The 121896-nt window shown below is 46.5% G+C and overlaps 4 protein-coding genes across 5 annotated transcripts; 3 read left to right on the top strand and 1 right to left on the bottom strand.

The window, feature by feature from the left end:
* The first annotated feature begins 472 nt into the window (after positions 1–472).
* Positions 473–90276, top strand: LMAN1 (lectin, mannose binding 1). Of its 2 annotated transcripts, XM_054583746.1 has the most exons (15): positions 473–731; positions 3858–4012; positions 4093–4200; positions 5102–5163; positions 6272–6371; positions 8440–8563; positions 10178–10236; positions 10660–10792; positions 12447–12640; positions 12790–12860; positions 18458–18611; positions 20407–20528; positions 20817–20879; positions 21875–24038; positions 90261–90276. In XM_054583746.1, exons 1-13 carry the CDS (start codon positions 494–496, stop codon positions 20851–20853), a joined length of 1557 nt encoding a protein of 518 aa, XP_054439721.1. In that variant the 5' UTR covers positions 473–493; the 3' UTR covers positions 20854–20879; positions 21875–24038; positions 90261–90276. The 2 variants fall into 2 exon arrangements, with proteins under 2 accessions (XP_054439721.1, XP_054439720.1); XM_054583745.1 differs by having other exon boundaries at positions 20817–24038.
* On the top strand, positions 28899–47715 carry CPLX4 (complexin 4). The gene is made up of 3 exons (XM_054583748.1): positions 28899–29065; positions 33822–33909; positions 47347–47715. The coding sequence occupies exons 1-3, from the start codon at positions 28899–28901 to the stop codon at positions 47572–47574; spliced, it is 483 nt and encodes a 160-aa protein (XP_054439723.1). The 3' UTR covers positions 47575–47715.
* RAX (retina and anterior neural fold homeobox) lies at positions 57597–61736 on the top strand. Its single transcript, XM_054583747.1, has 3 exons — positions 57597–57885; positions 58199–58452; positions 61248–61736. The coding sequence occupies exons 1-3, from the start codon at positions 57597–57599 to the stop codon at positions 61734–61736; spliced, it is 1032 nt and encodes a 343-aa protein (XP_054439722.1).
* On the bottom strand, positions 78916–88873 carry GRP (gastrin releasing peptide). Its single transcript, XM_054583750.1, is given in 4 exon segments — positions 78916–78969; positions 83253–83318; positions 83320–83477; positions 88735–88873. Coding segments are annotated over 4 exon segments (417 nt in total).
* Positions 90277–121896: the final 31620 nt, after the last annotated feature.

The raw sequence follows: 121896 nt of genomic DNA, 5'->3' as shown, positions 1-121896 counted from the left end.
AGAGCCCTCTAGCTACTGTGACTCCGTGGGCTGAACGCCGACAGAAAGGTTGCCCGTTCCATTCCCGGTCACAACGTGCGAGGCAATGTGTCACACACCTGTGTTTCTTTCCTTCTTTTTCCCTCCCTTACCCTCTCTCTAAGAAATACATTTTTAAAAGACGCAGGAGGTGGATTCTTGTAGGTAGGCAGTGAGTCGGTTCGTGCAACACTCGGTGATTTTGGGGGAAGTAGAGGATGGAATCTTTCCAGACCCCGGGTTGAAGAGGAGGACCTTCGGCACCTCACTGCGCTACAGGACACGCCCCCTTTTGGCGTGGCCACGCCCACAGATATTCGGGTCCAGCGACCGCCTGGTTAGTGGAGGCAGGGGGCGGGTCTCAACCTTGCCCTCAGGGTACCTCCGGCTCCGCCAATCAGTGAACGCCCTGTTGGCTGTCCGCAGCTCCCGCGCCCCTCCCCCTCCCGCCGGCCTCCGCTTTCCAGAATCCAATATGGCGGGATCCAGGCATAGGGGTCCTCAGTTCAGAGCTTGGCCGCTTTTCTACGCCCTGCTGCTGTCGCTTAGTCACTTCGTCGGGGGCGACGGCGTGGGAGGAGGCCCTGCGCCCGGCGGTGCCGCGGGCGCCCCAGCCACACTGCCACATCGCCGTTTCGAATACAAATACAGCTTCAAGGGGCCGCACCTGGTGCAGAGCGACGGGACCGTGCCTTTCTGGGCCCACGCGGGGAGTAAGCTGGGACGGAGGGCGGGAGGGCCAGGGTCCCATCCTCGCCTGGCGCCTTCTCCTTTTCGTTATCTTACTGCTGAACACCTTATGCGCGGTGGAGGGGACCCTTCTAGGCAGACTCTCCTACAGCTCGGCTCTGGTCCACAAGGTCCCCTTCTCTAGCCCTCCATTCTTTCCCCCTTCTGTCCACGTCCACCCCCCGTCCCGCCTGTCTCCTCCTTGATCTCCTCGGGTCTTTCTGTTTGTCCTAAGGGTGTTTTGTTACTTCTTACACTTCCAAGCTCTCACTGAAACTCTCTTGTAGGCATCACGTTTCACGTTTCACCCTAAAGCCAAGTCTCTAGGGGAAACGTCCCGCACACTCCATCCCAACTGATCCCAACCTGAGACCTGGTCAAGCAGCCACCCTACCTCCTTTCCCGCTTCCCCTCGGCCCTCCCCTGCTTTCTTTTCTTTTTTTTTTTAACGGGGTGTTAGGAATGGTTAATGCTCCAATTTGTACCCAATGTTTCCTGATGGCTCCAGAGATTATACATGTTGCTTTTGTAGTAACTCTAAGTTTTAATGTCAGGACACTTGCCACTCCTTTGGGATGATACCTTTAATTTGCCGCTGTCAGTGACTTGGTATGGCCTTTGGTCTTTCCTCTTGTATTTACACTTTATATAACTTAATAGTCACACTTATCCCTTTATTTAGTAGACCAAGGGATATATTTTTGATACTGTTTCAGAACTTGAGACTAGCATTATATTTACAGCTTTTTTTAAAAAAGTATTTTGGAAAAATCAAAATAACCTATGCTCCATGATTTTTATTCACTCTCTGTTTGGCACTGTTTGTAGATAACAGCTTGCCTTGCTAGACATTTACATATGTGAAGGAAATATATCTGTACTTTAGTGCTGATGTGTCATTGCTGGCTAAGGCATCAGCCATAGCACTTGACAGCTGGAAGCTCTGTTCAGTGACCACCAGGTGTGAAGCTCTGGCAACTTGAATTCCATCTCAATGTGTAATTAATAAGTCATTTACATGAGGTTTGTGTACATCATTTTAGACTGTCTGTATTGGACAATGTAGAAATGTTCTATTTCTAGAAAGTAACCCTTGAATAGGAAGCACACTCCTAGGAAGGGCCATTTCACTGAAATTGATGTGTAATTAAAAGGTATAAATTTCAGTCTGGCATAATGACCAAGTCATTAAGTATTTGAAGTAGAGTGCAATCAATTTGTTACTCAACAGGCATTAATTATGTGCCCACTCATCAAGGGTATATTCCCGGGCTTTTGTTATTGAACTAACGTTCTTAATATACAAAGAAGAGGCCAATGTACTAAACACAAGCTTTGGAATTCAGGGGGTTTTGGGGGGACGACGATGAATTTGGTCACCACTTTTCACTTCTGCATCTTCCCACTGCCTGCTGGCTCTGCACTCTCTTTCTCATGCTTATGCCCCGTACTTGGCCAGTTGCCAGTGTTAATGGACTACTCCCATTCATTATCTTGGCTTTCTTTACAAAGCCTGTAACCAACTAAGTTTGCTGCAGAAATGTCAGATAAGGTACCTGGTTTAATTAAAGTTGTATGGCTAGATTGAATTGAAATGAAGTGATTGGTATATTCGCTTTGACATCTCTGTCTGCTGACTCCAGGAATCACTGCTGTGTGGATCGTTCGCTTTCATTATCACTATGATTTCATTCCACTGTTTTCCTAACTCCATTGGTTATTTTTTATCTTTTCATTTTGCTCTGAGATTCATTATTTAAAACAATTTTGAAAACTAGAGAAATTTAAAATTTAGTTTAAGCATGGCCCTTTAATTCATCCCCAAATTAGGACCAGCTCTATGGCGTTTCTTTTTCCGAATGCTTATGTCCTTTTGTACTGTCGGTACACGTCCTCGGGTCCATAAGGGCAAAAAATGATAACAGTTTATAACTTTTTCACATATGAAAGCTCTCACAGCTTTCACTTCAGTTCTAACCTGATCCTTAGTCGGCAGGGCAGGCCATTTCTGTTTCATAGATAAAAAATGATGTTCGGAAAAGTTACATAGCTAGTGGCAGTAGAACAGAACTCAACTGCAGGTCTCCTGATTCCATATCCAGTTCTCTTTCCAGGATGCTTGCCCCCACCAAGTGATGGTGACAAACAGTGGCTGATCTGACTAAAGTATCTTAGCTTTTTGTCCGCTTTTCCTACCCGTAAAGAGACAGTACAGTGATTTCCCAGCGTGGAAGTCAGGACTGGTTAATATGTGAGAGGATGTGCTAGAATTGTTCAAATGTAGGCCTGATAGGATAATTGTTCTGTCCAGTAATAGGAATAGCTAGCATTTATGGAGCTATTTATATGGAGATATACATACACACACACACACACGTACACATACATGTGGAACTTACATGCTTCCGAGACTGTTGGAGAAATGAGGTAACTTGCCTATGATAAACAGCTAGTAAGTAGTGAAGCTGGGACTTGGACCTAGCCTGCAGATGCGAGCCACCATTTGGGGGATTTCCTTTCTCTGAGAATGTACTGATGCTGAAGTACTATTTATTGACCTGAAATTCGGTTGACCCTCTCCCTAGAAGAATATATATATATGCACAACATTTTACATAAAATTTTTGGTCTTTTTATGGAAGTGATTTAGCCCAGCCCCTTCATTTTTCAGGTGAGCATATGGTGAGCCCCAGAGCGTTAAAAGAATTATTTGCAAAGTCACACAGCTCAACTGAGACTAGAAATAAGTCTCTTGATTCCTAGTGGTATACTCTTTTCATGCTTTTCTAACATTTGCAAACTGATAACATATTGCAGTTTTTAAAAGTATTTGAAAAATAATATGAGAATAAAATACTTGGTTTGGCTTTTAAGCCAAAATTTCCTCTCTCCTGCCCTTTGCATGTATAGTGTGTAAGCTTTAATTTTTTATTTTTATTTTTTTGCAGATATATTTCACTATTCAAAAGTTGAAACTGTCAACATGAAATTTTTTTCCTAACAAAATTACTGTATACATTACTGATTTAAAATTAGATGTCTATATGTAACAGTTTGGTGATGATCCATTGAGTTTTACCTAATTATAACTTAAAGCTTTTTTGTTCTAGATGCTATTCCAAGTTCAGATCAAATTCGAATAGCACCGTCTTTAAAAAGCCAAAGAGGCTCAGTGTGGACAAAGACAAAAGCAGCCTTCGAGAGCTGGGAAATTGAGGTGACGTTTCGAGTGACTGGAAGAGGTCGAATTGGAGCCGATGGCCTGGTATGATACTTTTAACTTAGAAAATGTATACAGAAGCGTACACCACCAGTCTTTGAATGTTCCTTATTATATACGTACAGGCGGTTTGGTATACAGAAAATCAAGGTTTGGAGGGTCCCGTGTTTGGATCAGCCGATATGTGGAATGGTGTCGGCATATTCTTCGATTCTTTTGACAATGATGGAAAGGTATGTGGCTGTTACCCACCTCAGTACATTGAAATCTGCTAACAAAGTTAAGCTGTGCGAATACAGCTTATTTTAACACTTTTGTCATTTCAATAGCAGAGAGCTCCCCAAACTAAATGTGATAGCTAGTCTTTATATAGCTGGGAATTTATACATTTAAAGCTATGAGTTCCCGATTTGTCATACTCCAACTCGGGGTCATAGTGGAACCCCGACTCTGGGAATGTCGCAAGGCCCCCTCCCTAGCACCCTGTCTGTGCACAGTAATTTTGATGGGTACACATGAGTCATGTAGATACAGGCAGCAAAACCAGTAGTGTGTAGAGTCAACCATTATAGTTTGTTTTCATGAAAATACCCATATGTGTTACTACTGTTAGTTCACATGTTACTGTCTTTTCACATAGGAACCACTCTTTCTGATCAAATTCTCTGATCTCTCCTAAAACAGTTAAGAATAAAATATACTTAGGAATTGAGAACGTTACTTTGTGCTTTAGGAGCCATAAGATTGATGACCTTTATTCTAACTGATTGTTTCTCTACTGGAGTCAGTATTAGCAAATTAAAGGAGAACTTTAATCCTTGGATGCTGAGGCGGAGTTTGTCCCCCTGTTTCAGCTTCCATAAGTCCCACACGTGGTCCCGTGCTCACAAAGTGTCCTCAAAATACATGGCGAGGTTGATTATTCAAAGAGAGGATGCATTACCAGTCTTTATTGAGGTGTTAAGTGACTGTTTTTGAATGGTTGTAAGAGTTTATTAAATAAATCTCTGCTATTATTTTTATATTTTCAGTTCTACAATATTAGAGATGTAAAAAACCTTATAGCATATCCAGAATGATCTAGAATTCTTTGGTCTAGGGGCTTTAATACAAATATATTTTCTTTATTTTTAGAAAAATAATCCCACTATAGTAATTATAGGCAACAATGGACAAATCCATTATGACCATCAAAAGTAAGTATGTGTTTCTTACATTATTCCTGATTTCAGCTTCTTTGTTGGAAATCTTATAAAATATATTGTTTGAAATCTGAACATTTTCCAGATGAAATAAGATTATTCTTGAGATTTATTTTATAACTTGATAGAAGGGCGTTATTTTATTATGGTTCTGTTTTAAAGTTATTTTTGTGGGCCATCTCAGATTTTAAGCCTAAAAATGTGGTGTTATATTTAACCTAAAATTATATAGTACTTTAAAAAATTAATAAAATGTTCCTCACTTTCAGTGATGCCTCTAGTCATGCTTTTGCGTATCTGTTTGAAAGGGGTCTTTTGGAAATAAAGTTCAGAGCCTTGGCCAAACTGATGGCTAAGAAACTTACACCACCTGCCCTGGCTGGTGTGGCTCAGGGAACTGACCACCAGCTTTCAAACCGAGGGGTGGCTGGTTTCATTCCTAGTCAGGGCATGTGCCTGGGTTGGTGGCCAGGTCCCTCCAGTAGCTGGGGATAATATGCTAGAGGCAACCAACCGATCAATGTTCTCTCCCTCTCAAAAGTAAATAAAAAAAAATTTTTTTTTTTAATTTATGCCCCCTGGTTACCTTAAAACTGCTATATTTAAAGCTTCCTGGTGGGCTAAAAAGCTCAAAGCTTCTATGTGTTTAGTATATTTGAAATGTGTAATAATTTGGTATCTACTTTTTTTTTTTTTTTAACGTGTTTGTTGTGGTAGCAATTACCTCTTAGTCTGTGAACTGTAAGAAAAAGTATTTATCTGCATTCCTGTTCACTTAAGCAGTTCTTCACTCTGGTGGTTACCTGTGGGGCTATCGAAGTGAAGGCGCCAAGGCCGTCCTGTGATAAGGGCCCTGCAGTAGGGTTAAAGGTCTCCTGCCTTTGCCACGGCGCTTGCTCACAGTGGCTCCTCACGTTCTCCGGAGTGCTGGCAATTCACAGGAGAAACTCGTGCGCCAGCTCTGCACCTTCTGAATAAATAACTTCAGCTCCCTCAAGACTTTGTCTCCACTTAATGCTATTTTAGTCTTTCTAGACACGAGTCATTTTAAATACTGAAAAGCTTAAGTTTCTCGCCTGTGTTCCTTTCCCTTATCCTATAGTGACGGTGCTAATCAAGCTTTGACAAGTTGCCAGAGGGACTTTCGTAATAAGCCCTATCCTGTCCGGGCAAAGATTACATACTACCAGAAAACATTGACAGTGAGTACCGTGCATGTAGCGACCATCAAACGGACAGTATTCTAGTGTGACTTTTCATTTTGCGTCTTGGATAGAAATTAAACGCATTTAAGTTGGGGTGGTGGTCTCGGCCTCATCAGGGTCACTGTGAGGGAGCAGGAGTGGTTTTTCAAAGCCTGGTGTAAGTGGTCACGTGTTCTAAAACCTGGCCACTGGGTTTGCATGAGTCAGTAAATGTTTAAGCATCCTACTGTGTGCTACGTGTTAGGTGCATATACAAACCGTCAGGATACAGATAGGAGCAAGGCAAAGGTCATTTTCCAAGGAGCTTGCAATCTAATGCAGGAGACCTTGTGTCACGTTACCATACTGTGTGGTGAATGCTGCAACACAGGTACCACCAGAGGGCCAGCGGGCTAGGGCACTGCCACTGCCAGTGACCGGGAGAGGGCCGGGAGCAGCTGCTGAGTGCAGTCAGAGGGGAGTAGGATTTCCCAGATGGGGCACACGCTCCAGGTAGAGAAAACAGGCCTGGGGACTGCCACAAGGCTGCGGGGGGGCGGGGGGCGGGGGCGGGGGGCGGGGGGAAGAAGTGAGGCGGAAGGGGCAGTCAGCAAGCCTTGCGGGCCTCGGGCAGCCCGTCTGGTAAGGAACGGCTTAGAGAGTTTTAAGCAGGAAAGTGAAATGATCGGATCTGCAACTTAGAAAGACTTGGGCAGCAGTTTTCTTACAATAGTATTTGTGGAAGGAGCAGAAGATAGTCCTTTAGACCCCTTGACTTTCAATGGGCCATGCCCCGTGCTCGATACGTTACTGCAGTTCCTCAGTATTCTTTCCAGCAGCCCCGTGGCGTGGGCGTCCCCGCCCTACATGGAGAAACGGAACGTGGGAGGTTTTAGGTGACTTGACAGTGTCGTACCAAATAAGTAACAGGACTGGTTAGAGCCAGCAGCAGCTGCACTGTACGACTGCACCTGTGGTCTGACCCGAGGCAGCGGGGGCATGAGGAGCAGACACGACAGGACTCAGTGCTGGTCCACTCAGGGGAGGGAGGGTGGATGCAGTTGTGGGGTCAGGTCGTTGCTGAATTTCTGGCCACTTGTACAACCACGAGGTACCATTAACTAGCCAAGAATGCCCTTCATTCATGTCTGAGAGGGGAGTGGGAAGGCGCAAAGTTTTGTCAGTGGTGGTTAAGATCAGGTCACATGGAGAAAATGCTCTGTCCAAACTTTTGGCAAGACACCTGTCAGTATGAAGGGTGGACCTTGACAAAACGCCCACTCTCCCTCCCAGGGACTCCACCCCCGGGGCGGGGCGGGGCAAGGGGAGGAACAGGTGGCCGGGACTGACAGGTGCCCCGAGGCCAGGCTGCCGCTGGGCTGGGGCATGAGAAGAGAGCTTGTGCCACGTGCTTGGCGCGTCCCTGCGCTTCCAGCACCGAGACCCCATTAGGACGTACAGGCTCACTGCTTCAAAGTCACATTCTGCAGAATGAAAACTTGTGACTTTGTGGTGTTTTCATTTTCTTCCTCTTTTGTCAATATGACTTCTGGCACTTTTGCTGTCTCTCTGCTAACTTAATGACAGTTCCTTTACCTTCCTAATTTGATGAGGAGGAGCTCCCTGTTGAGTAAAGTAATCTATTTAATTTTCAACTAACTACAGTAAAAATTGTAAATTCAGCCTATTCTTTTTAGCTCTGTCCCTGGGGTTGCAGAACAAGTTTGATCCCTGTTCTGTGTGAACCGTTCAAAGAAATCAGGGTTCCCTAAGAATTCTCTAGAAAAGGTGAACCATATTCTGTTTTAGAAAGATTTTCCATGGAAAGTTAACAAATTTTTCTGTGAAGTCTTTGACACCTAGTAGGGCAAAAACCATTTTCTTAAGTGAAATATTTTCTTGTATAGTGTACCAAAAATAAGTGAGGTTATTTAGTGGATAAGGGATTACCCTTTATAACCATGAGAGAAAGCTGATAGCTTTTTGACAATCGGTTATAAGATCAAATAGTATTAGTCATAATTGACTACTTGAAATTCCTTTCAGTGTCTGTTGTAAAAACTGCAGCAACTGTATGTCTCCCTAGGTAATGATCAATAATGGCTTCACACCAGATAAAAATGATTATGAATTTTGTGCCAAAGTGGAGAATATGATTATCCCCACACAAGGGCATTTTGGAATATCTGCCGCAACTGGAGGTCTTGCAGGTAAATCTTGCTGTCTTTTAACATTAAGCGTTTGTGAAATGAGTTTTGTTGGGGTCAGTATGCTTTGGAGACGTGTAGACTTGTTCACTTTGAACCTTTCACTAGTTGTAAGCTTCCCGGAGCCTGCAGGGCCAGTCTTTCGGTCTCTCGGGACTGCCAGTTCCCCACCCATGTTCTGCAGGGATGCCAGCGCGTGGGGCCACGCACAACAGTGGGAGTTAGAACCTTGGTTTGGGTGCCACTCTATAGTGGAGGAGACGTTTAAAGTAGAGGCCTTACAAGGTTAATTGCCGAAAGTTCTAAGGATCCTGAGAGGTATCGCAACACATTTATGTGAATTGGGTGGCCCGAGGAAATATTATTGAGGACTAAGCTTTAAACAAGATACGTTTACCGTTTTTTTCCTACCTGTGATGGCGGATGGACTTATCATTTGACATTAATAACCATCTTGAGTTTCTGTGGTACATTATATCATATTTTTATTTTCAAATATATGACTTTTCCTTCAAACAACACAGGGAGGGAGAGAGAGGATAGATTTTACCCTAATGTTGGGTGAGTTTGCCAAATCATGGATTAAAGGACTTTCTAAAGATCATGCGGCTAGTAACGGCCGGACCGGGGCAGGACTCGGTTGGCTCCCTGGCTCCTGGGCCCAGCGCTCTATTACATGCCTGACTGCCCCTATCGCTACCTAACCCACACCGTACTCTTATAGTGTTCTCTTTAATCTGGCTACATGTCTAGATCTCCGTAACAGTGGCGGACAGAGATTGTCACACAGTTGAAATGAGTCGCTCTTGCTTTGTGGATTCGACTAGCCAGGATTGGTGTTTTAGTTTGATGCCGTGAGGTTTGATCTGCTAGGTCCTTGTTTTCAGCTTAAAATTAATTTTAACAGCTTGAAATTAACTTTATTTTTATACGATTTTAGATAAAATAAAATTGTTAATGTCTGCTGTGTGAGGGAAAACCAATATGAACGCTGTCTGGCTAGAGTAACCGAACTCCGTATCGGGGTGCTCTGGGAGTCCAGGAATGCTGTTAGGGAGGCCAGGGCCTCGCGCGCGAGTCCGGACTCCGCCGCCCTGTGCGCTGGGACAGGGCGGTGTCGTGTTTGTAACAAGGCCGGCAGGCAGTGGCAGGTGCTGGGAGACGGGTCGGTGGACACAGACAGGTACAGGAACCCTGTGGAGGACAGGGTTTTGTTTTATTTGGCTGAGACACGGTCCAAGAGGAGCTGTGGGAAAACATGGAGGGATCTCGGTGCCAGGGTTAGGAATTTGGGCTTGACATGACCCTTCATTTGTTTGTTCATTCCCTTTTCAGAAATTTAGTAAATATCTGTTTTATGTTAAACATTGCTAAGTGGTCTGGGTTAGGATTAAGAAAGTGAATTTTGCTTATTTCTAATTAAATCTTTCTGATGAATTTTTGTCTAAGCTCACAGAGCACCATTGCATTTACCAAATTAGAGCTAATTTTTATTTCCCTTATTGATTTTTTTTTTTAAGTAATAGCTACCTGTAGATTCACAACCATAAAAATAACATTATGCAACCTCTTTCAATTTTTTTTTTTTTTTTTTTTTTTTTTTTTTTTAATTTATAGATGACCATGATGTCCTTTCTTTTCTGACTTTCCAGCTGACTGAGCCTGGGAAGGAGCCAGTAAGTACCAACAGTTGTCAGTAAGTTTATTTTCAGTTTAATAGTGAAAACGTGGGGAGACTGACTTAGGTTTGGCTCTTGCTTCTGCCAGTTACTGCCCCGTGCCCTGGTGCAAGTTACTTAGCGTCTCTTCACTGGTAAACCGCGATGTTTGCATTGGCCTTCTCCAGGCATTTGTAAGCACTAAACAAGGTGTGCGCCTCCAGCAAGCGCTCGCTAAATGGCTGTGGCTGTTAGTGTTTGTTGCTGCAATTATTAAAAGCAAGAGTAAACTGGTTATGATTTAAGTAAGAAATAACATTTTCATGTTAACCTTTCCACTAGTGGTAGAGTAGTTAAAATGAGAAAAAGGCTATATATTGAGGTTTATTATTTTCTTTTTTAAAATTCTTTTTAATGACCTGTTCTTAAACTCCAAAAAAGCCTACACCAGATAAAGAAATTTCAGAAAAAGAAAAAGAAAAATATCAGGAGGAATTTGAGCACTTTCAACAAGAACTGGATAAAAAAAAAGAGGAATTTCAGAAGGGCCACCCTGACCTTCAAGGCCAACCTGGTGAGTCGCAGCGAAGCTGGCCTCAGGGCCGCGGCGTTCGTGGTAGCCCTTGTGTGTCCCCACACGCTTCCCGTCACCTCCTCCTCTCTCTTATCTGGGACTTTCCAAGTAATTTCTGGAAACAGTTTGTGAGCAAATCTTCAGTCTTCAAGGGGCGCAGAGGCTGATGTTTGTGCCAGTAAGCGGGCCAAGCGCAGTGGAGGGTGCGGTCAGGGCGCCGGTGCCATGGGCGTGCGGTGGCCCCCGCAGCGCCAGCCCCAGGGGGGACAGGACTTCGTGTGTGTACCACTGTCCGCTCAACCGAAGAAGCAACCATGCCGACCTAGAAGTAGAAGCTCGGTAAATGTCTGTTGAAGGAAATCTTCCAAGGTTGATTCCTTTCCTTTTATTGGCGCCCAGTTACCTCATTTATATGGAGATCATACTTGAAAACTACCAAAACTATTGGGACAGTAATGTGAAATGATTTTCTGGCTCTCATTCCCTTACTACTCAACTGAATTCTGGGCTTCAGAAAGTTGAAAGTTTTGAATTACTTGTCTAAGCTACTTACTAAGAAACTTCAGTGTGCTACATGTCAAACGTAAAATATGTTAAGGCCAGCCTCCACCGGGTGGCTCAGTTGGTTGGAGCATCACCCCATGCACCGAAGGGTTGAGGGTTCAACCCCTCCATCAGGGCACATAGGGTACAGGTTTGATCCCCCAGCGGGGCACATACAAAGAGGTAACTGATGGATGTTTCTTTCTCACATCAATGTTCCTATCTTTCCCCCTCTTTCTTCCCCTGTCCCCCTGCCTCTCTCCCTTCCTCTCACTCTAAAAAAAATCAGTTAAAAAAAAAATCCTTGTGTGAGGATTCAAAAAAAACCATGGTAAGGCCAAATAGGGTACTTAATTTTATTTGCTGACTTTTGTTATCTGGGTTGTTCCCCATCAGCATAATTGAGCTCTTTGTAGTATGTGATTCCTAAGTGATCACAGGATGATTCAGACTTAAGCGAAGCATGAAAGATAAACTATTTTCTTTTACTGGATTTGTTTTTAATATCACATGTGATTTGTGGGTATGTTGAAGCTTATTGTAGTGTTTGAAGGTTGTGATCTATTTTCAGCACGGTCAGGTATTAAAGGAAAATCAGCTCTTTTTTACTCCATTTCTTAATCTTTTACACCAGTAAAGTACACAAATTTTAAGACTGTAGTTTGATGAATTGTGACAGATGTGAAGATCCATTTCACCATAACCCAGGTCAGTACCCACAGCATTTTCGTCGCCCCAGAAAGTCCCCTCGTGCCTCTTTCCAGGCTGCCCCCACCACAGAGGCAACTACTGCTCTGACTTCTAACATAAATTAGTTCTGCACATTCATATAAATGAAATCCTAGTATATCTGAAAAGAGTAAATGAGTTTTAGTTTTAGTCAATTAGTTTCAGACCAAATTTATAACAAATGTTGAACTACCAGGCATAAAAAAGACAGACAGTAATTTGGTCATGATTGGGTTAATTATCTGCATGTACCCTGTTCGGAGCCTATACCACACTGCATTGGTGATGTTCTAATTTTAGTATATATTGGTCACTTTCATTATTTTGAAAAATACATGTGCATAGGCGATTCTTACAGTTTTAACTTCTATTTCCATTTCAGCGGATGAAATATTTGAGAGTGTAGGAGACCGTGAGCTGAGACAGATCTTTGAAGGACAGAATCGTATTCATCTTGAAATCAAGCAGCTGAACCGACAGTTAGATATGATTCTTGATGAACAGAGGAAATACGTCTCTTCCCTGACAGAGGAGATCTCTAAAAGAGGAGCAGGGACCCCCGGGCAGCAGGGGCAGGTGAGCCTCCCAGACGTGCGGCAGGCCCTGGTTAGCGGGCCTGGGGCAGGAGAGGCGGGCAGGAGAGGCAGGCAGGAACGGCCGCTGTGCTGTGCGCTCCTGCGGAACCTGGGTTCTCGAGCTGGCTACATCTGTTGTTTCTCCCGCAGATCTCCCAACAAGAGCTGGATACCATTGTGAACGCTCAGCATGAGATTCTGAGACAAGTAAATGAAATGAAGTAAGTATGCAGCAGTAGTGTCTCAGTGTTAACGTGCCGCCTTTATTTTAAATCTGTGACTTCTCGATGATGTGCACGCACATTATCATTGTAAGATTCCTGCATGAGGGTAAGAATCATGTCCTAGATTCACTTTATAAATAGGGGAATGTAAAGTACAGGAACTTTTTCATGTAGAAATTACAAGCATGTCTAATTGTTTCATTGTTCTAAGCTAGAAAAGAAAAAATGCTGTAGCATCTTTTAAAAAATAGGTTTGTCACAGTTACTTGACAGCCAGGACTGTTCATACATTTCTAAAATATAAAAAGAATATGAGTAATGTATAACAATTCTTTGAAAAATGCTAGGACAATAAGCATGCACAGCATTGTAGGACTGTACTACAAGCATACTTGATGTAAGAATTAGGATAGAATGAAAGCATTTTGAAGGAAATATGCAATGTGTGACTTTTCATTCCATCTTGTAAACCTAAGCGAGACTGGACAAAGTTGGAGCATAGCAGAGTTACTCTGTCCTTGAAATGTTGAATGATAAGTTTCTAAACATGACTTACTTATGCAGATAATTAACAGCTTTCAATGCCTGGAGCAGAGAAACAGCCGAAATGTCATGTTTCATAAGCTAATATTTTAGAGCACTGCCCCAGCCAGTCAGCCCTTGACAAACAAGAATGTCAGAATGAGTTACTTAGGGCTGGAAAATTAAGCAGGATTAGGTCAAATAGAAAGTGGAAATACCAGACACCTAGAAATTAAAGGCAGCCCGACTTTAACAGCAAATTTGTGTTTCCTTTCAAAAGAGTTGTGTTTCCTTTCAAAAAATTGTGTTGTACTGCATGGCATTTAAAAAAACCTTCCAGTTGTAAACTTGGGATTAAAATATTTGTGATGCTAAATGAATAGTACGTTCTCTTAAAAATAGACTGGTTCTTGTAACTTTTTTTTCATCTTTATTTTGATCTAATTTTAGCCTTTAGACAATTTCAAAAATATATGGTTTCTGTACATTCCCCACCCATCTTCCCCTAATGTTAACACCTTATATAAGCATAGTACAATTGTCTGAGCCAAGCAACTGGCATTAGTACAGTACTGTTAACTAATGATCCTATTCAGATTTCACCAGTTTTCCACTGTCTTTTTTCTATTCCAAGACCCAGTCCAGGATTTCACATGGCATTTAGTTACTTCTGTTTAGACTTCTGCAGTCTGAAATAATTTATCTTTTCCTTGTCTTTCATGACCATTAATGAATTCCAAGAGCATTGATCAGTTATGTGGTCCATTGTCCCTCAGTTTGGGTTTGTTGGTATTCAGTCACGATTCGATGGAGGTTCTGCGTTTTTTGACACAACTACGACAGCGTGTCATGCTCACGAATGTCTCACTCCTGGTGATGTTGCCTGTGATCAGTTGCTTACGATGGTTTCTTCCCAACTTCTCTGCTTTAAAGTTACTGTCCTTCCCTTGGTGGTTAACAAATATTTTAGGAAAAATACTTTAAGACTGCAAAGATCCTGTTTCACTTTAAACTTTTGCTCACCGATTTTAGCATCATTGATGTCTTACCTGGAACAAGAGTGTGGATTATGCGGGTACTTTTGAGTCTAGTTAGACTGAACAATACAGGGTTGATTTTAGCTTTCTTTCTTCCCCTATTTGAAAATTCTTTCTCCAGTAGGGAGAAACCTGGCTCTTACTGTCTGTAATGTGTTTAGTGTGCACATAAAGTGTTTCACATATCCCTGTGAGAAATGCATTTACTGACGGATTTATGTAACGTTCCTTTTGCCTCTAGCCTAACAGTGTCTAATTCAGACACTGTTTTTCCGGGTAGTTTAGTTCTCTTCTTCCCTGCTCTCTTCAGTCTGTTTACAATATTTATTTGTAATACTAGTGGTTCTTTTCTTTCTATATCTGATAAATTTTTAACTGTACAGTTTGGGTGTATGAAGGATAGGCGACACTATGGTTTCAAGAGCCTCTGGCGGGGGGCCGGGGCGGGCATCTGGTCAGTTCTTCCTGTTCTGCACACGTGTATTTTCTTAGATTTCCTTCCTTTTTATAAGGATGATAGCACACTCTGGATTCTCTTGTGATTTGCTTGTCTTACTCAAAAGTAATACTAAGAACGTCTTAAGATTCAGTTAGTGGTTAGTACATCCTAGCCATCTGTTCGTATTATCCATGAAAGCGCTTACTCAGGGTAGTTCATGGTCCTTGTAAACTCCTGCTTACTGAGACCAAGCGTCCTGTATACAATGAGTTAATGGAAAAACAACTCAAATTTCTGAATTTGTCCTGCAGAGCTTTTCTTCATGATTTAAGTTGCAGAAAGAAATGTAAAGAGTTTGGAAATATCTGCCTTTTATGGTCAGGGTGGTTTGTGTCTTTATGGATTTTCATATTCTTAGGTAATCGTAGAATTATTTTTTAGCAGAAGCGTGGAGTTCAATTCCCTTCGGATTACAGAAGGATTTTTAAAAGGCCTTGAATGATAAAAAAAAAATCACAGTCTGAAAACAGAGTCAGAATTTGTTCTCGTTATCTCTTCACTTTAAAGTGCTATTTCTAGCCTATCATAAAGCCATGCCAACTTTTGTTTCATTGCAGAAATTTCCAAACACACACAAAAAAGTTGGGAATAAGCCCTCTATCATATCCCTGTTACCCACTCTCAACAGTCATCATTAATAACTCGATGTTGCCAGCCTGAGCCATTCGTTATAAAAGGCCTCATCAAAGTTTTAGCAGCCAGCGAAGGCCATACCCTACATCCACCGCTGCATCAGAGGTTGAAGAAAGCCGACACTTGTTCTAAAGCTGCCTCTCCATTTAAAAAGGAGAGTTTTCCCCATCTCTGGTCCCCCTCAGTTAGATCGGGAAAGGCAGGGTAAAGACTTGATTCTCCCTTCTGCCTTAATGAGTCAGAGCCCTGGCAACCTCCGAGGTCACAGGATGGGTAGTAAGGGGTGATTTTTCTGCAACTCGTGGATTTTAATGTATTCTGCTGTTTGAGCCACTGGTCTTTATCATTAATGTTCAACTTGTCCCTTCTTTGGCCACTATCTTCAGTGTCCTTTCGACAACAGCCCCGGTGGTCTTTGGTCACTTCCTTTCCAGTGTAAATCTTTCCCGGCTTCTCTTGTACAAATCTGCCTCAGACATGGCAAAAGGCGTTGTTCCCTGAAGCCCTGATGTTTTCTTGGGAAGTGGTATTTGTAGGCAGTCTGGTGTTCACTGGTGCTGCGTCGTCATTGCTTTTAGGCCTTTTCTGTGGGCGGAGTTAAAAATGTTTTTTGAGCTTCACCATTTGCATGTGGTAGCCTGTGTCATTTGTTGATTGGTTGTATATTTTAAATGTTAAACTCAAGGTATTAAATGCCCTTTTTTGTGAGAGTATGCAGCATTTAGCATTCCATGTTTGCCTTTCCCTCATTTATTGTGTACCTTTTGAATTCTAGGTATTGCGCTAGGCATTTTCACATGAACATTTTCCAATGTTCTTCGGGTTCTTAATTCTCCTCTTTTGTCCTTTCAGCCTTTTCCTGTAACATAATACTTAAGCTGCTTACCAGTCTTTAAGCATTATTCTTTTTTATTGTGAAGTTTTATTAGTCTAGATATTCTAGCCCCAAGGAATCTCTTATGCATCCTTTATTTTGTATCCATGCTACATAACATAGTATACTAAGCCATTTAATGTTTAGCACTTTTCCCACTGTGTCAAAATAAATTTTTCCTCTTTATTTTTTTAATTAATTTTTTAAAAGATTTTATTTATTTATTTTTAGAGAGGAGAAGGGAGGGAAACAGGAAGGGAGAGAAACATCAACATGTGATTGCCTCTCGTACTGGGGACCTGGCCTGCAACCCAGGCCTGTGCCCTGACTGGGAGTCAAACCAGCGACCCTTTGGTTCACAGGCCATCACCACTCAACCCACTGGGCAACACCAGCCAGGGCAATTTTATTTTAACCTTTATTGAATTTTTTTTTCCATTACCATTTAGTCCCTTTATCCCCTCCCCGCAGCAATGGCCACACTGTTGTCCATGTCCTTGAGTCCTTTTTCTGTTTTGCTCAAGCCCTTCCGTTAGCAAGCCAGCACTCAGTCCACTGATCCACACCAGCCTGGGCCATTTTAGGTTTTTGGAGGTGTCTCCGTGCTGCTTCCCACAGCAGCTGCACCGGTCTGCATTCCCGCCATCAGTGCAGAAGGGTCCGTTCCCCTTTCTCCACATCCTCACCAGCTCCTGTTGTTTGTTGATTTATTGATGATGGCCATTCTGGCAGGCATGAGATGGTGGCTCGTTGTGGTTTTAATTTGCATTCTTGATCATCACTTATCTCATTCAAGACGCTCACCACTCTCTTCAAGCCCCGTGACCCAGCCCATCACTGAAGCTGTCAGTGGTAGACGTCTTGATCTTACATCTGAATAGTGCATTCACATTTTACATAGAGATTATATCCTGAAGTCAGTATGTGTGAAGTGAAATGTTGTATGGGGTCAAAATTACCCCCAAAAAAGAAAACACTTAAAGACCATTGCTCAGTATGCCAGACAACCAAGTCTTCCTTCATACTGGAAACAGGTAGATGTCTCTTGTGTTGGGTTCTAGTTGAGGCAATGGGTTTGTATTTTACAGTGGCATCTGATAGAACTACAGGGGAAATAGAATCACATCCGACTTGGGGGGGCTCAAGACCATCCCTAGGTTCTCTAATTTGCTAGAAGGATTTACACAGAACTCAGAAAAGCTGCTATACTCACAGTTACATTTTATCACAACCAAAGGATAGAATAAAATCAGCAAAGGGGAAAGGCGAATGGGTGGAGTTGGAGAAGCCAGTGCCCTCGGTGCATCCCCAGTGGGGTCCCTCTCAGGAGGGACGTGTGGCGATGTGTTCAGAGTGCTGCCAAGCCTTGGTGCCCCAGATTGTGTTAGGGGGTCAGTCACAGAGGCGTGAAGCATCCACGTGGCTGATACTAACCACTCTGTCTACAGTCCCCCTCGAGGTCAGACTGACACAGCGGGCCAGGCCCCAGGCAGACACAAACAACTCCCATCCTTAGCATCAACTCCCCGGGGGGGTCCAAGACCCAGGGAGACAGAAGCACTGTTTCCACGCAGGTGTTGGGGGCTGAGAGGCTCCCCGTAGGGGCTGGTCAAAGGCCAGTCCTGCAGAGCTTTGCAGTGCGCAGGGTTTGGGCCGCGCAGGCCTGATGGGGTAACTCTTTACTGCGTAGCATTAAACGCCTATAAAGACAGATGTTGATTAAAGATGATCATCCATTATGTTATTCAGCACCCACTGAACACTGGTTTAACACAGGTTATTTAGCATTATTCCCTATGTGGTTAGATGACCTTTAGTAAAAGATAAAGGCATAATGTTAACTTACAGTTTTGTAAATTTATTTCCAATGGTGATGACAATTCAGTTTTTTAAAATAATGATATTCTTTATCTGTTGTTTTGTGATCTGATATATTGAGCTTAGAAGTGCATCTAATCATTGGAAATCAGTGATTGAAAACAGTCGTTTTTCTAGTGATTCCATTGTCTAAAGGGACTTTCTGTTTCAGGAATTCCATGAGTGACACTGTCAGGCTGGTCAGTGGCATCCAGCATCCTGGGTCAGCAGGGGGAGTCTATGAGACAACCCAGCACTTCAACGACATCAAGGAGCACCTCCACGTAGTGAAGCGGGAGGTGGAGAACCTCGTGCAGCGGAGCGCGGTGAGCACCGCACCCTCCTGTTTCGTGGAAGGAGGAACACGTGTTCCACTTTATTCTGTAGAGACTGTTGTAGCTGTTTAGTCAATGCCAAGTGCTCTTTTATAATGTGGGGTGGGCAGAAGTAGGTTTACAGTTGTGAGTTCTAGTCTGTTTACTCTGTCATTTATTATTGTACTATTTATTGTTATTAACCTACTTTTGCCCACCCCTGTATTCGGGTGGAATTGTTCCATATGTCTCTGTAAGTTCTATATCATGCCTCCATAGCTTATTGAATGGAATTTTTTTTTTAATTGCTATTCCAGTTAGTAGACCCATCATAATCTCAGACTTTTTTCCTAGATTTTTCCCTCTAAGTTTTCTTTAAAAAAATAAAAAAATAGTAATAAATCAGTAATGATACCTTTCAACAACTTTGAAAGGTAAATGCCTCTTTTGAGAAACTCTTGTGTTAGACAGAGAGACTGCACTGGGTAACTCATCTTGCTCTCTCAGATGTTAAGGAAGCGCAGAGCCAAAGCTAACAGCAGCTTTCCCTAAGCAAGATTCTTCTTTCAGCTCCGTTTCCTGTCTTGTTTCATTTCTAAAATTTTCTTGTTTTTATTTTTGTTTGACTTTATTAGGTATTTTTAGTAGCAGAAGTAATTCCCATCTACAGTTTGGGAGATTGGCAATAAATATTAAAAATTAATAACTTAATTTAACATTCATAAGAGACAGTATTAGAAGACTTCTAATACTGGTACTTCTAAGTTTTTTCTTAATTATTGGCTTTAAAAACCCTTATAAAATTCACAAATGCTAGTAACATTTGCCTCTTCCTCTTCCAGTTTTCCACATGTGGCTTAATATTTTTCTTATTGACCACTACCTCTCTTAAGCATTATGATCTGTTTCCTAATTCTGTTTGAGGTTATTGCCACCTACCCCACCTCCACTCACCCACTTTAGCCTTTGTTGAAACAGCTAAATTGATGATTTGGGCACTATATATATATATATATATATATATATATATATATATATGTGTGTGTGTGTGTGTGTGTGTGTGTGTGTGTGTGTGTACACACACACTGAAGAACTTTATCCCATAGGTGTAAGGTTTTTTTTTTTTTTTTTTTGTTTTTTTTTTTGATGTAAACATCTTCAAAACAAATCATCATAGAAGCGATTCCGTCAGCATACCTGGAGGGAATCTTTGTCCCTGGTACTTACCTCCTTGTAATAGAAAGAATACTTGTGAAAATAGGAAAAGACACATTTGTCAGAATACTTATCAGTAATGTGGAGTACTAGGAAAGGGGCAGGTAAGAGCTGAGACCGGCAGGTTGGCCCGGCCGTCCGCTGGTGGCCAGCCGCGGGATGCCTGGACCGGGCACTCGGGAAGGCGGAGCCAAGCGCTCTGAGAGGACTTCCGGTTCAGACGGTGACATGCTGACCCTGTGGACGGTGATGCTGTTCGTAATTACTCCCGTACAGCAGGTGTCCACTGGGGGTGCCCAGGGGATGCATGGTCTGTGACCTGCAGGGACACTCAAGTTATTGTCACTGTGATGAAGATAGGAACCAGATGGCAGAGAGGCAGTGACTGGACCTTGAAGAGGTAGAGGCCATCCAGTGTCAGCTACTGTTCCAGAAGGTTTGCTGGTAAAAGTTAAGGGGACGGAAGATACAGGAGGAGTAATTGAAAATATTGGAGTTTATGCAGTAAACCATGAGTTTTATAAAGATTTCACATTTCTTTTTCTAAAATACTAATTTCACTCATTGTAATGGAGAGTTCTTTGCCTTACAGCCATCAAATGAAAGACCAAAATGCCCAGAACTACCGCCATTTCCATCATGTTTGTCTACGGTTCACTTCGTTATATTTGTAGTGGTCCAGACGGTGTTGTTCATCGGTTATATCATGTATAGGTAAGTCTTTAAAATTTGACCCAACATTTTGTGTGTGTTTCATTTGAACTACTCAGTAAAGTTGTCCTTGTTCTTACTAGAATTTTCAATATCTATAAATTAATTTTATACAAAGCAAATATTATTTCCAGTGTATTTCAGTTCACGTGGGAGTGCATGTATAGAATGTATGCTTATTTTAATGTATTTTGTACTTCAAAAGACATTGTGTATTTTAATTTTAAGCGTCCTATTTCTTAAAGTAAAGTATATAGAAATTCTCTGTTTTTTTTCTTTCTTTTTCCTTAGGACTCAGCAAGAAGCAGCTGCCAAGAAATTCTTTTGACCACCGTTTTCATATGTGTACATCATGTATGTATGTACAAAATGTCTTTTTGAGGGACTGTATGTATTTAAACTGCTTCATAGGCTAAATTATTCAGTTTTGTATAAAATAACTTTAAACATTGATTTGCAGTAAGAAGAGACCTTAAAGAGAACCACATGTAAATTTGTGCATAGTACATAAAATCTATTTAAATTTCAGTTAATTTCTGGCCAGTAGAATATAGCCACTGAACTTCAATATTCCTATTGATGAATAAGGGGGTAAATAATAGAAAATGGGGGAACCCCCAAGTATGAAAGTTACCCCTAAGTCTTGGATGTTGGAGGTTTCTTTATTTCATATAAACACAGCCCTCCTTCTGCCCAAAATAGGTTGAACTAAGAGCTCCTCATCATGATTAGTTTGTAACCTAAGTCTTTTTCAAGAGGTCAGAATTTCGTAGTCAAAGACCCAATCCCTCAATCCTGTAGTCTAATACTGTTCCCTTTGAAATCAAAGACTATTTTGTCTGAGAGCGTTAGGATCTGGATAATAGGCTTCAGAATGTTTATTGAAGTATTTTTTTCCCTCTGATTATCAATGAAATTTGGGGGAAGAATTAAGAACTGCTCTTTGCCAAAAAAAAAAAAAAAAAAAAAAGATTGATGAACACATTCCTGATAATAGTTTTTATGGGTATTTTGCCTGGTAATGTGTTCATTTCATGATTGCGTATATGCTCGAGTATCTTCCTTCTAACAGTGTCAGTTCAATATTATGAAAATAATTTTTGTATTTGTAATTTAAGGAACTTCTGCTCTTTTGTGTAGCTTGTAAACCCAGCTCAGATTGCATGTTCAGCAGGTATTTTAGTTCACAAAACCCACCACCACATTCTGGCTGACATTACCCCACACAGCCCGGTCTGCGTACTCCTATAAATGAAGGAGGCCAGCCGAGGGGCGGTGTTAAGATTTTTGAAGGCAAAATTTGAAAAATGGACTTCATACTTGTGATTTTTTTTTTCTTTTAATGCTAGAACTGAAGATACTGTGCAGCACTTGTCAGAAAACTTAACCTTGAAATATCAGACTGGAATGGGTTGATACAGAGTCTTTGTACAGAGTTCCAGATACTATAGAAGCAGTCTGTCAATGACATTTTAAAATGAAAACATTTTGTTTTCAGAGCTTGTGTACTTATTTTTGCCACCTCAAAATACTCACCTCTTTTAGCTAAAGTGGTTATCTTCATTTGTCATAGAATCCAAAATAATACTGTTTTGTATAATAATGTTATTTAATTCTTTCAAGCCTTAATAAATTTATTCTAAGGTGTCATATACAGATTGCACTAACTGCCTAAGATCCATACAGACTCTGAAAATGCTACCCGATAGCAGTGCCCAGCTTGACCTGTGTGTGCACACAGCCCCGACCACTTTTTGTATTAGCATTTACTGTAGAACAGTGAACAAGCGTATTCGAACGGTTACTGACTCACCTTCAGTCGCTTCAGCACACTTCACCGGTGTTTCTCCTCACGTTCGCATTTTGAAATTCATGTTTCTGAGACATTATCACAGAATTTACTCTTTACTTCCTGGGGGGAAAAAGTTAATGCCTTCAGAAGTATGTTTAAGTTGTAGACTCTGAACTTGGGAAATCCTTTTGAGACAAAAGGCTTCAAAATATTCAGTGTTAAAAAGTCCATGGCCACGTGTGCCTGAACTTAGTAGAGGAACGCAGATCCATGCAGCAAGCGTTCCCGAGGCCAAAATTCCAGAGGAATCGTTGGGATCATTCCTGATAGAACAGAGACGGCTGTTATGCAAGAGCGTGAGCGTGAATCTTTTCTACTTAGTAATTGAATTGCTAAAAATCACTCGGCAAAGCTGTTCACACAGGTGTGTATTGTATTGTTTGAAATGTTTTATTTTGCTCAAAACAATTGACTTAGTTCATCTCTGAGGAAAAATGTTTGGTCTGTGGAAAATTCAGTCACTGCCAGGATTCTTTCATTTCTGTACTGTTTTGTATAGTTGAATTTGTTAACTTCTCTCACACCAGCAAGTATTTTACAGGTGCCTTAGATAAAAACAAAATTGATTTAAAATTTCAGTGTAAGTCATGCTTATGATGCCACTTTTAAACAGAAATGTTATTGCATAATGGCCGATACCCTTATTTAATGTACCTATTGTGTTCCAATCATTCGGATGTTTTATTCAGCTTGCGACTTTCCTATGAAGCTGTAAACAATAAACAATGTTTTGCTATGTGTTAAAGGAATATCAGTGTTTCTCACAGTGTGGTCGCTCCTGGTCATGGAGTGCTTATTAAGAATACAGATCCCAGGCTCCTTTCCAGACCACCTGGATCAAAACTCAGGGGTCGGCTTCAGAATCAGGTTCAACGGGCCCCTCAGGTGATCCTGAGCACGCTGATGTTTGAGAACCACTAAGAAGGGGAGCAGAAAAAAATAAGCGTTTTGCTGGCTGAAAGCTGAGCTGAGCACCTAACACTTTCATTGTCGTGATACTAGCACGTGTGCACTGATTCTTTTATACTTAACAATTTTTAATGTTCTTTTTACTGAAACTTTTGGTTGGGTAACAGCTACAAACTAAACCCAGATTGTTGCCTATAGCATTTGTACTTTGGTTGATGACTTTTAAACTTACAAAATCATTTTCAGATCATGGTCAAGCCATGGAAAACTCCCATCTTCATGTCTGCCTGCTAAAGCTTTTTGCTCTCCTGAGTGCGATTTTTGTGACATTTTATCTCAGACAATTGTACTTTTTGATAACTTGGGGAAAACAAAAATTACTTGAATAAGGGATTGCCAGATCCACTGCATCACAGAGACCTGGTGTCTTTGTAAAGAACATAATGGTTGTGAATATTAAGATGTGATTATCTTTTCCTGCCCAATGTGCCTCTTGCAGGAAGATGGTGAACAAATGATTATATTGGGGATCTTTTTATGTATATGACCTAATGTGAAATCACCACTTGCAACTTTTTAGATCCGTATGTTGCCTGTTTAATATATTTCTTTTAAAGTTTAAAAAAGTTTTCTATCCTCTGTTAATTTCAATTGGATTAACATTTTGTCAAGTGTTTTTTTCTGATTGTTATTTGATGCTGGCTGAAATTCCAGAAATGACATTGACCTTATTCAAATAAAGAAATATTTTAGTAAATTCACCTTTTCCTTCATTGGCCCCTGGTCCTAAGTAGGTATTTACTTTCCGCACAGGCCCTGCTCTGTGATAGTAGTTCATTTATGATGTGCTGTGCTCCCTGCCCTGGGTGGATACTGCCTGCAGAATCCACATTTGGGAGCGTAATAAGAGAAGGGGAAATAGTGATGGATAAATGCTAAGCTGTAATGAAAATGCAAATGAATTAAAACGATGTAATGGATATTTTCACTTTTAATGACCATATACTGGTAAAACTATAATTTAGAACTCTTAGTCCTTACTGAGGGCAGTTTAAAAATCTTTTAATCTTTTTAGCAGGCACCATTTTAACGAAGTCATTCCAATTCTCAGAGCCCATGCAATACAAGAAGGAAAGAGTAGAGCTTTGGGGTCAAACCTGGGTTTGAATTTTTGGCTCTGCCACTCAGTAAAGATGACCTTCGGTTTCCTCATAATCCTTATCTCCCACGTTGGTAGCCTTGTAAAATAGAATCCTTATAAAATGGTTTCAGAAAATGGTAGGCTAAGGTAATGGACCCATCTTCTGAGAAATACTAGATAAAATAAAAGAGTCCAATAATGAGTCAGCCTGTGGGTGTGGCGTGGTGGCAACTAGATGCCGCAGAAGCCCTCAACACGGTCTGGGGCTGGAGACATGGCCTTGCGGGCCATAGTAAAGACCGGGGCCTTGATTCAAGCAGGGCGGGAAGGCTGTGGCAGGGTAGCGCTTAGTGGTCCCACTTCACAGATTCTGGGGTGTTTATTTTCCCTTTCAAAGGAATGAGTCATTCTATACACAGCCACAAATAATAGTTGCTGAATGTTCCAGTAGAAAGGCCATGTAATAAATTGAGGAATATTCCATTTTCAATAGAATCATCTGTTGGGGACACATTGAGAGATCTGATTTCATTTAAAAATACCAGAGTATTCAGTTGCCGTGTTGGTGTAGCTTCCACCTGAGGGTCTCTAATGCTTGACACCCTCCCCTGCCCTCTCACCCGCAGCCGCGAAAGGATCAGACAGGGAGTCTCCTTTCCAAACTGGCTTTAGAGTTTAAAATTGACACCACTACCATTAATATTTCCCAATTCTTAATAAAATGGGATTTTAGTAGATTTTATAAATAACTTCATAATTTATAATAAAACAATGAAATAGATTTTTTATTATTTTGGTTTTTTCTGTTCTTTTAAGGAATAATACTTTCATTCAGACCTACCAAATTTCAACTTGGCTTTGGGGATTTCATCTTCTGACTAAAACTATTATATAGGACAGATCGTTAGCAAGTTGTCCTTGCCTTTGAAAAATAAAGGGTGTTTTTTTTTCAATGTCATGAGACACCTGTGCAGTATTTTCTAAAGGAGAGTTGTGCTGAACTGGGAAACAAAACAGGCAGAAATACAGGCGCTCTGGCTTTTTATCGTCTAAAAAGTTTTGTAAGACCTTATTAATGAATAGCATTCCTCAGTGGAGATGAAATATAGTAACTCACATAATGGTTTGAGTGTTGAGTTCCCGTGCATCAAAAAGGGAGAATGGAGCTAACTATTAATGTACGTTCTCAATCAGCACGGAGCAAAGTTTCTGTTTGTCCTACGTGTCTTGTCAGTCTTTGAGACCATTTTAGCAAGGTGGCGGCAGAGGTAAACGCAGCTCACCGCCTCGCACAACCACATCAAAGTCACAACTAAAATACAGAACAGCCATCACTCAGCACCATCAGAAATCAAATCGAATGGAAGTCTAACAACTATGAAGTTAAAGAAACCACATCCATCCAGACTGGTCGGAGGGGTGGAGATGCGGAAAGGGTTGGTCCCACATCCATGTGTGGTGGATAAAAATTCAGGAGGGAGATCTTGAGAGAGAGGCCCTAACCCCACACGAGGCCCCCCAGCCCAGGGTTCCAGTGTCAGGAAGGTAAATCCCCACAACCTCTGGCTGCAAAAACCAGCAGGGATTGAGTTGGTGGAAGAAACTTCTGGAGTCCCAAGTAGTTCTCTTAAAGAACCCACACAGACTTACTCAGACTCACTCCCCCCCTGAGCTCCAGCACCAGGGTAGCAGCTTGAAAGGCTCCAGTGGCATAGAGGGAGGAGCTGAAGTGTCTGTCTTCAAGGCAAGAGCTGGGGGACAGCTGTTTCCCAGACAGAAAGGCAAGCAGAGGCTATTGTTCCTTTTCTGAATCCTCCCCTGACACTGCCACAGAGCCAGCAGGTGGATGCCATATCAGACTCCACATCAATGTGGCTAATGCTGTTTGCCCCACCCTGGAGGTCCCCAGAAATCTCCAACTTACATGCCCACCCAAGCTTTTTCATATAAATGGCTGGTCTTGGCTCATGCTTCACAACTTCCTAAATCCTCTCAAACAAGCAACAGTCAGCCCCAGTGAGCCCCCAGCCCCCATACTTCTTGCTAAGGGGCCCCTGACCTGGCACTAGCAGCAAACAGCCTAGATTCACAGCTTGGCTTCACCTGGGAGTCTCCAAGCCCAATACAGGTAGCAGCCTTTTCAGATTGCTTTATAGCTCAGGCAGGTGGCTCCGGCCAAAAAACAGGTTGGGGCTGAACTTGGCCTGCACCATCTAGGAAACCCCAGAGCCTGTGCACCCAGAGGACAGCTACAGACCACATTGGAACACCACCAACCTGCCCCTGCACAGCTGATCCTCCACGGAGGGAGGAGGTTGGTGGCCAATGGTCACAGCCAGTCCTCGCAGCTGACTGGCATCATTTGCATCATACAGGTGCCAGAAGAAGAGAAAGAGGAAGAAATTGGAAATCTATTTGAAAAAATAATGAGAGAAAACTTCCCTAATTTGGTGAAAGAAATGGACGTGCAAGTCCAGGGTGCACAGAGAGTCCCAAACAAGATGGATGCAAAGAGGCCTACTCCAAGACACATCATGATTAAAATGCTAAAGATTAAAGATAAAGAGAGAATCAAAAGCAGAAAGAGAAAAGCAGCTAGTTATCAACAGGGGCATTGCCATAAGACTGTCAGCAGATTTCTCAAAAGAAACTTTGCAGGCTAGAAGGGACTGGCAAGAAATACTGAAAGACATGAAAAGCAGGGACTTACAGCCAAGATTGCTCTACCCAGCAAAGTTGTCATTTAGAAACAAAGGGCAGAAAAAGAGCTTCACAGACAAGAAAAAACTAAAGGAGTTCATCATCACCAAACCATTATTATATGAAATGTTAAAGGGACTTAAGATCAAAACTATGAACAATAAAATGGCAATAAATACATATCTATTAATTCAATCTAAAAAGTGAACTAAGCAAACAAGAAGAACAGAGAATCATGGATATGGGAAAGGGTTTTGATGGTTGCCAGGGGGAAGGAGAGTATGGGGAATGGGTGAAGAGGTGAGGAGATTAAGTACAGATAGGTACTTACAGAATAGCCATGGGGATGTAGAGTACAGTATAGGAAATGGAGCAGCCAAGAACCCATGTGCATGACCCATGGGCATGAACAATGGTGGGGGGTTACCTGAGGGAGTGGGTGGAGGGGGACAAAGGGGAAAACTTGGGACAACTAATAGCATAATCAAAAAAATTTTTTAAAAAGGATTGATAATAAGGGGTATAAACTACAGGCAGACCCAGCTTGAAATAAAATATTCTGAGTAAAAAGCAATGTTTTAAAGTAGGTCAGCAAATGGGAAAGCAGATCTTTAAATATACAAAACAAGCATTTTAGGCAAAAATCCAGATTATATCGTTCTGTACAATCTGAAGGACAGTCATCTATTTTCTGGGAGGGCTCATGTCTACAGATAAAATAAGCATAAGTGACAAATAGCCCACGTCTCCCCCATCTGCCCAGCCCCGCTTTGGAGTGCTTTAATTAGAAAGATACTCCTGTAGATTAAAGTCTTAGCCATACTCAATTCCTCCCCTGACCCGAGGAACACCACGACCATTGAGAATCTGGTGCATGACAAAACATTGTCAAAGGGTTTCTCCACGGACACCACCTAGCTTAAAGGAGCACCCAGGAAGTGGGCTGTCTGTAAGAGGAAAAGGTGGCCCTTTACACACCGATGATGTGACTCACACATGTCCCTCTCCTGTGGATGGAGCACTGAAGTTGTCCAGAGCGTCACTTCCATGCAGAAGTGTGACAGCTTTCAATGCAGAGGGCTGACACAACCTTCCAGATGGAAATTGTGGACCCGCCGGTGCTCCCCTTGGACTTGCCTCCCTTGGGTATTTATGTAAGGGGCGGGGCAACCCCTGACGCAGGAGAGAATCCAAGCAAGACAAAGGCAAATCCTCACACTGGACTTACAGGTCCAATGAGATAAAATGATGGATCAAAGGATTATTTTTGCTTAATGAAGCATTTTGGATTGTGAGTCTCATTGGATTCAGTGATCAACAGGATATTAGGCTCCAGGGCTGGAATTTGGAAATTCCGCTCCAGCCATATAATGTCAGCTGTGATGGATTTAATTGAAGCAGAAGCCCTGCTGTGCTTATAATTTAAATTTTAGAAATGAGTGGGGAGGGAGGGGTAGAGAATGGGAAGGATGCTTTCCCCCTCTGAAATTAGCTCAGTGTATTAGTTCAGAAAGTGCTCGGTTCCACCCGATTGTACGGCTCAGTAATCTGAACCATCTGTGTCCGCACACGAGGGAGCGCGCCTCTTTAATCCGGCTTACAGCCCACAAGCCACTCTTCTCCATCAGGCCGCCCTTGGAGGGATGAGTCTGTGCAAAGTCCTCTGCTCCTAAATGCGTGACTGTCATTGAGGATATTTGGAAATTTTGTCCTTTTTTTTTCCTTCAAATTTTGTCTGAGTTTTGGGTTTTCTTTTTCTGGGGCAGAAACGATGGCTTTCTTTATGAAAACTATGATAAGCAACCAGGTAAAGAATTTAGGATTTGGTGGCGGGTCTGAAGAAAAAAAAGAAGAAGGAGGGGCCTCGGATCCTGCTGCAGCTCAAGGGATGACTAGAGAGGAATATGAGGAATATCAGAAGCAAATGATCGAGGAGAAGTGAGTACACGCAACTTTATTGCCCTTTAAAAGCCGAGGGAAATTAGAGCTGACCTTACCTTTGTCCGCTCTCGGCTTCTTTCTCTCTGCTCTCCGGAGCCTTTCCCTGTGCTGCTCGCCTCTCACCCGAGGGGAGTGCTCTGCTAAAGGGGTGCTTTTGGAACATCAGCAATGACTATGTTCCCCCTGCATGACTAGAAATGAAAAGTAATAGGTGGATCAATGTGTCATTTTTAAAGCCGCTTAATGCTTTCTGATCGGGGCACATTTTAATTGATCTCAATTTAACTATTCAGATGAAAAATTGTGAGCCTGTCTTTTTAGTTTTTCTAAAAGTCACCCTCCTGGCAAGTAGAAAACTTTCAAATTGTGAGAACTTAGGGTTGGCACCTGGAAGAGGGCCTTAAAGAACATCTAGTGCAGCCTTCTTGACCTCATGTGTGGGGGGAGGGGAAGCAGCAGCCTAGAAAGCACAATGTGACTTGGCTTCTCAAAAACTACATGTAAATTTGTGACTGTATATTATGAAAATTTTAAAGATACAGAAAAATATAACAGTGTAATGAACACCCATATATAGGCAGATGATTCAGATTACTGAGGTCTCAAATCAGATGGAACCGACCACTTTCTGATATTTTGACATATTTGCTTGTAGGTAGACTAGTTGGATAGAAGACAGATGGATAGAACACTTCTAAAGTAAGTTACAGGCCTCCTATACTTCACCCCTAAATACTTCAGCCACATACCCCCCCCACCAAAATGAAGAGATTCTCCTGGCTGTAGGAAATGTAATAAAAATAAAATATTAGTAATATTTTAGTTCAGTATTATGGAGTGTGAATATCAATAACAATTTTTCACTGCTAAAGACTTATCTTTAAATAAGTGCAATCTATATGTATTTTTTTTAAGTCCAAGGTAGAATTAAGAGTCTTTAAGTAATCAACCAAGAATGAAACATCAATCTTCAGGTTAAATGTTCATGTTACAAAAGAAAAATAATTTGGCCACCATGGCTCTTTGCTGACAATCAGGTACATAATAGTTGCTTAAGTCCTTTTGCTAAAATGATTGTAAGTGAAGAGGTTAATGACCTAGAGCTAACTAAGAAAGTACAAAGGCCTGCTTGTAATGGAAATGTTATCCATTGTATTTTTTTCTGAAAGAAAGCATGGCTTAGAAACTACCTCCAATGGTATTAGGCTTGGCTCAGCAGTAAAGGAAAGTCAGTGTAAAAAAGCAAATACAACCGCAAGCATGATGTAGGTGCTTAAGATAATACTTTGGCAAAAAAAAAAAAAAAAAAAAAAAGGCAGCATTCCTTAGATATTGGCTAGTTTTGCCTATGGCATGTTAAAAATCAAGTATAATGAGGAAACAGACGTAGAACAAACATGGCACTAAATGTTACTGGCTCAAGCGGGCTCATAAAAAGAAAAAGGGCAGAAATTTAGATCATACACTAAATCCTATAAAATATTTAATATGTCTGAGGAATAAATCTGTTGGCAGATATGGCATCTGTTTGATTAACTAATGTCTTGGTTTTCTTTAATTTTATTTCTGTGTAGATCAAAGACAAAACACCCAAATGGTATGGTCAATCAGTGGATGGGATTATTTGCCAACTACTCATTGTGTATGTGTGTGTGTGTGTGTGTGTGTGTATTATAAATTTATGTAGTCACCTAATATAAAAAATAATAGCAAGACAATGGGGCCAGCCTTCTTCCCCGTGGCAAGAGGCATGTCTTCTCATCCATTGCTTGAGTTTTCAAGAGCTTCCTCACCAAGAATACAATATAAAGAAGTAGGCATCAAAATGGTTCATCACAAGTGACATGTAGAGAGTATACATCAGAATATATATACATGACGCTTACATATACATCAGATTATATATAAGCATTAAAATGAATACTAGCAAATAGAAGCCTTCTGAACCTGCCCTCCTCTCTTTAAAAAAAGGGGTGGATTGACCCCCGTAATTGTAAACCAAACCTACTCACCAATGTACTCCACTGCTCATTCTTTCTTATTTTACTTCTATGTTCAGATTTTTAAAAATTACTGATAACATTAATACTGAAAGAGGTCTACCCTTAAATAGAATACTTGGACAGGTCTAAATAACACAGCAGTCCGCTTATCCCTCCATGCCTCTCAATGATATTAAAGCCCCCTTTACCTTCACTGTGGTACAACTGCCACAGCACCGTTTGTAACCTGAACTCTGATACGCATCACAGGCCAAGACCTAAAAGCTAAAATTATAAAGCACTTTTAAAAAGCATAGGACATCTTTGCAACTTGGAAGGAAGCAAAGATTTCTTAAACATGACCCTAAAAGCAATAACCATAAAATTTTTAAATGACAAATTAGATGTTATCAAAATTAAAAACTTGTGCATTGGAAGACACCATCAAGAAAATAAATAGGCAAGACACAAATATATATTTGCAAAATATACCTGATGAAGAACTGGGATCAAAAATATATAATTTCTACAACTCAATAGTAAAAATACAAAAAAATGAGGAAAAAAGTTGAACAAATACTTCAAAGACACACAAATAGCCAATTAGTACATGAAAAAAAAAGCCTGATATGATTAGTCATCATGGAAATGAAAATTAAAATCACACGAAGGTACCATTGCACACATACCAGAATGGCTGAATGTGAATAACTAGAATTCTTCTGGTTACTGATATGTAAGATAGTATAATCACTTGGGAAAAGGTCTGACAGTTTCTAATAAAACTATACTTAGTCAGCCAAATTACCCTACCACTTAGTAATTCCATGTCTAGGAAGGAGAAGGGAATATACCTGCTCGCAAAAAGGCTTGTACAAAAATGTTCATAGCAGTGTCATTTGCAGGAGCCCAAAACTGTCCAACAACAGAATGAATGACCAAACATGATATATTCATACAGAGAATATGCTCAGTCATAAAAAGGAACTAACTACTGATAAATAGAGAACCTGGATAAACCTCAAAAGTATTTTACACTGATTGAAAGAAGGCCTATACAAAAGGATGCATAGTGTACGGTTACATTTGTTTGAGGTTCTAGAACAGGTGAAACCAATCTACAATGGTGCATAGACAGTGGCTAATGCTAGGGGTTGTGCGGGGGGGGGGGGGGGGTGAGGGGATGTACTCAGGTGACAGTGATGTTTCTTTGATCCTAATGGGGGTTTGGGTTGCACCCGGAAACAGAATCAATAGGACAAGATGATAATTGATAGATAGATAGACAGATAGATAGATAGATAGATAGATAGAGATAATGGATAGATCATAAAACTATAAACAAATACATAGCTGTAATTGATGGTACGCATGTTAAAGTGGGGGAAAGAGTACTGATTTTCATAATTTTGAAATGCATCAAAAAATAAGATGGATAAAAATGCATGGTTAGAGGGGGATAAATACATGATAAAACGCATGTAGTAAGACGCTCATTGTAGAATCTAGAGGGTGAGTGTATGGGTTCCCCTGTAAAATTCCTTTAACTTTTCTGTATGTTTGACATTTTTCATAATAAAATATTGGGAGGGGGAAAAAGACCTGCTTCTATCCATGCCACAGGTCACTGATGTCATGGGTAAGTCACTTACTCTGCTTCCCTCTCCAGACTAGCAGGTTGAACCACCGTTCCGCCTGCCTGGTCCAGGCCTGGCATTGTGTGGCGGGCAGGCAGTTCACGGAGGGCCTGAGCCCAGGGGCGGGGCAGGAGCAGCTTCAGCCCAGTGCTTCCAATCCAGCCCTGCCTTCAGTCGGCCTTCCTTGTCGTAGTTAAGATGGTTTCAAAACTTGCAGTCAAGAATAGAAACCAGTGTAGCCACCTAAAAATAAAAACAGGGAGTTTATCTTAATGCAAATAATGCTTCATGCAAAGATGCTTCACCAAAGCCCTGAGCAGAAAGAAATCCCATGAGGCCCCAGCGGGGCCTAACCCAGGAACCAGAGAGCTGCTGCGAAGCCACGAGCGGTTTTTCCGTCCCTGTGGTTGCTTCTGTCTCCACGTGCAGGGTTGCTCGTCCTTCTCAGCAGTGAGCTCTCTCCTCCACCTGTCACCCAAACCACGTGGCCCCTGGAAAACCGCAGCCAATGGCCTCCATGTCCACCTGTCACTGCCCCAGCCACCCTGTGAGTCTCTGTCTTCCTCAGTCCCAATCCCCAGTTCCCAGAGCAGAAGTGTCATTTACCCAGCTTGGTGCAATCCAGACCAGCCCCAGGGCAGGGCCGCACGTGCAAATTCAGCCCCCAGTAATGCGCTCCTGGGGGTGCTGCGCAGGGGGAAAGGCAGTATTGTGAGCTTTACCAACATCCCCAAAGCTGCCTGCTTCGGTCGGGATCACAAGCAAGGGAGTTTATTTCAAACCAGCATGCTCACAAGCCCAGGTAGGGGCCCTCAGAGCACTTCACAATCTACCCCACTTTGTTTGGGGTGCCTCCTTCCAAACTGGGAAGGGAATCCCCCTAGAGGGGGGTGGCTAGGTAGGGACGCAGCTTTCTATTATATCCTCAAGTACCACGTGTCTCCAAAGCACCCCCAGCTCTGCATAGTTCAGCTGGATTAGGAATCGGTCAGGTCAGGGGCTTGTTAGAAATGTAGCTCCCCGCCCGGTCCCCCACGCCTCAGGGCAGCCCAGCGCCCGGTCCTCTGAGCAGGGGCTGGAACACCCTGAGCTTTCTCTGTCCTTTGATTCTTTCTGCTACTCTTTTCCTTTTAGGATGGAAAGAGACGCTGCATTTACACAAAAAAAGGCAGAGAGGGCGTGCCTCCGAGTTCATCTGAGAGGAAAGTACAGACTTCCAAAGGTGAGATGCGCTTACCCCAGGGAGCAAACAGCCATTTCTTACATAATAAAACAACGGAGGATGTTTGATTAGCAGCCAAGGGAGCAAAGAGGTCATGCTCATGTGTGTATTATGTATGTACACACACACACACACACACACACACACAGTAGCCCTCCCTTACCTGCAGGGGATATGTCCCAAGACCCCCAGCGGATGCCTGAAGCTGTGGGTAGTACTGAAACCTGTACTGGATATACTATGTTTTTTCTTATACAGACATGCTAGGCAAGTTTAACTTATAAATTAGGCCCAGTGAGAGATTAACAACAATGACTCATAATAAAACAGATCAATTCCAACAATATACTGTAATGAGGGTCATGTGACTGTGGCTTAGTAAGTAAAACAAGGGCGACTTGGGCACAGGCACTGCGCACGGGGGCAGTCCCTCCGACAGCCACGGCGGCTGCCCAGGAGCTCGCGGGCAGGGAGCGAGGCAGCGAGGGGGGCTGGACAGAGGCGTGATGCGTGCCGAGGCAGGACTCCGAGGGACCGCGTGAGAGCTCATCACACTACCGAGAACGCACAATTTAACACGTATGAATTGTTTATTCCTGGAATTTTCCACTTAATGTTTTTGGACTATGAATGACCGTGGGTAACTGAAACCACAGAAAACGAAACCGTGGGTAAGGGGGGGCAGCTGTATATATACATTATATATCTATACATATATATATGTGAATACATACATATATTATATACACATGCATGTACATATATTAATCTTAGCGGAGGCATTTTGGTGGCGTGTAAAGAACACTGAACTAGGGGTTCACAAAGACTGGGTTACAGTCATGCAGCCTCTGTGAACTTCCATTTCCTCTCAACAAAATGAAGTTAATACCTGTAGATGACATTTTTATGTCAGTTTATCCAAAGACTATAGGACTGCCATATATAAATTCATAGCTGGGATACTCATCATCGCTGCCATTCACTGAGCTCTAAGTGCCAGATGCTGTTCCAAGTGCTCTGTATCGATTCACTTAACCCTCCCATCAGTCCTGTAAGGTGCGTTCTCACAGGAGGGGAAATGGAGGCCCCAAGAAAGCACCCACCTGCCAAAGACCACCCAGCCAGAGGGCAGAGCCCAGGAGGTCTTACCGTCCATTGGTTCTGCCTCTCTGTCAAAGGAATGATTGATTCCCTCTTCCGGGGAGCGATGTGGTGGGGCTGCTCCTCACCCGCCACCCGCTTCCCCATCTTGGCTGAAAGGACCAAGCCTGTAAGCTCTGGAGGAGGAGCCAGTTTAGAGACGTGGCAGGGTTGGCTCTGCCGACTGCACACCAGAAGCTACAACCGTGTGCTCTGCTCCACATTGGTTTCTATTGCGCTGGCTGAACGGTGGGAGGAAGCGGTGCTGACAAGCGTGGCAGGGCTCAGAGGCACTGGTCCAGGCTTGCCCGGGGTGGCAGAGGCCCAGCGCTTAGCTTCCCTGGCTCAGTTTTCATTACCCCCACCTGGGGATGGCCCAGCCCCTCTAAATGATTCCACGGTCTCCTGTTGGCTTGGTGTTCAGCTTCATATTCTGGAGGTGCATACTTCCTATGAGAACATCTTGCACCTGGAGAAGCCAGAGGGGAAGTCCTCCAAAGTACACGATCCTCCCCCAGCACTACCCACCCCCCCCCCCGCCTTCCCCTGGGATGAGGGATACCTCTAAGTCAGCTGGGTGGGTTAGAAAATGCTGCTAAACCAATGGCCCCAGTGGGACCCATGTAGGTCCTCAAAAAGCTGACGTCAGAAGCCCCAAGCAGGAGACACGAGGAGAAGGCCCGCTGCCCATGCACGGTCGCTGCTTAGGTCACTAAAGAGTTCAAGGAGCCCCACCCTGTGGGAGAGATGGATCCCTAAGACCCAGGACCGGAAAGCTCACAATGATGTTTGAACTCACTTTCACTTGAGATCAGGGAATTTTGAAAAGAACACCTTGCTTTCTGCTTCCTGTATTCTGGTTTAGCATGTGTTTTCCCCACTGTGCTTGCAATTTGGAAGAGTGGAGCGTTTTTAAACACTGTCCCTTCCACTCCCAAGGTCTGGTGGACTTCCCTGAAGCTCCCAGGGTGTCACTGGTGTCTTCAGCCCTGTGTCCCCCCCACACCCCCAGGCAGGATGCCTGACTCGGGTTTATGCTGCTGAACTGACGCTCCTGCCTCCAGCCTTGGGTGCATTTGATTCAGCACCACAAACCTTGTTTGGGATGAGGCGGAAATTACACACACACACACACACACACACACACACAGAACCTACTGGCCCTGTCTCTTTCACAAAAGTGGAGCTTTTTAAGGATGTATTTTTGTGAGCTGTTCTGCTGTCCTTCTGTGGGCTGTAAGAACTGGCTCTGCCACTCTGACATGGGGCAACCTCAGGTGGCTTCTAAGAATGCCTGAGCCTCAGCTTCCCCATCTATGACATGGGACAATGATACCTACTTCGTAAGGTCTTAGTCTGCAATAATATGGGAATGGGCAAAAGTAGGGTTACAGTTGTTCATATGGAAAACCATACAATAATTAATAAATAGTAATACCCGAATACTCACAACTGTAACCCTACTTTTGCCCTCCCTATATAAGGTAAAGGGCCTAGGACAGTGCTTGACTGATGGAAAGAGCTCAAAATATGGCCGCTCTTACTATGGCTGTGACTGTATCCATGTGCAGAAGTCTGATTCACGACCACCACGGGTCTTGAAGACTGTGGGGAGCACACTGACGTGTATCAACAATGCAACAGTTGAGGCCCCTGCACCTCAAGGGCCTGAGCTTCAGATCGTTTCCTCCTTCATGGTGAGCCAGTGGCTTTGCTCACCTCCAGGTCCTCCGGGGCCAGCACCTCTACGCTTAGCAGCAGGATTTTGATGCTCTTCAGAGAAAAATAATTGCCATGTCTCTGAGCCCAGCTATTCTTTGGCACAAGAGCCCCCTCTGAGAGAGGCTAAGGGAAGGGGACAGACTCACAGCCATGACATGTGCACGTTCATAGGTTCCCTGGAGAGGGACAGGCTCTGCCTGGGGAGCGATAGCGACCAGGTCTGTATGGGGTGTTGTTCAACATGGGCTGGGGGTTAGAGGTGGGAGGAACCAGGACAAAGTCATCAAGTGGTTAACAGCGAAGCCCAAATCTTTCCAGGCATGATTTACCATTGCTCACCAACCCCCTTCGCTGGACTGCTTCAGATGCTTAACGCGCAGGAGACCTCACCTGGTAATTTCATGGCCCCTGACAGAGACCCTGGAGTTCATCTAAGGAACTAATGCCACTTTCAGCACGAGGCACCTGCAGCCCTGGGTGGCATAAAGACTAAAGGGGTTTTTGGTTTTTTGGTTTGTTTTTTGTTTTGGGTTTTTTGTTTTTTTTTTTGTAAAGACCCACAGCCATTGAGTGACAGCCAGGATTAGAACTTAAGAGTGACGTACAACAGGACGTGAACACCCCCACCATCAGCCCCAAGGTCTCTGCTCTTTCTACCCTTAATATTTCAGGCGACCCAAGTTTCAGTGCACTTTGGAGTTCCTTGTGGCTTGAAACTGCGCAGAGACCTTGGGGACAACCTGTACTACTCATTATTCCAGTGAAGTGTCACAGAATGCCACCCCCAGCAGCCGGGCACGAGGCTTTTCCCTCCCCTGTGTTGTCTGATGGCTTGGCCGCAGACCTGCGAGTCGCGGACTGATTTCCAGATACAATCCAAAAGAACAGATGAGAAAATCGCTGAACCCGGTGCTGCTGAGCCTGCAGGTAGACCGGGGCCTCCCTGGACCCTGCTGTGTTGTGGCTGCGTTTTCTAAAACTGGATTCTACCCACACGCTTCAGGAATTCGCCTGTGGTGTAGAAAACACTAAAAATACTAATAATACAACTGTCTGCTTTTTGGAGAGCACAGGGAAGTTCTAATCCAATGCGCACTATCCATAAAACGGCAATGAATAGAAAGTACACCACACAAAATCAACATTTGGGGTGGGGGAATATGATCCATCTTATTCCACTTTGTTCAGTTATCCTCAGATGTGGCCAGCGCAGCACCTTGCCCTTGACATCCGGCCCCCGCCCTGGGTACCTGCTCTGCCCCCCCCCCGCCCCCGCCCCCCCGGTGTCAGTCCCAGGTTCCCCTCCCACGCGCCCCCTTGAGGCTCTGGGTGCAGCGGGCCTGCAATAGCCTCTGAGGCTGGAAAGGGGCGCTGGGGAACGGCCGCATTTCCAAGCCCTGCAATCAGAGCTCGGCGACAGCTTTCTGTCTACGCACTGTGGCCGCTCCTGTCCAAGCCGGAGCCTGGCTCTGCGAGGAGCCGGCGGCCGCGGCAGCCTGCGCGGGGACGGATCCAGGCCCCTCGCGCCCCCTAGTGTCCCCAGCCTCCGCGGGCGCCGGCAGCCCCAGGGAAACGCATCCTCGCTGTGATTGTCCTCAGCTCTTCCGCGGGGACGTCGGTTGTAGCAGAGACAGTGAGAGTCCACTCTTTTGATGGCACATTTTAGTCTAAAGTGGTTGCTGTGCCAGCAAGCCCGGAGGAGCCTGGTGGCCCTCCTAGGAGCAGCTGTCAGAAAGCAGGAGGCGGCAGCTCCTGCGAGGGACCCAGGTGGGGACAGGCTGCAAGGGGCCCTCGGAGCAGTGGACCCTCCCAGGCATGGTCTGCCAGGACGGAGGCTTTTGCTGTGGAGACAATACAACGGTATTGCCATTAACAATTATTGTCATTTGGGCCAGGCAGGGTCACCTGGGGAGCACGCCAGAGGCCCCTTCCTCCACCCCGCTAAGCCTCTCCTAGCCCAGGTGCGGGTTCCTGAGCCACCAGGGGCACTTTGGCTCCCTGAGCCCAGTGTCTGAGGGTTAGTTCTCTTTCTACTGAGCTTTTTTTATCTACAGAAAAGCACATGACATACGTGTACACTCAATGCATAATCATTAAACTCCTGTAAATTAAGGGACTTCCCCAAGCTCACTGTGACAAACAGTCACAGTGAAATAAGTAGGGTCTCAAGCCTCCGTATTCTCCGGCTCCTTTTTCCTGTCCCATTCTCCCCTTATCCCCCTACCAGGGGGTCCAACCTTTCAGCCACATCGAAAAAAGATGAGTTGTCTGGGGCCGCACATTACATGCACTGCACCATGTAATCACAAAAACCTCATAATGTTTTAAGTAAATTAATGATTTTGTGTTGGGCCACATTCGTAGCCCTCTTAGGCCGCAGGTTGGACACCGCTGCAGCCTGTGTCCTTCCACCCAGCATGGTAGACGTGAGAACTGAACACAACTGCCTAACAACAAAAAAAATTTTTTAAATGGCTCTGGACAGAAGGAAAGGGTCACCAGGGTCTTCCTGGGCTCCTAACAACCTTCCCCTCCCTCAAGCTTTGCAGGATTCTTAGTCCTGCGCCATCTTATAAAGTCCACGTCGGGCACGCCGCCACACTAACCGTATTCACAGTCCACAGGGAGCTGGACACACGCAACGTGTCCTCCAGCTAATGAGGGACGACCCGGGCACATCACCCACAATTCCCCAGGGTCACGTCCGGGGCTGCATAGCTAGCAGGAGGCGGTCTGGGCCCTGCCCTTCACACAGGCCCAACGGAGAGCAGATTGGAGGGAAATGTCTTCCCAGCAGCTGTCAGGTTCAATGAGGATAACAATGTCACACTTAGGGATCAGGACTGTGTTTTCTAAATAAATTATTTGACCGGCGTTTCCCATGAAAATGGGTGCTGTCGCCCGGTCACTGACTGGGGAAAGGAAGCTGGGGTTTGCGAGCAGGAGCAGTGTGGGCCCGCGCCCGGCAGACGCGCCGTAAAAGGCCCCCCTCCAGGTGCTTGTTTACTGTCGTGGGCACTGCCGCTCCTCACCCCGTCTTTTGATGATCACTTTTAATTGCAGTGATGATGTAAGGAGTCAAGTAAGTGCAGTGACCAAAGGACAGTAATCCGAAGCCCACCTCGTGAAGGACATCAGTCATGACCACGTTCACATACCCGTCCCCTCTGTTGATCTCCTCTGGTTTTTGGATCTCTACTAATTCAAGGACCTCAGACGCTGCAGGAAGCCATGACGCTCATGTGAGACTTGGGTCCCGTTCTATTAATCCTGTATTTTCAGGTTTTTCTCTCTGTTGGCCTCTCTTATAAAGGAGTTGAATCTCTCCCCATGGAAACAACCAAACAGCACTTTTGGAGTAAAAAGTGCTCTCTAAGTGTCTTCCCTAAAGGACTGGTTGCCACTGCTCTGCTGAAACTTCCTCCTTCAGACTCTGAGCCCAGTCATTCCGTTACTCTTCGTTTCTCTTTGTCGGGTTAAGCACTGGTCACTGCTTCCTCCCTGCAGCCGTCTCTGTCCTTGGCTCCTGGACACCACCCTCTGGTTCTCATTCCCCTCCCACTGTTTCTTCTCTGTCTTCACCATGGGTTACCCTCCCTCTGTCCGCCCCAAATTTTGGAGTATTCCACGGTGCTCCCTCAGATGGCTACACCTTGCTGTGGCCTTCAGCTACCACCTATCTGTGATCTGACGTGCAGACCTCCAGCCTGCACCTTTTCCCTAAATGTCAGCTGTCCCTGGGGCTCCTCTAACCTCATACCCAGGACAGAGGCCGTCATTGTCCCTTAAACCTGCCCTTCCTGTGACCTTCGTCCCAGAAAGCGCCTCCCAGCCCCCGCCGCTGGAAACCAGAAGTCGCCCTTGGCTCTTCCTTCCTTCTCCAGCAAATGATCAAGGCACCCTAATTTCCCCTCCTGAATAATTCCCAACCCCATCCTCAAGTGCAGGCCTCCTCCTTTCTCATCTCTCTTACTATAACAGCTCTTCGATAGCTTTTCGATTTGGGTCTTGCTCCCCTTAAAATGGCAGAGTGAGGTTTCCAAAATGCAAATGCAAATCTGGTCCTGTTCTTCTCCTGCTGTTAAAAAAAAAAAAAAAAAAAAAAAAAAAAAAGGACTTGCCATGACTCTTTGGAATGAAGTTCAAACCGCTTGGTCCGTACACCATGATGCGGCCTCTGTCATTCCAACCTCACCTCTTGCCACTCCCTGCCTGGACTGTACCTTCTTCCTGCTTTGTTCCCTATACCCCACTCCCTGTGGTCCCTTTCCCTCCTGTAAGACTTAGGTCTAGTGCCAGTTCTTCCAGAACCTCCCATGGCCTCCCTCTCCCCACCCTCCTCCTTGCTCCTCTAATATGGAGTACGTGTCTCTTATGTCATTACCACCCTGAATATTGTCGCCAACGGGACTGTGTGCTCCTTAACAAAAAAGGGGCTCAGTTTTCTACCTTTGTGCTCAATGCCTTGTAAGGTGTCTGGCATGAAGAACTTTTGTGTAAAATGTTTGCTGAATTGTTGATGTTCTTGGAGAAAAGGAAAGAAAAGGAACCACACCCAAAGAACAAAGTATCAAAAACAGCGGAAAGGCTCTATCCACCATGAGAGTTACATGAAAATAAAATAAATGAAAAGACCAAGTCTGGATTCAACATTATAATATTACAATACAAAATTATAGTTTTGTATAAAATGCAAAGGCTCCTTGACATTATAATTAAGATGTCACATTCCTTCAAATAGAGGAAGTAGTATGTTATAAATAAAGCCATAAGATTCTATCTAAAAACAAAAGGGCCCCTCTTCCTAGCCAATTCAAAATGTATATGTAAGTCAAGCCAAATTAATAAGACAAAACAGTTCCACAATGAACCCTAATCCTATTACTGGAATTGTCAATCTAGGTTAGTCATTGAAAAATAATGTCAGGCCCCCTGCTGAGCTGCATGATTTAATCACACCTGGTGTTTGTCTGCTGTATTCAGGGCATCGTTTAGTGTGAATAAAAATGAAGACAGAAAACAGTCTATCAATAGAACTGTCTTTCAAAATATCACACTGAAAGCTCCATTAGAATTGAGCTTACAATTTGCCTCTTCAAAAAAGATATGATTCTATGAACCTTTCTTTGCCCCTCTCCTTCAAATGAGGAGCGCTGGGAGCTGGCTGGTCAGCGGGACACCCAAACGTCCTGCTTCTGAGCAGCTGTTCCTGGTGGCCTGGTGGCCTGGTGGGGAGGCCATCAGCGGCCCAGCCAGGGGCCCTCCGTTCCTCCGCCCCGTCAAGCCCCAGCCCAGTGTGCTCCTTGTACTGGCGCCCTTGGAGCTGCATGTCCTAGGGGATGGGAGGGAGGGAGGGAAGAAAGTCCCAGCACAGTGGGAATTTAATATGTGTTTCTGACAGGTAGGTATTATGTCCCCTTCATAGATAAGAACCCCAGCTGAGAGAGGGACAGTGACTTCCCAAGGCCGCACAGACTGTGAATGGCAAGGCAAGTTAAGACCCCAAGCCTCTCTGCCCCCACGGGCTATGTTTTCCTTCTGGGCCTGGCGGCCACGCTGGGCTCTCGTCCCCTGACCGGCTGAGTGACCTTAATGCAGCATCTTCACCAGACCTGGGTTTCCTCATCTGTAAGTGACAGACTCGGAGAAGCGGCCTTGAAGAGTGAGTCTCCGTGGGATGCCTGCGTGCAGGAAGAAGTGCAAGGTGTGCAAGCTGGTTCTCCACACTCTCCTTCCACGGAGGGCCCTACACATGCACACTCTCAATCAACACTAACATGGAAACGGACGCCTATCATTCCAGAAGTCGAATCTGCAGCAACTGTCCTCATGCAGATGTGCGGAGGGCTCGTGATGTAGCTGAAGAGGAAAGGCCAGTGGGATGTAGCAGAAGGAGCAGCGAGCAAGCCTGGCACGAGGCTCTCACCCCACTCCCACAATCACAGGGGAAGCTTTTTGAAAGTCCTGCTGTCTGGACGGCCGCCACCGACCATGAGAGCCAAGTCTCTGGGGTTGGGACCTGGTCATCGGTATTTCTCTACGTTTCAGAGGTACAGAGACGGTTGAGGACCACTGTCCCAGGGGACAGAACATGAACCTGGCTCTGGCCTTCCACAGCCACTAGTCAGAACAAGGATGAGTGTCTTCCGGAGCCTGGATCCCCCAAACCTCAGGCCTACGTCCCCTGGTCTGGCCCAGATCCCCACTACTTTGCTGGCTTGCACTTGCTATGGAACAGGTATTTGTTGACTGGCTGTATTCTTCGCTCTACAGTCCCACTCTCCTAAGGTCTGTGAGCCCTGGCAGAACAGGGACCAGGGGTCGCTGTCACCTTGTTAAGAGGCCAGAGCAGCACCCTCACTCACAGCCAGGACAGTGAGGGGTGGCTGATGAAGGCAAGTGACTTGAAGTCCATGATCCCCACAAATCTGGAAATAGCAAATGTTAGTTCAGCTCAACCACAGTGGAAGAAATCCATTAATCTAGCTGTTTGGTATCCTGTAGACCAAAATAGATAAACAAACCCCAAACAAATCAAATCTGCCTAGTATCAAATACACTGGTATTTGCTTAAACACCAAGTTGGATTGATTGGACTCTAACAGAGCGTTTGGTGAACACCCAGCTTTCTGACTATATAACCTTCTTGATAGTTTGTCATAGTCTCTCAACTTTGCTGCAAGGTGAAGGCCAGTTTATTGAGATCCAGGACATAGGAAGTCTGGATCCAGGGCCATGCATACCCTTCAGTGAAAAGTCGGAAATCAGTCACAGAGAACAAAGGCAGGATACGGGGCTCTTTAAGTAATGGGGCATTCAGCCCTGGTGATTAAGATTATAAATCTGGTTAAAAACCAAGAGATTAAAACTGAGTCTGGTCAGCCAGCATAACAATAATTAGCTCTTAACTGTATTAAACAATATACCAAATTGGTAAGATTTCTAGAAATGAGAAGACCTCTGAAACAGACCCTCTAGGAACACAGTGTAGCCTATAAGCTCCCTAATTGTGTGCCGGTTCACTTCGTTCGTTCATTCATTCATTCACTCACTCACTCACCATGCCATGGTTCTCAGCACCTCCCCGCCCCCGGCCTTGATTCCTTTTGGCTGTAATCGCATTTATATTTGTGGGGTTCAATGAGGCATTACTGCCTTTCCTAGATGTGTGAACGGTGTCAAAATACCCTTGGTCTCCCCAGCCTAAGATCTGCCAGTGGGCAGCAGAGAGACTGGACGAGACACTCATTGTCTGGGCTGCAGACTAGGTCCCATCTGCAGGGTGGCTCCTGAGGCAGGAGGACCTGAGGCTGCCCGTGGTCCTCTGTGTAAATCCCACTTAGTCTCCTTAAGTGCTTGCTCTCCCCCGGCTCTTTCTCTTAAGGACCAATATTCCCCCACCCCCTGTTTCTCTGTCCATGCCCCCTGTATCCCAGGGACCCTTGCAGCAGGGACCTTGACACCAACCTGCCCTTCTTCCTCTAAAATATTAATAACCACGGGCCCCGTTTGTTCCCGACTTAGAAGTTTACAAGTCCGTTTCACAACGTCTCCTTCAGTCTGCTCAGCGTCCTCTCAGGGGCCCTCCCACTGGGCACCGGAAGTGCAAGGCGATTGTCCAAGGTCAGGAGGAGGGAGAATGACAGAACTGAGACCCGAACCAGGTCTCCCGACTGCAAACCCCATAATCTCCTCATTGTCATGGGCCGTCTCTGCGGGACGGCAGCCTGCGTCCACGGCAGCTTTTCGCAATACGAATGGGACCCTGGCCCTTGGCCTGTCCTCGGCCTGAGCTCGCTCACTCGGGGAGGACCCAAGGCTAATGAGGCTGGGGGTCCGGGTTTTGTTCCAGTGTCCTTCATTTTGTCCTAGGCCACTCACCGGCCCTGTCCTACTTAATACAGACCTCCTAGGATTAGTCATAAGGTGTCCCCAGCCCAGGCTGAAGCCCAGGGAAACAGATTGCAGTCTAGAGCCACCCCAGAAGCGCCTGTTTGCTGAAGGATGGTCAGTAGCATTGTCCTTCTGGAAGGATGGAGCTTATAGGACTCTGGCCACAGCATTGACCGCACCCACAGCTGCTTTAGGCGGACAACTTGGGCCGCTTGCCTTGGACAGAGAGCTCCCCTCTGTCCCTTCTCAGGCCACCCTCCTTCACATGGAATGAGAAGTCTGCAGGGCCAAAGGGACAGGCCCACCGAGAGCCCACACCCTCTTTTAGACCATACCCCGACTGCCTAGGACCCCAAATTTCCTGCTTAAACGCCCTCCGGGGCCAGCCCTGGCCTCTGCACCTGTCTGTCACCCTGAGGGTCCACTGAGCTGCCTGCCCGCCTATTGCTAGGGCAGAAGAGAAGGGCGGGGCTCCTGGGAACCACGTGGGCAAGGTTTCCAGGGAGAGGTGGGGCCAGGGGGTGGGAAAAAAGAGGGCGAGCTGGTGAGCCAGGACCTCCATCAGTACTCATCCCCCGTCCCGCAGGCACGAGAGGGGCCTGTCGAGGGGCAGGCAAGCTGGGTCCTCTCGGTGGCTTTCTCCCGGAATTGAGGGCCTAGTGACAAATGGGCAACAGGTAGGCCCAGGTTGCTCGGGAAGCTGAACCTACTCAGCAAAAATGGCGCCACTCCTAGGCCAGAGGTGAGGTGCAGAGAGCAAGGCCTTCGGCTGGGGCTGACCCATGCAGGAGTCACAAGTACAGGTGCAAACCGTGCCCCCCTCCCCTCAGAGGACCTGGTGACAGCCCAGAGATCCTATCACCAACTAGAGGGCTGATGGGGGCGGGGGGGGGGGCGGTGTCAGAATTCCCAGGAGTCCCTTTTCAAAACAAGCCCATGGTATTAAGAGAAGGCAGGTGTCTGATTCTGTCCTGTCTCCTCTCCTTCCTGCAAAACCGCCCGAGGGTGATCAGCAAGGAAGGCAAGCTCTAGGACAGGTAAATAAAAAAAATAAATGGACAGAGAGGATTGGCTGAGGGCCCCTGGGGATTAGCTAACTAATTAATCCCCACAACAGTTTGACGAGGAACTAATTAATCCATTAAGCGCTTTGAGGGGCCACGGCCTGGCCAAGTGCGGGGAGAGGCTGCAGCGACCTCGGGAGGCATCGCTGGGAGTGGACCTTGTCAGAGTCCTCGGGTAGGCCAGTGCGAGGCCCCTGCCTCCGGGGCTTTGTCTCCTCTGCCTCGGAATCTGCCTCTCCAGCTGTTTCTGCTACGCTGCCCAGAGAAACAAAGACAAGGAGCTCTGCAGAAAGGCCTCCAGCTTCTGGAAGGATCTGCTAAAGAAGTATGGAGCCTTGAGCAGTTTGAATGGGGAAAGGCCCTCAGAGGCCCAGTTTACAGATGGAGAGTCAAGTTTACATGTCACCCAGGTTTGTTAATGGGCGTCTCTCTCTCTGCAGGTGCTGACTTTAACTCCTCCTGGGGACTCAGCAGGTGTCAAAGATCTTTCTAAAATCAAATCAATGTGGTCTGAGTAAGATTAAGATCGTTTTATCTTCATGAGATTTGTCATGCACTCTGGTGACAAATTCCAAACGCCTATCGAGGTCAGCCTCAAGTGGACCTAGGTGTTTCCTATCTTTCGCTTTCCTGACACTCTGTCTAATCTCATCTGCCCCTGATGCCTAGTTTGCCTTCTGTTACAACCCAATCTCAGAGGATAATCTGATAGCAGCCAGCTGGGACTGTCAACGAGCTTTACCTTTCCCTGAGAAACTTTTTCTTTAGATTCTTCTCTCATTACAAAACACAAGGCTTTTTAATACCAGGTGGCATGCTCTGGGAAATTCAGAAATAGCCATGGCTGGAACCACAAGGTGAAATTGTAAGGGACGCTGTGGCTGGACAGTCAGCACGCTGAGAGGGAGCCGCGCCATCCACGGCCCACGTAACCAACAAGGGTGTTGTGCCAGACTTGCCTCCGGGTGCCGAGGATGCCGGCTGAGGCTGACGTGACCCAGCTCCCACAAGACGCCCCAGCCTAGTAGAAGGGATGAAAGGGGCAACGGCTAAGCAGAAGTTGCCACTCAAGAGTGATGACTAAAATGGCGGAGCACTGCCAGGCCAGCGGGAACCCAAACCCTATGCTCCAGAATAAGACGGCCAGGGCCATGGCCTGGGGCTGATAGACACCCAAGCTTGCAGAGCTGCCCAGCCAGGCTGGTATGGATTCTCAAACTCTGCATCATCGGCAAGACAGAGAGAGCTTCTTAAAACACAGGGTGCTGGCCCCGCCCGGGAGTGTCGGGTACAGTAGGTCTGGGGGGCGGGGCTGAAAATGACTCTTTCTAACGCGTTGCTAGAGGATGCTGCGGCTGCTGGGTCCAGGGACCACACTCTGGAAACCACTGTGCTAGAGGTGCTGATCCACCCACATGCACTGAAGGCGGGGTGTCCCCACCAGGACCCCTGGCCCCACGGCAGCCACCAGGCCCAGCCAAGCACCCCATTCCCTTCATCCCTCAACAGGCCTTTATTTTGCTGCTGCTGTGAATGTCTGTCTGTCTGTCTGTCTGTCTGTCTGTCTGTCTGTGTTTTGGAGTGGCCTCTCTAGCTTTGCATTTGTTTTTCCGCGTAGAGTGAAATGGATGAGAACCGAATCCAGATGGCTGGAAACGATGTGGATTTGCCCGAAGATCTCCGGAGAATGGTGGATGAGGATCAAGAAGAGGAAGAAGATAAGGATTCTATTCTTGGGCAGTTACAGAATCTGCAGAACATGGACTTGGATACCATAAAAGAAAAGGCCCAGGCCACCTTCACGGAAATCAAGCAGACGGCGGAGCAGAAGTGCTCCGTGATGTGAGGGGCGGAATGGAACGTTTCTGAGCAGCACACACTTCAACATAGGGAACAGGGTCAGAAACACCATGACAACTAAACTCTCTCCAAACACATACACAACAACCTGGCGTTCTAACTGTCGCTGGTAGAATGTTTAGCTAGCGCCTGGCAGCGGAACATGATACTTTCCTTTTCGTTATAAATGTAGCTAAGCGTGGAATTTCAGCTGCGAATGATGCAGAGCACATACCTGCTTAAAGATCTCAGGACAGCCAGAAAGCAGCAAAAGCAACTGGGATTTCCTCTTCAGCTTCCTTCCTTAGAGGGTAAGGTCTCAGCCTGGCCAATCATTAGCATGACTCCAGGTCCCTTTAGAGGAAGATGTGGGAGGTCACAATGCCACCAGGCTCCCCGGCTGCAGACCCACTGGCAAGCAAAGACCACACCACCTCTTACTCACAGGCTCCTTGGCGCCACCGATGCTTCTCATCAAGTGTGGCCAGCTGTGGGGATGGGCTAAAAGAAGAGCAATGGAGGGAGAGGACAGGCTCCCGTAGCCCTTAGTCTTGGGGAGGCCGTGTGAAGAATGGACTTGGGGTGAAACTAGAGGCACAGGTACAACTGGGAAGGCGGTCGCCGTTCTTCGTTCAGCATTCTCTCCTCTGACCTGAACTTGGTGATAGCAGTGGGAACCAAGGGGCTGGAAACGTAGAGAAGCTCTATCGGCCTCTCTCTCTGTGTCTCTCTTTCTCTCTCTGCCCCCACTTCTTTCTCATTCTCTTCTAGCCCCCTCTCCTGCCTCTCCTTCTTCTTTTTCCTCTCTTGTCCCTCCCCTTCAGACTAGGGTCCCATAAATCCTTCTGTCATTCTGTCCCACCGTCTCCCAGGGTAGACACAGGCTTCCTTTTCCTAGCATTCGCTCTCTTTCAGAGGGAGTTGTCCAAAAGGCTTAGAACATTTGCCTCTGAAACACAGAGACCCATTTAATCAAAGCCAATGTGTATGTACAGAACAGATGATTCTCAAAGACAGATTTTATCAAAAAGATCTGCTCTGTTGGAGGAAAAGGAACTAAAACCATGAGGGACTAGCCTGCTCCATACCCAGAGTTCCTGAATGTGTTGTATACGAAGTTTCATGATATGAAAATATGCAAATAAAACAAATGATTAGGTGTCCAGGACTATCCATCTCCAGAACTTTTCCTGCTTCCCCAACTGAAACTCTGTACCCATTAAACACTAACGCTCCATTTCTTCTTTTCCCCAGCCTGGCAACTGCCATGCTACTTTCAGTCTCTGAATTTTTTTTTCTATTTAATTTTTATTGTATTTTTTTCCATTTAGTCCCCTTTTCCCTCCCCACCCTCAGCTATCACCACACTGCTGTCCATGTGCGTGAGTCCTTTTTCCCTTTCGCTACATCCCTCTGCCCCTTACCCTCCGCGCCCCCAGCTGTCATCTGCTCTCCATCTACGAGTCAATCAATAAATGCATAAATAAATGGAACAACAAATTCCTCCCTCTCTGCCGCCAATCAATAAATAAAGAAATTTAAAAGTATATCTATTCTAGTCCCTGCTTTCATTTTTTTCTTTCCAGCAAATTTGGGTGAAATTCCAATAGTTTGGATACAAAATGATGTTGAATACAGAACTGTACTAAAATTTTATTGAAAAATAAAATTTATACATATATAAAATTAGAAATATTCAAACATTTGACTATAAACTTCCAAAGTAGCACTAAGTCAAAAAGATATCACGGTAGCACGCTACCGAGTGGCTCAGTCAGTTGGGCATCATCCCGCAAAGTGAAAGGGCACCCGTTCAATTCCCAGTCAGGTTACACGCTTGGGTGCGGCTTTGGTGCCCAGCTGGGGCACGTGCAAGAGGCAGCCGATCTTCTAAGGTCTCACTGACGTGTGATTTGCATTTTAATCCCTTTTGTCTATGTGTGCAATCCTTCACAATAAATCGATTATATATATTTTCAAAAGGACGGTTTGGGGAGCTACAAAAATTATGCTTGGAGAATGTTATAAAATTAGGTGTCATACAAATTAAATTCAAATTCAAAACTCTTGTCATTTTTTTGCCTTTAAAAAAACTTTTCATTGTGGAAAAATTCCAAACCTTACCAAAAGTAGAAATATAAGTCAACAAATCCACATGTATCCAAGTTTAGCCCTCAAGTGCAGCTATCCTTGGAAAACTACTTTATGTGGTTACAACTCCATCTGCATACTGATGCATCATTCTTGAATGGTGTCTAATTCCTGGAACTAGAGAAAGATAGCAGGTATATACCAACAAATGCTTGCTTGTTTTCTCGCATCATTTCAGAAAACCTTCACAGATTTCCAAGCTGTATTTCTTTAAAGCTCGTTCCCTTAACTTACCCTGCAGTGTGTGGTAAGCTCCTGACATTTGCGTGAAGGACCGCCGTGGGAGCATCCCGACAGCCTTATTGAAAGCATCTGGTGGTTAAAACGGGCTAATTAGTTTGGTCAGGACAAGAAGATCAGCATTTTTAGGAATGAAGGGGTCAAAGGAGAAAGTGCAACAAAAATGGACAAAAGAATGTCCATAAAATTGCTGTCAACTGTAAAAGCAGACTAAAGCCCTTAGTCTGCCGTAGTGTTGCAGGAGCCACTGGGAGGAAGAAGGGAGCTCCCTAAGACGGTGCACCCCGCTCAGTGAGCAAAGTGGGGCTGAGCGCACCGGACTCCTCGTTCCGCGCACGCTCCCGTCGCAGGCGGAGAGGACACCCAGGCAGCGCCAAGGCTACCAAGACTGGAGCAGATCGAACTCGCTTTGGAAAAGGAGTGAATGGTTTCTCTGGACTCTTTGGGAAGGAAAGCAAAGCAGTTTGACACTTTCAAAACATCTGGGAAAGAATTAAAATGGTAGAAAAACTGCTGATGACTGATTATAAGAGTGTGGAAAAAATGTGCCCCCGTGCTAATGAATGGCTGTGTGAAATTAGGCAAGTTACTTAACTTGTCTCCACATCTGTAAAATAGAGTTCCTTGCAGTTAGTCATGAAATCAACCACCACTATGTGCAACATATATTTGGATGCCAATAGAAAAGTTCCTTTTCTCATGCAGCTTAGATTCTAGTGAAGGTACACTAGATGGGTAACAAACAAGTAAACCAATAATAATCAAATAGTTTTGGAGAGTGGAAGGTGCTATGGGAAAAATAAAGTGACAAGAAGGATCATGTGAACTTTTGGGGGGGGCATGCATTTCAGGCAGTGAGAATAGTCTGTGCAAAGGTCCTGAGGCAGGAAGGGCCCTGGAGGATTTCAAGAAGAGGAAAAAGGCCAGTGCGGCTGTAGCTCCGTGAGCAAGTTGGGGCAGATTGGAGAGTGGCCGGAAGTATGCAATAATGCTCTTTGAGAAATGGGAAAGGGGTAAGACTTAGACAGCAGTACACAGAGTTTGGATCTTATGCTAAGTGTAACAGTTGGGCTTTGGAGGGTAGTATGCAGGGAGTGGTATGATCTGATTTATATTTTTGAAAGATAATCGAGCTGCTGAGTGGAAAGTAGAGGGCAGGGAGCTAAGAGAAGCAGACTGGAGACCAGCAAGAGGCTAATTCAGTAACCTGTCCGAGAAAGATAGGACAATGGCCTACATTGTGGTAGAGACAGAGAAGAGTGTCCAGACATAAGAAATATTCCAGAAAGAGAGCCAAAGGGGTGTATGGAATGTGGGTGGTATGGGAAAGAAAGCATTATAATAATACGGACCTCCTAGGGTGTGTGAAAATGAAATGAGAATTAGCTCCCCGATAATGTTTTTTTGTTGTTGTTTTGTTTTGTTTTTTTCAGAAAAAAATAGTAAAAGAGGAAAGAAGAATCTTGAAGACAGCCCAGCTGTGTGGGTGGGGGCCAGGTCAAGGCTGTTGCAAAGTGGGCATCCGTGGGTTTGCCTTCTTAGCCCTGTAAGAGGATTGACTGGCTTCAAGACCGCCGTCCCCTCGAGAGAAATGTCTCTGTGCTCCCCCTAGACGCTCTGGGTTCAATTAGTTTAATTAGAAAACACATAAAGAGGAATTATCTTAATATAGCTTTGCTCCTAGCAACCCAGAAAAAAAAAAAGTCCATTTCTTGGGCAGGAACCCAAGTTTCCCTCTTTTATTTACATACTCTGAGATAAGGATGTAAATGTTCCGTTTTGTTGTTTTGTTTTTTTTTTTGTGAAAAGGTGGACCAACATCTCTTATCCCATAGATCATGTTAGTTGTAATTATAATATTTTCTGATTTCTTCCCTCTTGAATGGAATGCTAGGAAATATTGAAAAGTCATTCATGGTGTTGAGGGTGGGGAGGAGGGAGAACACCTGGATTTTTAGAGTTTGCCCATTTCTGTGGGAGAAGGCCACCCACTCGGGTGAGCTGTAAGCTACGAATGTGACGGCACTGACCTCAGAGCTGGGAAGAGGGGCTAACCATCATCTTCCAAGCCAGTCAGTAAGAATATCAGTTGTTTGCCAACATGCCATGCAAATCTATTGCCAAGAGATTCTTTTTTTTTCTTACATAGAGGATACTTGGATGTTGGCATCAACTGTAAAAGCAAGCTCAGGACTATGGGAATCGGGTTGGTAAATGATTGGGGAGTCATGCGAAGAGCAACTTCATTGTTTCTGTACAACAAACCCATCCCCCCAGGCCCATACGCAGACTTAGTCTGAGTGCTAGCATGGGGCATCCAAGCGCAGGGCCCAGGCAGCTCGGCCCGGCGGCCCAAGGGAGTGTTGGGGAACAAGGCCTGCCACAGAGGTCTGTTCATCTTGGGCAAACCCATTAGTCCCTCTAGGCCCCCATTTCCAGATGGATAAAGAAAATGTGGGAGCTAGGAGTGAGAGAGTCCACACCATAATCACCAAGTTTCTCCTGCCTAAGTCTTAAACACATGATTCTCTGAAATAACAGAAAACTAACCTGAGATTAGTTTCATGGTGTTGTTCCCCAAAGTACCATAACTGGGAAACTGAGAGAGTGCCAAAGGAGGAGAGACCTCTTGCCAATTACTGGCTGGTCTGCTGAGAGCTGTGGTCCCTGTTCTTACACAAAAGGAAGTCTTTCAAACAGGGTATTACCACCGGAAAATACAACAGCTTCCAGCTGCCCTTGGTTTCATCTTATAATCAGATGAGATGTCTGTTTCCACGTGCTCATCCGAGCGGGCTCCCATTCAGATAGAAATGCCTACCTGGGCCCATCTTCATTGATTTGTGTATTTTAGCCACATAGGTATGTTGGCGTTATTATTCACTGCAGTATCCTTATATCAACACTTTGATTTAGCCTGAAAATACTAGAGAATATTCAGATTGTCACACTGACTCATAAACTAGTATACAAGAAAAGTGTTTATCATTTGTGCTCACATTATAAATGTGACCAAGGATATTCGTTATTAGTTGTCTATATGTAAAAATGGCATTTCTGATAAGTATCTCGAGAATATTTTCTTGATGTAGCTTCTGTGGTGCTATCAAGTAGGAAAATATTTCATTGATTTGGAAGATGGTGTAGTGAGAGATGAACAAGCATCCCTGAGTATTAAAGAGAGAGTTTAGTTATTGATTTTTTTTTTTTTTGCAACCATTGTCAGCTACATACATATCTTGCGCACGGCATGCACTATAGAACACAGTATGGGGGAAATCCGCGGCACCCAAGGCAGACAAACCAAGCGACACACGTAGGGGCTTTCAAATACATTGTTTACAAACCACTGAGAGTGAATCGAAACTCTGAGAACAGAGAAAGGATTCCCTAAACTCTGTAAGACAGCCTTGGGAAATTAAATGGTACTCTTAACTTATTTTTAAGCATTCCTGCCCTCATCATAACTGGCCAAATAAATTATAGAGCGCCCATCATGTTTTTTACTCCCACATCACCAAAACCTAAACCATGGTACCATATTTTTGCACCTTCTAACTCCCACATTTTCTTACTTTATCTGAACAGCGCAGATGATACCACATTGGGAAGTAGTACACATAGTGGTTAGGTGGATGCTTTCCTGGAAAAACATCTGGGTTCAAGTCTGGCCCCACCTGACACCAGCTGTACAACCTTCGGCAAATGACTTAACCTCTCTGTGTCTCAGATTCCTTATCTGAGTACAGAAAACAGTGTCTACCTCACAGGGTTATCATGAGGACTGATTAGGAAATTCATGTGAAGTGCTGGAAAGAGTGCTGGCTGGCATGGAGTTAGTATTTGTTGGACTTCTGTGTATGTGCATGTGTGCGGATGCGTGCCTGCGTGCGTATGTGTGTGTAATGATTCTATGAGTTGTGTTTTGCTTTGGCTAAAACCAAGGTTAAGTTGCCCTTCCAGGGTGAGCACAGAGGTGAGACCCGGGACTTACTCCACTGGGATTCAACTCCACCTGCTGCAGGGAAGGCCTACATGCTGACAGTCAAGTCGTTTTCTATGTTTTACGAAGTGATATCCTACAGGCCCTTCAACAGACATTTTTTTGCCCAAACCTAAAACACGACTTCACGGTTGGGGTCAAAAGGCATGAGCTCACTCTGTGACCACGCCCCCTGCCCACCCAGTGCTCATGGAACTCTATAGACGCCCATTTCTCTCTAGGGTGCAGTGGGTGAAGCAGTCTGCCCTGAAAACTTCCAGAAATGGGACCTCCTGCATACATCCAAGGGAAAAGAGCCACTTTATGCTATAACTCCTCCTACCTAATCACTGCTTACACTTAGATTTTGTTCTGTTGGGACTAGCCAGGCTCTCTCTCCTTTCTCCCCCAAATCTCTCTCCCAACTTTAGTCGTCTGCCTTGTCCTTCCCATGTCACACAGAGCCACCCTCTCTTAAGAACCGCCCCCCCTTGCCGTGCCCCACTCACCCTACTCTCCTCACTCCTGGAAATGTTTCTCTGAACCATGCCTGGTTTGAAGGGGTTGGCTTGTGTCTCAGTTCAGCCCCCATGTGGATGGGTGGGAGGGGGGAGTTTTCTTTGATCCACCTAATGAATGAATGAATTAAACAGAGGTGGAGTTCAGAAGCCAGGCTCCTTACTCGTGTTGAAGCTGGGCTGATTGCGGGCTGGCGTAACTGCTGGAAAATTGCCGCTCAGTGCTAGAAGAATTAGGGACAAGGGCGAGTCCATTCATCCTCCCTAATCGAGTTCTTGGGAAATACACATGTAGATTAACCCCTAACAATGACCCCCGGCTGATTGCTTGGAGTACCCTCCACCGTGCCCACAATGGTATTGACTAGCTCTTTATGTCGCTCACAAAGGAAGCCCCAACCTCCCCTTGGCCTGCTTGGCCCTGTTTCCCCCCTAGTCCCTCACCAGTGGCTGCTGAAGTCTTTTCTGCATTCCCCTCCCCGCACCCCCCCCCCAGATTCTGAAATAAACAATAAATAAAAGCTAACCTCACCTGGGCCTATTAGGGAGAGCTGGGCATTTCCAGAGGGAATTAACTTTGGAAAACAAGGCCCTAAGCCCCTTAAGCGTGTGGGCAGGAGCTTAAGAAAACGCTGCCAATCTTTGCTTAGTGGTAATTATAGAGATCAATTTAATATTGGGCAAGTTTACATAAAAAGCCTTCTCAGTAAGAGAGGAAACAGCAAACACCAATTAATTATCCTGAAGGCTGCCCTCTGGTCCCCCAGGTGTCTGCATCCCAGCTACATGGACTGTGTAACTGGTACAGGGGACCTTGTGGGGTGCTACCAGGCCGATGCGGCAGTGCCCCGGACAGACTAGGAAGTCTGAGCACAGCCTGGGGCAGGCTTCTTCGCCTGGGTGGCGGGGGAACCTCGTCAGTCCTCTTGGACAACCACAGGCCTCTGCACATGCTGACTTCATTTCTTTCTTCCTCAGCCTCCTGGATGAAGGATTCAGTCTCTGGGAAGAATCAAAGGCACCTTTAGGCTAAGCTGTGCTTTGATTCTTTTCAAAACATCACCCTCTACAATAAATCATTACAAACGAGCTGCTGCTGGAAAACTGGGGATGAGGAGTCAGCAGGTCTGAGTTCTAGTCCTGACTCTTCCACTGAATAGCTTTGGACTCAGTTTCCTCTTCTGTAAAATGAGGACGAATACATTGGTCTGCTCACCTTACACGGTGTGCGGATCAGGTGCAAGGAAGAATGTGAAAGGATTCTGAAAATTATAAAGCGACCTGCAAACACAATAAAGCAGATACTGATTTTCATTAATTTAACTTCATTTAGTAGCTCAATTTCTGTCTGCTTCGAACGCATATGCTTGTTATTTTAATTTACCTCTTTATGGCTGTGTTAAAAATAAAGCGATTTGTGTAATTACCTCCCCTCCATTTGCCCATTTACGATCCTTAGTATAGTCACATGTCCTTTTCAATGTCCTTCTAACGCCAATTTAAAGGTGGAGGAGCCTAAGATAGGTGGTTTTTCTCTTGTTTCTTTTCTCTTGTCTTCCAGGCTGGACCTTAAGCTCCTCAAAGCCAGCGGCCCTGGCCTTTCCCTTCCTTTGTGGGGTTGGCGCGGCCCACGTCCGAGGTGGACTCTCAGAGAGAACGCAGTAAACGCTTGTCTGAACGCAAAGAGCAATAAACAAACGGGGGCGGGGGAGGGGACGGCCCTGCATGGAGATCAAGGCGCCTGCTGCAAAAGTTGAAAGAATCTCTAGGTCCTTTCCTGTAAGTCCTAGGCTTCTCCTGAAGCATTTAAGTTCAGGGAAGGCCGCGCTCTCGCCTCGGTCCAGCCTCGGATTTGAGAAGTGCCAGCGGTCACAGCAGGTGGGGGAGGGGAACCACTCCCCCCGCAGAAATCACCTTTCCACTCGGCCTCTGGAGTCACTCTGGGCCATGGAAGCCTCGAGTCATCCCTCCAAAAGGGGAAAGAAAGGCAAGCGCCCCCCCCCACAAGAGGCTGGAGGCCTCCCCCCACCTCTCAGGGTCCTTCCCCACTGGGCCAGAGTCTGGGCCGTCTTTTGGGCCTGGAGAACGGGTTGGTGGGGAGCGTTCCCGCAGAACACAACCCGAGAGCGTGAGGAACCCTAGTGGGTCTCCCTCCGGGCCTGAGCCCGCAGCGCGTCCGACGGGGGTGGAGCGGGGCGGTGGCCAGCCTCCTGCTGGGCCGTCGGGCGCTAGAGGTCCCCGGGCGTGCAGATGCGGACGGCCCCACCGTCCCCTGGGGCGGCACTGGCGCGAGCAAGCCCGCAGGCACGCCTGTCCGAGGGGGCAGACAGGAGTAGTTACAACGTGTAGGCAAACAAGCCCGGAGTCCGGTTGGACTACGGAGCCGAAAGGGGGACAGGTCAGAAGAGGGAGGGAGACGGAAAAATTCAAACAGAGGCGATGCCCGACTGATTTCCAACGCCGTGCAGCCAAGAATCCCTTCGGAGGGTCACCCCGGATGCTCAGTCCTGCGGAGGGGAGAGTCTAAGGGCGGAGGCGCGTCCTGGGCGGGGGTGGCGAAGGGATAGGTGAGCCCCAGGCAAGTCCGAGGGGAGGAGGTGAGACCAAAGGCGTCGGCCCCACTGAGGCGGGACTCCCAGAACCCCGTCCCAGGCCTGTCGAACATCCCGCCGCCTGTCCCCGGAGTGTGTTTGGAGTATTTGGGGCGAATCCACAGGTGAAAGGTGGAAGGTCCCGAGTGCTGCCCTCGCCTGGGGTCTGGGCGAGAGAAAGATCCGCCCCGCCGCGGGAAGGGGGGTCCCGGGGGGAAGGGGCTGGGCCCGGAGCCAGAGGGGAGGAGCCGGGTCAGCGGGCTCGCAGGCTTTAGCGCTCGGAGCCCCAGCTCCCGCAAGTAGCACCTTCCGACTCCTGCAGTGACCCAGGCGGCCGCGGGCCGAGCGCTCGCCCACTTCCAGCGCGGGAAGCCCCGCCGGCGTTGCCCGCCCCCCGCCGCCCCGGGGGCTGACCTTGGATCCGTAGCTCTCGGGTTGGACGGCCGCACGCGGGAAACACCGACTTCGAGCCCCTTCTGTCTCCAAAGCAGACGGCGCTGCCGAGAGCACGGGCCGCGCCCTCCTGCCCCCACCCCCGCCCCGACCCATGCACCTGCCCGGCTGCGCCTCCGCCATGGCCGACGGCAGCTTCTCGCTCGCCGGCCACCTGCTCCGCAGCCCGGGAGGGAGTACCTCGCGGCTGCACAGCATCGAAGCCATCCTGGGTTTTACCAAGGATGACGGGATCCTCGGCTCTTTCCCGGCGGAGCCGGGCGTCCGGGGAGCCAAGGAGTGGGAAAGGAGGCCGGGTGCGCGGGCCGCCTGCCCCAAGGCGTCAGGCGGAGGAGCTGAGCCCTCCCCGCCGCCGGCCCCGGCGCCGGCTCCTGAGTACGAAGGTAAGTGTGCAACCGGGATGGGGCCAGGCCGCAAGGGGCCCAAATTTAGGAAACTCTGCAAGAGGACAGAGGCCCTGCCTTAATTTTTATTGAGGAGCCTGGGCGCGGGATCGGGCGACGAAAGTGTAGCAGGAGCTTCCAACTTGGAGGCGGAGAAAACGCTTAGGGGCTCCTCGCAGCCCTCACTCGACCCCCAAACCCCAGCCAGGCCATCTGAAAGCCCAAATCTGGCTGCCAGTGCCCATGGGTGGGCGGGTGGGCCCAGGAATACTCCAGGGAGTGTCTCTGACCTTTCGCGGCCCCGTCGTCCCAGCCCCTCGCCCCTACTGCCCCAAGGAGACGGGGGAGGCGCGGCCGAGCCCAGGACTGCCTGTCGGACCTATTGCCGGGGACGCTAAACTGTCGGAGGAGGAGCCACCCAAAAAGAAGCACCGGCGGAACCGCACGACCTTCACCACGTACCAGCTGCACGAGCTGGAGCGTGCGTTCGAGAAGTCCCACTACCCCGACGTGTACAGCCGCGAGGAGCTGGCGGGCAAGGTCAACTTACCTGAGGTCCGGGTCCAGGTAATGCGCCTAGATCGGTCCCCGGGAGGGCCCTAGCCAATGCTCCCCTGAATCCCCGGGAGTCCACGCGGTTATGATGACACTCTTCCCGTTGGCTTTCCTCTACTTGGCTGGCCCAGAGCCCCAAAGGGGCGTCACAGGTCGTCCACGTGCCCCATGCACCATCCTTCGGGCTCTCGGTTCCAGGCGGCAGTTTCCTTCTCCCTTTTGGGGTCTCTCTCTTCTGAGCTAACGACAGGAATTGGGAATGGTAGTTGAGGCGAAGAGGTGACCGCTCATTAAACCCTGAATGGGTGTGTGTGTGTGTGTGTGTGTGTGTACGGGCGCCAGTGTTTTGGGGGGCAGTGATTGCTGAATAGAGAGGGAATATAGGCAGCATTTGAGGGTCACCGGACGGGAGTGCCAAATGACACCCTAGTCACTAGCTGCACATACCCTGTTTAAAACAACAACCCTGTCTTCCTGCGAGGAGCCTGGCGCCTGCAGCTGAAACTTGCGGTGGATTTATTTAAGGACCTGACTTTTGCTTCTCTGGTGCACATCCACCCAAACTTCCCGCTGCTGCAGAGGCCTTTCTTTTTGCTGTAAAGGGGCTTTGGCCTTAATTAAAGCTGAATTATCTTTAATCCCTGATCATTAAAATATTTGAAAGCCTTAAATATTTGCTAGTCATCTGTAAAAAATTTGGGAGGATTTCCAAATTGGGAGAGTTTACAGAGGCCTGAAAAAGAGTCACTGGGAACAAGTTTCTCTGCATCTGAAAGGCAGGAGAGCAAAGATGGGTTTTGTGTGTGTGTGTGTTTAATGAATTAGATTTCCAGGAAGTGAGATGCTCAGACGTTTGGGGGCTTTTGGCCTTGTCTTAAAAGTAAAAGGAGAAAAGCTCTTGCTTTTGTCTCTTCTGCTTCGTTTGGGGGTTTAAAGTAATGAGTAAACATCATGGTTTGAAAACATGGTTCCCTAATGTGAGTTGGGATTAACTGGCAAGGACAGTTCAGTGTCTCTTCATTTGGGGCAGTAAAGCCACAATGATTTCATTGAAGGAGTGGACATAGTAGCACCTGCTTTTCAGGGAGGAAAGTGACGAAGAGAGATGAAAAGCATGCAAGGGAATCATGAAGAGAGAGGAGAGGCCGCCCCTTCCCGAGCACCTGCAGTTAGAGGCACAGCCAGTCCGGGGGCAGCCTTCCTACCCGAGGCCACCTCGGTCCCGCCTTCCTTTCTCCCTCTTTACTTGCTGGGGCCTTTGGCTTGTCCTCTAAGTTGTGAGTTTCTTGAGAGCAACGTCTGTGACATTTCAGTGGCCACAGGGCCGTCACAGTGCCCAGCATATTGCGGGTTCTTTCTACGTGACTCTGATGTAATCAGACAGGGGTGGGAGAGCTGGGCCTGGCCTCCAGCCGCGTGGAGGGCAGCTGTATGGGAGCTGACTGTCCTGGCCTTCAGCCCTCCTACTTGGGGTGCTGCGTCTGAAGACCATAGCAGACACTTGGGGGGATGGAGTGGGGCGTGCAGAGAAACAGAAGGGTGCGGAGGGGGACGGGAGCCCTCCCCCAGGCCAGGCTTTCTCTTTTCTCTATTTTCAGCAGACATCTCCTGTTTCTGGGAAAATCGGGGCCTCAGATATGCAGATGAGTATTTTGTGGGAAGGAGGCAGGGATACTTGCATGTGTGGTTCTTCCTCTCTCCCCCTCCCAAGTCCCAGCCTTGCGTACACTTGGCCTGCTCCGCTCAGGTGCTGGGTAGCGCGCTTCTCAGCCCACCCTCAGGTGCCCCCCCTTGACTGAAAACTGCTTTCTCCCCTCTGAAGTCACAACGAATCCCCAATTTCCCTTCATACATACAACACTGAAGTCACCAGTTTGGCCAGAGTTCCTTCCAGATACCCCACTAGGCTAGACCAGTTCTCTCTGTTGTTCCTGAGGGTGGTAATGCCCTAGCTACACCCTATCTTGTGCTTTTATCAAATCAATAATGGAAGTTTCATGGATAAGGGACCAGACTTCACTCTGGCATGGACTTTCTATATGTAAAGATTGAATCCATCTTAAGGTAATGGCAGAACTAAGTCCATAAATTAAAAGTAGGGAGGATAAACTATGGTAATCATCAAAAGCTATTTATAAGAAACATCAGAAATCCTAAATGAATATCAATTAAATGAAAATGAAAATGAAAATCTTATCAGAGCAGCAACTCAAATATGCTGGGATAAAATAAACTCATGCTTTTCTACTAGTTATCATAACCGGTAATTTGTAGAAATAGCTGTACTTGGGCATCTAATAGTGCGGGTTACAGTACTTAGGGTCTTTGTTTATACACACGTTTACAATGGAGATGAAAGGTAAGTAAAGCACAGACAGTCTGAGACAGGGGCGGCCACCGAGAGCTGAACCACACAGGGAGGAAGAGTCCAAACCCACGTGTGGGGAGGGGCTGCCAGCCAGCAGGTCACAGAAACTGGGCGAGGTCTGGATTCCACGAAAGTCCTACCGTCCGATTGCAGGGTTAATGTCACTCCTTTGGGACACAGGTGCAACCACAGCTGTGGGTGAGGTAAACAGGGACAAGGGTGGGAACCTGTGGAGGACAAGGATAAGACAAAGAGACCCGGAGGAAACAAGAAAGGAGGAGGAAAGGGTCAAAAAGGAGAAAATGGGACGGAAAATGAAGGATAACACGGGTAGGGGTGACAGGAGCAGGCGGTACATAGCGGGCCCCAGTCTCAGTTGGGGTGGAGAAGTGGAGCTGCCGGGCTGCCGCCCCACGGCTGTGCTGCCTCCCTCCCGCAGGTGTGGTTCCAGAACCGACGGGCCAAGTGGCGGCGGCAGGAGAAGCTGGAGGTGTCGTCCATGAAGCTGCAGGACTCGCCCCTCCTCTCCTTCAGCCGCTCTCCGCCCGCGACGACTCTGGCGCCCCTCGGGGCGGGCCCGGGCGGCGGTGGCGGACCGGCGGGGGGCGCCCTGCCGCTGGAGTCCTGGCTCGGGCCGCCGCTGCCGGGCGGCGGCGCCACGGCGCTGCAGAGCTTGCCGGGCTTCGGGCCGCCGGCGCAGAGCCTGCCCGCCAGCTACACGCCGCCGCCCTTCCTGAACTCGCCGCCTCTGGGCCCCGGCCTGCAGCCTCTTGCGCCGCCGCCGCCGCCCACCTACCCCTGCGGGCCCGGCTTTGGGGACAAGTTCCCGCTGGATGAGGTGGACCCGCGCAACAGCAGCATCGCGTCGCTGCGCCTGAAGGCCAAGGAGCACATCCAGGCCATCGGGAGGCCGTGGCAGGCCCTCTAGGGACACCGGGGACCATATCGGGGCGGACAGCCTTCCTGGCAGCCGACCCCGAGCCGCAAGCGTGCATCCCTTCTCCCTGGGTCCCTCGACTCGGCCACTCCTTCCCGGAGCCGCCCGAAGCTGCCGCCAGGCTTGGGCCTTGGGTGCGCGTCTGCTCCTCACTCACCGGGAGGACTGACCCTCGGGCCTGCCGAGGCGCCTTGGCCACCCCAACCCCCCAGCGGCCCCCCGCCCCAGCCCTGCTGCTGGAGCGGAATAGGCAGCCCGGCCCCGCCAGCCACGTTGCTCCCACCCCCGGGGCTCTGGAGCCTCCAGGTTCAAGGGACCCAAAGCGCCTGACCTCGGCCCCTCCCGGGCGATGTGGCAACCCCAGATAACGACAACTGGGAGGAAAGGGAGGCGGGGTTATAGAGTTCGAAGAACTGTTTGTATAAGTAGTTTCAAAGTATTTGGGAGGAAAATTAAAAGTTTACTTGTCCTGGTTTGACTCTAGCTAAGCGCGCGCAGGACTGCTGTGGGGGGAGGAAGGTGTGAATGGGAATGGGGTGTCGGACCCGGTGGGTCGAGGAACGCAGAGGAGCGCGCGGAGGAGCCCAGTCTCCCTCAAGGTGTCCTCCTGGGGACGCTGCACTGCGGCGGATGCTGGACACCCTGGCCCCATTCCGGTCGCTGCGGGCGTCCCGGACCAGAACCGCCCCTTCCCTGGCGCTGAAGGGCGCGTGCGCGTGTGTGGCTTGTGCGGTATTTGGAGCCACATCACAAGTCCGGCTGAGGCTGCCGCTTTGCAGGACTGACCTCAATGGGAAGCGTCTACACCGCCTTCCCAGGGTGAGAGCAGAACGTCACGAAGCCCTTAGCGCCCCGTCTCCGTCTTTTCCCTGTGCCGAGACCCAGGCCCCTCTCAGATCATAGTTGAGGTCACCAGGTCTTTACCGGCCCCTGCTAACCAGGGTCGATGACATTAGTCCTCCGAATTCTCAGAGCGACTTTTGTGAGCCCCGCGCCTCTCTCGCCCCCTTCCCCAACTCGCTCCGCACCCCCAACGCGGCGACTCCGGTTAACCCACCACGGGGTAGCTGCGGCGCTCTAGGATTGCGTCCTGAGCGCCCTCTGCCCAACAGGAGGGCACATCCTCGCGGGGCACCGTGGACACTCTCCGCAGTTCTCTGGCCCCTGCTCTGGGGTGCGGAAGGAATCCAGAGGGCCCCCGCGGGGTTTCAGAACCCCCGAGGTCTCGCGGAATCCCGAGGAAAGGGGTTCCCAGCCCGAGCAGCTGCGGTTTCCGGAATTGACCCTGGAAGCTGGGCGACCGCGGGAATAACCCGGATTCGCGCCGCGCAGTGCCTCTGGCCCCCTTGCTACGCATCGATCGGCTACTGTATGTCGGTGGTCAGCGCGTTGGTAAACCACCCAGCCCCTCGTTCCTCGTCGGAATGAACCCGACCTCTCGGGGGGTGGGAAAGGTGGAATCGGATCTCCTGTAAGTCCCTTGTGTAAACTCTGAATGACCCGGCAGGAGGCCACACACACTGCGGGCGGGCCGCTTCTCAGATCCGCCCAGCGCCCTTTCGCTGAGCGTGGGTTTCTGAAACCCCCGTGGGGAAAGGAAGGCTGTCCCGGGACGGGGGACAGAAGGAGTGTCATTGCAGAGTTCAGGCCTCGCCGCGCAGGTCCGGAGGGGCTCTGGCACTGACAGGGCTGTGCGCCCTGGACCTTCCGCTGGTGCCTTGCACGTAGTAGGCTGGTTGGTAGGCATGTATTAAATCGGTTATATCCCCAAGATTAGGGAGGAACACCTGCGCTTTCTCTCAGAAGGCTGTTCCGTGAGGAAATGGATGCACTGGCCCAAGTGACATCAGCTCTTGGCAAGAAAAAAAATAAACTCAAGACGACCTTCTGTCAGTGTGGCCTGTCCTCTTTTATTCTTGGACACTTAGGAATAATTTATTCTGAGAATTCCCCAGATCACGGCCCTCCAGCGAGTGCCACGCTGGCTCGGCCCTCGCCATTCCGATCACAGTCCTGGGCGCCTCAGACCCTGCCCGTCCCACCTTCGGCATCTCCTTGGCTCCTCTCCCATCATTCCGATGATTGTTCCTATTATCTCTCTGCCATTTCTCTCTCTCTCTTTCTTTCTTTTCACCTACAACTTTCCACTGTCTCCTTCTCTTTTACTATTTACTTTAGTCTAAGAGTGAATATCCTAAGCTACCTCTTTGAGTATCAACAATTTGAACTGTAACTGGATTTCAGGGGCAAATCCTTGGAAAATGATCATTAAAATGCTAATGGCTAATGATCACGGAAAACTAGGCGCCAGAGCGCTTCTGAGCGGTTTACATATATTTGCTGACTCATCGATCTCAAAGCTTCACAACGGCCCTACCAGGAAGATACAGTTAGCCCTGTTTTATAAACGAGGAAACTGAGGCACAGAGAGGGTGCCCAGTAACACCCTTGTAATCGCTGGAACTGAAACAACCAGAAGTTGGGGTCAGCTCACCATCACAGCGCATGCCCAGGAAACATTTGCTGCGTAAGTGCTCCTTATTTCAGTTCTTAAGAACAGCTATTTAGACACCATGGGAACTGAGATCCTGAGGGTTGAGTGTCAGGTGCGAGTGCTTTCCTGGGCCTCCTGGGGAAGGCTGGACAACGCGCAAGGCCCAGAGCCCCGCACCCGCACCTCCACCCCCGCGCCCGGAGGTTGCCTAGCGGGCAGCTCTAAGGTCCGGAGATTCTTGCTGCCCGTTCCAGAAGGGGTGCAGGCGAGGCGAGAAGCCAGTCCTTAACGCAAACTGAAGGTGAGGATGGTTTGCAAGGAGGAGGCCTAGAGCCCCGGGCGGCCCTGGAACACGTGGGGCCGCTACTCCAGCTCCTGGCTACGAAAAGTACTTGGCGGAGGCGCCTGCCCACGTGGGGCGCCGGCTTCCAAAGCTAGACAGGGCAGGCAAGGATTTCGGGCGGTCAGACGGGACTCCGAGAGAAGCCTGCGTCACTTGGGAAATGGTTCTTGAGCCTTCCATGAGGAGCCTGAGGGTCCACTGAAGGGGGACAAGAACCAGTAGCGAGTGGCCTTACAGGGTTCGGGGAGGAAAGACACTGGCTGTTCCGAGCACAGCGACCTAGAGGGAGACAGGCCTTGATTCAGGCCGTCCTGGGTCCAGTCAATCTAAGAAGGAGGCCTTGGGGACCCTTCCCCAGAAGACGCCGTCTGCTCTGGCCCGCCGCAGGTGAGTCAGGACAACAGCTCCTTCTCGGCTCCCGGGCACCGCGTCGGGCGGCGCCCAAGCCGCGCGCTCAGTCCGCAGGGACGCGCGGGAGGGACGCATCGCATTGGCGGAGGCAGGCGCAGCGCCGGTCGGGCCAGGGGACTGTCCGCCGCGCTGCGGGGACCCAGCGGACACCCAGCCGAGACCGTCTGCTGACCCTGTGGTTCTCAGTTTGCGCGGAGCCGGCCACCCCCACCCCCCCGGCCTCCGTCAGTCTCCCGGGGCGTGGAGGGGACGCTTCAGTTTTCGAGTCTTTATCTGGAGGAATCTCTGACCTTCCCGCCCACCAGGGTATCTTGTTCGCGGCGCGCACCACCGCTCCCTGCCTCTGGTGGCGATTTTTCTCCACCGCAGGGACTGAGGGCTCCTCTCTCCCGGTCGCCTCTCTCCGGAGCCCCGGGACCCAGTGGCGGCCGCAGCCCCGTGGAGCGCTCCTCGCCCGGTGTCCTGGGGCCGCGCGGTGCGGCTCCAGGCCCATCCAAGCTGCTGGTGCCTCACGGGTTTCCCGCTCTCGGACCCCTGGGGGTCCGCGCTCCCACCTCGGCTGCCCCAGCGGGGATCCTATGCTGGGTGATGGGAAGAGTCAGGGAGACCCCATTTGTCAACAACTGAACTGGGGCGGCCCCGCTGTGTTTACTTATTTTGAACATACAGTTAATATTTGGGGAGGTGGGACATGTCAAACCAGGGGAGACAATCCCCGCCGGTCCCCCACCCCCGCCCTAGTGAATCGAGAATCCGGCGAGGGGAGGGAGGGAATCCAGGCTCTGCTCTCTCTCTGCCGAATTCGTCGGTGAATTGAAAGACTTTGTAGAGACTTTGGAGAGCCCGCTTGCGGGAGGCGGGGTCAGCGGGGACAGCCGGGACTTGCTTCCCCGGAGACGCGCCCCTCCTGCTGGCCTCGTGTGGAAGGAGTATCGGGATGGGGACCCAGCCGCCCCGGAGGCTTTGCCCACCCCCGCCCCCACCACTGCATACCTCCAGCCCGGGCCCCAGGATGCCAGCAGGAAAAGACGTTTAGGGAAGATAATAAGGAGAAGTTGGCAGGTCCTCTGATCAGGACGTGCGAGCTCCTCACCCGCCTGCGGGCTCCTCCTGCGTCGTCGCCGGCCTGGAAAAGGGGAGGCTCCGCCGCGCCAGGAGGGGCTCATGGGACCCCTCACGACCGCGATGGCGCGCTGTGTGTCAGTGTCGTCCCCTTCAATGGGAACTGGCTCTAGTAATCTGGCCTCAGCTTGTTAAATGCACAATAGTGGGCAGAGTTAACAACTCATTAGTGATTAATTTCTTAACTGTGCCTTAATTGCTCGTTGTAAAAGCTCATTGGTAAAACTGGATTAAATCATCTAGATCCTTGGCCACGTCCCACAGCGTGGGAAGATGTGGAGAGTGCAGGGTTCCCCCACCTTCGTGGGGCTACGTAGGGTCGGGGGCAGCAGCGCCCCTCAGCCTGCCAATGGAAAATCTGTGGTCCAGTCTCAGCTGTGACATCGCGAGTGATCCTGTGACCTTGAACAGGCTTCTCGGTAAAGCTAGATCTCCAGGATCTCCCCTCCTCCCTCATCAACCCATGCAGATGCCTCAGACGGCTAACATCTCATTTTAGAAGCTTCTTTCTTCTGCTCTGTACTTGGTGTAAGCCTGCGTGTTTGTCTTAGATGGTTCTGAATGAATTGTATACAAGGCTGCTTTCCTATCCACAGTTCTAGGTAAAGGTTCTTTCCAGTGCTGATAGTACATGGGTTCCACCATCGCCCCAGCTGTACTTCTAGGAAATAGCCCTTAGTTTTTTTCCCCTGGGATCTTTATCCATTCTGGAGACCTGTAAGGCATGGTGGATGTGTAAGGATGGGCAAATGCAAGTCTTCACCCTCAAAGAGCATGGCCCAGGAAGCAGAACGAAGAATGTGACTGTATTTGTTTTCAGATGCCCTCCCCTCAGCTCTTCCTTCTACCTGGAACACCTTCCCCCACAGAGAACACTGTAAGATGAATGCAGCTGAAGATACCAAAACTTATGAGATGCAGCTAAAGCAATGCTTAGAGGGAATTTTATAGCTTTAATATTTACATTAACAATAAAGAAATCCCAAATCAATAATCTAACCTTTCCACAGTAAGACACTAGAAAAAAAACTCACACTAAACCTGAAATGAGCAGGAGGAAGGAAATAGGAAAGATGAGAGTGGAAATTAATGAAATGGAGAACAGAAAAATGATAGAGAAAATCACATTAAAAATACTTGATATAATTAGCCATCAGAAAAATGAGGAAACAAAACCGCAATGAGATACCACTGCACAGGCATTAGAATGGCTAGTATCAAAAAGTCAGCGGCAAGATGTGTTGGTAAGAACATGGAGAAATTCAGAACCTCCAAACACTGCTGGTGGAAATGCAATGTGGGAGAGCTGCTTTGGGGAAAAAAAAATTCTGGCAGTTCTTCAAATGATCAAGTGTGTGGTTATTGTGTGACCTATCTAATTCTGGCCAAGAGAAATGAAAACAAGTCCATACAGAAACTTGAACGTGAATGTTTATACCATCATTTTTCATAATAGCCAACAGGTGCAAACAATCCAAATGTCCATTAACAGCTGAATAAACAAGAGGTGGTATAGACATATGATGGAATATTTTTTGGCCATAAAAAGAAATGAAGTCCTGATACACACTACAATATGGATGACTCTTGAAAACATGCTGTTAAGTGGAAGACCACATACCATATAAATGGGAATTCATATGAAAGCTCAGATAGGAGATCCAGAAAGACAGAAAGGAGATCCATGGTTGCTTCGTGGTGCTGGGGGGTGGGATAGAGAACATAGAGGGTGACGGATAAAGGACACAGAATTTCTTCTGGAGGTGATGGAAATTTTCCAAAGTTGACTGTGATGATGAATGGATGGTCACACTTATCTTTGACCCAACTAAATGAATGTACTTTAAATGAGTGGATTATGTGTGATATGTGAATCACATCTCACTAAAGCTGTTAAAAAAATAGTCTTCCCACAAACTCTTGCTGCTTCCATCCATTTCAAGTGGCCACATTGGAATGATTTTTCTAAGTACCATTTTCACCGTGTTGCTCCCTCTCTCTAGATGAAACTTGTCTGAGTCCGTTAAGATATTATCAATTCAGCTAACATTCATTGCACGCCTGCTGCCTTAGGCAGTGGTAAGTATATCCACACACTTCTGCAGCGTCAAAGTTTGACTCCTCTTTCTGCCTTGAAGGCTCACCCACATGACTCATTCATTTCCTTTACCATTGACCTTCTCAGAAATAGAGACCCTCTGCTCTAAACAAACGACCTTGGCAGTGTCTTTCTTTCCCCCATTCCTCCTCGATACTGTTGCTCAAGGTGAACAACACCTTTTCATCCAAAAATAACAAAACAGTCTAAAGCACCTGCTCTACTGGGAAAGAGGCCATCACTTAGACTCACACTGTGATGTTTAAGTCTGGCTGGAGAGCCTTTTCTGCCAGGGACAGCTTATTGTGGTGAGAATGGGTGGGGGGAGGGGAAGAGTCCTATGAGGGTCAGCTAAGGAAAGACAGAGGCCTTGCGAAGAGGGAGGCTGGCCTCACACGCTATTTGCATAGGACCTGCCCTACTGCCATGGTGGGCTTGTTCCTGCTGATTCGCGTGGGCAAATACTATATGTCTTCTGCCTAGGTCTCCTTTCTTCTCTTCTTGAAGTATTTTATCCATAGTTACAAGTTCACGTCCCTCCAGAAGCTCTCGCGATTTTACAGTTTTCTCGTGTTTCCCAGATCAGTCTGTTAATCCTGCCTTAGTCCTCCCCCGTGTCCTGCTCTTTTTTTAGAGTAAACAAGCCCTCAGGGACGGTGACTGCCTAACAGTTGACCAAAACTCTGCTCAAGGCTCAAGGGTGAGCCTGTAAGGCTTTGAACTCGAACTCAAACAGCAGCTCCTCTGTCTTTTCTATATTTTGCTTTATTTGGGGTAAGGAGCACTCCTTTCAGATTTCTGTGATAGAGATTCCTTGTCAGGAGCTCACAGGAACCTCAGTTCTGCCACGGTCGGGAGGCGTGGCCTCAGACAAGGTAGTCTCACTCTGGCTGAAGCTCTTTGCCTGTAAAATCTAGGGGCTGGACCAGAGAACCGCTAATATCCTCCCTGCTGCCAAAGTCCGATCCTCGTTCAGTAACTTGGCTGAGGGTGCCCCCTGATGGCTTCTTTGAGAACTGCACCTGCCGACTCTGCATTGGAAGTTTTCTAAGAGAAGGCCTCCTTCCCGGAATCGCCAGAAATGACTGAGAAGGGCCTTTCCTAAACCCAGTAACGCCTTCTTTTCTGAGTCCTCCCAAGTCCGGGGGCTTTACGCTGCCCCTTGGGTGGAAAGCCCCCCCTTTTCCATTCAGAGCCCCCCCCCCCCCCGTCATCCAGCCCAACCCCGGGGATTCTTATAAAACCACCCTAAGAGAAACTAGGAAGCCAAAAAGCTTCTGCTTTTATGTTCTCATGCCCGGCCTTAACCCAGTTAGGAAGGAATTGCTTCTAAATTATGTGCACGAACCGAACGCGATTGACCTGACCTCTCCAACCTCGCACGAAGAAATATTTGCATCTTAATCAAATGAGCCCAAAAGTAGGGCAATTCTTAATTCAAATTTCATTCATTAAAAAAATTACACTACATGTAGAATTTTAGATGCCTGGGCAGTAAAAATATTTGATACAGGGTATGCCCTTCCTGGTATCCTTCAAAGCACAGCACATAGGTAATCAGGTTAGGCCTACTGTTAGACATCCCATACTGTAAGAGTTCTACTCGGGTTAGTTTCTAATACCTGGTATTTAATACCAAGGTATAAAGATTTAAATATCCTAATAGCCAGCCATCTAGAAATATTTACATTTTAAAGGCATTTCTGGGGGTACAGTGACACAGCCTGAAGAATAAATCTTGAATAGTAGAATTTAGGTATGTAAGAAATCGGGCAGGGACATACTTCGAGGCTCAGTGACCTTTGTGCTCACCCTTAAATGAGCGCAGGGACTGAGATGCTGGTGATAATTAAGGCTTATAGGCAGGAGAGGACATTACAAACTGCCTTAGCCCTGGCTGGCATGACACGGTGGCCTATGAACTGAAAGGTCTCTGGTTCAGTTCCAGGTCGGGGCACATGCCTGGGTTGCAGGCCAGGTCCCCATTTGGGGGCGTGCAGGAGGCAACTATTCGATGTTTCTCTCCTCTTCTCCTCTTCAGTCTCTAAAAATAAATAAAATCTTTTAAAAAAAACACAAACCCTGCTCTAAATTCACTTGCTTCCTAGACATTCCCTGGGAAGGGAATTACCTTTTTGGTCATGAGGTATTTGTAGGAGACACTGTGGTATAGTAAAGTAGAACTTGCCTTGGAATTAAAGGAATGGGATTTATTGCTGTTTTCCCCATTTGTAAACCAAGTGCCCCTGATCTTGTTCTTAAATTATATAACTGAAGTTACTAATCTGTGTAATGTGCATAAGATCTATCTTAATGGTCGCTCTGCAGTACTAAGCAAGATAATTTGAAATTCCTAGGTGTGACTTCTGTTCATGCTAAAGTGAGATGCATATTCTGCTTTTGGTGAACCCCACATGAAGAGAGCGAGCCCCCATGGTCCAGAGGAGGGGGACTAAATCAAACATGAAGCCCAGCCTCTCAGCGCAGAGGCAAGAGTTAGGAGGGATGGCGGGAAGCTCCTCACCCTTCCCTGCCCCATCAGGGTTCGATTGGACACAGACATTTACTGGTGTCTCCAAATATGATAAAGAGGTCTCACTTTACCTCTCTCTCACTCTCTCTAATACTTCACCTATCAAAATCATATAGAATCTCTTCAAGAGGCAAGTTCTATCTCTCAATGTCATCATTCAGAGAACATTGAAATTTCTATTTGTGACATTCAAGTCTCTAGGCAATGACTGGTTGGTTCTGTGAGACCTGTGCCTTCAGTCTTCTTTCAAACACACAGCCAGGCGAAGCAGAGCAGAGAGAGGTCAAGCTGGGACTTGACCGCACAGATGACAGGAGTTTGGCAAGAATCTATGAAGGTCCTGCTCTTTGGTTTGTGTCAAGGGACAGTGGGACCCTGAGCAAATGCATGTCTAGGAACAGCTGGCCCGACCCCGCACCCTGCACCAGATCCTATCCTGGCCCTGCTGCCGTATCAAGGGCTTCTCGCCAGCAGCATTTCGGAGTCCACGGCATTGCCTAGCAATTTCGTCCCTTCTTTAGCAGGATTCCTTACTTATTCCAGTGACCAGCTGGAGAAGGGGGTGAATCTTCCAAGTCAACCAGCAGAGCAAATATTATGCAGCAAACACCCTTCTAAAACATTGCACCCATGGGCAAAGAATCGCAGGTGTGAGCAGGACTGTAAATACTATTGTTGAACAAACCGTGGAATAATAGCCAGGGCCCTTACCCCTGGCGTATGTAACAGTTGCACGAGGATCATCATCTCAGTGCCTAGAGGGGGCAGGCAGGTAATGTAAACAAGTAAAGCAGGCAGGTGTGCATTAGGGTGTGGTGAAGACTGTGGCAAAGAGGGGAACGTGGGCCAAATCCACAGGGGCAGTGCGAGGCTCTGGCTGTCTTCAGAGAAAGCAGGCCCGGGGAGCAAGCCTTCCAATTTTGCAAAAACTTGCAACCTGGATTTGTGAAATCCTTGATTTTTAAATGTCTGTGGCTCATTCTAATTTTTAAGAAACTCTCCAGGCAAGCGGCACATCTACAGGCAGAATCCGACCAGCAGGCTGCCGATGCCCCATGATTAAGATAAATGGTTTTTCACATGACTCACTTTTCTTGTCTCCCTCCATCCTCAGGAGTTAAGTGGTAAGAAAGGACTACAGTCAGGTCTGGGCTTTTTTTTTTTTTTTTTTTTTAATTCAAGTCCCTGGATGTTGTCCATGTAGGCTGTCTATAACTGAGGCATCTCGGGAAATTGCCGGGCAGAGGAGAGCACAATTTGAAGCTATTTCCTTTTCATTTCTGTTTATTTCAGCAGTAGAGTCAGGGGAACAATTACGTTGTTACAGTAACGGCCACTTGTCTTGCAAGGCAAAGAAAGGAGTAAAGGATGCGAGAGGCTCAGGCAAGAGAGGGGAGCGGACCCCTCTTCACAACCGCAATCACAGAATCCGCTTCGAGCAAGAGGAACGACAATTGCCTTCTCCTAAGGACTTGAGGTCTTAAAACCATCAAAAGGACTTGACTCGAGCATCTGAGAATGGATAAAATCCAATGTGTTCACACTTAATAGCAGTGACTAATTTTTGAAATTGCTACACTGATAGATTCTGGATGGGGTGGTGTCACAAGAAATGACTTTCATGCTTTCTGCAGATGCGGTTGGACCTCCATCCCAAATCAATTTCACACTCCTTCCTGACTCAGAGAACCTCGATTTTGTTTAGGTTTCTGCCCTTCCTCCGACAGGACTCATTGGTAAATCCCAGTCAGATGAGGTTGGTGGTCTGATTCGCTTTCACTAGTGATAGGTTAAGGGCAAGCCTGTGACTCAGCCAGTCATTGAGGTGTGAGGGACTTAGAGGCCTCTGGAAAAGGACTCATGGTTATTATAAAGTAAAGATGTGACACCTGGAACTCCAGCAGCCATCTGATGACCAGGAGAGGAATCATTGCCTTAATGGCAAATCTGAGCCCCCGGTGGCCAAGTGAGAAGACAGAAAGACCATCGTACTTGAAGACAGACATATATCACTGAAGGAAGTGGAACTAAACAACCCTGAGTCCCACCCATCTCCCTCTGGATTGCTTGTATGTGAGACAGTAATTTTTTTCTCTTTTATGCTAATTTGAGTTGAGGGGTTTCTGTTGCTAACAGCCAAAGGTATCTTAACTGATACAATGTTCATTCCTGATGGTCTACACAATAGCCTCTTTCTCATCCAAATAATGACGTCTCCGTCAACTGTGGACCTCATTTATGGTGGCGGTCCCATTAGTATTATAATGAAGCTGAAAAATCCCTACAGCCTTGTGACAGCGTAGCCACCATAAATTTGTAGAGCAGTGCATGACCCACATGCTTGTGGAAATGCTGGTATAAAAACCTGGGCGACCCGTCATATAAAAGTGTGGCACACACAATAATGTGATCATTGATAGTGATAATAAATGACTATGTTACTGGTTAATGTAACCACTCTATTATACGTTTTATCATTATTTTAGAGCTGTACTCTCTTTACTCCATGTTCACTGTAAAACACGATGCCATGTCACACCAGCGCCAATGGCATCATCTCGTGTTGGCCGTGTTCCTTGAGTGCATCATTCTCTGGAGTTTGATTTAATTTCATGTTGCTTTGTGCGGTAACACACTGCACGGGCTTGTAGTCCAGGAGCCATAGTCTATCTCATACAGCCTAGGTGTGCAGCAGGCTATGCCATCTAGGTGTGTATAAGTGCACTCTGATGTTTGCACAAGGATGAAATCACCTAAGATGCCTTTCTCAGAACACATCCCTATTGTTAAGTAGTACATGAGTGTGTGTAGGAAGTATCACATCTTGTGTTTACTTTTAGAAACTAAAGATGAGACCCTGGCTGGGTAACTCAGTTGGTTAGAGCATCATCCCACTATACCAAGGTCGCAGGTTTGACCCCTGGTCAGGGCACATAGAAGAAGCAACCAATGAATGTATAAATCAGTGGAACAACAAATCAATGTTTCACACTCTCTCTCTCTCTCTCTCCCCCTCTAAAATTAATAAATAAAAAAATAATAAAAGAAATTAAAGATGACATCTCATCAACAAAACATGATCTCTATTGCAGTCCCTTGTTTTCAGAGACGAAGGACAGATGAAGTTGTAGGGAAAGCATACTGTCCATAAACCATGGTTTCCTGGCACTCAGAAGATACCTGGGACAGGGAAACTCCTCTTAAATGTGCAGACCTGTTGTCTCGGCGTCTTCCGGTCATGTCAGGCTTGAGATCAGCTGGTTCCAGCTTGGTTCTTTCCCAGAGGCAATTCATAAGAGCTGACATGGCAAACGTTGCCTACCCAACATCAATTTTTGTCTTTTTCTTGTTAAGAAGAACATGGGTTTTTCTTTTCTGCATGGGGGAAAGTGTTAAGGAAGGGGGATCGCTAGCATGTACCCCGCTGAAAAACATTTCTCATCCTCTTTTGTTGCTAGAACTGATCATGTGACACTGTTCTGACTAGAAGACAAAGGTCAAGGATTTCAGAGAAAGCTTTATTTTCATAATATAGGTAGACCCACCCTTTTCTGGTTTCCCTTTCTGTTTCCTGGAGGAGGTTAAGGTGTGCTGGCTGGATCTGCAGCAGTCATTCTGTGACTGATTGTGAAGGAAAATTCAAGAAAATCACAAAGATGTTGGTTCTGAATCCTTAAATTATTGCACTGGCTCTGAACTGCCTGCTCTTAGACTTCTTATGATACAAGGGAAAACTAAATCTCTATCTTCTTTATGGCATGGACATTTTGTTTTGTTTGATATGTATGTGTATCCAAATGCAATTCCTAATCAATATAGATAGAACTCAAAAGGGCCCCCATTTCCCCAAAGGAGAGGGACTGGGTTGTCCACCATCAGTATAAATCCATAGGGAAAAGCCCATATTTAGAAATAATAAACTAAATAATATCTGAGTAGGTTTGTGTGTTTAAAAGTACACATCAAAAAAACTCTTAGAATCAAAGAAGTTGGGAGGCAAAAGAGGATTTTTTCAAAATACAAATGATAAGGAATCATGCTCAAAGTGCCATTCTTTTAATCCTCACCCTACGATATATTTATTGATTTCAGAGAGAGAGGAAGGAAGAGAGAAAAACATCAGTGGGTTGCCTCCCAAACTCACCCAGACAAGGGATGGAACTCATAACCTAGGTATGTGCCCTGACCAGAAACTGAACCCAAACCTTCCAGTATATGAGACAATGCTTTAACCAACTGAGCCACCTGGCCAGGACAAAATGTAATTTTAATATTTAAGTATCTCTTATGAGATGAACTAAAAAAATCCAGACAACACTGTGGGGAAACATGTAAAAGAGGATGTAAAAGTTCATGATTTTTACCTGAATCACATTGAAGAGCAACAGATTTCATTGTTTCTTATTTTAGAAATGAAGAAACTAAGGAAGCAGAAGAGAGATGCATCAACACTTTTACTACACATGCTCTTAGAGACTAAAAACCCAACTAACTAATTAAAGACCCAAGAAAGAAACCACCTGTTGTTGTTCATCTGGCCATATACACATTTCTTCTCTCATGGATGCAGGCTCTGTTTTAACAATTTGACAATAAAATAATAACAGGACTTGGACCCTCTCCCCTCAGCTGATTCATGTGCCCTGGCGGCAATCTACTCTTTGTGACAGCGTGGAAGGGTCTGGTCTTCCCAAGGAGAGAGCAAGGATGAAGAAAGCTGGTATGAAAGGCTGGCCCTTCAGCCTTTGCACCTAAGCTATGGCCTAAAGTGAACCCATGCAGCCTGTTTCTTTGTCTGTGCTCCTTCCACCCCCCACCACTAGAATGATTTTATCACTTCTTTGATATCACCAAGTAGGCCAAAAGTGGAACGTTTGCCAGAGTGATGTAATGATGTCAAGAACACAACAGCAAATTCAAATATCAGGCAGAGAACGTGTTGTGTGCTCTAAACCACAGAAGTGTGATTACAGCGTCCCAGTGGAGGGACTAAAACATGCTTGTTCTCTTCCTGGAGGCTCCCTCAATCCACCTGTGCTTACATTTATCTCTTTCGTCAATTGGGCTACATGGTATAGGAAGCACGTGGGCTGAGTAGCGTGAGAGGAAAATCAGGGGGAAATAGATGTTTCTGAGTTTTATCTGCATCTAATTAAGGAAGTGATTAATTGGAAAACACGAAGCCCCAAGAGAGGAAGCTAGGCGTGTTTCCAGTGCACACGAAGACCGTGGTCCTGCTCTGGGAATGGCAGTACCTCATCTTTGCAGGTTTTCCTTGGAGCGCTATTTCACAGGGTCTAATTAAAGCAGCCTGTGGCTGAGAAAATGAATGTAAATCCCATGTTTTACTTCCATTACTCCCTGCACATTAGAGCTGGGTAAAAAAAAAATGCTCTGGAATGATAAATAGCCCCAGTAGGAACTGAAAGGTGGGCCCTGTGGGGTTGGAAATCACACTGCACTGCTTGGAATGCCTGCTGGGTGTGTTACAGACCTTCTGGTCACAAGCAGAGACCACCACATTTCCCTGTAGCCCTTAAAACAAAACAAAAGAAAACAAAACAAACAACAACAAAAAAGACTGGACCTTTAAGAAACAAATCTGAAGGTGATTATTGCTTTCTTCCCTTTTGGATTCTCCCTCCTGATTACTCAGCTTTGCTGCAAGGATTTCTAAATATTGTTAACTCTTAAAAACAATCTTCTGTTCTTGCTGTAGGCACACACCTGGCCCTGCTTTCCCAGAATCCTGAGCTGGGTGTTAACTGTTCTCTAGAACAGCAAAGGGGAAAAAAATCAATGATAAAATTCTTTTGGGGGCAAAAGGGGAAGAAGACATCTGTTATTTGTGGCTGACCACATCTTTTAAACACCCTTTCTTTTTTATAATAGGGTCCCACAATTTTAGTCACATCCTCCCAAAGTAGAATCTTAAAAACTACATTTCCCACCCTGGCTGGTGCGGCTCAGTTGGTAGGAGTGTCGTCCTGTGGCCTAAGGGGTTGAGGGGTTGATGCCTGTCAGGGCACATGCCCAGGTTGCAGGGCATTTGAGTAGGAAGCCAACCAATGTTTCTCTTTCATTCTCTCTCTCTCTCTCTCTCTCTCTCTCTCTCTCTCTCTCTCTCTGAAAACAATGGGGAAAAAATAAAAAGCCCTCAGGTGAGGATTTTAAAAAACTACATTTCCCAGCTTTCCCCACAGCTAGATACAGGCATGTGATCCAGGTTCCACCAATTAGACACAGACTGAAGACTGATTTGGAAGTAAGCCTAGAGCGGAAGAGGCCTTGGGGGGCATAATGCTGTGGCAGAGGCCATGAGAGGGCGTGCGAACTCCGGCGGCCGTGTGGGAGGCTTTCAGGGTGGCAGCGCGTGCAATTGCCATCTCATCGGCCCAGCCAGAGGCCTGTCTTCGAGCACTGAACCTGCAAGTCCAGCCTTGAGGCCTTTCCCCTGGTCTTCCCTGCTGGCTTCCTCTCATCAAGTTTTCCTTTCCTGCTTAACTTAAGGGGCATTGATCCTGTCATCTGCAGCTAAAATTGGCCTGATGCAAACGGCACACACAGATATGTAATGGGGCTTCACTTGCAAACAAGGGTTCAAGAAAGCTCTTCAATAAAGGCATGGTAGTCGTGACCTGGGCGTGGTACCGAGGAGCTCTGCAAGGTCAGTTTGAGTGAGCTGTTCCAGGCTCTCAGCCAGAACTCATGGAGAAATAAATGTTTGCAGGCTCACATCTACTCTCACGAGACAACCAAACAAGTGGCGGTCTTGATGGGGTTATTCTAGACGGCTGGACATACCACCCCCCAAAGTGTCCTGTTGGGAGGCGAATCCTTCTGAGAGGACTTACCGCGTCATCACTACCTGCATGGCAGACTTTAGCTACCACAACACAGGACTGAGTTCTTGGGAAAGACACCCAGCAGAGCCCCAGAAGTAGATGGTGGTAAGTTAGTGAACACATTTCACATATTTCCCCAGGTCTGGCTCTGTATCAGTTGCAAATCAACATGGTTTTAAAAGAAATTAGAAAGAATGCATCACATCTTATGTGGTTCTTTCACAATCAAGACAGGAGCAAGATCAATCTCTTTACTGTTTCACACATGACTTCCCTAGACAAAGGAAATCAAAACACATGGCAAGAAGCTTTACGATCTGCTGACATGTGAATGTCACGATCAGAGTGGGACTGACGAGTGTTCCAAACCACCAGTCCACATCCTCTGAAAATGGAAGGGAATCCCTTGAACTCATCTTCTCCTTTTGCCATGGCTCCAACTAAATCTGGCTACAGGAACTACTTAAGGCTGAAAATGAAATTTTGAAGAAGCAGTAATACTTAAATATATTCAAAGGGAGGTTTAAAATGAGGTAATAATAAATGGTGCAGAAAAATCTGGCAACTGTGGGTGTTTGAATCTCAGTTCCATCTACTGTGTGTCCCTTTTGCAAGTCACTTGACCTCAATAACCCTGTGTTTTCTTATCTATTAAGCGACAATGCTTATTCTCGGCTTGTCAGACTGTTATGAGGAGAATATCAATAACCTTGGCAAAATATCTGGTCATGGTTGGGCTGAAGAAATGGGAACCATTAAGTGATGTGTTAGGCCAGCCTCTACCTTCAACTCAGCCCATCTGATGGTAATAATAGAGTATGAGCTTTTAGCAGTAGCCTTGAGAAAGCCTGTAAGTCACTACAAGGATTCAGTAAGTGGCCTTCACATGGGAGAACTAAAAATTCAGCCTGCCCTCATCAGTGAGCCCACAAGTTCATTATCAAGTTTTGTATTAATCTCTGCCGCACTGTCCTCTCATTTGGAATTGAAATAAGAGGACTCCCTGCCCTTTGGACAATGTCTTTAAGCATTTATTGTGACTGGTAACAGGTTGGGGACTGGAATGTAGTTGACACATAGCCTAGATGCAAAGAGCATTAACTGGAAGACTCTTTATGGACACATTCACAGCAAACAAATTTAAACCAAAAGATGCTGCTTGAAAACCACGAAATTAGTCAAGGTTGAAAGATACAAGAATAGTATTTTGCACAAAGGAAATCTTGCGGTTGATCCAGTAGAATTGTTGCCCATGGAACGCAGTCTCTTAAGGGTTTTGTTTCACTTCTTTGAGAAAGGCTGTCATTGTCATTGTCATTGTCCTTCAGCTGGAGTTTCCTTCCCTCACATTGAGAACCTGGAGCAGAGAGATCAGCAACTTAAACAAAAGTGTGAGAAAGAGTTAAGCAAATGTAGCAAGTGATGCCAAAGTCCCATACTTGAAGCAAATCTATTCCCGACAAACCACCAGCATCACATGAACTAATTAGAAAGACAAACTCCTAGGTCACCCAGACCTACTGAACTGAAACCAGGGAGGGGGGCAGCAATCTGTGCTTTCACAAGCCCCCCAGGTGATTCTGACTGAGCCTGTTAATGCTTGAAAAGCACAGCTGTCCCCAAGAGAGAAATGAACGACCTCTTTTGGGGGAGCCACTAGATTTTTGGGTCTTTTGTTATATTAGCTTAACTTGTCCTCTGATATGACTCCAGTGTATTTTGACTAATGTTAGCAATTAAATGTACGATCCCCAGGAGTTGTTACTAAAGGAGCAGCAGCGTAGGGGGAATATGGGATCTTAGTTCTCACTTGGCAATACCTCATTACACAAATCAAAGCTCGTTTATGAATTACACAGTTATACATCATAAACCCATGACTGTAAATGGTAGTAGAGTGGGCAACTTGGGAAGAGAAACTGATTTGGGTTTCTGCCAATTCTAAATGTATTGTTCAAATTAACTAAGACTGAGGAAAGGATTGAAGTTGTAACTTAAAAATATTTCTTTGTTCCCATACAGCAGCCTTTACCCACTGAGGTGAGAAAACACTTTTCATCCAGACTAGAGCTTATTACACTTTTTAAGAGCATAATTCTGGAAATTCAGGTTCCCCAACATCCAAACTGGCCACTTGTTCCTAAGAAAGGAACCACTGATTTTTTTTCGAACCAGTTATTACCTGCTCTGTAGCTCAGTGGTCTTGGCCAGGTGCCCATGAGACCAGGGCCTGGGGTTCAATTCCCACACAGGCCAATTTTCTTTGCTCTCCTCCATGAGGCCAGGAGGCACTATTAAGCATTGCCCACCTGCCTGGAGATGCTGCCATGCATCTGCGCTCACAAAAGGGGCCAGCTGAGGACACGGGAAAGGGTCTATCAAAGTCCCCCCACTGGCTGAAAATATAGAATTGGAGCAGTTTGGCTCCGTGGAGAGGAGGTAAGGCTATCAGGAAGAGAAAAATTGTGTATCCCAGGAAGCTCAATGACCTGGAGGTAGGAGGGAGGCGAGGGGGAGGAGATGGGGGCCCACATTCCTCTGTTTTTCATAGAAACTGTCGAGGTAATTAGAGGATTTTTAGTTATTCTTGGTTGCATGTTGCTTTTCCTATATTTGGGGCTTCCTTTGGAGCATTTCACATATTAACAAGTAAATCCTTTCTATTCTCCATCCTGATTTGATGGGATAGTGGGAGCAGCCCCTGAAAAGTGAGGGCAAAGTTGCTCATTTCCTTCCTTTCCATGACAATCTCGGCAACACATTCCCTAGGCCCCTTTCCTGTCCACCAAATAAGAGGAAAAAACCTAAGGCTGCAAAAAAACAATGAACTTGGTCAAATGACAAGAGGAACCCAAAGGCCAACTTCGACCTCTACTGAAACTCAGGACAACCCACAACCACATGCAGGATTACGGATTAGACCCCGGACCTCATTGACCTAAATACTGGTTCCTATTCTGGAAACCATAGGGTGAAGTCCCATTCATTTTTGTAAGAAGGGTGCAGTTCAAAGTAAACGAAGATGAACCTTGGAGATAATTGGTCATAAATGCTGACAAAGTTCTGGAGCTTCTTTGCCATGACATCATAGACTAGACCCAGTGCACATTTGCACAGATCTTTTCTGAATTAAGTCAACATCTTTGTCATCAAAACACAGGAAGACACTCAGCATTTCTAACTACAGCTCTGGGAGCGTGGGCAACAGGACTTGAAGTCTTACGTCTAAAGTGGGAGAGGCAAGCACATGTGGATAGTTTTTAATTTTAAGAAAAGTCCTTCAGCCTTTGAAAACTCCTGTTGCTAATTCTGGCAATGCCTTATTAAGTTATTCAACTTCTTTCTAACACTGAGAGATACATGGATTTCTAATGGAAACTATTCTCTTGGCATGCCCTCTTTTGTGAATAAGACAATTGTAAGATGTTCTTAATTTTTAGGACAACATACTTTCTCTGAGGTGGGATTTCCAAAGCCAGGGGAGTGACAAGCTGCTTTGGTCTATGCAAATACAAAACTAACGGTTGAATTTGGTGTTCATATTACCAGGAGATATATTCAAAAGAACGGTACCAATGTTTGCAATAGCTACACCAATTGGAGGTGCAATGAAACAATATGGGCTTTCTAAACCTGTAACAAGAAGAACAAGCATAATAAGATATAGTAGAAAAGCAAGGCCTGATTATATAAAGATGACTTTTCAGGTCATATTGGCTACTGATAAACATTGTCCCCTTAAAGCATTCCACTCAAGCTATCCCCCACTACTGCCACTCAGAGACCTCACTGGAGCTATTCTTTTGTAACTGCCTTCAAGCTTACAGAATAGTCTTCTTAATATGGTGAGGAAATTTCCATCCTTGAGGAGGGAGTTGAATTTTCATAACAACCCAAAATTATGCAGAGCCAGGTTTGGGATATTGCTATTGAGTTCAAAAGTGAGGCACTACAGATTAATACCATGATTGTGTGTATATTTTATGAAAGAGCTATGAAGATAAGTCCGTGTCAGTGTTTGTAAAATTATTTTAGAGGGTTTTGTGATGGTAACTGGCATTATTCTTCAGACAAAATAGAAAGCACTGCTATTGGCTATCCATCAACAGGATGTCCCACAAAGCACTTGACCAAAAAAAGGGTCTGGCCAGACAGAAGATAAGAAGCCAATCACAAATTCCCAGGGCCCTCGGAGCCCTGTGATCCACCAGAAAAGGGGGGGCTAGTCATACAACACCCGTGACACCTATTGTACAGGAGTGGGCAAGAGACCCACCCAGGGCTTTATATGGAGTTCCTATCTATTTCTGTGTTGGCAGATATTTTTCTTCTCAATAGAGGCTTCTAGAGACATTGCTTAATGCAAGGAATGAACTTTGAATTTGAGTTTAGCCTAAAGACTCCACAGTGGACCAAAGAGCAGTGAGGCACAAAACCTCCCGCCAGAGAAGAAGCTGAAGGCTGGCAGAGCCGCCGGAGCCTCTGGAAGGGCCGCCAGGCAAAGACGCAGCCCTGTGAGAACGTGCAGGAGCAGCTCCCCGAGCTCTGTGAATGAAAACAGTATTGATTCTTCTCAGAAGAGTGAGAAGTGAGGCGCTGCTGCATCCTGCATCCCTGCCCTGCAACATCACTGTGGACCAGGCCCCAGCAGATGTCTGCCCTGGCGGTGCACTGTCTGGCCAGACAGCACAGGCTCTTGTCCTGGTTTCACCAGTGAAAAGCTGCATGACCATCTCAGTGTCCTCACTGAGACTCTGCGATGGAGAGAATAATAGAATCTCCCCCAGTTTCCTCCTCAGAGGGCTGTGGGCCTCGACTGACACCATGGAGGTAAGCTGCTTTTCCCAGCACCTGGGGTAGGGTAACTACTCCATAAGATTAGCTATTATTATTATCATTCTTTCTAGTATTCCAGTTATTTTTGCCTTTTGTCATAGATTTCATGGAAGCTTCTCAACAGTTCATGAGAATGACTTCATTTTCAGCTGCTTCATCTTCTTCCCATACATTTTATTCTTTCTTTTAACTTGTTTACTGTCCTTGTGTCTAAACAATACCAGTTTGGTAAGATTGTTTTTCCTTACCTTCCATACACAAGACAAATCAGTTACCCTTAGGTATGTTCACCAAGTTTTGCCATCTTAGGGTGAAACCCGAATTCAGTAACCTCGGAGCATTTTGCATGAAAGTTCACAAACAAGAACCCAGCCTTCTAAAAACATCTACAAGGAGGCCCTTCCCAGAGTGCCCATCCCAAATGCACCATATCTGCAGACTGCAGGGATTTACTCAAACGTGGCCTTACTGTCAAAGCGTTCTGGTCGGGCCTGGCAGATATTTTATTTAAATCCCATCAATGCACAGTTGCTAATACATACAATTGCTCACAAAACTCCCTAAGCTGGAGTTTCGAACCAACAGCATTTTGACGTGCTGAGAGGAAAAATAATCTATTGTGTTGGAAAGAGAAGATGGCGTGGCAAGTGTCTGCTAATTTCCTTAGTGTGTACTGGCGTCAGGCTAATGTAGTGGCTGTGAAGGCTTGCATGGTAAACGATTTTATTCTTCCCCGCTGGACCTTCCCCTCCTTTCAACTGTCCCCAAGCGTCCCCTCCCCCTTTTCCACGGTTGGTTCATGATACCTTTGAGCCTTGAACCCACCTCTATCAAGTCGCTGCTATCCCCGGAATCCCGAGTAGACTGGAGAATACTCAGGAACGCCCCCTGGAGGCGACTGGTGGCTTCTGGCCCCCTTTCCTTCTATGAGGTTTAGCAAATTCCTTGCAGCCTCTTCCCACAGAGTGTACTCCTGCAGCCGGTGCTTCAGGCTCCCTCCCTCGTAAACATATGGGGACTCCGCTGTGCTCTTTTTCCCCATCAAGTGCCCTGTAAAAACCAAAAAACACAAACAGAACGCCACAAATTTAACCCAGAGGAACGAATGAACGAGAAATTTAAAAGGATGCCAGTTATGTTTCTGCTGCTTCCTCTTAAATGCAGAATAAATAGCATTTTATTACTAAGAGTTAGCTCATAAATGACTGCTTTTGCTTTCTGTTCAAAATGCCAAATGAGCTGGACAGAATTCAGACCTGCAACTCTGGAGCCCTGGGTTTGGTCCCAGCCTCTCCGCTAATGAGCGAGTTGGCCTCTGCCCAGTCATTTAGCACCCCCAGCCTTCAATTTCTCAAATATAAAATGAACAGGTTGGACTAGATGAAATCCAAAAGGAATCATTCGTATCTAAAATTCTATCACCAACTCTGTGTGCACTGAGTTCCACTCCCAACTGAATGGTGGAATTGAAACACCTTCCCTGGCCAAGTGCAAATTGCGGCTGAAAAGAAAGGTCTCGATGTTTCCCTTTGTGCGATTAACAAAAAAGAAAGAAAGAAAGGTGCTGCTTGTCTCTTATCTGTAATGGAAATGTACCAAAGGAATTTTTCACTTAAACTTTCTCAGAATTTAGCCAAGATTGAATCTAGGCAGCATCCCTTAGAAATTACAGTTTGTAAAGCATGAAATGAAAAACCAGTTGAAGACAAGTTCTGACAACACTTCCCAGCCACATCGATGCAGAACTTTCTCTTGGAGGTCTAAAATGGTCAGTGAACATCTAGCAAAGCTTCCACATAAGTGAATAAAAGGTGCTGTGTAGAAGGCCAAAGCACTAAAAACACAGACATGATCGTGCACGCAGGAGGAGAGAGCCACAGAGTCAAAGGAGGTAGGGAATTCAAGGTCTGCATTCATCACACGTTAGCCCGTTGCTTAAATATAGTCCCATTATCTTATTTACTTTCTTCACTTGAGTTTCCACATCTTTGTACAATCAGCTATAATAGTATTTTCAGATTTCTGATATTAATAAAACCATAGTGTTTTTTATTTAAAGTGCAACAGGAAGAGCTCTCTGTGGCTCCCATGTTGACTAGCATTACAAGTGTTTAAGGCAAATATCATAGGAATAGTGTTTGACTGACGTCAGTCACACAAAAAGAAGAGGCCCCTCTCCAGCAGTCCTCTCCGCCAAGAGAAGCCCTCGCCGTGACTTCATCGCTGGTAGGTGATTGCAAGGCACTGTTTAAAAGATGTTTAAATGCAGATCATTTCATTCGATCCACCCTGTAGTAAGTCTTATGACAATGGGACTTGCCAAGGTCACACACATGTAAGCAAAGGTTCTAGGATTAAAATCAGCTCACAGTCCAGGCTCTACTACATTCTGATGCTTTGAAGTCTTTGAACATCCTAAGAATATAGGGCAGGGAGAAATCATTCTGGAATCTGGAAATAAAGATAAGGCCCACAAAAGGCTTTCTAGTATATTTTTTTAAGATTTTATTTATTTATTTTTTGAGAGAGAGGAAGGAGGGAGAAAGAGAGGGAGAGAAACGTCAACTGGTTGCCTCTTGCTTGCCCCCAACTGGGGACCTGGCCTGCAACCTAGGCATGTGCTCTGACCAGGAATCTAACCGGTGACCTTTCAGTTCATAGGCTGGCCCTCAATCCACTGAGCCACACAAGCCAGGGCTCTAATATTATTTTTTCAAACAGGGATCATAGCCCTGACTGGTGTGACTTGGTTGGTGTATCCTCCCATAGACCAAAAGGTCATGGGTTCAGTTGCTGGTCAGGGCACATACAAGAAGGCAACAGATTGATGCTTCTCGCTCACATCAATGTTTCTCTCTCTCTCTCAGCAATGAAAAAAAAAATGTCCTCAGGTGAGGATAAAAAACTTTTTAAATAGGGATCACATCTGTATATCATGACTCACTATGTCACTCAGATAATTAATTCTATGAGTATTGGGGAGCCTTAAAATGACATTTTACTGCATAGCAGTGTAAGCGCTTGGTCAACTTGGTGCCTGGATATCCACTAAATAACCTTGCATTTAGCCATAACAGTGATTACATTGCACAACTGCCCAGGAGGTAACAAAGCACTTGGCTTTATTTATACGGAGGAAATGGAACCATGACAGTGGGAAAGCAGGATTAGAACCTGATGCTCCTAGTAATGGCCGCGGTCACTCTCAACTTCCATCATCTCCTATCGTCTTGTTGGCACGCTGGAAAGGAGAAAGCCATTGTGGCCAATGAAACAGAGGGGCAGTGGGGATGTTTTTACAAAAATGAACTTCATTTTTGTCATGCCAGAGTAATTTGGTGGACTTTGCTAAAATCCATTCTGTGATTGACTTAACATAGATCTTTGGGACTTTAAAAAAAATTTTAATATTTGCATATTTGATGGGCAGGTAGTGTTCGGACTCTCACCCCCAGATCCACAGACTGGACACCGAGGAAAGGGCGCCACCTATAACATCCCAGGGAGGCATACTTTCCCGGGTCCTATTTCACTGGCGAGCCAGCCACTGTCGACCAAATAGCCATCTCCATGGCAACATGGATGATATGCCCACTTCCACCTCTTTTCCCATCATCTTTTTTTTTATCTGTTCATATCATCATAATGGAGATCTCAGCATAGACAAAGACAGGCACTTGAAAAAATAAAACCATGCCCAGAGGGAAAAAAAAGCCTTTGTCCTTCATAATCAGCTAAAAAAAAAAAAAGGACTAAAATGGAGCATAAATGAATTTTCTTGAACTCAAAACTTGAAGATTACCCTCACTCAGGAAACAACCCATTAAGACAAAGTGCTGAGTACTTCTAGAAGCTAGTTTTTCTGGACAGACACTTAAACTGTATTTCAGTTTTCTGGAGCAGCGCTAACAATGTCAAGCCGTCCTGTGCTGGCCACAGGTGTTTAGAACTCAAGGGCACGCCTCACATCAAAGAGCGCCACCACAGGGGCTGGTGTTGACCTATGTTTTCATCACACACACACACACACACACACACACACTCTTCCAAGAATTTCAAGCCAGATAAGAATTTATTAAGTTTTCAACCTGATAACTTGTATTCCATTGCCATGCCACGCTTCTCTCAACTGAGAGAAGTAATTCATTTAACAAACCTGCCAATTTGTGCTGACAGCAATATGAAGCTTTAGTTCGACCATAACTAAAATGAAACGGCATATCCTCGGTGATTGAGGATGACAGGCATTTACTTAGGATAGTAGCAAGCTAAATTTAAAATGGAACATTATTCATGCTTGCGAACGCTCTGCCCAAAACTGACTTTTGCTCAAGCACAGCATCATTTTAGACCCCAATGCGAGTTTCTCCTTCTCTCTCTTTCCTTTTTTCACCTCAACTCTCCACAGCCAGCCAAGGGAGAAAAAGGAAAAAGAGTGTGTTTGAGAGCAATAAGAAAATGTAAGGTTGCCACGGGCCTGGATGCCTTTGGGTCAGGATTGCCCACACGCCAGCACAGAGGGCGATTATATGCCAGACACCTTAGCTCTCTGGGGACAGGTGTGCTCTAGAACTACAGCAATCAGGGTTGGCTTCCACCGGAGACAACATGGTTCCAGCTCCCCAGCTAACTCTCTTGTCCTCCCTTTGACCTACAGGGGTTACCTAATAATAGAGCCTTTGTAGTACAAAAAACGACGGATGAGCAAAAAGAGGTTGGAAATCTGGAAGTTTGATATCACCTTCCCAGCCCACCAGCTGGTAGCTGGACTGGACCAGGGCCACTAGCTCTAAGGTCCAAACACTCTTTTAAGTATCAATTCTAGGTTTGGCCTCTGTAACACCTTGAAAGTGTCCTCTCTGGGGGATGGGTTTGTGTGTGTGTGTCTGTGTGTGTGTGTGTTTCCCTTGGCCACCCCACCCTCTCTGCTCCCTGCCCACAGAGATCACAAATGCTTTCATCCCTGAGGCTGCCAGGCTCCGCACTCTGCAAACGACTCTTTCAGCGACAATGAAAACTACTCTGTTGCAACCAGGAGCTTTCCAATTCTCTGACAGAAACATGCACAGCACGGAAACGCTGAGGAAGTGAGAGGTCCCTGCTCACCCCGTTCAGTAAGTTCGCAGCCGTCTTCATAGAGCGAATCTGAGGTTTGGCTGATGCACACGGGCTAGCAAGTGTCTTTCCAGCACACCTCCCCCACTCTTAAGTAGATGACTAAGGACATAGAAACAACCACCACCACCATCACCACCCTTAAATCTCTTCAGGGATGACCAGCCTCCCAGAAAATGTTGGGGTTGCTGTAGTTGGCTTTATGGAGAGGTTTCTGAGGAAACTGGGCACTTGCATGCGCCAGAGGCTTTACTTGGCGGGGCCGAGAGCCCTGGTGACATTGGGTGAGCGCAAGGCTTCAGAAGCACGACCTACCTCCCGGTTACGTGAAACTGTGGTTTCGAGACCCGGCCCTGGCCACTGGGAGGTCCAGCGGCCAGGGCCGGCGGGGGTGGGGGGGTCCTGGGGCTGGGAAGAGCGAACCCCCAAGCCTGTGCCTGGGGAACAGAACTTGTTGGCAGAGGAAAAGGGAAAGGAGCTAAGGGAGAGGGTGAGGTCGCAGGGCTAGAGAAGTGGAGGAAAGCGGGCTCCGCGGACAGAGAGCCCGGGGTCAGCGTGGCGAGCGGCTGCGATTCTCTTAGCTCCGAGCCTGCTGGAGGGCCGGGCAGCAGGGCAAAGAAAAAACGATCGCTGCAGAAGCAGGAGAAGGACTGGGAAAATTCGGAAGAGCAACAGTGGCGAGATTCAGGCGCTGCTCCCTGAATGCATCTGAAACCCTGCGCGGCGCGCGCACTACGGTCCCCCACCTGTGGCTTCGCCAGGAGCAAAGGTGCAGCCTGGGTTCGGGGGGTTGAAGTTGAGGCTGCGGGGCTGGACCAGGGCTCCGAGATGCGCTCGAAGACCCAGCTTCCCTAAGTTGTTCAGGGAGAGAGCGGCGCAGGATAAAGGAGGTGTTAGGTAGGTGCAGAAGGAAGGTAATCTTCGCCTGGAGTTTTTGGAGAGCTGCGGGCTGGCTCGGTTGCCCTGGGGAAGAGGGAAGACCCAGGGACCAGCCCACGGCTGCTGAGAGACCGACTGCTTCCAGGATGGGGAAGGGTAGGGTGGAGTTTGGGGGGGAAAGGGTTGGTGTTTGGGTAGAAAGGTCGGAGCAAACCCAGTCCCCAAAGCCGAGCCCCAGAAACGCTGAGAGATGGGGAGACGGCCCCCAAAGCTGGCTGGTCCCGTGGAGAACTAATGCGCGCCGGACACTCACCCACCGCCCAGTGGTTGCCTCGCGGGTACATCTTGGCCAGCACAGTCTCTCCGGCCACCGGAACCGGGGCGGCAGGTCCCCGGGGCGCCTGGCAGAGGACCAGCACCAGCAGGACGAGCGGCAGCTCGCGGCCGCGCATGGTCCCGACAACGGGAAGCCCTTGGAGCGCGCGACGAGGCTGTGTGGAGAGTGCGCTCTCCCCACCGAGGAGTGACCGCAGGACCAGGACCTCGGAGGAGCTCCGCCACCGCCTTCCGCGCCGCTGCTGCAGCCTCCTCCAGGCCCCGACTTTATAGGGGAGTCCAAGCGGGGGGGAGGCCGGGGGCTCCTCCACCGTGGACCCTAGCGCTCTGACGTATCCCTGTAGCGAGCCGGAGCGCCTGGACAACCGTCATCGAAAATCATCCATCTTCCCGCCGGGTAATGAAAAGGCTGAGTGTACATTGTCCCTCTCTCTCCCTTTCCCTCATAGTCCCATCCGCCTCCCCCACATTGGATTAATTCTTCCCATCCTCGACGCCTTCGCTCCAACACAATTTAGAGAATTCTTCCCTCCACAGCCTCACCTGCGCGCCTCCCCGTTAGCTGCCTTCCGGTCCTTCAAGGGGGTGCGCGGGACCCCAGGCCGATCCCAGCAGCGGGGGCTGCTGAGGGCCCCCCCGCCCCGCTCCCGCACAAAGGATGAACTGGTTTAGGTTCGGCTTTGCTGGAAAGGGCTTGGCACCAGGGCCGGCAAAGACTTAGGACTCTCAGACGTTTCCTCTCCGTGGACGCCCCCTCCTCTCAGCCCCCGCCCACAGACCTCCAGACGCTTGTCTCTCCCCTCAGCCCCTTATGGCTCTCACCCCACCACCAGCAGGACCCTCTCTCCACCCCAGCCGGGGTTTTCATGGCTCCCCTGCCCGCTTGCACGGAGGATGGAGATGGCGGATGGGATAGGAAGCACCTGCTCTGGGGACAGAGCTGAGGACAGTTGTCCTACAGCCCTGGCCTCTTTCACACGCAGACTGTGTCCCTGTCATGGAGGGAGCTGTTACCCTAACGTCCCGGCTGCTGCGTCTCCCAGAGGGCCCACACTGTCCCTCAACTGCCATCCACACGCCTCTCTGGAGTCGCCCAACTTCCCTCCGCTCCTCCTGTTCTCGGATGGGAAGAGTGGCCCCAGGCCAGCGCCCTGTGTTCTCAGTGCCATGGATACAAAGGGGATGGGCACCATAGCGATGCCACAATAAACAGAAGCTGGTGGGATGCTGGGCGGCCTGGGCTGCCAGAGCTGGGGGTGGATTTGTGTGTTCCTGCAGGCCTGTTATTCCTCACCAGTTCTGGTGAGGTGTCTCACGGGCGGGTCCCTGGTATTGCCTGTCAGTGCTGGTGTTGATACCGATTATACTGAGGTTGTACAATTTTTTGGAATATCTGGTGATTCAATGTCTGTGTGCCATTCTTAGATGGTTCCATGTGCACATTGCATGTCTGAATACTCTTGGGCTCAGAAGAGTAATTCCATGCACGTATCTGGCTAAAAGGTAAAAAAAAAAAAAAAAAAAAAAAAATGCTGACTTTAAGATCACTGTGAGTGGCCAAGGAAACATAGTAATACCAACCCGAGGGAATGACCCAAATGAAAACCAACAGGAAAAAGTAAACAACCGGCCCGGACGCCATGCCCCTGGGATCCGCTGCGTGAGGTCGTGGGGCTCAGTGAGCAGGTGTTGCACTGTCAGGCGACCATCGTAGGCTCCTGCCTCCCACTTGGCGGTGCGCTTGCTCGAACACAGGGACTTGACCTTGCCTCTCTGCATGAGAGCAGACAGCCTGGATCAGGGTGGTGCTTGGTAGGAACCCGACGAATGAACAACCAACCCAAGAAATTCTCCAGCCTAAATGCCTGCTATTATGCAACTCCCGGTCTTTAGGGGAGCATTAAACCCATATCCCTCCAGATGAAGTTGTATAAAAATGTCCTTTCCCCTTTGTTTAATCAAAATTATTTTAGAATCCTTAAATGAAATTTCTCCCCCATGAGACTGAGGGAAAAAACCACTGTAAGTAAATTAAAGTGTGGGAACAGTGCTACGGAAAACAATTCTTCTGCTAATTCAGGCAATTCACTGTGTGTGTGTGTGTGTGTGTGTGTGTGTGTGTGTGTGTGTCTACCACAGGCCAGGAGGCACGGGAGTCTCTCCATTAACCTCAGCTCTTGCTCTGAGCACCTGAGCCCACAAGTTTTCTGTGCCGACTCAGGCATGGCCTTGTGACTTGCTTTGGTCCCCTGTAAGAGCAGTGGCCGTGTCAGTATTGCTCAGGGCCACATCCACAGTGCCTGGTCCAGTGCTAGGCACAGCGAAGGGACTCAGCAGAGGTGAATGGATGCTCTGTCCCATCCCCTATGCAGACCAGACAGTCAACAGCACTGAATGAGCCCCGGGAGATCTTGGCTAGGAGTCCTTCTCGTATCGCGTTTGAAATCTTCCCCGCAGCCCTGCCAGAGATGACCAGCCCCACTTACTTATTTAGCGGAGAGCTCAACTGCCACAAGGCAGAAATCTCACAGTGCAAAGCCACATTCAGAAGAGAGCTTGGTTTCTCTTTCATTGTGTTCCAGGGCAGGCATTCTTGGTTGGCAGGCAGCTCTGTCCCACGTGTATATTCAGAAACCTGGGTTTGTTCCCTGTTCATTCTTGTGCCTCTAATGTTCCCTGGGGTGCTACTCCTTGAAGAGAGGGGGAGCTTGCCCCAAAGCACACATCAATGCACTGCTTCCTTCATTAAGAACTCCTTAGTATGGAAACGAACCTCACTGAACTAAACAATGATCTTCGTGACTTGCGTTCTAGCAGGAACTCTTTATCTTGCTGTGGGTGTCAGAGGGCTCGGGAATGAGCAGCTGGTGCATGGGCCACACTTAACTAGCCCTGCTCTAGTGTGTTGGCCCCACGCGCACGAGATGGCCAAGATGGCGGCTGCCAGGGAGGGGAGCCCAAATGTAGCATTTATCTCTTCTGCTCCTATTTCAGTGGTCAAAACCCAGCCAGACTGTCACAGGTAGCACGGACTCTTCAATCCATCACAGTGCAGAGAGCTGAGAGAAAATAGATACAAAGAGTAACAGCCGGCAGCAGAATATGGCTGGCAGGATGGTGTTTATTCATCTTTGGCACGGGAGGCTTCCAGGGCCACGCCCCGTGGGCTCTTCTCTCCACTCTTGGGTGGCATTTTCCAGGAAATTCCATGGCAACTTCCCCTGTGGACTTTCTAACTCCACAGGGCATGGAATATACATAATTTTAGATGTATAAAGAATTCAGGGCCATTTATATCTTATTTATTCCACAGAACAGGATTCTATGATGTGATTTTTTTTTAAATTTACTTTATTTTTTATTTTACAGAGAGAAGAAGAGAGAGAGAAAGAGGGGGAGAAACATCAATCGGTTGCCTTCCACATGAGCCCCAACCAGGGCTGACCAGGACCCAAGCATGTGCCCCCACTGGGAATTGAACAAGTGACCTTTCAGTTTCAGGGATAACACCCAGCTAACTAAGCCACACCAGCCAGAGCTCTGGGATGTGATTTTTAAGGGTGTTTCTCCAAAGGCTCAGAAGGTCTGGTCTGATCGGGTCCATTTGTATGCTGGGAAGAGAGGCCACTTAAGCAAGCAGGGGCAAAGCGGGATTTGTCGTAAAACCACAATGGGAATTCCAGGAAATTCAAAGACAAGGGCCCGTGTGGTTCATCTGGGTCTCACAGGAGCTAGGACCGGCCGCAGCTCCCCCAGGGCGCTCCTGTGAAGTATCTCCTCCGTCCACATCTGCTCTGCTCTGCTCTTCGCTCTATGGATTACTGACTTCCTTGCCCACTGTTGAGTTTTCATCCCCGCACAACCTCTGCCGCTCTGTGGCCACTGTGCCCAAAGGGGACTTTCACATGACTTCCTGTCTTCTGCCTCTGCTGAAACTGCCTCCACCTCTCAGTGCCCTAAGGCTTGATTGACCCAGCTCATTATGTTGACCCGGTCACATGGTTAGAGGTTTCTCAACAGCTTACAGATGGAGAAGTCTAGAATGTCCCCTCAACTCTTGCCTGGGGCTAGGAACGCATGGTGGCGGATGTGGCATGTCCATGTCACAGGGCACTGGGCAGGGCAGTGTTCCCTTAAAAGAAGTGGGCAGGGCGGGCGCCCACATGTCTCTTTCACGCACAATGGCTCTTCTCCGCAGACCCTCAGGCACCCGTTATTCCGTGCCTTATGGTCTATGATTCGTGCAGTTTCCTTTTCACCCAGACTTTTCGTCATGAAGGGCATTTTTTATTTCTCCCATGGAGGTCAGGTTGGACCTTTTACCATGAAACAGGCTCTCTTGCTTAGATTTCCCATTCTACTTACATTGAAGTAACCACAGTAGTACCCCAGATGGTTGATGTACATAATTCCAGCTTAAATCCATGAAGAATTGCATTTTAGTTCATCTTTCAGGCTTCCTCCAGAGTAAATGTATGTTTTTAGGGTGGCTTTTAGAAATACGGGAAATAACTCTTCTGTTTCTACCATTGCCCCAAGGGGATTCTCGGCTGGGAGCCACTTTTGCTGTAACTGATCATTTATATGCTGGTGCCTGTGAAGCTTTGAGGGCAGGTCTTGCTGCAGTGAGATGCCCCAGGTCCAGACAGAGCAAAGAAGCAGGCTGAGAAAGGGAGGGGACGGAAAGGAGGGGAGGGGGGACAAGGTGGCAGTAGTGTCCTATTTACGCATGGGTTCTAATTCTGCCTCTGCCCTGAGGAGCTACTACTATGTGACCACAGACCAGTCACTTGGCATCTGCATCTCAGTTTCTTCATCTATAAAATGAGTTGCCAACACCTCTCTCCCTGGGGTGTTAGGAGGATTAAATGAGGTCTTGTGTAGCTACTGATAGGCAGCTACTTATTTATTCTAATCAATAAGAACAGAGAACTATAATGAGGGAAGCTAACTTTGCCTTAGGTCATGAGTTTTAAGATGGCATGATTTTGTTGATCGGCACCTCACTCAATGCCATGTGCTATTTAGATCTGCTGGAGAGATAACCATACAAAATAATAGCTGCCTCTTAGTGAGTGTCTACCATGCACAAGGTGTGGCATGTGGTTGTGTCTACACTTGCTTGCGTAATCTTCACAGCTGTCCTAGGAAGAAGACGTAATTTGTCCCATTTTATAAATGAGGAAACTGAGGCTCAGAACGGTTAGATAACTTATTTGATGCCCAGGGGTAAAAGGCAGAGCCTGATCTCAGTTCCGTCTGATTCTTGAGCCCTGAGGGTGGTACATCTGGTGAAAATGAAGTTCTTTGTAGTTCCAGGATTTTTCTGGGAGTTGGTATATTTCCTCACCCAGAAGGCATGAAAAGTATATTTAAAATAATCAGGGATAATTTTGAGAGGCCTTTGGGTGAAATCTCACTGTGGATTTCTCTGCATGTCTTCAACTCTTCTCCCCCCACCCTCAGCCCACCCCGCCTCTAGATTTGTACACGTCGTTTTCAACTTATAAGTGGAAGTGGGTGGGAGCCCATAAATTTGCTTTTTGGAGAATTAACAGCCTCGTAGTTTTGGCTACAGTAGGGATGGCCAGAGTCCCAAAATATAGCCCATGATGTCTGAAACTGAAAATATATTTCTGAGATTTGTGTACTTGAATATCCTACTGCACAATCCTCTTTGAAATTGAGTATTGCTGGCATTTCATCAATTACCTCCCACGGTCTTCTGAATTACGGGACAGATTGGAGGGGCCATTGCCCCAGACTCCAGACTTACAGTTTACTGTCTTCAGGGCATTTTGACTTCCACAGTGTTTATAATTTGGGCTGGGTAATTCTTTGTTGTGGGGTCTGTCTTGGGCATTGTAAGATGTTTGGCAACATACCTGACCTCTACTCAAAGAAGCTAATAGCACCCCCTCAGTTATGACAACTCAGATGTCTACAGACATTGGTAATATCCTCTTGGTATGGGGGAATGACCCCACCTGAGAGTCTGTGGTCTGACCTAACAGCTCATCCTCCTTAGTTACTTTCTTGCCCAGTTCTTGTGTCCACACTTGAATATCACCAGTGCTGGAGAACTCACTCATTCTCATCTTTGGAGAACACTCATGTTTGAAAACTCCTCCTTTGGTTTGCAGTCCGGTGCTCAGTCCACTGAACCACACCAGCCAGGGCTTGAAACTCTTCCTTATTCTGAATCTAAATGTGTCTCTTTAGCTTTCCCCCGACATGTGATCCTGTTCTGTTCTGCCTGGTCCTTCTGATGCCCCCTCAAGCGTTTGCAGATACTGGCATGCACACCTTCAATCTCCTCTACAGCCAGATCATTGTTGTCTTGTGAACACCACCACCGGTGCCATGCTTACTCCTTCCCTCTCCGTTCTGACTGATCTGAACATCCTCCACTGTAACAATGTCTTAAAAGTGGAGAAAGTGAGCCCTGGCCGAGTGACTCAGTTGATTCAAACATTGTCCTGTACACCAAAAAGTTGTGGGTTTGGCTCCCAGTCAGGGCACATACCTAGGTTGTGGGCTCAATGCCCAGTACAGGCTTGGGGAGGCAACCAGTCCATGTTTCTCTCTCACACTGATGTCTCTCTTTCTTCCTCCCTCCCATTTTCTCCCTCTCCCTCTCCCTCCACCTTCCTCTCTCTCTAAAATCAATAGATATATCCTCCGGTGAGGATTTTTTTAATTTTTAAGTGTAGAAAGTGAGAGATGGGTGTCGACTCTGACTACAAAGGAATCACTTCTTTAATCACCCCTGAGGGAGCCAAGTTGAGCTTTGGTCAAGGGATCTGGTGAGCAAGGGGCACCACTTTCTAGAGCTTTCCACAGTTCTATGCCTATGTCACTTGGCCTCCTGGGGAAATGAAAGCAACTGTACAAGCAGCTGCCTACTCCAGGTTAACCCTGCCCGGGAGGTTGGGAGGCTTCAGATGTTCTCCCCTCCCCTCAGGTGGCATACAGGTTCGTGCTGAGGAGGCTGGAGGGCCAGAATAGAGTCAGATTGGGGCTGGCACAGTTCCGGGCCTGACCGACTCTGGTTCTGTCTTCTAAGAGCCTGTCTACAGAGGCTGTACTCCTTCTCTTGCCTTTTTCCTGGGATATTTGTAAGGACAAAAATTTTAAAAGACCATGAATGCAAAATCACTGTATAGACAACATGTGAAGAGCTAACAGCACAAATGCAAAGCATGATTATCGCGAAAGCATTACCCCTCCCCCCAGCCAGCTGTCCTCTCCTGGCCCGGCCTCTCAGCTCTGGCCAAGCAGAGTTGCAACCGAGTTTAGTAGTGAGTTCCTAAGAAAAAAAAATTACTCAGAAAAATCTCTGAAATGCCATTAGTTTAATCTGATTTGACTTATCAAATCAAAACACAGCTATCCATCTCTCTCATGGCCCTTCACGATGACGCCTAACACCGCAACACCCAGGTATTCAGGCGGGTAGATTGCATTACAGCGGAAACGAGGGTGTCTGGTGGGTCAAGTGCACATGCAGAGCCTCCCAGCACAGCCTCCTGGGAATGCTGACCACATCCATGGGTGTTCAGTCATGCAGAGGGAGAGCTTTCCAGAAGCCATTCCTACAGATTGTGATTTACATTTCCTGAAGTTCACTCTTCTGAAAGCGAACACTAGGAGCAAGCCCCTCTTAGCTCCACGCTGGTTCACACTTTAGCCAAAAGAACAATTTTCTACATTTTCCATCTCCTGGCACACCTAAGCTAATGACTAAAATTCCACAGCACACCAAAAAATATATTTTTTGCTGATCTGACCCAAAAAATGAGTGTAATTTTGATTCATTCACATTGGAATGGCTATTGTTGTGTGGGCTGTTGTCATTTGTTTTTTATTTGACAATCTAAGGGAAAAGAGGTCAGTGCCCCTGTCTAAATAGTCAGGTATGGCGTGTTTTAACAATTCCCTTGACACAGCTGTTGAAAATCGCTGAGCCAGAACACATCAGCTGCCCAGATCAAGGCACTGCAGTTATCAGGGTGCAGGGAAGAGAGAAGGAGGATGTTGTAGATATATTTAGTCACTTTCCCAGGACCCACTGCTCCTTTCTCCCTTGCTCACTCCAGGCACAGCCTCAGGCAACAGTCTGGGCTGCTTCAGTTCAATCATAGGATCCTGCACCCTACCTTCCCTTCTCTCTTGGGGCATGAGGGGCCACGTGATCTTTGGGCCAATGGGCCCTAAATGGAAGTCAGCTTGTGGCGACTTCCGGGAAAGTTTTTGCCTTCAAGATAAAGGGAATAGATATGGACAGCACCACCCTTCCACCTTCTTCCTATCTTGAATGCAGACATCCCCCTCCGCCCTTGCAGCTCTCTTGCAACCATGAGAGAAAGGCCAAGAAATGGAGAGATGTCAGTGGTGGCGTTGCTGTTGTGGGAAATGGCCACCAGTACCTGCCCACTTGTTACATGTGACAAATAATCCCCTATTTGTTGAAGCCATTGCTAATACAGTTTTTCCTTAGAGCCAAATAAATCCTGAATCAGGATAAGGAGGTTCTGAAAGAGGAGGGAGAATCATATTGAAGGCAAATGTCACCATTCTTTGGCTAGAGCCAACAAATAGAATTTGCTTTATAAATAGGATTCACCTCTTCTCTCAGATTTGCTAAGAATCTTCTAGGTTTTCTATTTCTTTGTTTTTATTATTTTGTAAAATGTTTATTGCTTTTAGAGAGAGGGAGAACCATCTATTGGTCACCTTCTGTGCATTCCCCGACCAGGGATTGAACCTGAAACCTAGGTATGTGCCCTGACTGGGAATCGAACCAGCAACCCTTGGGTATATGGGACTATACTCCAAACAACTGAGCCACACCAGCCAGGGCTCCTCTAGGTTTTCTCACCAATCCTCTATTGCACTTTGTTCCCCAAGGAATATGGGTTGATGATCTCTTCTCGGTCATTTATGTGTGACCTTAAGCAAAATACAGCCTCTCTGTGTCTCAGTTCCCTCATTTGTAAAGTGTGGATAATACCTGGTTGTTGTGAGAATTTTTAAAAAATAGTTTTAAAAAGCCACTTAAGCATTTTAAAGTGTATTTATTTTGATTTTTTAAAGTCATGTTTATTCTGTTACAGTTGCCTCAATTTTCCCCCTTTGCCCTCCTCCACCCATCCTACCCCGCTCCCACAGTCAATTCGCACACTGTTGTCCATGTCCATGGGTCATTCATACATGTTCTTTTCCTAGTCCCTTCCCCTTCTTTCTACCATTGTCCTTCTTCCCCATCCCCTCTGGTCACTTTCAGTCTGCTCCATGTTTCCATGCCTGTGTTTTATTTTGTTCATTAATTTATTTTGTTGAATAGAGTCCACTTATAGGTGAGATCATATGGTATTTGTCTTTCACTGACTGGCTTATTTCACTTAGCATAATATTCTCCAGTTCCATCCATGCTGTCGCAAAAGGTAGGAGTTCCTTCTTTCTTTCTTTTTTTAAATGCAGATTGATTTTATTTATTTTTTTAATGTCAAAATCCATTATAAAATATTTAAAAATTTAAATCCATTATAAAGTCTCAGCAATTAAAACAACATGACACCAGCACAGAAATAGTCAAGTAGATCAATGAAATAAAATGAACATTCTAGAAAGAGATGTATATATATCTAACAATGTAATATATCACTAAATTGATATTTCAAGTCAATGGGGAAAATAAGGCTTATGCAACAAATAAGGTACATGGGCCACAATTACTTGATATAAAACAAATATAGAGCCATTTTTCACACATTATGCAAAAAAAATATTCAGGTGTGTTAAAAGTCAATATGTAAAATCTAAGGATTTTTGGGAGAAAATACAAAATAATATTTTTTTTTACTCTGAAGTAAAATATTCAAACACCAGAAGCTATAAAGTAAAATATTGACAATATGACTATATTAAACATTTAAGACTATACAGTAATATACATATAAAAAAGTTAAATGACAAGTAATAGAATAGGAAAGTATTTGCAACACATCTAAAAAGGGGTTAATTTTTGTTTGTTTAGGGAAAAAATTCTACATTTAGTCAGAAAATGGATAAAGAATACCAAGCAGTCACTTAAAGCTTTTAAAAATAAGAGAAATAGTCAAGAAATATACAAAAACAGGTTTAGTTTCAACAAATAATAAAGTAACAATTAAAATAACACATCATTGTCACAATCAGATTAGTGTTAACAATATTGGTAATATCAAGTATTGATGACTGTGAAAGGAACTGGGTATTCATAGACTCTTTTCTTTCATCTTCTTAAAGCAGTCCCTTTAGCATATCTTGCAGTGCTGGTTTGGTGGAGGTGTATTCTTTTAGCCTTCTTTTGTCTGGGAAACTCCTTATTTCGCCTTCCATTTTAACTGAGAGCCTTGCTGGGTTGAGCAGTCTTGGTTGCAGGTCTTTGCTTTTCATTACTTGGACTGTTTCTTATTCCCTTCTAACTTGTAGTGTTTCTGTTGAGAAGTCAGCTGCCAGCTGTGTCGGGGCTCCCTTCTGTGTTACTACCTGTTTCTCCCTTGCTGCCTTTAGGATTCTGTTTGTTTTTGATAGTTGCCATTTTAATTATTTTGTGTCTTGGAGTGGGCCTCATTGGGGTCCTCTTGAATGGGACCCTCTGTGCTTCCTGGACTCGTGTGGCTTTTTCTCTCCTCCAATTAGGGAAGTTTTCCATCATTAGTTTTTCAAACATGCTCTCTATCCCTTGCTCCTCCTCTTCTCCTTCTGGTATCCCTATTGTATGGATATTATTATGTTTCAGGTGGTCCTGCATTCCCCTCAACACCTCTTCATTCTTTTTGAGTCTTTTTTCATTTTCTTGTTCTTTCTGGGAGCTTTTTTCTACCTTATCCTCCAGCTCGCTGATTCAATTCTCTGATTCATCTAGCCTGCTTTGGATTCTTTCTACTGTGTTCTCCAATTCAGAAATTGCATTCTTCATTTCCTCTTGTCTCTTACTGATAGTTTCTATGTCCTTTTTCATGCTGATATAGTTTGCAGTAAGTTCCTCGTAGTTTCCCCCTTCTACGGTAGGAGACAGTTGTTTTTTCCTTCTGGATCTGCCTCTGAGGATGTCAGATATTGACCCTGCCTGACCTTAGGCAGTCTGTTCGAGACTTGCAGGAATCTACTGTCTGTGGCTGTCTCCTTCAGCTCTTAATCTAGTCACTCTGCACTCAGCAGTCAGGCTAATGCACCACAGGGTGGGGCGGAGTCCCTCCTTAGGGCGGGGTTATTGGGTCCTCTCACACTGCTGCCACTCAGGGGAGTGGTCTGCCTGAGCCAGATGGGGGATGAGTCAGCACGTGGATCCCACTGGCTACCCTCTATTCTCTCCCCAAAGCCTCTGTTTCCAGTCTCTCCTCAAGTGTCTCTAGACCACTTTGTACCCCTTTTAGCCAGGGATCTACTATCTGTGGCTGCTACTCCGTACTCAGCATTCAGGCTTTAGCACTAAAGGGCCAGGGCAGAGTTCCTCCTGGGGGCGGGGCTATAGTGTCCTCTCATGTTGTTGCCGCTCAGGTGAGTGGTCTGCCTGAGCAAGATGGCTGCTGCTGTATGAGGAATGAGTCAGCAGCGGGAACCTGCCAGCTACTCCCTCAGTTCCCCAAAGCCTCCTTTCCCAGTCTCTCCTTAGGCATCTCTATACCACTCTGCATGCGCCTTCGCCGGAGACCATGGTAAGTGGCTGCAAATAAAAATGTATGCTCTGGCCCTTTAAAAGGCCCTTTGCATCTCCAGCTGCCTGTCTCTGGCAGAGCAATACTGCTGCTTTTCACAACTGGTTGTTATCTGTACTTTTTGAGCTCTGGTGCTGTAGGCTCTAGATCCTCACTTATGGTTTAGACGCTGTGCTTCTCAGGGGGATCCAACTGTCTATCTCAACATCCCTCTGGCGCTGCCACCTGTGGGTGCCCTGCCTGCCTTTTTGAGTCTCTAACCCTCTCCTTACCAGTTAGGTTGTGCTAACGCTGACTCTTCTGTCTGTCCGAAGTTATAAGGCCCCTTTCTAGCTTTGTTCAGTTGTTTGTTCCAGGTGATTTCCCCACAATTTAGTTGTAATTCCAGATTGGTCCTGGGAGGAGGTCAGTGTGACTTCCATTCCCTCCTCCACATCTTGATTTTCCTTCAAGTGTTTTTAAAAATATTATTCTATATTATCTTGTTTTTTAAGGGGATTTTGCAGTAGTGGGAAGTTTTTTCCATTACTCTGATCTTTATCTTCTAATTGTATATTCTTTCATGAGAGCTCTGTTCTTTAATATACATGCATGTATTAGAGTCACAAATAAATGATCATCAGCCTGTGTTAGAGTTTTATTTTTAAGCTAAACAAAGTTTTTATAATAGAGGAACTGTAGGAATTCAATAAATGATGATGATGATTGGGTAGGATGATGGTTTTTGCAAAGCACAGAATCACTTGTGGCCACAACTTGAGTTTCGACTCACCAGAAAACTCTACCCCAACTCTGACCAAGGATTGCAGGAGCCACTGATTCTTATCTACTATTTCTCATTCCCTCTGCAAAATCTCCTTAAAACACAAGATGCTGAGTTATCAAGCCAACCTTCCGGGGTGGGTTGGAGGAATACCACGTTTCCCTTCAGCTTATCTTCCAAGACCCCAACTGCCCCTCATGCTGTGGGATTACTCAGGCCGTCAAGTATAATCAAGCTCAACCATGTAATAGTTTCCCTTTTTTCATTAAATTCCATCTTATTTAGTTCTGACTAAGGTTCTCAAATGTCCAGGTCCTTTGGTAATTTTAACTTTAATTCATCTTCTCTATTTGCCATTTCTCATTCATTTTGCATTTTCTGCAAATTTAATCTCAGTTGAATTTACTTTCTCCTCCAGGAAGTTAATGACCACCGTATATTGGATGATATGGTTTCCTGTATCAAGCCCTATGGGATCCTTCTTGATTCTTACTCACATTCAGATCTAATTTAAGATGCCACTAATTATTACTTGCACTGACCATTTGTCAACAAAACTCAAAACTACATTACCGTCAAATCTTCCAGGCCCTCCTTCTTTAATTGCTCTATGAATTGCTTGGGTCAGAGGTTTCACATCAAATAAATGTTTAAACAAATTCCCCTGTGGGGTTTCAAATCCTTAATTGTGTTCAAAAATGGCTGTGCGGGTATTAGGGAGAATAATTGAGGCTTTTGAATCTGCCTAGTTTGGTGCTCATTAGATTCTCTTTCACCATATGTGGACAGATCGGTTTTCTTATTAAATTTCTTAAATTCTTACCTGGAAGGACAGGCAGACAATGAGAAAACTCATTTCCTGAGTCATTATGTTGATGAATGTTTCTTTGCTTCTGGAGTTTGGAACCATCCCAGATCTCAAGATCGCGGTTCTCTCCGCAGTGCGTTCAATGGCTTTGGGCGCCCCCGAAAGCCTGAGATGTCCCCCACTTCTGTTTAAATGTTGGGCTTTAATGATTCCTTACCTAGTTATGAGCCAGCCATTAGATTATCCTCTAATCCAGTATTTCTCACCCTTGGTCAACTTTTCCCCACCTCTGACCCTCTCACCCCCAACCCCCAGCTCCCAGCCCCCAGCCCCCAGCCCAAGCCCCAGGACAGTTGGCAATGCCTAGAGACACTTTTTGGTTGCCACAACACAGAGGTAGGGCGTGGGGAGATGGGTGAGGAGTCAGTACTACAGATATCGGGTGGGTAGAGGCTAGGATTTAGCTAATCATCTTACAATACATAGGACTGTCCCCAATAACAGGAGTTTCTGGCCCCAAATGTCAACATTGCTGAGACTGAGGAATCTTGTAAAATCTAAGCTATTCTCAAAGCTGCCCTTTGTCCCCCAGCAGCACCAAGAAGAAGGAGGGAGTAGTTAACCTTGATGAGGAATGAAGAGGCCTGCTCCCTGCTGACTGGTCACTTACCTCTCTGGGCTGCAGCCCTCTCATCATCAAGTTTGGATGAGAGCTGGGGACTGAAATAGGGAGTGTATATATTTTTAAATTATATTTTATTGATTTGCTATTACAGTTGTCCTGATTTTCCCCCCTTTGCTCCCCTCCACCCAGCACCCCCCACTCCCTCAGGCAATCCTCCATCCTTGTTCATGTCCTTGGGTCATGCATGTAAGTCCTTTGGCTGCTCCATTTCCTGCACTGTGCTTTACATCCCCGTGGCTATTCTGTAACTACCCATTTGTATTTCTTAACCACCTCACCTCTTCACCCATTCTCCCACCCTCCCCTTCCCATCTCTTTATCTTTAAACTTTGGCATTTTAATTATGATGTGTCCTGGGGTGGGCTTTTTTGCATCCATCTTTTTTGGGACTCTGGGCTTCCTGGACTTGTGGATCTATTTCCTTCACCAAATTAGGGTAGTGTTCTTTCATTATTTTTTCAGATAGATTTCCAATTTCTTGCTCTTTCTCTTCTTCTTCTGGCACCCCTATGAAGCAAATGTAGGATTGCTTAAGGTTGCCCCACAGGCTGCTTACACTATCCTCATTTGGGGGAGGGAGGTTCTTTTTTCTTCTTCTTATTCCATGTGGTTATTTTTTTGCTTCCTTATGTTCCAAATCATTGATTTGATTCCCAGTTTCATCTGCTTTATTGTTGTTTCCCTGTAAATTGTTCTTTATTTCAATTAGTGTATACTTCATTTTTGATTGGGTCTTTTCTATGCTGTTGAGATCTTCTCTAAGTTCCTTAAGCATCCTTATAACCAGTGTTTTGAACTCTGCATCTGATAGATTGTTTATCTCCATTTCAGTTAGCTCTTTTTCTGGAGTTTTGATCTATCCTTTTACTTTGGCCATGTTCTATGTCTTCTTGTTTTGGCAGCCTCCCTGTGTTTGTTTTTATGTATTAGGTAGAGCTGCTATGACTCCCTGTCTTGGTAGTATGGCCTAATGTAGTAGGTGTCCTGTAGGGTCCAGTGGCGCAGCCTCCCCTATCAGCCAAGCTGGGTATTCAAGGTGTACCCTTTGTGTGGGCTGAGTACTTCTTCCCCTTGTAGTGGAGCCTTAGTTACTGTTGGCACATTACTGGGAGGGACTTGCCCAGGCCAGTCAGCTGCAAGGATTGGCTGTGACCACTTTCCACCAATCTCCTCCCTCTGTAGAGGATCAGCCATACAGAGGCAGGGTGGTGGTGCTCTGATGTGGTCTGTAGCTGTCCACTGGTTGGGCAGGCCCTGGGGTTTCCCAGGTGGTGCATGCCAAGATCGGCCCCAACTTGTGTTTTTGCCCGGGACAACTCTGCCTGAGCTATAAAGCAATCTGAGATGGCTGCTACTTGTGCTGGGCTTGGAGATTTCCAGGTAAAGCCAAGCTGTGATTCTAGGATGGTAGTTCTAGGCCTGGGGCTCACTGAGGCCAGCTGCTGCTTGTTTGAGAGGATTTAGGAAGTTGCGAATCATGAGCCAAGACTATCCATTCATATGGAAAAGCAGCTTGGGTGGGCCCATAAGTTGGGTCTGGCAGAGTCCCTGGGGATCTCCAATGTGGGTCAAACAGTGTTAGCCAGGTTGATGGAGTCTCAGATACAGAAACAGTCTGCTGGCTCTGTGGGGAGAGGGCCCAGAAAAGGGTCAATGGCCTCTGCTCACCTTGATGCCAGATACTTCAGTCTCTCCCTGCATGCCACAGGTGCCCCTCAATCTGCCACCCTGTCACCGGAGCCCAGAGGGAGTGAGTCTGAGTAGGTGAGTGCATGCTTGGGTTCTTTAAGAGGAACTGTTTGGGGCTCAAGAAGTTTCTTCCACCGACTCAATCCCTGCTGGGTTTTGCAGCCAGAAGTTATGGAGACTTACCTTCTTGACACTGGAACCATGGGCTGGGGGGCCTGGTGTGGGCCTGGGACTCCTTGCTCCCAAGATATCTCTCCTGAATTTTTATCCACCACACCTGGATATAGGACCAGCACCATTCCATGTGTGCATGCCTCCTACCAGTCTGGATGGATGTGGTTTCTCTAATTCCATAGTTGTCAGACTTCCATTCAACTCAACTTCTGCTGATTCTGAGCAATGGTTGTTCTATATTTAGATGTAGTTTTGCTGTGGTTGTGCAAAAAGGTGAGTCATGTCTGCCTATGCCACCATTTTGATTGGAAGTCCTCTGAGACTGTATATTTTTAAACCCCATTTCAATTACTTTCCTCTCTTCTTTCCTCCGTTCCTCCCTCCCTCCCTCTCTCCCTCCCTTTCTCCCTCCCTCCCTTCCTTCCTTCTCTCCTTTCTTCTTTCCTTCCTTCTGCCTTCTTCCCTTCCCTTCCTCCCTGCCTTCTTTCTTTCAGCAAATATATACTGGGTGCTAACTGTGGGCCAAGCACTTTTAAAGACACTATATATACAGATAGTAACAAAACAAATGAAACCCCTACCCAGATGTAGCTGACATTCTAGCTAGGGAGTGAGACAGTATTCAAGAAGAGGCTTTTTCCCCCAAGACATGTGCTGTTATTGTTATTTTGGCAAGGCTTTTTGTTTGTTTGTTTTTGATTATGTATATTAAGACCTAGCTATTTCGTTGGAGAAGAAACTTTCCAGCATAAACAGTGAATTTAAGCGGTAGTTTAGTTGCACAGCGCCCATCAAGGATGTGCAGAATCTTATGGAGACCAAGACAGGGGAATTCGACACTTGGGCTGGCTACTTATGAGCAAATTTCTTCACCTTTCTGAGGTTTAGAAAATAAGGACGCCTACTCACAAATCTGCTGGGAGGATTTAATGAGATGCTGTTTCTTGAGAATTTAGCATATTTTCCAGTGCTTTGCAAAGCTCTCCATAAAGGACTTATTATAATGCTCATATTGGGTGGGGAGCCTCATGCGCATTTCAGTTGCCTTTGGAATGGCGAGCCACCATTACCCTGCTCTTCCCTGGCATTTCCTGGGAGGCAGAGACTTAGTAAATACCATTAGGGTAAATGTCAAGGCCTCCCTCCTTCATGGGCATGGCTATCCCCTGGACCACAGTTCCCTGCACCAGCAGCGCCAAAAAGAAACCGAGGCGTATAGCTTGTTAAAGGCAGCAGGCAGATCTTATTCAGATTACTGCAGTAAGGGAGAGAGTCTTCAGTTTGGAACGGAGCTTAACTCTATGAAAAGAAAAGGCAGGAGACCTTTTTAAAACACTGGGTTGTACGAAAGGAAGTGCTACAGGACATAAGAGGCGGGTAGTCAGTGAGATCCGGCCATTTGTGTTTGCTAATTGGCACTGACCCGGACGAGTAACACACTTTTCCTATCTTGAAGACAAGAGGGGCAAGGCATCCACCAAGTTAGGTTCCCGCCAGGCTGGGAGATGAGGGATTCATCCCCTTTGATGTTGCATTTCATTGAGGTGTCTCCCAGATCCCTGAGGAGACATTTCTGAGCGGTAGAAGATTCACAACTCAAAGGAGCAGAGAAAGTACTGATTATTGCAAGTTTTCTAAAGGAACTGCTCTGGGGAAACGGAGGTGTGGGACCTTGACTGAGGTTTTAGCTGAAACAAACAGTAAGTCCTTTTGATAGTATCAAGTTTTCTTAGATGGGCACTTGAAAAGGGCTGATTTCACAGTGACGTGGTCTTGGGGCGATAGGAACTGTGCTGGAGTTGGGTCCTGCCTCTTGGCGTCGGGGGCTGGATGGGAGTCATTCGTGCAGAGGAGTTTGTGCTTCTCAGTGGGCGTGGAGTCCCTGTGGACCAAGAGTCTGTGCAGGAAGAGAGTCTTAGGGCCTCTTCAGGGCCTAACTAAACTGATAAATATCTTCACCCTTCATTAATCCTCATCAACTAAGGGTTTCTCACACGTCATCTGTTAATAAATGGCTTCTAGTTCAGAGAGAATAGTGTTTTAAACTCTGTTTAGCCCTGGCCAGATAGCTCAGTTGGTTACAGCATGGGTACCCCCCTACCCGCCCTGAACTGAGCCAGAGTTGCAGGTTCAATCCCTGGTCTGAATGTGTACAAGAGTCAACGAATGGGTGCATGGATGAGTGGACCAGCAAATCAATGGCTCTCTCTTTCTCTCTTCCTTACTCTTTCTCTCTCAAATCAATAATACAAAATTAATCTGTTTAAACATGCTTGCAAAAAAATATAAAATAGTCTGGAAGTAAATATGGTAAAAATGACAATTCCCCTTTCTTCCAAGTTCAGCTTCAGAGCTGATCATCACTAATAGCTTGTCCAGTATTTTGCCTGAAAGCCTATCATGTGTCTGTGAGTGAGTGACTCTATAGTTCCCATTTTACAGATGAGGCGAACCAGGTCTCGTTCACAAGTCTGTGCTGGCCAGCTGGTAAGCAGAGCTGGAATTTGAACCTGGGCAGTCTGACCGCAGGGTGTATGCTCTTTTCCACAATGGCTTGTGTCGATGTTTTTGTTTCTTCCTCTTTGCTTTGGGATCATGTTCTTTTCTGAAGCATGCTTTACTCACTAGATAATACACCAAGGATGTTTTCCTGCCACTGCTTAGAAATTCTTCTTCTTCAAAGAATATTACCCCTTTGTGGGAAGGTATCATTTATTTAATCTGTCCCGGATTGATGGGAACAGTTAAATAAATATTTACATTATTGCCCACTTCTTGCTCTTGCAAACAACGTTGCGATAAGCATCACTGTGCATGACCTTTGTGCTCATTTGTGAGTATCTCCTTAAAGTACAGTCCTAAGAATGGGCTCGCCATGTTGGAATATGTACATGTGTGCATGCATGTGGATGTGTATGCGTCATTCCACATTTAATGATTTCTCCTGTGGTTTCTAATACACAAGCACACTCACTGCCTGCCTCACTACCTCTCTGCCTCCTACCTTACTTCCACCTGTGCCCAGCCATTTTTCAAAGGGCAGGCTGCCCCGCAGCACAATGGGCTTGTCAGCAGAAGACCCTCAGCCTCTCCCCCGGGTCCCCACTGCAGCGCGAGGAGAGCAGAGCCCAGGAATCAAGCGGGAGGCAGTAAATCCTGCTCCACTGCGCCCATGACTGCCAGGCGGGGGGAAGCAGGGCTCTGTTTCTACTGGTTGCTAAACATCCAACTTCCACACAGACTGCCTGAAGTCCACAGAGAAGCAGGAAAAAGCCAGCAGCAGACACACATATTTATCCCACTTAACCGGCTGCAAGCACAGTGGCCTGCCACCCTGTCCCCAGCCGCAGCGCAAGCTCTCTCAGCCGTCCTGGGGGCTGCAGCAGAGAGAACCTGCCTCTGCCTGGCATCTCCTGAGGGTCGGTTTCTGGGTATCGATGACCTGGCAGCTGAATAACTTCCATTTCTTTCCTGTCTATAAACACCATCTGTTTGGGAGAAGGCCGTAACAGGAAAGGGAGAGTGTGCTCAGCAATTAGAGAAAGGCAAGATGAGAGAGAGAGAGAGAGAGTATGTGTGTGTGTGTTAGGGCTGGGGTGGCGGGGGGCTGTCCACTCTGGTTAAGAACAAGCTCCAGAGGGAGGCAACAGGGTGGGATTCTTCCAAGCAACTCAGATTCTACCAACGAGGCAATGGTGGGCAAAGGCAATGGCATTGAATAACCTTCGGTGTGACCTTGAGCACTGACTGTAATCAACGAAGAGAATGATTTTACGTCAGAAGGATGTGGCGGATGCTTCCCCCTGAGGCTCATTCCTCCCAAGCCCATCAGCCCTCCCCCGCCCCGCTGTACACAGGAAATGCATCTCCAGGGGGCTTGCTACTCCAGCAGCACCCCCACCACACACCCACGGTTGTCCCAGTCGTTGAGCCCCTCCTCTGCCATCAGATTGCTTCAGGACACTGTGCTAGGCACCTGTCAGGCTCAGGCTCAGGCTCAGCCCTCGGCACTGTGTTTCCCCCAGTGGCTGCAATGCCCTGATGAGAGCAACCAGGTGCCTGTCAAGGGTGTTGGTTACCCTGTTCTAATGGGAGCAGCTGCTACATTGAGTGACACAGTGACAGTTCAAAATACTCTCCCAGGCTGGAGCTTGGGATTGAGTCCACTGGGTGGAGGAAGGGGGAGTTTTACGTGGATTGATGTAAACTCAGTGACACAAAGAGAGGCTACAATGTCTCAGCAGTTTTGTAAACTGGACAAAGAGATCTGGGGGACTATTTACTGACCATCTATGTGAGGAAATAGTGCCATATGGCTTCTGAAGAAGCTACAGCCACTTTAGGCTGTGTGTAAATAATTCTGATACTTCAGATTAACTGGGGGCGGGGCAACCCAGTTCTTGGCACTGATGAGATTTGGATCACAGAGAGGCATCGTGGCGCAACAGAGAGAATGATGATGCATGTGAACGTTTGGGTTTGCATCCCAATTCTTCCATCCATCTTGTGGAGCCTCAGTTTCCCGCTCTGCAGTGCGCTAGTGCTAATGCATTTGTTGCATGTTCACATGATGAAAAACCTGACAAAGAGCTATTAGAAGTCATGATGTCATGTCCAGTTCTCAGCAGCACGTGGCGGGCAGGAGAAGGTGGGATGGGCTCCGGTGTCCTACAAAGACCACACGTCCCACAGACAGCATGGGGTCGCAAAAAGGCCATGCGTTTAGTCAATCCTTGACTGGCTTTGCTGCTTTTTAGCCTTGAGACCAAAGGCTAAATTACTTAAATTCCCCGAGCTTCAGTTTCCCTATCTGTGATGTGGGGGGTCACAGGGAATTTGAAGATGAGGTATATAAAGCACTTGGCATCTATAATAGATATTCAAGGATTGCTAGGTTCTTCCCTTTCTGAAGGAAGCAAGGATATGTCACTAGAAGGAAGGAAGTCTGAAGAGGGACCAGATTGTTGTTTTCAAACATTTTGAGGTTGTCATGCAGAATGAGTAAACCCTTGATGCATTGACGTAGACGCTAAAAGCAGCAGGTGAGAATCCCAGGGACTTCTGTTCCAGAGGCGCCGAGCACTTTCCACACTGTTCCGAGAGCACGGTGCTTCCTGAAGGAATGAGTCTCCATCAGGGGTAAAAGCCGGGGCTGGACTCACTGACAGTCAGGGACAATGTCAAAGGCCTCCCTGCTGTGGGCGAGCAGGTGGCCAGGAGCTCCCTTTCCACGTTCACATTCTGTGATCCCTGGCATTATATTTCTTTAATTCCCTCATATATGTTTTCACTCACAGAGATAAAACCTATAAAAGCAATCCCTTCGAGAGTTATAAACAGCTACTTCTGTGTGCACGTGGCTTTAGAAAATAAACTCCCTCAGCTGTACTTAGAGTTGACTCCCAGAGCAATTTGGGGATGTTCTTCTGCCCCGCCGCCTATAGCAAGAATAGCAACCCTTCACGTCTCTGTTGAAAAGCTAAAGCCCAGACAGGTTAAGTAGAGTGCCAGTGGCTAAAATCAGACTCTGCCCTGAGAATCTGGAATAAATTTAACCTTGGCAAAATTGTGATCTAGGCAAAAGAAATGTTTTTAGTACCCTCACCCGCAGTAGCTTAATTCTCTTTTTTCAACATATAGAAAAGTATCCAGTATTATAATATGTACTTCATGTACCTACCAGGCCCATTTATGATTTAGCCTCAAAGTCATATAACATTTCTATTGTCCCCCATTGGCCAGGGGAGTTCCACGTCCTTTGCATATGCTGACCAAAGGGTAGAGGAGACTCCTACTTATTTGTTCAAGTTATATGAACATGGTCTGTCTCTCTGTCTCTCTTAATATTGGATTGCACTGTGTTCAGCCTTCTTATTGCAGTCATGTGAGATGGTCAAATGTCTGCATGAAGAGATGGAGGGAGGTGAACGATGTAGGCGTCGTGATGTAGTGCGCGGCTGCTATTGTCCTTCTGACGGTACCTCAGAAGAAGGATCGCCTGCTTCAGGGGATGCTGGCTCACGGAACCATGACGATGTCAGCAGCTGGATGTCAGGAGCAGGTGCTGTCGGTGGTTAGGGAAATTCACCGTTTTCAAACCGTGGTTGACCGCCGGTAACGGAGACCGTGCCAAGACTGTGGGTAAATGGGGACTACTATAATAATGTTCTGGGCATAAAATTGTCCATAATGTTCACTAATACTTTAAAAAAGTTTTACTACATCTGTTTTCATTCCCTATATTGTTTAGTTTTGTCTCAACTTTATACTTTATTATTTCAGCCTTCCAGAAATTTTCTATTTCATTTTTTTAAAGAAGTATCTTGGATTTTTTGACCTTCTCTTCTATTTCTTTGTTTCCTATTTTATTAGTTTTTTTTTTTTCTCTTGAGTTTTATTGTTAAGTTTCTTCTATGTTCTTCAGGTTTTCTCTGTTGTCCTTTTTCCAGATTCTTAAATTCAAAAATTCATTTATTTTTATCTTCTTTATTTTCTTAATGTGAGTATAAGGCTATAAATTCACCTCCAAGTACCACACAGTGTGTGGTTCTATTATTGACATTCAGTTCTAAGTGTCTTTTCACTTCTATCATGGAACCATCTTTAACCTATGAGTTCTTCAGAAGTGCAGGATTCAGCTTCCAAATATGTTAAAAGTTTTACTTGATTTTTCACTTAATTGCTTTTAATAATATAAACTTGTTTAAAAATTATGCTCTGATATCTGACCCTTTTCTTAATGTTTTGTATGTTCTTTAAAGGAGTACACATTATCTTTTTCTGCCCGAGACAGGCCTCTACCTCTGTGTCCTCTATGCCAATGTTTTTATCATGTCAAACAAAATCTCCAGAGACTACTCAATTATTGTTTACTTGATCTAGTAGTTTCTAATAGAAGTGTGTTAAACCCTTCCACTCTTGTTGTGGTTTAGTTAATTTCTCATTCTTTTAGTTTTTCCTTTATATAGTTCAGGGTGTTCTGTTGAGTGCATACATGTATGCTTGCTGCGTCTTGTGGATTGTTTTGTAACACATTTCTTTATTCTTAATAATTCCTTTTTTATTAATTCAATTTTATTTAATTTTCCACATTGTTAAAGCTTCAGTAGATTTATAGATGCCTTCAATATCAATTCCCAAACTCTTCTTTTTAACCTTTCACTGTTCCAGAAATTTTGGGGATTTGGTTTGTTGCTGTTCATTAGTTTTCATCCAATTTGATAGTCTCTGTCCTTTGATAGATAGATTGATCTGATTATATTTATTGTGATTACATTTGAACTCATTTCTACCGTCTGGTTGCTCTTTATTAGCTTTTTGCTGCTACTAGGGGTATTTACAGAGCTGGGCACGGCTTAGCTCAGGTCCTACCTGAAAGGATGTCCTACCTCCGACAGCCCTCCCACCTAGGCATGCAGCTACGGAAAACCAGACACCTAGTCAATGTTGCTGCCAATTAGTTTTCACATGGGGGAGCCCCACCCCAGCTGCATTTAGGCAGAGCCCCTGGCTCCATTTCCCTGCCACATAGCACACTTCGATCCCTGCGGTTCCAGACCTCTGCCCAGTGCCTCCCGCTGATGACCAAGAACCCAGCAGGCCCGCACCTGCTGGCGTTTAGTGCGGAGGTGGTGGTGATGCGAGGCAAAGTGCTCGGAGCGTGAGCGATCAGTGCCACCAAAGTCCAGCCACCTCCCCGTGCTGGCGGACTCTGCCAGGCATGCAGTTGCGGTCACGGCAGCTACAAAGAGCACGGCACTCCAGGACCTCTCCTTGCCTTCAAAATAGACCTTTCGTACCATGTCGGGTTGGCCAAAAGCTCTGTTTAGTGTTTTCCATAAAATAAAAGGCATGTTGTTTCATTTTTACCAATAACTATTAATTTAGATACTTTGAGTATGTCCGCTGTCTCCCACTGTTGGCTTCTAGTGGGTAGAGGCCAGGGGTGCTGCTAAACATCTTCCAGTGCATAAGTCAGCCCCACAGCAAAGACTTCTTTGGCCAGAATGTCAACAGTACCAAGAAACTTTGCAAACCACTTCTGACACATTCAATCAGTCACAGCACCTTCTCCATACACCGCACAAATCATTTTCTGCATTTCAGAAAACTAATGTTGCATTTCAGGTGTGCTTTTACCTTTCTTGAAATAATAAAGCATACTATGCCAAAATGGGGCATATTTTCTTCCATCTTCATTATTAAAATGGCTGCACAAAAATTCACCAATTTTGATGTTTTTTTAAGTGTACACTAAGATGACAGCTGTCACAATACACGCTCACAAAGCTGTTTCAAATAAAGTTAAAGACAACTAAGCGCTGCTAGAGCCACTATATGGAAAAAAACCAAATGAAGTTTTTGGCCAACCCAATACATTCTTCTTCTGGAGCCCAGGTCTCCTCTGTGGGAAAGTTACCCAGACCTCCCTCATTCCACCCACCTGCTGCCGTGAAAAGCTATGCTCAGGGAAGGAGGAGTCGCTGAGAGACTGGATGGCTGGACTTGGCTCTGGGTTCCGTGATGGAGACAATCATTCTTAAGGACCAAGTCCAGCATCAATGGGACAAAATCATTGATGTCATTGTCATAATTCTCCACAGATGTGAGTTGCCATTTTATTTTATTTCATTCATTTGTTTCATTTACCTATTTTATTTCAGATAGTTAAATGTGCCATGGTTAACAACATTAGCCTTTTCCTCTGACTGGGGGATGAAAGGACTACATTCATTCATTAGTGTCTTATTCTGACAGCCTGACAAGAATTCTCATGTGCTTCAAGCAAGGGGTTCGGCATTTACTGCTACCCCTCAGCAAGTGAACACGTGTTTAAATTTCCTGACAGGAAGGTTTCCTTCGTGCATATTGCAGGGACCAGGGTCACATTCCATTGAGTACTGACCTTGAATTAATTCACAGGGTCACGTGAAAACCATCTAAAGGTCCTTTGTACTTGATAAAAATAGGATATGATAGATGGATTTGTTTAATTTAAAATAATGGCATTTATTACTGTTATCCACGATCTTTAGCTGTGATGGGTTAGCACCAGGTGCATCCATCGCAGGTGTCACCCAACCGAGGTGGGCACAGGAGGTTGCCCCCACCACAGGTGGCCCGGAAGCCTCAGGTTCACGAGCATTACACAGTGATTCTAATGCAGTTCTAATTAGTGTTCTCTGTGTCCTTAGCCAGCCACATCTTTTTCCCCACCAGGGCTTTTAATAAGTAAACACTAATCACATTGATGTGAGGTTCACCTCCCTTCATTTTTCTTCTTTTCCCTGCATCCAGAAGCAGGCAGAAGGACAGGTCTTGTCTGGACTATTGACAGACTACATGTGCTACTTACCTGTCTTTTTTACAGAACTTAAAATGGAGAAGCCAGTGTTTCTGAAGGACAATAAAATGAGGAAATTAGAAGTGCAATATGTTGACCTATCGTAATCAAAGAATTCCAACACAGTCAATGGAAACCTAACACCCTTGTGTGCATTCCAAGGGACAAAGGCAGTTGACTTTCATGCAGGCTCTAAATACGTTCTGCAAGCCACAGTTCACGGCCATGCTCTGGCCTCTAATACTTTTTACTAATGTTGCAGTGTTCTCCCGGCACAGGACTCCCACTCTGTCACTCCTAATATTTTTGCTATACTTGGGGCTGTCAGTAGTAATTTCCTTGTGGTTAAAGATGCAAACAGTGTCAGCCTTCCTCCCTGCCTAATTCCTCTGCGGGGGAACAGGCTTAATGAAGAGGCACCGGGAAGATGAGGAGACTAGAAACCTGGCAGCTAGGAAACGCAGTGTTTGGGGAAGAAAGGAAATCAAAGGAATCCTCCTAGTGGTTGCTAATATGGTGATGTTTGCAGTGCGGGGCGGGGGGAGGGGGGGCCTGCTTAATATTTCCTGTCTAATGACACTGCTGTGTCCTGATGCTGGTGCTTTGGAAATGGTGAGTGGGATATTCGAGCGAATTATTTTGTTCACACTTGTGCAACAAATGTATTTCTGAAGCACACACTCTTGGCTCAAGGTTTTTATGTGTTTTGCTTCCTGCAATCTCTCCTGGCGCTCTAAGAAAACAGAGTTGGAAGGACCCGAGTAGCAGGTGATTCCGGTATAATCCGACCGGCCTGAGCACAGACAGCAGTCGTAAACCGGCAGTCAGAGGGCGTGGGCGGCGGAGGGGCTGTCCTTCCGTGTTGCCTGGAGGACGACATTGATTTTCTGGGGATAAGCCCCACGCCTCCGTTAACTGGCAGGGGGAGAACACACCTTCTCCCTGGGCTCCAGCCTTAGTGTGGCATCAAGCCTGCAGCCTTGTCTGCACCAGATCAGTAGGCTGATCGCACCCAACCCCAAGAAGGCTTCGGGTCCCCTTTGTCCCTTGTACCATCACTTAAGAAGCCACCTAACCCAGCAGGTCCAAATTTAAACCCCTCCTCCGAACTTCCAAGCAGCCGGTGGAAGAAAGCAGCATCCTAGGGCCTTGGTATTCCAGGTGGGACGAGGAGCATCAGCTCCATCTGGGAAATTATTATTAGAAATGCAGACCCTCAGGCCTCACCCCAAGCTTCTAGCATCAGAAGCTGCATTTTCACAAGACATCCCAGGTGAGTCCTATGCACAGTTAAGTTTAAGGAAAAAATGTTTTAAATCCTCACCAGAGGACGTATTTATTGATTTGAGAGTGAGAGAGAGAGGAGAGAGAGAGAGAGACATCAATCAGTTGCCTCCTATACGTGTCCCAGCCCAGGATTGTAGTGCAACCTAGGTGTGTGCCCTGACCGGGGATCAAACCCACAACCTTGGTGTATCAGGACAATGCTGTAACCAACTGAGCCACCCAGCCAGCGCTGCACAGTCCAGTGCTGAGAAGCACTGACATATATGGTCACTTACATGAGGAGGGAGAAAAGTGCCAACCTCCCTCCGTTCCCCAACTTCTTTAAATATTCCCCACGTACCATGTCAGATAAGGCATTGCTGCTGGCAGAGGGGGATCTGGGGAGGTCACCCAAGGAGGTGGGTGCAGAAGGGGAGGGCGCTGCCCCATGCTGAAGGCCAGGCACACAGGTCGGGGTCTCGGAACTCTAGCAGCTGAGAGGGCTGGGGTACAGGGATCTCTTGTGCTGGAAATACCCTCTGCATGAGGGGAGGATACAATATAACAGGCACTCTCTCCCATGCAGGGATGAGAAAGATGCTCTCACGCCATGAGGCGCGGACCGGCTGCCCATGAATGTCACCCGGGAGCTTTACAAAAATGCCATGTGCAGTCCCACCTTCGGACTCTCTTTCAAATGGTGTGGGATGGATCCCAGGAACCCTGATTATTCAAAGTGCCCAGGTGACTCTAATGGGTGGCCAGAGCCGAAAACCACTGATGAAGGGGACCTTGGAAATTAAATACAGAAGACTTCGTTAGAAAACTCCGGGCCAGCTCTAGCTGGGGTTTTTCCCCCCAACTGCCGGCCCTGTCCGCTCACTAACCTCCTCCCCCTTGCCGAAGGCCAGATAGCACGCGAACTGTGGGGGAGGGAGAACCATGGTGACAAAGCAAGTGTGGGCTCAGAGATTTAGACCCTCGTGGCAGACAGGTCCTGTCACATCCGTCGTGCTGCAAGTGAGCGGCGTTTCTGGTGGGGAAGCCCGTCCCAGCCCTCGGGGGCCTGGGCTGACTCGCCTGCGGCCCCCGCTGCCGCCTCAGAGCCGGGAAGAATTACAGGGGCTGCCGGACTCCACTTCTGCACAGTTGTAACTTATCTTCTTGATCTTCAGCTACTCGTTTTTTCAAATTTCCTCTCGAACGCCTTAATCTCCGTTTTACATCTTCCCTGTCAGAGTGCCCCCTGGGGTTCTCATTTTGGAAGTTCCTGTCAGTTGCCTGAATGATACAAATTCATTATTTGAAAAAAAAATTTTTTTAACTGATTTGGATTGAAATGTTAAACTAGGCAATCCATCAGAAACCATTTACAGGCATGTGTGTGCACATGTGTGCCAGTGGGCCTGTGTGTGTGTGTGTGTGTGTGGCAGCAGGACAGGCGGTGGCAGGCATTTGCCTAAGTCAATTCCCGGCCCACATCTAAGCGGAGGCGGGCGGTGGGCAGGCCTGCCCCCGGGCCCAGCACTGCAGAAACTGGCCAACCAGGCCCTGTCCCTGCTTATTCAAAGCAAGTGTGTGATTCAGTGAACTTAGGGAGTTGACACTCTCCCATAGCCCCAGGTTTTCTACAGCCCTCCCGAGAATTGCTTTTCTGGTGGAAAGCGAATCACTATCTGTTATTTTCAACTTAGACTAGACAGATATATTGCATAACATTTAACAGCTTAAAAAAAATTAAGGCAATTGCCTGACCAGTGTGTCTCACTTGGTTGGGTGTCATTCCGCAAAGCAAAAGGTTCCGGGTTTGATTCCCAGTCAGGGCATGTGCCTAGGTTGCAGGTTGGGTCCCTAGTCAGGGTGCGTTCAAGAGGCTGCTGATTGATGTTTCTCTCTCACATCAATGTTTCTCTCCCTCTCTTTCTTCCTCCCTTCCCCTCTCTAAAAATAAATACGTTTAAAAATCTTTTTTAAAATATGAAGTGGCAATAAAACTAGGATTAAAAAATAATATCTACTTCTAGCCCAAATGGGTCAAGATTTATCTTTTCACTTGAAGCAACTAGAAAGCTGAACAAAGTAGAGGGAATGATGGTTTTCACACACATGTGCACACCCCCCCACTGGCAGGCAGTGCAAGCCTGGGGTCCCAGAGAGAAGGGAGACGAGGCGAGCCCCATGGCTGCCAGGTATTGATGGGACGCAGTTTCCAGAGCACAGAGGAGAGCATTTTCCCAGCAGAACCAACTTATCCCACTTAGTTTTTTAATAGCCATGATGACTCACAATCACTTCTAATGCGGCAGCTACCTCACTCCTGGAGGCAGGCAGGCACCTCACAAACCAACACTTGAAACCCTGGAACTTTCTATGTACATGTAAGGAAGCTTCTCTATGGGTCTTTGCTCAGTTTTAAAACGTTTCACAGTGGTTTATTCCCTTATTCATTAAAAATCAGAAAGTATAAAAGCATTCAAGTATAAAAAGGTGACAAATGATCTTTTAACACTGTTTTCCATTTTTGTGTCCCACGTTGTGTTGGAAAGGCATCTGGCCTGCGGACCATGCAGGAAGCAGGACCCTGAGCCAAAGCTTTGCACTTGCAGAGATCACAACACCCCATCGTAAGGATGACTTGTTAGATTTGAGAATCAGCAGGTTTCCTCTGGGTCGTTAGGCCACAGTCAAGACGCAACAGACGGATGCCTGCGTTCCCAGGTAGAAGCTCTCAGTGACGGCCTGATTCTATTATGGTCCGTTTTTTCCTTAGCAAGAAGTCAAAGTCAATCTCTCTGTCTTTAAGTCCACTGATCTAATCAAGAGCTCTTGAAATGGATGACCATGAGGGAAGGGGAATGCACGCCCAAGCACAACAAATAAACCAGATGCTGTGCAGAATGTCAAGCATGTCAGCACAAACGAAAATAACAGAAGAAGCTCCTGGTGAATCTCAGGGGCGAAGGAGGGGGCTCAGATGTTTCTCTACCAATGCACAGATCAGAAAATGTGAATGAAAGTCAGCTTGGGATTCCAACAAATTCCTCCTCATAGATGGGCTGAGGAATAAAACTTAGAAAGGAATGTAACAAGGGAAGGGCATACAGTTTTTCCAAATATAAATATCTAGGAAAAATCCTGCAGTAAGAATATTGAAAAAATGATTCTAAATTTTATATGGAGAAGAAGAGAAAAAAAAAAAACCAGAATAGCCAAGTCAATATGGAAGGAGAACAAAATTGAAGGACTGACATTCACAACTTCTAGACTTACTACAAAGCTACAGCAATCAAGGTATGTGGTATTGGTGAAGAAATAGACAAACGGATCAATGGAAAGACTAGAGAGCCCAGAAATCGACCCTGATTAATAGTCTGCTGATCCTTGAAAAAGGAGTAAAGGCAATATAGTGGTGCAAAGACAAACTTTTTAAAACAAATGGTGTTAAAAGCAACTGAACAGCCACATACAAAAATATAATTCTAGGCATAGGCCTTCTACCCTCTATAAAAGTTAATTCAAAATGGGTCATAGACCTAAATGTAAACTGCAAAACGATAAAAGTCCTAGAAGTTACCATATGAGAAAAATCTAGATGACCTTTGGGTATGGTGATGTCTTTTTAGATACAACCCCAAAGGCATAATTCATGAAAGAAATAATTGACTTCATTAAAACTAAAAACTTCTGCCCAGTGAAAGACAAAGCCAAGAGAAATAGACAAGCCACACCAGGAGAAAATATTTACAGAAGATAAATCTGATAAAGAGCTGTTGTTCAAAATATGAAGGGGGACCTGAAAAAATGGAATTATATTCTGGAAGGCAGGCCCTTGTAGCATAGGTTTCCCCTGCTGAGTGTTCTAGAAACTCATATAAATCAGTGTATCACATGGTGGTGTTGTGAGGGGCAGTGTTTGGCTTCAGTGAATTTTTTTTGTTTTGAAGACAACACCTTTGCCCATTCATGGTGGGCGATTTATGAGCACCACCGCCCACACTGCGCGGAGTGTGCAGCAGTTTTTGACCAAAAACTGCATGACCCCCAGGCCCCAACCTCCCTACTCACCCGATCTCACCCTGAGCACCTTTTTTTTTGTTTCCCTGGATGAAAAAAGTCCTCAGAGGGAAACGTCTACCAATATAAAAGAGGTAAAACTAAAATGGCAGAAGCTCTAAAAGGCCTCAAAATAGACAAGTTCAAAAACTATTTTGAGCAGTGGAAAAAACATCTCGATAGGTGTATTGCATCAAATGGAGAGGATTTTGGAGGCAACTGAAGTTTAAACATGTAAGAATAAATACATAATTTTTTTATAAATAATTCCAGGTTTTTTTGGTTCCCCCCACCTCGTATACAAAGAACTCTTAAAACTCAATAATAAAAACACAACAGCCCAAATTTAAAATGGGCCAAAGACCTTAACAGATCCCTCATAAAAAAAAATATACAGACGGCAAATCAGTTGTGAGATGTTCCACACCATGTCTTGGAACATGGTCAGGGAAATGCAAAACGATGAGATACCTCTACACATCTGTTGGATGAGCCCAAATCGAGAACCCTGACACCACCAGACGCTGGCGGGGATGTGCGGAGGGGCACAGGCACCGTGGAAGACAGTGTGGTGCCCTTCCACAAAACTAAACACACCCTCACCTATGATCCTTAGTATTTGCCCAATGTATGTGAAAACATGTCCACACAAAAACTGTGCAGGGACGTTAATAGCGGCTTTATTCGTGATCAAAACTTGGAAGCGACCAAAATATTCTTCAGTAGGTACATGGATAAATTACGATGCATCCAGACAATGGAATGTTACTCAGTGCTAAAAAGAAATGAGCTATCAAGACATGAAAAGACATGGAGGAAGCTTAAATGCATGTTGCTAAGTGAAAGAAGCCAATCTGAAAAGCCTGCATACTGGGTGATTCCCAGTGTTTGGCCTTCTGGAAAAGAGAGGTGGAGGTAGTAGCTGCCAGGCGCGGGGGCAGGAGGGATGAGCAGGCAGAGCGGAGGACTTCGGGCAGTGAAACCGCTCTGCGTGATGGAGCTGCCATGGTGGGCACAAGTCGTTATTCATCTGTCAAAACTCATAGACCGTACAACACCAAGAGCAAACCCAGATGTAAACTCTGGACTTCGGGTGATGACGTGTTAATAAGGTTCACAAACTGTAACAAATGTACCGCTGTGCCGCCGGACGTTGAGAGTTGGGGATAGCAGTGTTGATAGATGTGTCTTTGTGGGAGCCAGGAGTATGTGGGAACTTCTGGTACTTCATACTCGATCTTGCTGTGCACCCAAAACTGTTCTAAAAAATAAAGTCTGTTAAAAAAACCAAAAATCCTGCTGATGGCAAAAGCTAACCCTCTGTGGGGAAACTGTTACCCTGACAAGAGGCATGTGGTGGGGAGTGTTGGGGTGACGACTGACAGGGAGAGGAAGCCCTGAGAAAACCCTACACCAGAAGGCTGACCGCAGGCGCAGGCAGAGGCCGCTTCCCGGGTCCACATGGGCACAGACCGGAGTGGAGGCGAGGTCAAGTGTAAGACGGCCTCTGCTCTCCGACATCATCCCGAAGCTTCATGGCTAAAAGCGAACCCTCCTGGAGAAAATGTCCATGTCGTAGATATGTCTGCAACAAGGTAGGGGAGCAGATTAAAAAGTCAGGGAAAACATAGGTGCCGTTTCATGGCTGAAGATTATAGAGAAGAGTGTTCAAGAGGATGGGGAGGTTTGAAAAAGAAAGAAACTCCACGTATTCAAACTCAAATGATCTTGAGGAAGGAAAAGGGAAAGCTTGACTTGATTGAAACTGAGCATCTAATAAATTCTTGACCTGCCTTGACACCAACTCTGGAGATAAGGAAACTGGGTTGAGCTTGTTACAGACTATGTACCTGGTAGGTGGAGGCAGGGCTTAAACCTCAGTGTGGCTCCAAATTCCAGTGTCTCCTGTGTGCCACTCCCCGCCCCCCACCTCCCATTGGAAACATAGGGGACCTAATGAGCCGGAGGAGTGGAGGCAGATGGCTCTCTGCCCAGAACTTCAGGGTGAGACTAAGCCTTGTGTCCCGTGAGCTGGGCCAAAGGCGACTCCACATGACAATGGAGGTGCTCAGGTGGAAACCAGGTGTCCATTAAGGAGACGTTTCGCATCGGTCTGGTCTGGGAAATGGTGGCAAAAGGCTGGCACACAGGCATGGAGTGTTTCTGATTTTTTCCTATCATACAAATCTAAAAATTATTTCAGGGAAATGAGAAGGAAGCTGTGAATAATCAAACACCTAATCACATCCACTCCCAACTAACTTCGAAGTAGCTGTTTCTCAGCAGTTCTGGACCCCGGCTGTGCCTGAATCACCGGGAGAGTGTCTACAAAGCACAGATGTTGGGCTCGCTGCCCTAACTGAGCGGTTCTCATGCCTTCCTTGCCCAAAATAGACCTCCCTCACTTCACAACACTTCGCTTGCCCTGCTGTGCTGGGGACAGAGGCAGGTCCAAAAAAATATTTAAGTATATTTCATTGATTATGCTATTACAGTTTTCTCATTTTTCCCCTTTTATTCCCCTCCGCTCAGCCCCCCCCTTCCTACTAGTACTCCCTGGCCCCTTAGTTCATGTCCATGGGTCATACATATAAGTTCTTTGGCTTCTCCATTTCCTATACTATTCTTAACCTCCCCCTATTTTGTGCCTGCC

Source organism: Pteronotus mesoamericanus, unplaced genomic scaffold (genome assembly GCF_021234165.1).
Source record: "Pteronotus mesoamericanus isolate MK-2021 breed Mesoamerican mustached bat unplaced genomic scaffold, CSHL_Meso_final contig_74, whole genome shotgun sequence".
Lineage (NCBI taxonomy): Eukaryota > Metazoa > Chordata > Mammalia > Chiroptera > Mormoopidae > Pteronotus > Pteronotus mesoamericanus.
The sequence above is the reverse complement of the archived record's forward strand: the minus strand, read 5'-3'. Positions and strand labels throughout refer to the sequence as shown.

What these genes read in the sequence shown, in the direction of transcription:
- CPLX4 (XM_054583748.1), top strand. Translation starts at nt 28,899, where the DNA reads ATGGCTTTCTTTATGAAAACTATGATAAGCAACCAGGTAAAGAATTTA. An exon ending in AAGCAAATGATCGAGGAGAA is followed by an intron (nt 29,066 to 33,821) that starts GTGAGTACACGC and finishes TTTTCCTTTTAG; the next exon opens with GATGGAAAGAGACGCTGCAT. An exon ending in GAAAGTACAGACTTCCAAAG is followed by an intron (nt 33,910 to 47,346) that starts GTGAGATGCGCT and finishes TTTTCCGCGTAG; the next exon opens with AGTGAAATGGATGAGAACCG.
- LMAN1 (XM_054583746.1), top strand. Translation starts at nt 494, where the DNA reads ATGGCGGGATCCAGGCATAGGGGTCCTCAGTTCAGAGCTTGGCCGCTT. An exon ending in GAATTGGAGCCGATGGCCTG is followed by an intron (nt 4,013 to 4,092) that starts GTATGATACTTT and finishes ATATACGTACAG; the next exon opens with GCGGTTTGGTATACAGAAAA. An exon ending in ATCCATTATGACCATCAAAA is followed by an intron (nt 5,164 to 6,271) that starts GTAAGTATGTGT and finishes CTTATCCTATAG; the next exon opens with TGACGGTGCTAATCAAGCTT.
- RAX (XM_054583747.1), top strand. Translation starts at nt 57,597, where the DNA reads ATGCACCTGCCCGGCTGCGCCTCCGCCATGGCCGACGGCAGCTTCTCG. An exon ending in GCCGGCTCCTGAGTACGAAG is followed by an intron (nt 57,886 to 58,198) that starts GTAAGTGTGCAA and finishes CCGTCGTCCCAG; the next exon opens with CCCCTCGCCCCTACTGCCCC. An exon ending in TACCTGAGGTCCGGGTCCAG is followed by an intron (nt 58,453 to 61,247) that starts GTAATGCGCCTA and finishes TCCCTCCCGCAG; the next exon opens with GTGTGGTTCCAGAACCGACG.